Source organism: Lepisosteus platostomus, chromosome 1 (assembly GCF_059453375.1).
Source record: "Lepisosteus platostomus isolate fLepPlt1 chromosome 1, fLepPlt1.hap1, whole genome shotgun sequence".
Classification (NCBI taxonomy): Eukaryota; Metazoa; Chordata; class Actinopteri; order Semionotiformes; family Lepisosteidae; genus Lepisosteus; species Lepisosteus platostomus.
In genome coordinates this window covers 16,849,329-16,993,507 of record NC_142611.1, presented here as the reverse complement: position 1 = coordinate 16,993,507, position 144,179 = coordinate 16,849,329, and the positions used below count along the sequence as shown (strand labels likewise).

The 144,179-nt window shown below is 37.0% G+C and overlaps 5 protein-coding genes across 9 annotated transcripts; 2 read left to right on the top strand and 3 right to left on the bottom strand.

Annotated features, from left to right (window-relative positions):
* Nucleotides 1–48,296: 48,296 nt before the first annotated feature.
* Nucleotides 48,297–65,809, bottom strand: LOC148677791 (eukaryotic translation initiation factor 4E-1A). 2 transcript variants are annotated; one of them, XM_088625941.1, is made up of 7 exons: nucleotides 65,665–65,808; nucleotides 62,621–62,724; nucleotides 59,667–59,762; nucleotides 55,677–55,740; nucleotides 52,106–52,219; nucleotides 50,956–51,095; nucleotides 48,297–49,310 (listed from the first exon to the last, which is right to left on the bottom strand). In XM_088625941.1, the coding sequence occupies exons 1-7, from the start codon at nucleotides 65,680–65,682 to the stop codon at nucleotides 49,196–49,198; spliced, it is 651 nt and encodes a 216-aa protein (XP_088482067.1). In that variant the 5' UTR covers nucleotides 65,683–65,808; the 3' UTR covers nucleotides 48,297–49,195. The 2 variants fall into 2 exon arrangements, with proteins under 2 accessions (XP_088482067.1, XP_088482075.1); XM_088625949.1 differs by lacking the exon at nucleotides 59,667–59,762 and having other exon boundaries at nucleotides 65,665–65,809.
* A 3,605-nt stretch (nucleotides 65,810–69,414) lies between these two features.
* metap1 (methionyl aminopeptidase 1) lies at nucleotides 69,415–87,534 on the top strand. Of its 3 annotated transcripts, none has more exons than XR_015935431.1 (12): nucleotides 69,415–69,570; nucleotides 75,542–75,593; nucleotides 76,991–77,100; nucleotides 78,445–78,505; nucleotides 80,833–80,856; nucleotides 81,301–81,392; nucleotides 81,997–82,080; nucleotides 82,186–82,324; nucleotides 82,934–83,065; nucleotides 83,646–83,810; nucleotides 84,136–84,201; nucleotides 84,928–84,975. XR_015935431.1 is itself a non-coding variant. In XM_088625912.1 (12 exons), exons 1-12 carry the CDS (start codon nucleotides 69,457–69,459, stop codon nucleotides 85,092–85,094), a joined length of 1,185 nt encoding a protein of 394 aa, XP_088482038.1. In that variant the 5' UTR covers nucleotides 69,415–69,456; the 3' UTR covers nucleotides 85,095–87,534. The 3 variants fall into 3 exon arrangements, 2 of the variants coding, with proteins under 2 accessions (XP_088482038.1, XP_088482048.1); XM_088625912.1 differs by having other exon boundaries at nucleotides 83,646–83,789; nucleotides 84,928–87,534; XM_088625922.1 differs by lacking the exon at nucleotides 80,833–80,856 and having other exon boundaries at nucleotides 83,646–83,789; nucleotides 84,928–87,534.
* A 1,261-nt stretch (nucleotides 87,535–88,795) lies between these two features.
* LOC148677789 (alcohol dehydrogenase class-3) lies at nucleotides 88,796–99,515 on the bottom strand. The gene is made up of 9 exons (XM_088625902.1): nucleotides 99,454–99,515; nucleotides 97,886–97,987; nucleotides 96,610–96,751; nucleotides 95,647–95,734; nucleotides 94,742–94,961; nucleotides 92,406–92,666; nucleotides 91,005–91,140; nucleotides 90,122–90,260; nucleotides 88,796–89,025 (listed from the first exon to the last, which is right to left on the bottom strand). Exons 1-9 carry the CDS (start codon nucleotides 99,469–99,471, stop codon nucleotides 89,001–89,003), a joined length of 1,131 nt encoding a protein of 376 aa, XP_088482028.1. The 5' UTR covers nucleotides 99,472–99,515; the 3' UTR covers nucleotides 88,796–89,000.
* Nucleotides 99,516–104,268: 4,753 nt separating this feature from the next.
* Nucleotides 104,269–116,291, bottom strand: LOC148677788 (alcohol dehydrogenase class-3-like). Its single transcript, XM_088625889.1, has 8 exons — nucleotides 116,143–116,291; nucleotides 113,905–114,006; nucleotides 112,321–112,462; nucleotides 111,264–111,351; nucleotides 110,178–110,379; nucleotides 108,682–108,942; nucleotides 106,923–107,055; nucleotides 104,269–106,221 (listed from the first exon to the last, which is right to left on the bottom strand). Exons 1-8 carry the CDS (start codon nucleotides 116,158–116,160, stop codon nucleotides 106,064–106,066), a joined length of 1,104 nt encoding a protein of 367 aa, XP_088482015.1. The 5' UTR covers nucleotides 116,161–116,291; the 3' UTR covers nucleotides 104,269–106,063.
* Nucleotides 116,292–120,306: 4,015 nt separating this feature from the next.
* Nucleotides 120,307–143,208, top strand: dnajb14 (DnaJ heat shock protein family (Hsp40) member B14). 2 transcript variants are annotated; one of them, XM_088625868.1, is made up of 8 exons: nucleotides 120,307–120,500; nucleotides 128,669–128,837; nucleotides 132,059–132,204; nucleotides 132,913–133,095; nucleotides 140,405–140,496; nucleotides 140,959–141,068; nucleotides 141,754–141,926; nucleotides 142,351–143,208. In XM_088625868.1, exons 1-8 carry the CDS (start codon nucleotides 120,368–120,370, stop codon nucleotides 142,473–142,475), a joined length of 1,131 nt encoding a protein of 376 aa, XP_088481994.1. In that variant the 5' UTR covers nucleotides 120,307–120,367; the 3' UTR covers nucleotides 142,476–143,208. The 2 variants fall into 2 exon arrangements, with proteins under 2 accessions (XP_088481994.1, XP_088482003.1); XM_088625877.1 differs by lacking the exon at nucleotides 120,307–120,500 and adding an exon at nucleotides 124,462–124,695.
* The last annotated feature ends 971 nt before the right edge of the window (nucleotides 143,209–144,179 follow it).

Genomic DNA, 144,179 nt, shown 5'->3' with positions numbered 1-144,179 from the left:
CCCAGCATGTTTGAAATGAAAATATCTAAGTAACCTTTCATGTCCTGTGGGTCATGTTACTGGTGTTTAAAGAGTCTTCAGTTCTGCTTGTGTTGATGCTCCAGATCTGATATGAGAAATCCGGAGAATATCTTAGATAGAGAGCAATTAAATTTATAATGTTAAAATATGAACCTGTGTGTTTGCAACTTAAATCATAGCTTTCAATCCCTCAACTAGCACAGTGAGAAAAAGAATCCACAAGCACCATAAACAGAATATTTTCAAAGAAATGTATTTTTGCATGAACATATGTAAAGTATTCCTATTCAATTGAGTTTCAGATAATCTGTTACGATAACTACTTAAGTACATTCTCTCTTACATTCAAAACACATAGAAAATATGTACAGTATATTGCTCAGTCACTACCATATGCAATGTTTTTAATAAAATGAGACCTAAAGACAAATGTATCTGTCAAATTAATTAAATTAGCAAATTAACGTGACACAGTGTTCTGAGGCCCACTTGTAGAGTATTGTGTATTCAAACAAGGTCAGTGCTGATGTCATTCTGACCCACTTTCCATCACTATGATTTTTAAATCATATTTTAAGCTATTTGTTTTGGATCAGTTGTTTAATTCAGAGCAGAAGCAACTACACTGAACCATGACCATGAGAAGTATGAGAAAAGTGCAATAGAATAATTAAAATAAAGAACTCCTTTAACGTACATTTTTCTAATTTTAACTTAGTTTTCCTTCAGACACTAATCAAATCAAAAGGTTTAGATAGCCTAATTATGATCTAGTGAGAGCTTCCTGTCAAAATCCACAAGACCCTTCTTGTCATTAAATTTTCAGCTTGATATTTGAACATGCTTTTTACCCTAGCTCTTTGTAAGAGCCTCTATTCACACTGAATTCATCTTTTATTTTTTGTCTGTTGTCTGTAATGTATGTCTTAATTATCAGATTCATTGCCAGCTGTTAAGACAAGGGTTTTGCACCTGCGTATAAGCACAAGCACTCTGTGTGGCTGCACATTACCCTTGTTTTTCAGATACAAGTGATTTATGATGACTTCACTCAGCAATCAGTTACTATGGAAAAATAACTGCAGTTACCAAGTATGCCTACTGTACTTACAATAAATAATATTCCAGTTGTGAATGAGGAAAGTACTCTGTGTATACAAATGTGGAATAAATATAAATTTATGTGCTTATAATTTATACTGTTCTTCAGTCTTGTGCCTGCACAAAAGTTACATTTCCACCATTCACTGCAAGAAATCCTTAAGAAATCCTGTACTTCCCCGAAGTGTTTCCAACAACTTTGATAATGCCTAGCAATCTGCATGTTTCATTGGCAGACCACCCTTGTCTTCTGCCCCTGCCTTTTAATGATTTGTTTTCTAATATTTCTCTGCAATTTCATACATATAATCTAAATCTAAACTTTTTTCCCCACATTTACTCAGTTAAACTTAAACAATTCCATCATCAGAAAATAAGACAGGCCAGAAATACAAAGAGGTTAGCTGACCCATCTTGCTCATTTGATAGTACTGATTTAACTGTGAAAGCTCAGTATGAAATCGCCTTAAAACCCTCCCAAGAAAGGACATTTCATAGTCCCAGTTTCCTCAAGCAAACCTAACTTGCATGCCTCTGGAAGACTGGAATAAACCAAATCACCTGGCAAAAACCAAAGACCGAAAATACATGCAGACTTCATTTTATATTTTAGTACATTATATTATACGAAGAGTTATTCAGTGTCATCTTATTGATTTCCAATTTATCATTCTTTGTTTTACTTTTCTCAGCTACATCCTAATCATATAAATAAAACAACAAGTGATCCGTCTTGCAGGTTTTCCTTGTTTGTTTGCCTTCATTAATCTCTGCATTCAATTGTATCCAGAAGAGAGTCCTTGAAAACGCTTTTAACTTAGTGAATAGGTCCTTGGAGGCAATACTTGAAAAAATAACTCATAGATTGATTTTCCTATCATGACTTGAAATAGCATTAATATTGATTGCCCATGGGAGAAAGGAGTAAGAAACAGAGGGTAAAGAGTACCGTGCAACAAAAAATCCCTTGTGATACCGACTAAAATCGTTCTAAAGCAGTGACACAGGGCTTTTGAAGAGGTGTTTTAAAGGAAAGGGGTTACAGGAGCAGTGTTGGAGTGAAGAAAAAAAACTTTCAGTCCTCTCAGAACTCACAATACATTCAGTTCACTGGACTGTATAGAACAGTTTTCCTAAAACATTGCCATATGACTTATCCTATTTTCAGCAAGACACCAATGCTAATGATATTATATTTAAGATAAAGTCACTTTATTGGCCATATACAATTTCTTGGATTACAAATTTGTCTTTTCACATACCCCAGCTTGCAATCCATGAGGCACACAGACGGGGAGAGAGAAGCTTGGGGTCAGAGCACAGGGTCAGCCATTTATATAGCACCCCTGGAGCAGTTGGGGTTAAGGGCCTTGCTCAGGGGCCCAATGGAGTAGGATTCCTCTGCCAGACATGGGATTTGAACTGGCAACCTTCTGGCCATAGGCACAGACCCTTAGCCACAGTGCCACCACTCCACCCCTATCTTGGGATAGATTTAAAGTCTATCCCAATTCCCTCTCATAGTGACTTTGTAAAAATGCTGTTGACATACTCTATAACAACATTTTTATGTTGTTAACTTTACCACAACAAATATCAACTTGTACTAGGAAGTAAAATACATTAAACTGAATTGTCACTGTGATTCCAGTTTACTACAGTAGTGTCCTTCTTGGGTTCGTCAGATAATAATCATCATAAATATATCACAGAAAGGCAGTAGGTAAAGTAGTTGAAGGGCAGTACATGTTGTTAAAATCAGTACACACTAAAATGCTTACTGCACCATGTACTATGGCTAAGAATGATGTCTGCATGACATAATGGGTAATTACATGGAGCTGATGTAGCAAAATAGTGTAGCAAGCCATCTACTGGACAGTAGTGGTTAGTGATGTGTGCTGTCATTGTCCATATAAACCCATACTATTTCTTACAATTCAATTGTTGAAGAAGAACAATAATTCTATAGGCACCCCACCAACCAAATATCATAAAACTTTGTACAAGAAAGAAAGAAAGTATGGACTTAATGCTACAGGTACTGTAGTATATGCCAGTGTTGTTTACTATCCTGTGAGCTGTCTGAGTAATGAGTTTGCATTCACAAATAAGACATTATGTACAGCTCATTATTGCATAGTGATTGGTATTTGCATGATACGAACTTCCTAACTTTTATTTAAGATTAAAGCACTTATCTTTCTGTCCCGCAGGGGTGTGTTAACAAAATATAAAGGGATTTCTAAGTCTCTTTACCTTTAGCCTATAAAGCTGTGTTACACTGCCTTTTGTTTTAAAGGTTTATATCCCATCCTTTCTAGTGTAAAACACATACAGTTTCTTTTATTCAGGTAGCAAACCATTTGTGGAAAAGGAAGTATCTGTAAAAATAAAACAAAAATGTTTATTGCACTTAAAAGAATGGAAAAAATAAATATATTTTATTTTATCAATTAAGTAAGCAGCTGTTGCTGATTTTCAAAGTGAAATGTACTGAAGTAATAATAATAATTAATAATAATAATAATTGCTTACACTTATATAACGCTTTTCTGGACACTCCACTCAAAGCGCTTTACAGGTAATGGGGACTCCCCTCCACCACCACCACCAATGTGCAGCATCCACCTGGATGATGCGACGGCAGCCATAGTGCACCAGAACGCTCACCACACGTCAGCTATCAGTGGGGAGGAGAGCAGAGTAATGAAGCCAATTCATAGATTGAAGTAATAATTCATAGATTAGAAGTAATCACAGGAAGTTTGCACATGAGCAAAGAGAATATACTGTATTTTGTGTAACACAAACACTTGTGTGTATGTGTGTCCATAACTTAAAGAGGTTAGCTACTGTATATTCCATGGGATAATGGAATCAAAGCAACTGAAAAATAATTTAACGGTGAGATGTCTGATTCAGGCACAAAACAATTATAATGCTATTTAGAAGATATATCCCTTCATGGTTATGTCTATAAAGTTCAGTAACTACGTAGGTACACCTGGAAGAAAATACAATGAATGCGTGTTTGATGTTCAAAGCTTTTTGTTCCAGAGAAAAATTTGATCCTTTTTTTACAGTTCAAATGTAATTAGAGAAACATACAGTAGATATGGAAGCTTTTCATTCAGCTACTAGTGACAAACCAAGCAAAATAGGCTAGAATAACTTTTGCATTTTTATTTTCTTAAAACTTTTTTAACACAATTTTAGAACTTTCAATGTATTTTTTTCAAAGATACAAAAGTGTTACAATTTTGCACCAAAACAAAAGTTTTGAAAGCTGTCCTTAATACCAGTAAGTCCCTTATTTCTTAGGGAAAATAAGGTACATTCAGTTACTAGTTAACCTTAAATCTCTGTTCAGTTATGAACTCCTGTTTTTCTTAACATTTCCTGGGAAAGTAATATTTGAGCTTCATGGAATATTGTAGACTTTAGAAATGATTTATTATGACCTATCCAGCCTGGTAGTAGGTACGTATTGCTACACTTAAAATGTATTTTTTTAACCGTGATAACCTTTCATTCCCCAGTTTCATAACAGCCAAGTTGACTGATATGGGAAATATTTGCTCCTCACAACATAAATCAAACTGAATGCTTTTTCAATTTTATTTTTTGTAGCATATTTTTTTTCCTTTGGCTGTGTTTCAACTTGTTTATGTATTCATTACTCAAAGAGATTTAAATTGAGTAGAGCTTGCTCTGCTTTTCTTTGAAACCATTTGATTTCTTATCTGTTTAGAATCCCATTATTTATCTTCTGGAACGCTGTCTATTTTAAGTCCGACTCCTCTCTCTGATTGTCAAGTGCAAGCATGGCTGAGAAAGAGAAGATTTTCAGGGATTCACAGTATAGAATTCCAAGAGATATCTCTGCAGGGTGAGGAGCAGCGTAAAAATGTGGAAATGATCTTTGTTTTGACTTTGTCTGGCTGGTTCTTTCACCTCTCTGCCCTCTTCACAGTGCTGCTTCCTCACTAGGGGATTGCCTTTCTGTCTGGGAGGCTTTTCTGTTGCTGATGTCAGGCCCTGGCAGACAAATGACAGGGAGTCTTATGGCAACATTTAAAAAAAAACAGGACATACTGTATAACAGGTCAGAGTTTACCAAGCCCGTTCTTTGGGGCCTGGTGTGAGACAGTGTTCACTGACACCCAACTTCAAGGGCCATTTTTAAGTAAGGTTTTAAAATCTCTTTAAATTGTTAGATGACCCGAGGAAAGAGAATTTTGTCAAGCTCAGTAATTAATTAACTCAATTATCAGATCCAAGGCTTAGTTGACATGAAAACCAGATGAACAACATGGAAAACAAATGGAAAAAAATGAAAATTCTAAATTTCACATATTTCCAATTAGTTAATGAGATCCATTCAGTAATGGAATACATAAAATGAAATAAAATCTAGGTTACAATGTCCTTAATAAGTGAATTTTGAGATTTCTGACAATATATTGAATGCCATACACCTTTCTTAAACAGAATATAATGATGTCCAAAGCCTGTAAATATGACATGTGTGATTTGACTGTGGCCTGTATGGATGACAATCATACATTTTCTGGCTTCACCACTATTTTAGTTGTTAATTTTATTAAACTACTTAATTTTTATGACATATTTATAGTACTGTAAGTTGATCAATGTGATGGTGATCTCTCCAGCTTTCTAAATCGCAATATACAAACATTCATATGGAATCATTTGAAGTATTTTTCTTCTTTCTGAATGTATTTTTGTAATTTTGCAAAGTCCCTAAAACCCAAACCTCGAAATGTATATTTAGAAACAATCACAAGAGACACGGTCCCAAAAGTATGTGAAAAAGTTTTAATAAAATCTTCAGCAGTTTCCACTAAAGTCCCAAGAGTTCCAACTCCATTTCTCAAGAAATGACTTCTATAAAATAAAAAAGAAACATATGCTTCGACTGTTTAAACAGATAAAAGGTGTTACTTTTGGGCATTCATGAAACATAATAAATTTGTAGGTCCCTGCAAGCCAAGCGTTTCAAGGTTTTCCAATTCCATGACATTGAAATGTCATTTTAGGTTCCATTATATAGCATGGAATATGCCATAATAGTCTTTGTTCTTTGCTGGGTTTATAACTACAAAGGTAAGTAAAGTTGACTGTAGGGCCTTTGATGAATCGGAGATAGAATCTGAGAATCTTTGTCTAAATTGCTGCTGGAGCTTGCGAGATTACATGACAAGAATAGTAAACACTGTGTCTATTACAGGCAGCCATCATCGTGAGACCAAAAACTGCCATATTCACAGCCTGTTGTTTGGTATTTGGTAAGAATAGTAGATCCTCTTTTACCCAAAACATTTAAACTTTCAACATGAAGATTTTTTTTTGCAGTCTTACCTGGAGTATCTGCTTCAATTGCATTTTCATTGTAGAAATATGCACAATGTTTAGGCCTTTTAAAAAAGCACAATTCCGCTATATGAGGCCAGATACTGTATACAGATACTTTACTGTATTTTACCACACACAAGCCTTCAAACATCTGGTTCTACAGTACATCCTACGCTACCTGAGACACTGTTACAAACAATTCTTTGAACATTAGCCTAAACACTAGAAAACATTCTGGTGAACTATGACAAGTCAGGGAGGTGGGAAAGAGCAAGGCAACTCAGCCAGGGGTTGAATAGTGTACAAAGAGACTCTACTGCTGAGCACTCACCAAGAGACAAAGATAAATTATGCAAAGCCTTCCACAGATTTCATAAACCAAAAATAAGTGATTTCCACATCACAGCACCTTAAGACATGATTCTTCTAAAGGTACTTTCTTTCACTTCATTCAATAACCCACGGGAGATAAAACCAAAATCAAATAATCAAATAATTGTTTCAGACTCTAACGTTCTGAGGTAATGTCTTATTTACAATACAAAACAATGATTCAAGGTGGATTTAAATTCCACCATGCAGCGCCATGGTTTGGCATTGAACTCCTGGCATAGGTTTGAAACTTTGTTCAAACTAAATAAAATGGCTAAATCATAAATGACAATTTGGGAAACATCAACCAAAGACACTCAAAACAGGCTCTGCACAAATCTTCCTCTTGTCAAATCCTGACTCATCATTCCCCACCATCAGACATCATTTAATTACACATCATACGGCTAGTCTAATTTGAGGTCATTTAAAAAGAACAGATAAATCATATGCAATTTAGTTATTGTGTAAGGGTAATGGTTTTGTGCTTCAATAGATGTCTTCAACTCATTCAATGTCTATTTATATTGTGGTTGAAGATAACTGAAAGAAGGAAGCTGACCAGATACATTTAATAATGTTTATACTTAGGAAACTGCCCCTGCAGCACCATCCATTGAGCAATTATATTTTTCTATGTTGTAACTTTCCAGATGACATCTCCTCATTTCCTAAATAATGATTCTTAACTATCTTTCACAATGGAAAGATCTCTGTCCACTGCTACAAAAACTAAACTGATAAAACAGTCTCAAACGTATTTCATTTAAAATTACCCTCACCGCTAATGTGAACTCATTTTGTGGCTAAGTATTGTGACAATTGTCATATTAATCTGATTGTTCTCTCAGAGGATGTAATTGCTCTAGGTTATGTGAATAATTGTCCCTAGATTATAAGACATTTTGAACATTTAATCTCCACATTCATACTGGTCTATAAATATTCGTTTGGAGATTCTCACATTATTGGTCCTACATCATATGCCTTCCAAAAGTTTCAGAAAGATTTAATATATCTTTTTAAAAATATTCTATTTTCATTATTACATATTTTAACTTGAGGTTCCAAACAAATTTCAACCTTTACAAATGTAACTATGTGAACAGCCATATCACTCTGCAATTCACAACTGGCAACTCACTGAAGCTAAACAGATGTGATATGGTCAGTACCTGGATGGAGACCTCCTGGGAAAAAGGTTGCTGCTGGAGGAGGTGTTAGTGGGGCCAGCAGGGGGCACTCACCCTGCGGTCCACGTGGGTCCTAATGCCCCAGTATAGTGATGGGAACACTATACGGTAAACAGGCGCCGTCCTTCGGATGAGACATAAAACCGAGGTCCTGACTCTCTGTGGTCATTAAAAATCCCGGGGGGGGTTCTTGAAAAGAGTAGGGGTGTAACCCCGGCATCCTGGCCAAATTTCCCATTGGCCCTTACCTATACAGTATATGAATTGGCTTCATTACTCTGCTCTTCTCCCCACTGATAGCTGATGTGTTGTGAGCGTTCTGGCGCACTATGCTGCACATTGGTGGTGGTGGAGGGGAGTCCCCATTACCTGTAAAGCGCTTTGAGTGGAGTGTCCAGAAAAGTGCTATATAAATGTAAGGAATTATTATTATTATTATTATTATTATTATTATTATTATTATTATTATTATTATTATTATTAACTACACTAGATCTACAATACATTTTCCAAGTTTAATAGTCACTTTAAGAAAGAAGGAGGAAAATAAGATTGTTTGTTGGACAATAAAGAGTCCAATTTGTTTATTGAACACAGTAGAAAAAGTTGTGTCGCATAGTATCACAGAACAATGTGATCTTTGACATGTAGAGGTTAATTGTGGGTTAGTGGACACATGTTCATGTAAGTAACAGATTTTGTGGGGATTGTATTGTCCTATAGTTTGATGCAATAAGGTCATGTAAGCAAATCCTACATTTTGATAGTCAGTCCCCATGAAGGGTGGATTGGTTTTGTGCAGTGAATGGATAATTTGACTAGGGACTGTCAGAGGTGTAATTGCAGAAGCAGCCAGAGATGAGAGATTAAGGTTGTTGTTGGTGTGGAAGGCTAGAGGTAGTGTGGACTGCTGCTCTTCCTGAATACCAGACTGAGATGCCAGCTGCAGACACTACCATAGTTTAAAGGCTTTCTGTTTTTTCTAAGAAATTGTGTTCCAGTCCTAGCTGTTGCAACTGATTTAAAAGCTTTAAAATCTTGAGTCAAGCCCACAAAAAACTAAAGGTTATTTTAAAGGATTTTTATTTTATCCACAAATCTTAATCTGAATACAGGAAGATGCTACACTATATCCAGAGCTTTATTGCCAGTTAAACCTTTGTTTCACACAAGTTAGCAGTGACTGTGTCACCTGTATCCACAAAGCTTAGAAATTAAAAAATGATTATGCAGATTGACACATTCTCCTAACTCTAATTTATAAGAAATTGATGTCCACAATGTAAAAAAGTAAAAATAAAAATCTCTCAAGGCCTGAACACAAGCAGAGAATATGGAATTGTCTTTGATATGATAATTGATGTTACTATTTTTTTTCATTGAGAGCCTTAAAACGTATAAATTTAAAACGTTTACTGCAAATACAATTTTTTTTCTGTACACTAAACAAAAACTGTCTTAGGTTTATTGCTGTCCTTTAAAAAGCAGCATAATTCCAGTATTATTCAGCTTTTTGTATGACAAGGGTTACATCCTTGGTGAAAGGTTGTTTTCAAAGCCTTATAGATTGCTATCACAAAATATCTCTCACTTCTCAAGGTGAATACCAGTTAGCTGTCACTCAGTTCATCACTACAGTTTTCATCTTTGCATGAAGATGCTAACCTTGAGAGCTGTAAGTTGCATCCTAACAATATCTGTGAAAACAGATGGAAGCATAATGCAATGTCTTCTTTTGTGACAAAGTGTAGTCCTGCATTTAACCTCAGAGTATTGCTCCTTACAGGCATTACAAAATATCTATGTCAGCACTTGCTACTTTGATAGACTGAAACATGAAAAAAATAAAACAGTATGTTTTAAAAAAGAGTGTTCTTAAAACTTAGTAGATAACGTTAATGTTTTGTGATGACGTAATTTGTCAAGTCCTTCCCTTTAAAATCTAAGAAAATAAATAAACATTTTAACTTAATATACGAAGGCAGTGAAATTGAGCTTCCAGAAATGAGTTTTGAAGTATTTTGAAATAGTCAGAAGAGTAAGATATGTTCATCAAGATCTACATGTTTATCTTAACACAGGTCTTACTGTATATCACCTATTATGATTAAAATATAATGTGAGAAATAGACATTCAATTAAGATCTTTACCCAGTAAAACAATCAAAGAGCAAATTAGTAGATTGTACTATAAACATATCAAACAACCAATTAAGTCATACATATAAATTACTTTAAAACTCCAATGAAATAAACTAATATATTTGTAATTACTTTAAATTACAGTAACAATTAGATTAATGACAATCACTGCTAAACTGTTTTTTCAAAGCTTTATAATGCAAAGCTTTATAATTTGATTTATACATTTTATTGTATTTAGAGCAGATTTCTGCACTAAATACAATACAAATATTTTAAATTGCTTATCCTGTTGATTATTAATAACTCTAAATATGATTGTGGGTCTGAACCTGTTCATTCCATTGTGTATCAACATAATAAGATCTACTATCTTCTCTCTGTAAAAGAACAATATTTTCGTCTCTACTTCGCATAGCCCACATATCCACATATCTAAGCGAGGAAATTGCATGATCAACAGATTATCAGTTCTTCAACAAAATAAGTGGCCACTGGATAGGCTGAGTTATGACACCTTATAGACCTGCGAGATGCAGCTATTCTTTGTTTTACTTGCCTTTTGGTTTTATCAGTGTATGCTTTTCCACATGGACAGAAGATCATATGAAAAACATCCTGTTCTAATACATGAAATAAATACTTGCAGATGTATTTTAATATGTACTGTATGTATGAGGATGTGTAAAAGGAATCACATTTTACAATGCTATTACATAGAGCAGAAGGATCTACTACAAATCCATGTATAGTTTATTTAGCTTTGCACGAGATTATTGAGCTGTCAATGAGGCACAGCACTTGTGCAGTTCTCTTTTAGAAGGGAAGAAAAAGTCATAACAGCTTGACCTGTGTGTGAACCATGGCTACAAAAGGAGGTTTGTCCCAAAAAACCTTTTATCTACAAAGAACTGGAAAATAGTTTTCCTCATGAGTGTAAAAGGGAACATTTCTACTTTGATATCGAGTACAAGTGTGTGACAGTTTGGAAAAATGAACAATGTCAAGAGACACTACACCTCCATGCATGATGAAGCCAAAAGTGAACTGAAAGCAGCTCTACAGAAACAGCAATGATTATTTTTACCAAGGCAACCAAAAAGCCAAATGCAACAACAGAAGACTGAGACTTGTGGGTCTGAGACTGAACGTTTGAATACACTGTTGATGATGTTTTGTTTTCTTAATCTTTTCCCTGCATCATTTTACAGCATATCTTAGCATATCCTAATGCAGTGATGTGATTATTAAGTGATAAAAAGTATTTCACTGAAATAAAGTATGTACTAAAAAAATAAGGCCAAAAATGTTAAGTGTCTCTCCTTATTAAGTAAATTCCTGAGTTATTTTTTAATGCTAACAGTTACAGAAAGATAAAACCAGCTTCTGATTCTGGTTCTCTTTCCATACTCATCCTTCTTGATCTCAGTGCTGCCTTTGACACTGTTGACCATAACATCTTGCTTTCTCGTCTCGAGACTGTGTTTGGAGTCTCTGACACTGCCCTCAAATGGTTTAAGTCTTACCTCACTGATCGCTGTCACTTTGTCTCTCTCAATGGGTACAGGTCTGAAATTGGTCTTGTCAAGTCTGGTGTCCCCCAGGGCTCAATACTGGGCCCCTTGCTCTTCAGCATTTACATGTTCCCACTTGGTCAGCTTTTAAGATCACATGGCCTCAGCTTTCATTTTTACGCTGACGATACTCAAATATACATCCATACCAAACCCGACACTGATGTGGCTGTCTCTATTCTATCTAATTGCATATCTGACATAAAAATTTGGATGACTCAAAACTTCCTTCATCTTAACTGTGACAAGACTGAAGTCATGCTTATTGGTACCTCCCATCAACTTCGTAAAGCCAGTCCTGTAACCCTGTCTGTAGATGGCTCTGTACTTGAGCTTCAATCAAAATTGAAAAACCTTGGGGTTATATTCGATTCTGGCTTAACATTCGACCCACATGTACAGCATACTGTCAAAACATCTTTTTTTCACCTTAGAAATATCGCAAGACTACGCCCTATGCTATCATTAACTGTGGCTGAAAAGCTGATCAACATATTTGTATTCTCTCGAATTGACTACTGCAATGCTCTGCTCCCTGGGGTATCTAAATCTACTCTGAACAAGCTGCAGTATGTCCAAAATTCAGCAGCCAGAATCCTGACCAGGTCTAGTGCAAGTGTTCACATTACTCCTATCCTGGAGTCCTTGCACTGGCTTCCGGTCAAATTCCGCATAGACTTTAAAATCCTCATGCTCACCTACAAGGCTTTACATGGCTTGGCACCTCAATACCTGTCTGAACTTTTATCGCCCTACTCCCCACCTCGCAACCTCCGCTCTTCAAATTCTGCCCTCCTTACTGTCCCCCAAGCCCGTCTACATTGTATGGGCGACAGGGCCTTCTCCTGCTATGCCCCCAAGCTCTGGAACTCTTTGCCCAAGGATATTAGAGAGTCACCTTCTCTAAACTCCTTCAAATCCAGACTCAAAACCTTCTTCTTCAGAAAAGCCTTTACTTAACTGGTTCCATTCTTCACCCCTCTGCTCTTCTTAATACCATCTTCCACGGTCTCCTCTATTGTTATTGTTGTATTGTTGTAACTATAATTGTGTCCTGTCTTGTGAAATTTTCTTATTTATTGTTGTAGTCTTCTTATTTATTGTTATTGTCATCCTGTAAAGCGCTTTGAGAAGCCACCTTTAAAGGCGCTATATAAAATAAAGTTTATTATTATTATTATTATTATTATTATTATTATTATTATTATTATTATTATTATTATAAAAAAGACTATTTGAAATCAATAATGTGTTATAAATAGCAATACATTATTTATTTGGTTTTACATGACAGAAAAACAATAAGGATATACAGTAAAACAATTCCTGGCTCTGATTGCTGTAGTTGCATGCATTGCTCTTATGATAATTGAAAGTTACCACAAGTGAAAGGCAATCTGGGTCGTGGGAGCAATATATCCTGTTTTACATCTCATCACAACTTTGCAAAAAATACCGGCATTTCTTCATTTGTTTTTTTTTTTTTTACAGTAATATATATCTTAGGACTACATTTACCTGATATGAACAACATTCTAATTGATTTTTACACCACAGAGGAAAATGATTCTATACAGTACATCTCAAGACAATAAAAGACAGCACACTATTACGAATTATGCCTCTGAAGGAGAGTATTGTGTATAAGGATAACCCAGCAGGTGGGAAACAGATCTCAGAAGATAGAAGTTGCAATGATATCAATCTGTCCCAAGAATTCCATTATTTTATTGGTTTAGGATATACAGTATACTGTAGTGAAACGTAATGGTTGGATGGCTGGCTTTTTTAAGCGGTGTACTATCTTACAAACCTCAAAAACGCAACCACCCAGTATTAATAAAAACCCTCACAGAATTTGCATGAAGTTAATAATTATTAACTGCAAAAACGGCGGGTAAAAAGAAATTATTAATCTTGTCAGTCTGAAGAAAATGTTACAGTACTACCTGGTAATAAAGCCAAGTGTTATGCCAGATTTTCGACCTCAAGGTAGATTTAGGAGACACCCTGTATAAAATATTTACTACATCTTACTGGAATCAAAGATGATGTCCGTTAAAAAAAAAATAGGTGACATGTAACAGAAAAATATAAAGAATATCCAGAATGAAGTACAATGACATATAATATAAAATATGACCTTTCAGAAGAATAATGGCTCATAATGATATCTGTAAGGCATTTGAAAAAATGTACAACATAATTCAAGTTGTAGCACCAGTAGAGTCAATGACAAAAGAAAGCTTAAGCTATACAAAATAAGAGATATTCATTTTTGTAGATGTCAATCAAATTCTTAAACCAAATTTCAAGAGATATATGGAATTATACTAATAAATCAATATGATGTAATTAATTTATAAAGAATGTTATGGGAATTACCTGGGATCATCGTAACACTAAAGTAGATAATGTCAGGCATTTAACTCTATAATTCCAAACCAAATAGATGTTTTTCTTTAAGAGGACTGGGGGGAAAATAACTAAAGACAAGACCCCTCAGTTATTATACTCAAAAGGTATGACAGTAATAGTATTTTATTTGATTTGCTTACTTTAATTTTCCCTTTATTTAAAAGCATAATAATGATAAGACAAATTAGGAATCCCAGACCACATTGTTAAGGAACCAAATGTAGATTGTTCCAGCAGATAAATCCAGTACTCTGACACATATCTTCTAAACAACAATTAGAATATATCAGTAGAAATGTAAATCTTTTGTTGATACATTACAGTGGTACATTACTGTTGCTACAAGCTGATATCCATATTCCATTCTCATTAATTTGTGTCATTTAATAAGTGGAGTGATTTTTTAAAGGTTAAACAAATCAGTAGATGGCAGTGATTTTGTCAAAGCTTAAGACAGCATATCACCAACCAATCAGATTCAGACAGACATATTGTAAAGTATAGACAATATTACTATTATTTCCTACTGTATGTGGAAATAATAGTGAGACAATATCTAGGATGTTTTGCTATGCCATGCTGTTAAAGCTTTTCACAGAAGTTGAGAATGCGTGGGAGTTCTGAACATTCTGACTCTAATTAGAGCTGGAGAAGGTAAACTTGGCAGGAAAAATAATTCATCTGTATTTTCAGAATACCCCTACAAAAGATAAGTACTTTGTGTACAACGTGCAGAAAGCCTGTAGTACACTTTGTGGTTCCCTGTAAAATACTGTTTATAACCAGTTAAGACTTGTTTTCTTTCGGGCCTTTATTCATGGAGAATGTTTTTAGTTTTCTTTGTGTGTTATTAAAAGTCATTCTCCAGATGAGAAGCACTAGTCTCAGCCCTAGTAAAACTTAGCAGCTCACAAAACAGCTAGGAATACTACAGTGCCCATTTGATTGAGGAAGAGGGAGCAATGAAGGTATACACACCACTTGTCACACGATTCATATTTAACTGAATTTACTACATTTTGTGTTGGACACTGCATTCTAAGGTGTACAGTATTTCTGTACCATAAGACTATTTTAACAGGTTGCAGGTCCCTAAGCTTTTTATGTATGGTAACATTCCTACTGCATACTGCATGTAAATTGTAGTGGAATGTGTTTGTTAATACTATTTTACTGTATGTAACAGTGCAGGAAATGATATACACTCAATATTTAAATAAAACGGCAAATATATTTATACATAACTTGTGATTCCTTTATATGATGTCCTAAGTCTCTTTGTAATTTTATTGTGTATAATGAATGCATTTCATTTCTCCACCATTTTCATTATATTTCCAAGACACTTCATCCAGTTGTAATACATTAATCGTGCTGCAGCATCTAATTGAGCAAAACTTGTTTGCTGCTCATTCCTCATGCATAGCAAAAATGCTGGCTTTTTCAATGCATGGCAGACTCACCAGGAGAGCAGCACCTCTCCCCTTCCTGTTACATACTCTCAGCTGGGTGCCACTGACTTGCATAAAGCAGCTTTAGCACCATTAAGGAACAAAATGCCAATTAGCCCATTTGGAATGGTATGCCGGGACTTTGTAATTAGCCCTTATTACATGGTATGGCAGAGACAGACCATGTCCTGTCACAAAAATCCCCAAATGTCTATGAGTCATGTCTCCCACATGGCAATGTGCCATGTTGTACATATACTGTACAATTATGATCTCAGAGCACGGAAATGGATGTGCAATGGTTGTTCTGTTAAAATAGTACAACCCTTGAAGTCTCGCTAGGTCTCCATAGGACAAAAAATACAAAAAGGTCTCTTTTATTTTACAACCTCAGGGGTGAAAATACATATGGAAACAGACTTTTACCCACTTGAGGGAGAGATACTTCAGGCTAACCAGATTTTATAACCTGATTTTGGATCTTTACATCAAGGTCTATAACCCTGTTCTAACAAAAAGTGCTATGAACTCTGTAATGTCTACAGAATGAACAAGTCCGTATGTTGAAACTTCTGGCTCGAATGGAGGATTTAATCAATGTTAAACATGTTTCACATGTTTTTTATCTGCTCATTACTGTTAATGTTATTGATAGGTAACAAGGGAACTGACATTTCAAGACAAAAAGCTTAAAGTGTTAATGTGGGTTTCCTCCAGGTGCTCCGGTTTTCCTCCCACAGTCCAAAAACATACTAGTTGGTTAATTGGCTTCTGGTCAAATGAACAGTGGTGTGAGTGTGTGTTTGTGTTTAAGTGTCTGCTGTGCAATTGACTTGTGCCCTGTCCAGTTTGTGTCCTGCTTTGTGCCTGTTGCATGCTGGCTCCCCCACGACCCTAAATCGGTAGAATTAGTTAGAAAATGAGTGGATAGATGTAAGGGGAAAATGCAAGTTCAGTGGACTGATTTCTGATCAAATGCATCTCAACTTGAATTTATATTGTGTGTACCAATAAACAGAAGATAAATTTATTCTACTCCGATGCATGGTTTTGGCTGGTTGGCTGGAGGTGAGTTTACCTCCTGACCCTTTCCAAGTAAAAATTGATGTGCTGTATACTATGGTATACTGTATCCTGAGATACTATTGCAACAACAAATAGCAATTTTTACAATAAGGCAAAGAATTTAGATATTGACTGGTGGATTATTTGCAAGAGCCCCAGGTTTCCTACAAATTGGAGAAGTATACTGAAATCCATACTCTGAAAAACATGTAAATCTCTAGCCACCTACTTACAGTATATGTAGGATCTACCACTAACTCTCACAAAAGAATGAGTGAAACTTTTAATGTCTCTTGTGCCAAAACAAGAGACCAAAACCAGAATAAACCAGAACGGATTACTCAGAACTGATTAAGAGTAAGATTGACATCTATTAACCTCCTCCTCTGGAGAAGCAAAAGCTGTGAGACTGATGAATCAAACATGTTTGCTATTCTGAATCACCTGCTTGTAGTTTAGACTGCCATCTCAATACAAAAACATAATTAATTCTCCCCATAGTTAATTTACTTATTTATTACTTCTGGCATTTCAATATTTATTGTTGTTATTTTCTATGGTATACAATGGAGGTGTCTCTTCACTCTGAGTTCATTTTATTTAACAACAATGTGTGGTTAAAACACTCTTCTTATAGTGAAAACAATCAACGTTAAGATGTATTGAGATGCACTGAAACACAACAAATGTTATTGGTTTCATTACACATTTATTGTATTTTTTATGCTTTTCAATATACTTGAGATTGTGCTGTAATCATTAGGTGCCTCTGAATAAATTAATAAACAGTAGTAAAGAATGCTATTTAAAGTTTTAAGTGTAGGTATGGAGAATTCTTTAATATAGAGAAGCTGACACAAAGCTTGAAGTTTAAAGTTTTGGCTAAAAGAAACATGGAAATTACTTTTGAAATGCAATAAGACAAAAAAGAAGTTTAGATCATTGTAAATACAGTATGTTCAAAATGATATATCAGCAATAAAATGAAATGAACAAAACGTACCAGCCAAAAAATATGAAATACGAAAAATTTGATTTGTATAATATGTTTACCTAGGCTAAATACAAAAAGACATAGAATATTTTGCAGGTTTTTGTGTGAATAATGAAATCTTTGTTGATCGGTTTCAGTCAGATCTTTCAATCCATTATCTGAAGAAAGGGATAAAAGAGCACAGTTTTTTTAACTAAATCACCTTAGGACAGACAGATAAGCATTTTATTATCATTATTTTGTACTGCAGGCGTTCTGCCTCTTTAAGAATGTAAAAACTAGTTTTATAAAGAAACGGGAATAAAATGCACTCCTGTTTATATTATTAAGTCTTATAGCAGACCGTTGGGACTTTATGAGAAAATGCAAGCTAATTGTTCTGGGTTTAGAAGCTGTGATGCTTTCTAGTTCATACTAAAAACCACAGCAGAAAAGCTTAATTGGCAGTACTGTATGTATACTGTACATAACGTACATACTGTACATGCATGAGCTTTCTCTGTGTCAAAGGATGAATGATCGAATTATTGAATTGTTGTAAGCAGATTGTCTACATATCCCATGCAGTACAGAAGTCATTGCTGTGAGCAGATCTGTAAAGAAAGAATTGGAGTCTCCAAACCAAGTGAGTGTAAAATGACGGATGCAAAAAGGCTGTTAAAAAACTAAGGAGAGCAGATAACCTTACAGTAATGCTATATTACTAACCATACTGCCCTGGTTTTAATAAAAGGTATTAAATTTGAAATTGCATGTTATATTTATAGTTTTGTTGATATTGTTCACACCACGTCCACACCCGTTTCAATCTTCGAAGCTTCCCTTTGGCTTGTTTCATCTGGGGGTTCCAATTACTTCTTTCTTGTGGTCAGGTTGTCAGCCCTCAGCCAAATGGCTCTACTAGAGGAATGACATCACCATTGTAACATTATCTGCCACGATACAAATGTAGGCACACTAGGCTTAAGGCTGTCTCATGAAAAACATTAAAATTCTTTGAATGTGAGGTGTGCTACAGTATGTAATCAAAACATGTCTGTTCATTAGATCTCTGACCAAGTCTCCTGTTTTAACTGTAGGCCACATTTGTCTTATCTGAAAACTATTTTAGATTTTGTTTCTTTGCTGAGCTGGACATTTCTCTGAGCTCCAAACAGAGGTCAAACTCCAAAATCCTTCCACTTTTCAGGTTGAAGGATCTTGTAGGACCACCATGTGCTTTTCCTTTCCATTAATCTCGAGCACAGCAATGACATGATATTATTATTATTAAATTCTAATGTAGGAGAGAAAGGCAAGAAAATTAAATTAAATACAGTTTTTATTCAACCTACAGAACTAAGCTTTATTTGCCAGCAGACTCACAGCCATTATATTGTAGTAATATAACACTTCTTGACTGAAAGTAAAACTGTATATTGTGAAACACAAACTTTTCCAATGCTTCTGTACCCATCAAAAACATTACCTTATAGGGGCAGAAACACCCAGAGGCTTCGGATTTATTGATTAGCTCTATACATGAAAAAATGTGAAAATAACGGCCTCTCAAGGCCTCTGTGGAAAGCTGTTTTTCCTTACCTGGGGTCAATATAAATAAATCCAGGCACTGTACAATGAATTTCTCATTCTGAACTTATTAACTTATCTCTAGACAAATTTCCCCTTCCAGCCCTTTTGTCTGTGAGCGGCAATCTCATCTTGTTGGCCAGCTCACAGGGACCAATCAGTGTATTTTTGCCTACGTATTATTATGCACATCTTGATTTTTCTTTTCTAATCAGCGTGTAGATATTATAATGTCTCTTCTGCTGCCCTTGTCATTGAAATGACTTGTTGTGGGTTTTTTGTATATGTAACAGAGTCAAAATGCCCATTTCTCATTTTCTACATTTATTTTTACTTTTGCATTTAACATTTTCTTTGGTTGTTATCCAATCAACTCAATCAAAAATAGTAAATAATGTTATGCCATCCTGACACTTCTCAGAACCCCAATTTGCATGTATTGTAAATTTTCATATTTAAATCAAGTGCAACACTAGTGATTTTGTGCCTATGCATCTCTGATTATAAATTAGCAGGTTTTTTTTTTTCAGATAAAACATACCATAGCTACTATATTAGAAGTAAAACAAAGAGAAAGCTTCTATTTTCAAAAGCTATAAAAAGAAGAGGAACATAACGTGTCTGATGATCATAAACAATATTAATTTAGGAACATAAACATATTATATAAACTGTATGTGGCTGGTATTGGTATTTTAGAGAAAAAATGCACACCAGTATTCCATTTTCTTCTTAAACATTTTAAGCATCAAAGTCTTACATCTATTTATTTTGGAATTTTTTTTTTTAAGTTTATATACTTTGTGAAAAGTGATAATGTTTTAACCTTTTCTGCGAATATGCTCATTATCGGAGTGAACAAAAGCATACTTTTAGAATTTGATTAATAGGGAATATAATATGAAATCGCGTATCTAAAGAAATTAATAACAATATAATTATATTCATATACTGTAGCTCAAACAGTAATATTAGACACTTTCTATGGATATGTGTACTTCAGTTTCATGTGTGCAAGTGTGTGCATTATAAGTCTGAGGTCTGTGGGTCAAGCCCTGCTGTCACCATGAGTTTTCTTTTAACAAATAAACATTTCTTTGAAAAACTAAAATAGCAAATATTATGGACACTATATTGACATTTTTTATATTTCTAAATATCACATTTGAAGGTAAGTCATTTATTAATAACAACGAATCATTTTGTATTATACCTCACATTAGGTTTTGTACCTGAATTTGTTTTTATCCCTACTGATGCCTACTATTTATAACTACTTTATATAATTTGTTTTGATATATACATTTAAAATCACCAATTTATTTGCCATTCCAAGACAGTTTGATAGTTTTTCAGTGAATGAAGTATAAAGATGTCTGCACACACTCCTCTGACAGTCAAAGCTGGTAGGTGACAGTCTTAAAGGAGAGTTACCACTAATTGGAGGAGTAGTGCTTCCCTCACTGATGTCACTGCAACCTCACAGTTTCCCTGCAAGTCTCCAGAGTTGCAGTGGTACAGCCTGTCTAGGAAACCCTGGCTTTTTAACACAACCTTTTGGTGAAATAATTACATTTTCCCTTCAGAGTTGTACCTCAGCTGATTGTGCAACTTCAGACTTATTAAGTAACTATACTTTTGGCAAGGCACCTAACTGTGCAAAACTGATCTCCAAATATTAAATCAAGGAAACCTTCCTTGTTTCTCAGTCTTTTAACATAAATTACCACTTTATACATGTATTTCTATGGGCTCCATCAAATGTACTCACCAATGATAACATTTTATGAAGCAGATTCCTACTGCATATACTATATACTATATAATATTAAATGGACTATTCTGAATTGCAGGTTCTCACCACTACAATTTAACAAAATAAAGTTATTTCTTATCATACTGTATCTTTGAAGATTGAATAGCAGAATTGAAATTAAATTATATATTCTCCATTAATGTCATCTTTCTGACCCAAACACTTCCCTGTTGGTATTTTTATGCATTGCAACCAACGGTCTGCATCTGTACTGTAGGTCTCTCCATTGCATTGGATTACAGGTGTGATTTATTGTCTCTCTGTGTTTCCTTGTCCTAATTATAGTATAGCCAAACTGAAGACTGGCTCTAAAAAAGCTGCACATAAGCATTTTAAAAACATGGCAGAGCATATCATGAATACAATCTTGTAGACCTTATATCCTACAGGTACATTAAATAACCTGCGATAAATATTCTCTGATATTTATGGTTTCTCTGAATTCAATCCAACTGTACTGTATATAAAGAACCTAAGCCTGGGGAAAATGTAATGAAATGAAGGACTTTCCCTCTACAAAATGGCACAGTAAGGCTAAAGGTTAATGGTGATATGGTAAAAGACATTTCAAGACATGGCAATACAATACTTTGAATGTCAGTGGAGCTCATCTTTTATGCAAGGAAAATGAATTACTGTTGGTACGAATTGTTTGATTATTTCCATGCAAAGAGGTCTATCATATGAGAGAGGCCACCATGCCACTTCTATGAGGACAAAAGAAAATGAAAAGTTGAAAGGTGGAGAATGACTGCTAGATGCAGAAGCATTCTTTTTTTTAATTTGCCATGAGAACAGCTAAGGAGCTAAGCAGCTAAGGAGATAGACAACAATTATACATGCTTTATTTTTAAGCCTTCAAGAAAATTATCAACAATTTAAAAACGTTTTTTTTTTACTTTTCTTGAACATGCACCTTCTGATATCATTTAACTTATCTGCACATTTATAAATCTATCTTACTATATTGCAGTACACAATCTTTTAAATAAACTGATGTTTGTTTATTCCACTCTTTTTTTCTGCTGTTCTTAAAAGCTATCTTCTGAAGTACAGTTGTTTCCTCAGTTAAAATGTACCACTTTTATGAGTGGCTTAGTCAAATTGGAGGGAGCTGAATCATCCTGAAGTACAGGACAGTATGGGTATTTGCGTACCATGGTGAAGAAGGGTTTGCACACAATTTACATCAATTGAGCTGGAAAAAAAATCACATTGTTTCACATAAACATGTAAAGCATCAACATTAGTGATTTACTAACAAAACTTTATATCACTTTATCACAATTGTGCGCAACTGAATATTTACCATGTTTTTTGCAATTGTAAATTCCAATATCCGATCCTTCTCCCAAATTAAATTTGTTTTTGCGTTGTGTTTACGTTAATCAGGATATATTCTCTTGTTATTATTTTTTCCAAAGTAAATTTATTAGTGGAGCAATGTTTAAAGCTGCTCTTTTCTGATAACATGTCTAATAATAGATTAATTTTAGGCATAGGTTTAAGCCCCGTTTGTTGTTTTAACTAAAGTAGGTGTGTGTACTGTGTTTAAAGTACGGCTACTCTATATTGCCTTCATAGACGAAATTTCAACAAAGAGAAGTGTATGTGAGAGATTCAATAAGGGCACAAAGTGTAGAGCAAGCAACACCACACTTGTCTGAGCTCACAAAACACGTTTTGTTTTTGCAAGGAAACATATTTTTAATTCTTTATTTTGTGATAAAGCTTGACAAATAGAATATAATCATACCTTAAAGATTTTCAGTTTGGGAGATTTGGATTTGATATTAATGTGTGTTTTGTGGCCAAATAATATTTTTCTCTGTCATCCCCGCTGCTAAGCTGTGGGGCAACCAAATATTCACTGTTTTACCCACTAGTCACTTGGCACCAGTTCCCACTTTTCTAACAGGAGTTCTGGACCACCTGCATGCAACTTCCTACCTCATCCGCTTCAAGTGGTTCAGGATATTTAAAGCTCATATATTTAAAGACTCCTCTCTGAGCCCTTACATGTGTGACACTAGCTGTGTTGGAATCCTGATCTCTGCTTGTGCTTACAACTTTGCTCCCAGATCTCCCCTGTGCTTGTTACACTTATTTTCTTACTCGGCTTGGTCCCTGTTTGTTTAACTCCAGTGTTGGCTTGGATTCTCCCCTTTTGCTCCAATAATGTGTCTTCACTGGAACTACTTTCAAAGAATTCCCTCATGCTTTGTGATTCACCGGCTTCGGCCCTCCTACCTGCTTGACCATGATCTCAGACTTTTTACTTTCGCTTCTTCCTGTCTGTTCACTGCCTGCTCAGGTGTGTCGCACAGCTTGTGGGTTCACCTTACATCTCATATATCTGCTGCTAGTTTCACCACTTGCTCTTTACATTTTAGTATTTGTCATTTATAATTCTATTTCAGTTCAATTCAATGATAAAAAACACATCACTAGGAGGCAACATGAGGTGAACTAATATTTCAAAATTATCTTTAAATCCCTTTATTCTTTCCAATTTTACCATTGACTTAAGAGATATTTTTCTATTTTTCATAATTTCTTAGAAACTGTGTGGTAAAATCAGACTGATCTGAAGGAGGAGATTAACATTGGGATGTACTTTCCCATTCCTAGGCAAAAAGACCCCTTTTCACTCAGCAGTTTGACTAATGAGGTGTGTAGTAGTGCAAGAATTGACACCTGCATGAATATTTAAAAAAAGGAAATGTACTTACACAAAGGAAAGATAAAAGGATTGGTAAAGGCATGTAAGTACAGAAGTGTTGAAAAAGATCAATAATTAATTTATTTACACCAGTCTGAACAATTAGCATGAATTTTCTCATTATAAACCTAAAGGGCCAGATGTCACGTTCTTCTGCTTTGTTCTTAATTCCTACTGACTATTGTCACTATGTGATTTTCACTGAAGGATCAATAACAAAAAGCTCCTTACTAGGAGATAATTATGTAAAAAAACTGATTATTAAGTAGACTTCAGTCGGTGACCATCACAGGCCAAAAAAGCCTGCCCTTATAAAAATGATTTACACATAAAATGAAAAAGAGGAAAAGAGCTAAGTGCAGCAGTAAAAACCATTCACTCACTGTCCTTACATAGTACAGAAACTGGTAAAAATATTATCATTGCCATCATGTACATGTCTTATATTTGCAATGGCAAGCTCATATATATTTTTAATAAAGTTAATTAAAAAAACACACAGTACCCTCCACATTTACTAATAGCCCATATGAAATTATGAACAAAAATATAATAATAATAATAATAATAATAATAATAATAATAATAATTGCTTACACTTATATAGCACTTTTCTGGACACTCCACTCAAAGCGCTTTACAGGTAATGGGGACTCCCTCCACCACCACCAATGTGCAGCATCCACCTGGATGATGCGACGGCAGCCATAGTGCACCAGAACGCTCAACACACATCAGCTATTAGGGGGGAGGAGAGCAGAGTAATGAGCCAATTTACAGATGAGGATTATTAGGAGCCCATGATTGGTAAGGGCCAATGGGAAATTTGGCCAGGACGCTAGGGTTACACCCCTACTCTTTCCGAGAAACCCCCTGGGATTTTTAATGACCACAGAGAGACAGGACCTCAGTTTTACGTCTCATCCGAAGGACAGCGCCTGTTTACAGTATAGTGTCCCCGTCATTATACTGGGGCATTAGGACCCACATGGACCGCAGGGTGAGCGCCCCCTGCTGGCCCAACTAACTCCTCTTTCAGGTGTTCTGAGTTGTGTATTGGATAATGTGTCTAACTTAGAAAAATAGTAATGTTGTACTGCATTCAAGTTAACATTACGCAGAGCAAAGTTATATTGTTATTAATTAATTGAATTGCAGAACATAAAAGGACACATTCATTCCCACATCTAAATATTCCTTTAAATAAAATTCAGTAACAAAAACAAATCTAAAATATCATTCATCTCTTTGGAATAGCAATGAAAGCCTCCAAAACTTTACAGAGGCCTACATTTTCTGTTTCCCTGAGGTATAACAGGAGGCAATACCTGGTAGCATATATCAGTAATAGCATGAATCATCATGGCTTAGGTCAGAGAGGTCTTTGAAGACTGCAGGCAAATTGTTATTGACCTACACAAGTTGGAGGATGGCTATAATAGAATCCACAAAAAGAAGAATCTACTACTTTCCACTGTAGTGTCCATTATTACGTAATTTGAGCCTATTGATATAGCGGTCATTCTGGCATGAAGAAGACACAAGATTATCCTGCCACCACTTTCTGTAAAACAAGTGGTTTGGGAGGATTTCCAACATATTCTGACATCTTCAACTGGCAGAAGTGACTCAAACTTGTCAAACTTCATTTGAGTGACAGTTCAAACGTCTTATAGTCGCATGAAATGAAAATGCAGCTGTTGTTGAAGGTCTATTATCAAGATATGGAAAATTATTAACTCCAACCATTACCAGGACATTTTGGCCAGACACCTAGTGCTTTCTGCTAAGAAGATTGGGCTTGCTGAATATGGACATTCCAGCATCAGAATGATCAAAAACATATATATATCAAAAAGGTTAACTTCACTAAAAATTAATGTTCTAGACTGGGCATGTCAATCTCCAGACTTCAATCCAATTGAACATTGGAAATCAAAGGGTCTGAAGGACGTAGAGCAATTTTACATGGAGGAGTGCTCATACAGTACATTCCCCTTGAAGTGTCAGAACCTCATAGCACACTACAGGATGTGTCTAGTCAGTGTAATCGAAGCCAGGGGACAATTTCACAAATACTAACTACAAGAGTATGAATAAATGTGAGGCTTACGTTTTATGGACTTATAACAAATATGAATTTGGGCTGTTGGAATGTTACTTTCAATGCAATGGAAATGTTACTTTAAATGCTGTTACGGTTACTGTATAACATGTTTTGATTTTTTAAGCAAAAAGCATTATCCAACCTGTACATTTTCTGTTATTTGATGTTTATTGTTCCTATTTCCTCCTTCAACTCTGTACTGGATAAAATGGATGAATGGATGATTAAGTTCAACTTCACTTTCACTGTGTCCCCATGTGCATATGTGAGTGTGGAACTACATACAGTATCTTATCACAGGAAAACATCCTCCTCCACAGCTAATTACATAGGACCTGAACTCTGATGTTCAGAGTTTTTTAGCAAAAGGACAGCTCTCAAGAGTTGTTCTTACTTTTGGCCAGCAGCCATATCACCCTGCAACTCACAACTGGCAACCCACTTAAGCTAAGCAGGTGTGAGCCTGGTCAGTACCTGGATGAGAGACCTTTTGGGAAAAACTAAGGTTGCTGCTGGAAGAGGTGTTACTGGTGCCAGCAGGGGGCGCTCACCCTGCGGTCCATGTGGGTCCTAATGCCACAGTATAGTGAGGGGGACACTATACTGTAAACAGGCGCCGTCCTTCGGATGAGACGTAAAACCGAGGTCCTGACTCTCTGTGGTCATTAAAAATCCCAGGGCGTTTCTCGGAAAGAGTAGGGGTGTAACCCTAGCGTCCTGGCCAAGTTTCCCATTGGCCCTTACCAATCATAGCTTCCTAATAATCCCCATCTATGAATTGGCTTCATTACTCTGCTCTCCTCCCCACTAATAGCTGATGTGTGGTGAGTGTTCTGGTGCACTATGGCTTCCGTTGCATCATCCTGGTGGGTGCTGCACATTGGTGGTGGTGGAGAGGAGTCCCCATTACCTGTAAAGCGCTTTGAGTGGAGTGTCCAGAAAAGCAGTATATAAATGTAAGCAATTAATAATTATTTTTTTTTTTATTATTATTATTATTACTTTCAATGGAGTTACTATTTTAATGACAAATGTGTTCATTTATTTTGTATGCCTTAAAGTACTTAGTATTGATGCACAAGGACCAACAACAAAAACTGAATACTTTATTATAGTTTTTGATACGTGGTGAGATAAGTTTGGCTTAACCCACTTGCTTAATGGGTATCCTCCTGATCATAGTTTGAGGAGGCTCGAACCTCATTCCAATAGAGTGAACCACGGCATAGCAGCAAGGAGGAGATGAGGCAGAGGAGAGATGCCTGAGACAAACGTGAAGGGAGACAATTGAGTTCAGCATATACAGTAGACTCACATTTTATACAACAGTTAGGTTCCTGACATGGCTTGTGTACCCAAAATCGCATATACTGTAATCAGAACAGCCCCCATAGACCCTCCTATCCCCCCCTTAAACAAGTAAAATCAATCATAACAGTATTAGTATGTGTATGTTCCGTATATAGTTTAAAGTAGAATGAAATCAGCAATGCAGCAAAAACAGTACTATACAGTATACAAAACAGATCAAATAAAATTTAATAATAATAATTAAATGCAAGGAGAACAGCAGATTTCCTTGCACTCTGTCTCTATTTGCATGAATTAAACATTCATTCTTGCCATACATATGGGCCACACTGGTCACTAGACCCTTTTTAACTCCAAATCAGGCAGTTTTCTTGACTTGCCTTTCCCCTTCGTACATGTTTTTGGTTTATGAGCCATATTGAGGATGATGCCTTCAATATGGCTCAGCAGCAGTGTGTTATAGGCTGGGTAACTACAGTAGTTCCCAAAGTGTAGCACAGGTTTGTGCTGCGCCAGATTTGGATTTGTGAAATTTCCCCCATTATTTGATTTTTCATTAATTTTTTTGGTTGACCGCGTATATACAGTATGAATGCGCATAAAGATATTTTGTGTAAAACGAGGGTCTACTGATTTCAAAATTATGGTTATTAGGTACAGCTGTGTGAGATTGATTTGTCATTGTTATCTTTCACATACAGTTAATAACTTTCATTTAATGCCCCTTGTCCTAAAAAGGAATGTCCCCTCATCCCAGGTATCAGTATTGCTGAGATCGAAAGGGGGTATTGAGGTAGCACAGAGTCATCTAGGTATATATAAGTCAGACCTGATTGAAAACCAGGTGGCTAAACCATTATATGCCTGGAAATTTCCATGTGACAAAGCATACGAAAGAAAGGGCCAAAAGTAACATAAAGAATATGAATGTCAAGAATATAAAAAATGTTGCAGGAAGAGAAGGAACAAAGCAGTGGAGTATGTGTTACAGCCTACAGTTCAATTTCATCCTTTCATTCCTCCTTGATGAACCGAATACCAGCATTAGATTTTGGGTGTCAAATTGACTTCATTTTGTACATCAAATTGAATTTCCCTCAGTGAGATTTGGGGAAGGAGTTGTATTTTTCATATTGGTGGAAGGATTTCATTACTTTTTATCTTCAAGGCAGAGATTTTCACTATGTGTGGTTGAATACATTTTTGTCAGGGATCAAAGTTTGTCTTGTATTTAACATCAATTTAGGGGGCAGGCTCGCTTGGGAAGAATTACTTTGTGAAAGTAGTTTCACCTTGCCTTGGAAAGATTTGTGCCTTTTTGAGAGTACATTAGTGTGGTCAGTGTTAGGGATGCAGTGAGAGAAAAGTGGATATAAAGAGGTTCTTTGAAAAACCTTTGTCTTTTAAAATAGCTGTTTATTACTCCACCACCAAATTATCTAGCAAGATGAAAGAACCAACATCACTTTGCTCTGTATTCTCCAGTCAGTGTGCTTGTAAAATTATTTAACATGAATAAATTGCTTGTGATGAAACTTTTGTCAGTACTGACCATTATTTTGGTCAGTCAAAATATTTTGGACAAAATATTGTATTTTAACTACTGTATCATCTAGTGGTTCCCCATCCTAGTCCCATTGACCCACACAGGTTTTTTTCCAGCTGAGTCCTCAGTCACACAATCAAACCCTTAATTGTCTATAATAATAATAATAATAATAATGTTTGAACATTGGGATTTGAACTGTTGATTTCCAGTTCTTAAACATGGAGCTTTAACCATTATATTTTGTAAATGAAATAAAATCCCAAACTTGTAACTAGAAACAATATACAAATATTCCATTAAAGCAACATCTGAACCTGACCAGGTTAGGGAACCACTGACATTGACACTTTAACCTTTATTAAACTTCAGGTTTAATGATGTAAAAGCTAAAAAACTGCTTAATGATACAAATGGTTTTCATCAACCTTCAAGAAAACGGACACATGTGCCCCTGTTTGGAGTCTCTTTGCAAAACCTCCCATATACTGTATTACATTTCTGGCAAAGACATCCACTGGTCATTTTCACTGCATGCAGCTTTTGTTACAGATACCTGTGACCAATATACCCTGCCATTGTTATGCTATTAGTAGGACCTTCTCTGTTTGCATACACTTATAATTTAAGTTTAATAACCCCAATGCATACTATATACCAATTAATGTAGTACAAACAAAAACCAATAATGTTTAACATTGCAGGAGATCTATCAACAGGTAAATGGTTGCAATCAAATCTTTGCAAAAATCCCCTTTGATTTCTGTTGTAGTTTGATTCTTTTGTCTTATTTCTCTTTTTCTCACTGTGGACTCTCCCTTTGTTTTTGTTTTCCTCTGGTGCATTTGTTTGAGTACATTTACCACTGAACATGTCTTTTTGTCGTTTAAAATGTTAAACATTTATCATGGTAAGAAAAGAAGACTGGAATGTCCTTTCTACATGCAAACTTATTGCGATGTTAAATTGATCGAATCCATTATACATGAAGATTAACACTGGCTTTAATTCTCTTTCCAAGGCCACTGCTCCTTTTAAATTATAATAAAACTTCTGATCCTGACAAATGGAGGCTTTCTCATGACAATCTATAAGGAGAAATCATTTTTCTTTTATTCCTCTGTCCCTCTGTGGGCTGCACATTATATTTTTGGAGCAGGAACCTGGCAGTTGCCTTAGGCATTTTAAATTTCAAACTCTTCAAAACATCTGCTGTTTACAGATATTTCTTCAAGACGTGAAAAAACCACTGAAATTTTGATCAAAATTTTCATCTTAGCATGGAGCTTTGCACACTGATCAAAGTTAACAGTGCTTGACTTTGCCCTGAAAATGAATTAAATAAATCCTTTAAAATTTAAAAGGTGGGCTTAGACTGCCATCTAGAGCAATTTGTAATGATGTATCTTGTTCTTTATCTCTCACAAAAGATGGTTGCAAAAGTCCTGTTTTCTGACTTGCCAAAATGTTTTTGAAACATTGATTCTGATTCAAAATCTGTTTCTGGTTTTTTTTCTGACAATCAATTCCAATTTGAGAAATAAAATCTTCAAATTAGCAAACATTTGGGTAGGTGTGCATGTACTGTATATACTGTACATAGAGAAGCTTCCATGTATTATACAGTTTTCAATACCATATAATATTAGTAGTGGTCTCCATCTTCATAAACACAGTATGAGACAACCAGTTGGTTTTGCTATTTGATGATAAAATCCAGTGATTTTCCAAACACTTGAATTAAATGAACTGATGAACTATTTATATTTACTAGCCCTTGTCCTGCTTCATTTTTTACTGAAAACATCACTAGTTTGTACCCCTGTTTTTGCAGTTCAGCTAGATATTATCAGATGCTCCTAACAGAAGCACTTAAACTGAGGTAATGCAGTTTGAAAACTAATTGTGATAAAAAAATTAAAAGTGACAGGAAAATTCTAAACACACATATTCAAAAAGATATATGTGCTCTTGTTTGCTTTTTAGACATCCAGTTCTTTGTAATGTTTTATTTTTTGTGCAGCTACCAGAAGATATTTGTGCGATATTAATTGACAAAATCACACAAAACTATTTTTTGTAAGATTTCTACTTTAAGTAATCAATTATTGTGTTCCATTCTAGCTTAATCAGTTTGGTTGTCAGTATATTTTGAATGATACATTTTTTCTTTTGTGTTACATCAACAATTTTGAAAATGACCTTCTGTCTTAAAATCCCAGTTCTATGTTGTTCACTGTTCAAATATGTATACGGAGACTACTCTTAACATTTCCTCATGTTCAGGCTGACCAATAATTTTTGCCTTGTAAACTCATTGGTACTGTATGTGTTGCAAATTAAAAGAAAATTATTAAATTATTAGGTTTTGTTCAACTAAAAGGTTGTGAAATTAGTTCATTTAGTAAAACTGAATTGGATTGGATTGCATAAAATTATCCATCCAAAATGGCTTTATCCAATACAGGATTGCTGGGGAATCAGATCCTATCCCGGCAGGCAATGGGCACAAGACAAGAAACACCCTGGACATGACATCAGCCTATTGCAGGGCACACATAAACACAAACAAATACATTATATCACAGACAACAATTATTAAGGTTCTGTTGCTGATTATGTTGTATGTTTTGTACTACTGATATGGAGACAGGTCAGGAAGGGAAAGGAAAGATGGGCTGATGGGTCTTAATGGTTATATGGGCCGTAAAAGACCCTCGTCTGTCTCAGGAGAAATTTCAGTTGTATCAAAGGAAGATTAGGAACCCTCTGTGGCTGTTGCTCTATCAACCATTTTTGGGCAATTACCACGGTAAGACAGAGAGGCTGGTTTAATTGAAGTCGTATGTTGAGCTGTATCTTGTTACTTTATTGTTTTTGTTGCTGTTCAGTAAAATATTGGCAATTATGCATTGTTTTTTACTGGACCAACACCATACATTATTCACAGAACCTACAAAAGCAATAGAACATGTTCTGCTGCAACCGGTAACTTGCAGACATTTATCTGCAAAGGATGCAAGATGATTTGGGTTCTCTCACTAACACCCAAAGCCAAACATAATACAACAGAGATCCAAGTTCAGCAACCACTCTAAAAATCCAATTGGCCAAAGATGTAACCAACCCAAAATAAATCAAGCAAAGCTCAGTATTAACACAGGCAGGTACCTCAGGGTGTAATATAAATGGCAATAAAACTACACATTAAGCCATACACTCCAGGTACAATATTCTTGTTTGTGTCATATAGGAAATATGCGGCTTTATTTTTCCCTAGTCTCTGTTTTTCAAACAAAAAGCAGTGTAAATTACTATCTACATGGACATCTCCTAGAATCCACAACTGGAACAGATCCTACAGTGCACAAAATGTGTTACAGCCATGTTACAGGCATACATCTGCAATTTTGATTCACGTCACTACTAAACACTAAGATGTTACCTGTGTTCTTACTAAGGTAAAATAAATGTAATGTATTATGTGCTTGACTGAGGAGCCAATGGTGCTACTTTTTATGACTCATGTCGTAATATCTATTTAAGTATACCTTCAAGCAGAGCTAAGTGGAGTTGTGCAAAGTCTACCAATAAAAGTAGTCCCACTGCTTTATTAGTTACCAAGATGCACTGTAACTTGCAGTATATGCCAAGAGTTATACCAAGTGGCATAAGTAATGTCTTCTCCTACAGTTTGAACGTGAGGGTCTCAAAGTGAAGCAGTACAATTACTGCACATACCAGACAGTCATTGCATTCTGGACTGATTTATAAAAACACCAATGTATGAATTCTACCAAATGAAGCTCCAGCTTATCCAAGAGGACTTCTTGCACCCAACAGGCAAGGTACAAGAGACTAGCTCCACATTATAGCACCTAAACGGGGTTGTGTATGCCCTGTAAAGAAAATTCAGACAACTTATTCAATGGCAAGGTTTTTTTTAATCTGAATTTATTTAATTGTATGAAGTCTTGTCCTTTTATTATTGTCAAAATAAAGTTGAGCCAGGGAGCTTATATTGAGATTGGAAGTGCTGGAAGAAGAGACCATTCCCATTAAAAATAACCATTATACTGTGAATTCCTTTATCACTTCAACTAGAGCAAGGGTAATTACCTGTAAAATGTTTATGCTCGTAGAAAAAATGAGAGAAGGACTAGCATGTTTTCTGGCACTTCATGAGCCGTTCTGACCCATTCCAAGTCTTAATCAATTCAATAAATCTGAAGCAAAAAAGCCATCATGAGTGACAAAGGGATCAATGGAATAAATTAAATCTTAAAGTCTATTTGGAGAGACCACACTTTTTTTTACCTGGATCCCAAGATACATGGCTGTCAGTATAGAAACAAACCATGCTCACAAAACAGATGCAAGAATGGAATGTAAAGTTTGGAAGAATTAAAAGACTGGTCCTCACATATATGCAGGGTGGAGAATCTAAAACAAATCTGGAAATGTGAGTGTGAGGTCTAACCCAATACCCTAAAGTTGTAGAAAGGAAAATAAAGAATTGAAAATATTCCAAAGAGAAAGTGTATTCCTTTTTATTGTGCAGGTAAGCTTGAAAGAAAAGGAAAAGTGTGTACATCTGTGCAAGTCTGCATCTGTGTAAAAAGAATGTTAAAAGTGTTTACTGTACTGGCATTGCCAAGAGGAAAAAAATCTCAATAGCAAAGTATTAAAGTTGGTAAAAGGTGACAAAATTAGAAGTGAGCAGGTTTTCTCCAATGCAAAATTTAAAGGCAGTAAAACTGACATTAACAAATTCAATTTATACACTGATAAAAGCCAGTGGACAAAATTTTTCACAAATGAAATCTGTTAAGAAAAAACAAAAACAGACAAAAGAAACAACATTTTGAGCTCCTTCCTGAGACTGGATCCAAGCACAAGGCACACAGAGATGATAGTGTACATCCCCTAGAGGTAATAATATGGAACAATACTTGTTAAGGCCTCTTAAGCCTTAGCACATAAAATTTTAACCTTGTAATAAAACCCAATTCCAGACCCATGCAATCTAAAACAGACAGGTTATTTCCATATTTGAGCATGTCAACAGTTAACACATGGGAGTCAATGGCAGTAGCTGCTTGTATAATGCAGTTAATGCAGTGAATGGTATCAGAAATAATAAAATCTTTAAGAAACCTCTTTGATTTACTAAGATGGTCCTAAACAGTAGGCCTTTAGTAGCACCTTAGCATATAGTTTGGCTTCAAAACGAATCAACGAGACAAGATTATAGTTACAGTAACGTGAGATCTTTTTGTCAGTAATAGGAAAAATTAGGGCAGTATTGACATCTCTTCAAAACGAATCTTTTTGAATGGGAGTATATACATTATAATTTCCGTGGCTTGATTTCCCCATTGTTAAGGCCTAAGCCCTGAACTTTAAAGGACAGGACAAAGACTAACCTCATACACTATCTCTAGTCATAGGAAATATGAAATTATTATTTGTGCGGGATCCGGAGAGCAGTAACTATTTCTGTTGCCAGGCTTAATTGTTTTTTTATTTGACTGAGGCTTTTATACAAAGAGGCTTACATTTGTCTGGATACTGTATTTTACTGAAGCAGTAGTAAAGGAACTTGCTTAATGGTATAATTGCAATGTCCCCCTTCCAAGACATTTCTACCCACAACACTATAAATTACAGATAATCCAGAGCTTTACTCTTCACTGTCAACTACTGTCTGAGAAAACTATGCAATTGCTTTAGGGCCCTAAGCATTTTAAGAGGGCACCTCATTCACTTTTTTTTCACATGACCTTATTATATAAAATAATGAATGTTATCAAAATGTGAAAATGTAGTCCATTAGAGGAAGGATGTTAAAATGCAGCTGCAACAAAACTATTAACTGACATGCAGGTGATTGTTTGTTGATCATGGAAGGTGTTGTGTCAATAGAACACTCTTAATGTTTCTATTTTTTATTGACAAGACCTGACCATAAAAGTTCATCACCATACCTGGAACTCTAGAAATTAAGCAATATTTCTGGCACTCAAGTTGCATATAGACTAGGCAGTGTGTACTGTTTTGGAGAGCTGCTGTATTTTGACACAATTTAGAAACTAGAAACAGGATCATGTTTTATATTTCAAAAAGCAAAACACTCTGTGTACACTGTGTGATTGGTTTGTATGCATGACATGTAAACAGCAGCAATTTTCCCAGGGAAAGTACTAAGCACAAATGTGCTCAAATTATCAATTAATATGTAAACAAATGCATGATTGTGAAGTGAGTAATAATACCCTTCCTTTCAAATTATTCTAAGCCAGTTCCTGCTCATCCTGTGCAGATGTGAAATGTAGTCCCTATTTTTACAACCACACAATAAATGCAATGTGGTTAAAATAGACAAAAATGAACAAAATTCATTTTTGTTAATTTAAAATAACATTGTGTTATTAATATCTTTAATACAATTTAAACTGCACCATTACATTCTTGAAACTGTAGTTTATTCTAGGAATCTGTCATCCACACAAGTGAGATGTCATGAAGTTTTAGCTATATTATAACACCATTGTATGAATTTTGCAACTATAAGCTTCAACCATACAGTAGCTGTCATAGAATGTCGAGATTGATGATCTTGCATAAAAAGTGCTGGGAATAATTCACTCTGCAACTCACAACTGGCAACCCACTGAAGCTAAGCAGGTGTGAGCCTGGTCAGTACCTGGATGGGAGAACTCCTGGGAAAAACTAAGGTTGCTACCTGGAAGAGGTGTAAGTGGGGCCAGCAGGGGGTGTTCACCCTGTGGTCCATGTGGGTCCTGACTCTCTGTGGTCATTAAAAATCCCAAGGTGTTTCTCAAAAAGAGCAGGGGTGTAACCCCAGTGTCCTGGCCAAATTTCCCATTGGCCCTTACCAATCATGGCCTCCTAATAATCCCCATCTATGAATTGGCTTCATTTACTCTACTCTCCTCCCCCACTGATAGCTGATGTGTGATGAGCGTTCTGGAGCACTATGGCTGCCGTCGCATCATCCAGGTGGATGCTGCACATTGATGGTGGAGGGGAGTCCCTATTACCTGTAAAGCGCTTTGAGTGGAGTGTCCAGAAAAGTGCTATATAAGTGTAAGCAATTATTATTATTATAATAAGGTACCATTTAGCTATTTTTAATTCACTCTTCACACTGTATGATGGAAATAAACTCTTTAACAAAGTATGTTGGTGTGGATTGTGTGTGTGGGCCCCTCCAAATATATTTCTGTTTTGGACTCCACTGGAAAGCTCATCTCTGTAAGTAACTACAGTGCTGTTTCTAGCTTCAGGTACTGTACATCCTTAAAGCTTCATTCATTGCTAGCTAGGGAGCCTCACAGCTAGTAAGTGGCACAGTTGAGTACCATTATTTCTGCCGAGCTCTACATAAAGGAAGTATGGTTTACTTCGTTTTTAACAAAAATACATTTTAATACAGTAGCATCAGAAAAAGAGAGTTGTTTTATGTTTTGTGGAAGCCAACTGAAATATCTTGTAATTTTGCTAGGAAGACATTTCTGTAGCCGTGAGGTAAATCAAATAGATTTATCTTTAATAAACACTTTAACTGCATCCTGGAAAAATGAGGGGATCATTGACAGAGTCCTAGTAAATGCCAAGAATCATCCTCAGCTCAAGACTGCTTCCAAAATCTTTTGTTTGTAAAACTCCAGTGGGGAGCAAGTGAAAATATTCAAATATGGACATTGTCTTTGTCTGGTACCGAGAAAACAGTTTGGATGCAAATATATAGTTAATTATGTAGTATGATTTATATCAAGCTGAAAAAACCTAATTCTTTGAGGTTTAAACCATATATCAAACGCACCTAGACAAGACACACAAATTCTCAGTGTTTTAGGTGCTAGAGACTGGGCATTCATCACAATCAACTTCATTCTGTCAGTTATATGATTCGCTGTAATGGGTATAGTGACAAGAAACTGAACTGAAAGGAAGACCACACTGACTAGTGACATACTGTCCTACTTACACTGTTGAAAAAGTTAAAGACTAAAATCATATGGAAACCATTTAATAATTCTTCATTAATAGTTTCTAAAACATTTAATAATGTTTAGTAATTTCTGTATTAAAATGTTCTAAAAAACATAAAAAAATATATAAGGTGACTATTGCAAAGGCTAATAGTATATTGCTTTTTTTACAAAGCAGTTTCTGTCTAGAAGCTAGTAATTGTTGGCATAAACATGTCCAGTTTTAGTGACTATAAATGGCCTGATTTTCTCTTTGGGTCTATTTGCAATCTATTTTCTTTATTATGGAGGAGACATTTTGCCCACAGGGAAAGTAAAGACCCAACACAGACCAAAATAACGTAGTGTTGTTGTTTTGTTAAATAATTCATTATAAAGCACTTGTTAATTTTTAAGCATTTACTTTTTGTCGCAAATAAAATGCCATGTATTACTGTTTTAATCTAAATTACTTCAGTCAGATTAGTTTTTACAGACTATGAATACATTCCTTCTAAGACTGCATAAAATAACTTACTTATGTAAGAGTCAAGAATTACGATAGCATCGGCATATGTGCAAAAAAACTCCATAAATACTTATATTATTTAAAAGTGGAAACAACTACCAGTAAACATTATTTTTCATAACAAGAAATCGGGATGGATTGTAATACACTATTTGGGAGTGTGGGTGTTTATGTAGTAAATGCTCACTCTTACTGTTGTATTAGATCAGAAAAAAACCCGAAAGGTAATTCTTCTTTTGAAAGAAATAAATAAGAAGGAACACCCTGCAAGAAAATACTGAAGCATTGAAAGTTATTTTCCCCCAGTTTCCTACACATTGAAACCTGCTGGTAGTTTTCTGTAAAACCTGTTTCAATCTAACATTTTAAAGCAGGGTAACCTATCATACTCTGACGTTTCCTGTAAAAGGAAATTTGCTGCTGAAGTTCAGTTTGCACTATGAAGAACCAGTACTGCATTAGAACAAAACATGAAATATTCAAATATTATTCTAATCTTCATAAACCTGCATTATATCGTAACATGACCCAGATATGTTCATTTCAGTTTATTTGTTTTGTATTTGTCTTCTTGGAAAATCCTTGGGATAATTTAGATTTTGTTTTTACATTCCCAACCATTTTAAACTGGTTAAGCATGTATAAGCCTATAAGTTACAATTCACTGCTCTAATTTCCCTTAAGTTATTTATTGCACTAACTTCTGCCCAGTATCATTAATACTACCAAAACAATAAGCAAAATTATTAATAATAATAATTGCTTACACTTATATACAGTAGTGCTTTTCTTGACACTCCACTCAAAGTGCTTTACAGGTAATGGGGACTCCCCTTCACCATCACCAATGTGCAGCATCCACCTGGAGGATGCGACGGGGGGGGAGAATTAAGTCTAATGAAGCCAATTAATAGATGGTGATTATTTGGAGGCCATGATTGGTAAGGGCCAATGGGAAATTTGGCCAGGACGCTGGGGTTACACCCCTACTCTTTTCGAGAAACACCCTGGGATTTTTAATGGCCACAGAGAGTCAGGACCTTGGTTTTACGTTTCATCCGAAGGACGGCACCTGTTTACAGTATAGTGTCCCCATCACTATACTGGGGCATTAGGACCCACACGGACCCCACTAACACCTCTTTCAGCAGCAACCTTAGTTTTTCCCAGGAGGTCTTCCATCCAGGCTCACACCTGCTTAGCTTCAGTGGGTTGCCTGTTGTGAGTTGCAGAGTGATATGGCTGCTGGCTATTGTTATAGGGGCTCAAAGATTTTGTCCAAGCTTGATTCAGCCAGGCACAATAGGGACTATGATGAAACAGAAATAGTTTCTATGAATAATATTGACTCTGATAGCACTGTGATTGAAAAAGAGCTACTTGATATACATACTGATAACTCATTGAGACTTAATGCAATACAGGACACCTTTCCAATCAAGAATCTTCAAGTTAAACAGAAGAGCCTACTGTGGTGGTATCTTTATACACGTTGAAAGCTTTCAATGGGCTTCTTTATATTTGATATGAAGAATCTCATGTTTAAGTGATCCCAACCTCTCAAGATACATAGACATAAAACACACAGTCTTTCTTCTATGACTTTCTTTTTGTACAAAGCTCAAACTGTAAAACACCTGTGGCACTGCATCACCCAAGATAGTAGTTTTAACCATTATCTATGAAAAGTCTTTCAAACTCTTATTCTCAGGAATTACAGCATTAACTGAATTGAAAAGTTACAAACAACACCCAAACCTAATTTAAACTTGCTGCAATGAATCTGAAGTCAAAAATGGGTAATTAGTACATGCCTGTTACTACTGACTTATCCTTTATAAACTCAGTTTGGCTAGTTAATTCAAAATGTAGCTGGTATTATCTTAGTGGCAATTATTAGTATTTGTTATGTTTGGTAAAGACAGCTGGTTGAAGAAATGCTTTGTTCTCTAGCACAAGAAAGCCAACATGAACAATTGGAGAAGAAAGTTTTGAAGCACTGAATTGACCTGTAAGTACTGTACAAATGGCCTTTGACAGGATAGCTGCACCAGCATATACACAGACAGAGAAAGGGCTGTGATGGGCTGTAAAAAAGTAGCTAATTGTGAGAATACAACAGGTAGCATCAAGTGGTATTCCAACACATTGCATTTAACACAATGAAGCTCTGGCATCGAAAAAGCTGATCCTTAAACTGAGCACTGTTTCACTCTCTATTGTAAAATTTGTTAAGTACATTAAAACTTAGCCTCTGAGATCACACATTTTTATGCTGTTCTCTGAAAACAGCACCATAGCCTACTACTAAATTCATTCTCTGGCTCTCCCATGGGTCTGTATTGAGGTGGGTGTCCGATCTACAAGATCTACAAGAGTTGATTCACAATTCTGTGATGGCTGGTGATTTCAAAGATTGGAATTGTAATTTTAGCATATTTGGCAGATGTATTTGATTAAATGAAGAGACTCGGCTTCAGCTTACAAGGAGCAGACACCATTGTGAAGGATAAAACCATCTGTCTGACAAAACCAAAGGATTGCCTGAAAAAGCAGAAAAGTACCTCAACCTGTGAGCATCAATGTTTCCTTGGGTATTTGAATTTAATGACTTACATGAAAGGTGGCCAATATATCAGATGTAATATGAGGCCACTTAACAGTCAATTGAATACATACTTTGGTGAACCAGATACACCAGTACAAGTGGATCAAGACTGAATCAGAGACCGGTTAGCAAACAATACCTATAAGGAAATGTTGAACAACTTGATCTTTCTCTGAGAACTGATCGATTGATTGAATGGAGGAGTGACACATTTTTGCCTCAGAGCTACGGACAACACATTTCATGTTTTTTGCTGGATGTAGAATCTGAATTTCAAGAGCTTATCAGGCAAAGAAAGAAACTGCTGTTGCCATTTGCAACTGGAGTGTGGATTCTCTGCCCTGGTTAGCATTTAAAGAAACACAAAACTAGACATAAAGGATGAGATCAGAGTTTCTGGCATTGGTCCATGGATAGACAAGCTTTGTAAGACACACCAAGCCCAAGTGTCCTACTGAAACTCTTTGGTATGTTACTGAAGCATATTTTATTAATATTTATTTGCTTCGTATTTTCTGTTTCTTGATATTGTTTAAAATTTTGAGGGCCCACCGTCCAGGATGTACTCTTCCTTGCACCTGTACTTACTGAGATTCCCCATGCCTAAAAATGAGATAAACCAGTCAGAAAATGGATGGATAGTTTAAGTTAAATAATCCGAAGGAGCCATCCTTTGTTACTTATCATTGTGTTTAATTGAGATTCAATGTTTATTTTTTGGTATCAATCATGGAGCATTAGTGCAACCCTGCTGACACATTGGTTGCTAATTATAAGTAAAAAAACAAAACAATTTTGCTTCATTGGTGTTCATGTAATCTTAAATGTAATGCTTGGTTCATATCTGATTTCCAGAAACATTAAATATAGGAACAAAATCTAAACAGGAATGTGAGGTGAAACCTTTACAAAGAAAGGGTACACGTCTTAGAAAAGGTTGAAAACCCCTGTGTGACAGATCCCACATTTAAACAAGCTTTCTGTAGAGATATGAGCACGTTATAAACAGTACTGGAAAGTGCAGAAAGACTTATTGCAGGCAAATGAATTGAAGCTAATACAATAAAACACGAAAAGGCAGCCTGTCCATGCTGTTATGTAACTCCCTGGACCCCAACATTCCATTCTACATACCCTGTAAGAAAGAGCCCTCTAAACACAAATTATGTAATTAAATAAATAATCATCACCACGTGTGTCTATTTACAATACTAGAGGTAATTAATTAATGGCTGCCCTATTTAGATAACTTCACGTTTGAGAGGCATCATCCATCACACAATAGGATTCAAAATTTCAAAAACCACGGTCATAAATAAAATTTGAGACAAAAAAATCCAAATGTGCTGTAAAAGTTAAACTGCAACTATTTGCAAAAAATATCTAGCAAAAATAAATGCAAATTTAGTATCATTATGGTAAAAAAAGGTTATGCCCAATACTAGAATTTGGTATAGTGGGGGTGACTACTTGACTTCCATTGGTTATTTGCACCTATATTATCTTCAAAATACTGGAACCGAACAATTTCAAAATTGGCAGATATCATTCTACGAACTTGATAATTTGACATTTAACAATAATGTACAGTAATAACAACTGCTATTGTCCATGATGGGCACAGCATGGATTCATAAAAGGCAGTGAAACATGCTGAGTAACCTCTGAAATGTGGAATAAAATTGAACAAAGATAAAAGGTACAGTAGATGATGCTTAAAACCACTGTGGCTGAAGTAAAAGCGCATTAAAAGGGTAGGAAAACAGGCCTATTTGCAAATAACAATGAAATAACTGACGGGCTAGTTAATGCTGCCACTGCTGAAATTATTAGACAAGAAGCACATGTAGAGATAAGCAAAGAATATTAAAGATACAGTAGAACCTAATCCATCCATCCACTTTCTAATTGCTTTATCCAGTACAGGGTCATGTAGGAGCTGAAACCTATCCACAAACAATCAATGGACAATGGGAGCAAGGTGGGATATACCCTGGGCAGGACGCACAAACAGACACAAACACTCACTTGATTTTTGTGTTGACTCTCAAACGAGACCAATCTTCCCAGAAGCCAATTAACCAACCAGTATCTCTTTGGATTGGGGGAGGAAACCAGAACACAAGTGGAAACTCCCTAAACTATGGAGATAGCACCCCAAGTCTATAATTGAAGCCAGACCACCAGTTCTGTGGGGTAGCAGTGCTAACTAACGCCCTTCCATGCCTTCCCCTCATGTTCTTCTGGAATTCAATTAAACATGAGAAATACAACTTTGTTGCTTTGTGGAATGCTGTTGATATTGTACTATTGCGTTAAACCGTAATTAAGAATTTATTTTCCTTCTTTCTGCACATACAGTATAATATTTGTGTGGATAGACAAAAGGTACCCGAGTTTTGAGAATTCTGTTTAATTTCTGTTTTGACTCCAGATGTGAAAGGTTTAAGTTTTCAAAGGCTTGTTTACCAAGGGTCAGATCACAGGACAATCCAGCTAGAAGATGATCAATACATTTCTTTCCCATGCTTTTATTTTTGTAAGCTTCAGTAGTTCTCAAATTTCAAAAAGCCATTCCCCATTCCCTAGGGCAGGTTGCCGTCAATCTGATAATGTAGCCCAGTTTAAGACCAGATTTGAAAATCATAAAAAATGCTCAAGGTGCTGATCAGATGTGATGGACTGAGACTTTCGTTCTAAAATTATTTCTGGTGGGTAGCTCCGTCAGAATCAACCTATTACTTGTTCCTTTCTAAAATTATTTTATATTGTTTGATTCAGTAGCACCTAGGGCTCTTTTTTGTAGCTAGCTTTTCATTTATCCTCCCATTTTTACTATACTTAACCAATGGAGCTCTGGACTTGGGAGAAAACAAAAGACTTTGTTTATTTTCATTTCTACGACTTGAATGAGCCTCTTACACAAATAACTATATAAAGGACACTGGAAAGGTCTGGTGTTCACAAATTGTAATTCTACCTGAATTTTGTTTCTTTAATTTTATTTTTTAAATAAATTAATAAACTTATTTATATATATATTTATATTCGCTCAATTCAGAACCACCAATTGTTTAAGACTAGGCTACAAACACTAAACTGAATGGAGAGAATGCTGACCTACAGACCTGTTTCCCTCACATACCAGCAAACTCTACACAGTTTTACCAAACAGACAGCACTAATTGGGGAGGCAGCTTTTCACTCACTGATGTCACTACAAGCACACAGGTATCAGCCAAGTCCCAGGAGTCACTGTTTCACTGCATGCAGAGAAGACACTGGTCATTTGATTCCCACTTCTGCTCTAATGGTGCTCTGACAATTGTATGCTACTGCTTGGGGAATCCTAGGCACATCTGATTAGTGACACAAACCAGGAGCCATGTCACATAAAACAGGTCTTAATTAATCAATCAATAACTTAATTTATGTCACAGCAATACTTCCAATTCCCTTTTGCACTTCATTTACTGTACTTTAAATAGAGAAAGTCTTAACAATAATTAAGCATATATATGGATAACAAATCAAAAGCTGGCAGACGCTTAGGAAATAAAGACAACAAGAATAAAGATGTCACGGAGATTTGGTTTCAATAAGCTTGTTAGTCTTCCCTTAGGATTGGTAACTTTGAATTATCAGGAGAAATGTTTTTGCAGAGGTTTCTGCTGTGGAGTTACATTGAAAATGGTCCAGGAACACTAAGTAACTACATTTGACTTGCAGACTGTGCATATCAAGTCTATGTTGTGCTCTGTGAAACATGCATCCTTAATACAAAAAGGCTCTGATTGTTATTCAAGTATATGATCTCTCAGCTGTTTTTCTATAACTTTGGCTGTAACTAAAATCGAAAAAAAAAATGTTACTTACCTTCATTGATTGCCATCAGTAATGACTGAAAGCTTCACTTTCAAAAGATTGCAAATGGTGTCCTCTAATTATAGTGTACCTAACTGGTGGAAAAGTTTCAAGTGTGAAATCAGTCTGATAAATAATGTCTGTCAACATCATTAGTACATTGTTTACTTACATCAATTAACACCCCCCCAGCAATTCATTGAGAAAATTCACCACTTTTCTCAGTGTTTGGCCATCCTTACAGTGTAAATTCACATACTTAGAACTAATGGAACAGTTACAATGCAGTTAATTCACATGTACAGAAGAATTTTGTAGAGGGGGGAAAAGAAAATACCATCTTCAAATGAATTTACAGAATTGGTTGATAAGAAGATAATTTCTTGGCTGTTTCTGTAATTCTGGGAGAGAATAATAGCCAGAAAATAGGAATAACTGGTATGATAGCAGTGGGATGACCACTGTACGCAGTGGCTCACACCAGGGTTTATTTACATTGTTTAAAAATTGTGTCCATAATTTTCTGACTTCAATGGATCAGGAGTAAACAAGACTGCAGTGTGCCTATGGTCTTCTGTAATACAACATATGTAATGTCATGCACCAAACCATACAGTGTTGTGGGAGCCGGAGCCTAACCGGCAAACAACAAGCGCAAGGCAGGGTACACCCTGGATGGGACGCCAGTCCATTGCAGGACAAGTGCAAGCCAATCACACATGGGTGACAATTTGTAGGCCACGGTAAAGACTGAGGGGGGAAATTTGGCCCGGACACCGGGATAACTACCTACTCTTCTAGAAAAAGAAGGCCCGGGGGTCTTTAATGACCAGTGAGAGTCAGGATCACAGTTTAACGTCTCATCCGAAAGACAGCACCCACTGCAGTATAGTGTCCCCGCCACTATACTGGGGCATTAGGACCCACACAGACCGCAGGGTGGGCGCCCCTCACTGGTCCCACTAACACCTCTTCCAGCAGTAACCATAGCTTCACCAGGAGGTCTCCCATCCAGGTACTTACCAGGCTTAACCCTACTTAGCTTCAGTGGGCAGCCAGTTGAAAGCGGCAGGGCGATATGGCTGCTGGCTTATACAATATATACAGTACTAAATTAGCTGTTGACCAAGATAATTCAGCATTTTGTAAAAATGTATAATAATCATCCATACTTCATGATTTGTGCTTAATGAAAGAACATTACATCATGAAGCGGGAGGGAAGTTGGATAACAAAACTACTATCAGGCCAAACAATTTTATAGTAACTGAACCCATCAATTAATTTCCACATTCACTATTTTGTCACAGATAGCACATTTCACCATCTCATTTCTTCCTGGTTGCACTCACAAGACTTAAAGCTTTAAATATTTAAACCTGTTACTTTAACCAGATATGCAGCAGCATTAGATCTGCAGCAATACTTTTCTAGACATATTGAAAATGCACCCACAGATCCTACTATTCATTCTTTTATTTGCTCGACATATCATAATTTGCAGTATTTAATTTGGGTGTATTTTTATTTCAGCAATTCTGCATCTTATATTTTTGCATTTCTGCTAAAGCTCTGTAACTGGTTTTGGGTGGAATTAACATGGTATAGTGACACTATCTAAAAAAAGCTTCTATCAAGGGTCGGCTTCAAAATGCACTTCAAAGTAAAAGCCTGCCAGTTTAAGATTAAAATATGACAGAAAGCAATTTCATCTTTCAGAAAATAAAAACTGAGCAGAGGTATGTTGTCATTTATAAAGCTAGCTTTAGATTTTAACGCCCCTTAATAGCAGAATCGATGTCAAACAACATTCGGAGATCTACAGCCTAATTAACCTTTTGGTAACCACCAGAAATTGACTATACCTAAGAATTTTATATTAGTTAGAGTTCAAGGGAGAACACCGAGTTTGCTGAGAGTGAATAATCAATGGTCTTAAATACATGCTACACAGGTTTGAATTTACCCTATATAGCGCTAAGCCTTGCCATTTTAAAAAGAGCATCCCCAAACATAGTGAGACTTACACATTTGCCTCCAGCACTCCTTGGTCCAGCATACACCAGAACTAAGGTTATAAACACAACGCTCATAAGTCTGAATTGTTTACAGCTCCATAAAATGTTATAGCTGTTTTTCACAAGTCATTACAACTGAGATATGATACAATCCTCATTCTGGGTTGAAAGCTTTCTTATTATGCAGAAGAAAACTTCGGAGATGAATCCCTTTATGTTTTTACAGTCTGCTCACCTTGTCAAATCATTTAGCTTGTAGCGGCGAGGCTTAATAATAAGGCAGAATTAAGTGTTTCTGAGCTTCCCAAATGAGGCCTCATTTCTCTGTTCATCTCTGTGGTGCAGCCACAGAGAAACCATTCATGCAAGGTGATTTAAGGTCCAAGGACAGCTCCCAAAGGGGGATGCACTTAGCTAAGCCTGGCTATCATGATCAATGGTCATCCATTGGTGCCTATCTGTCTAGGGAGTGCGAGTTGGACATCTGGATTGCATTCCTAAGTGTCAGGACTAAGTGACTCATATCTCACCTTGATCAACCAATCAGGGACTGGTAGGGCCGAGTAACCCACGTGGGACTCTGATGCCCATGGAACTTTCAGCCAATCAATGAGCTGAAGTTCCTCCAGGTAAAAACAGGCAACACAGAGAGCCTGGGAGATTCAGACAAGATTCAGATTCAGATTCAGATTCAACAAGATTCTGTGAGAATTCCAGGGCAGGACGGCCCAGGAGCAGAAGGCTCCCAAGGGCAGGACATTCTCGCAGCGCGCCTCCTGACCATCCTGAGACTCAGCCCGGACAACCACGGAACGGCCAGTGTGTCCGAGTGCCAGAACTTTCCTTTGTTCTAAGAGTCTAGAGTGGAGGTTGCCAGAGAGTAACCAGCAGCAGGCCTCCTGAACAGGTCGGAACTGTGGACAGCTGAATCACTATTCAGAACTAGCTCTTCATTAGGAACGAACCGGTCCTCTTCCTGACTTGCTGGGACCCACAGTCATCTTTTCTCCTGTGCACAAACTTTGCTAGTTAAAGCCAACACTAACTAGCCGGTCAGTGAGCATCAGCAACGCACCGTCGCGAGCCGCACAGCACAGCCTGGCACCGAGCCAGAGAGCGCGGATTGGACAGCAACAGCCTGCAACTGTTTCTTTGTGCCCGCAGGAGATCTGAATCCCCAAAGATTGGATGAGTATTCAACTTCAATGCATTACAGCTCGAGAATTCAATTGTTATCCCAACCAGTTGATATCAATTTAATTCCTAAGAGTTATGTACTTGTTTGAGTATCTAATGTAGAAGTTGTAACCAAGTTCACTTTACGAAACGGTCTTAATGAATGATATACTGAACGTATGTCCTCTTGATATGTATAACTCTTTGTAACTGATTGAATATATATCTTTTGTATTCTGATAACCCTCTCGATAAGATCTGTTAGGTTTATATGCATATTCTATGTATTAATAAATGTATCCTCGTGTATTAGTACCTGTGGGTGTGCGTTGTTTGAGTTATATCGCATGGTTGGATTCTAAAGCCACCAAAAGAATCAACTTTGTGATTTACTGCTACAATTAATAATTGTCTCAGTAAATGCCCAAACCCTACAGAACTGGTGCCTTCAGAGAGCCACTATGATTACATATTTGGCGTCCCTGAACCGGTTTTCTCTACAAGCTTAAACACCAGCTTGAGTATAAAATGGACGTTTACACTGAACTTGCCCTTCCCAGTGTATTTCCCTTCCTCTTTCGACATAATGAAACCAGTCTACACTCCTCAGATGAGATCTTAATGTTTAATTCTCTATTAGAAAAAAAAGAGAACACCCTCGATAGTTTTAAATGTCCATCACACACAAAAAGTAAAACAAATGGATGGGACTTTGTTTAAAACTACTGTAAAGTATTTTTATAAAAATTGCACAAACCTTAGTAATCTTAATGAAGTATGCAAATGTAAGCTGTTCTAGCTTTTTTTTCATCACTGCCACATGCTTGTAACACCCAATTTAGATGAGGGTTTTCTGTTTAGTTCATGTGTTGCATCTCTAAGGCTCTACTGTAAAAGTAACTTTCAAGTGTTAGGGATTCTACAGGAGGCCAAGCAACCATCTTTTATGCTGCTCATTTTGTTTCTGTGTGCTAGGTCATATTTTCTCAGAGCCCAGACTCGTCCTTAATTTTATTACACCATAAAACTAGTGAAATTACATGACCGATTACATGATTTTGATTAAATTTGAAAACAGTTTCCACTGTAAGCAGGTCGAACAAGTCTCTAGCCACAAGCATTACAAATTCAAATAGCTGTTTTTTTTTACTTTGAAAATAACGGAGTCAAATCTATACACACCTCTCTATGTTCTCCAAGAAGCCTTAAATCCAAAGTCATGTACGCAGCTCTGATAACAGTTTCTGATATTGAATTTCTTGAAACTCCCACAATTTACTCATGCCAATTGGCTTTTGAGAAAGAAGAGCTGCACTCCCTAAATAAAGACAATTCACTGTACACATTTATTTACAGATTTTTCTTTACACTGTCTTAATATGAAAGGGGCAATGTTCTATGTGAGGCAAAAAGCAAAATATATTCTAATGAATATGTCATAAAATACAGCATAACAAAACAATTGAGGCTTTTGATATATCTTACTATTTTCTAGCAAGGAATGTAAAATTACAGGATACATACAAAAGTCCACATTTTCTTTAAGAAAAACAAAACATAAAAAACACTTTCTACTGAACTGCAAAAAACAAAAATTTTAATTATGTTAATACTTCCAAGAAATTTATAGTGAAAGCAAATGTCACAATAATATGATTCCACCAAGTTTTAAGCCCCAGCCCCCTAAAAAAAACAAAGCTTTTTTAGCTACAAATCAAATGAAGCTACAGCTCTTGGGGAAAAAAAAATAAATTAAACCTAAATGGTAACATTACTAGGGATTACAGCAACAGCACATTGCTGTACAAAAGCACAAAGCAATTAGAACTGCTTCAACAAGCAACTTCTTCTCTTCAATGGGTAGCTTAATCAACACACAAGACTTAAAAAAAGAACAATGTTCTTCTATTCAATATGGTTAACACCAAGAGTTTTTTTCCATGTGAAGTTAATGCACAATTTGACAAACTTTTTACCACGCAGCCATGGGACTTTTGAAATCCGTTATCTCGTTGCTTTTTTATTAGTGGATAAAGATGAGAGGAGAAGAAAGTGTCAATTATGGAAGAGCTTATGGAGCATCTGAATGAATGTATTTATTGAAATCATAGAATGCAGTCCATTCTGCTCAGAAGAAGCTTTGGTTTAACCTGGATCTCGATTGCTTGACGCAGTCTTCTCAGAGAAAAAAAAAAAGCAGGAAAAAATGCTTTGAAGGCTTCTTAAACGACAAACTTGTTCTTGGTGGTGGATCCGCTTTTGGTGGCAGTGTCTGCATGGGACTGGTATCCGATGATCACTTTTTGTGGGACTCCTAACCTCTCCTTGTAAACTCGCCTGTAAGAAAAAGAAAAAAAAAATCACAAAATAAAAGAACATCTGATTATTAAGTGATTAAGTGATCAGGTACATGCGTTCAATTCTGTACTTCTAACTGCTATTAACGTACAAAAGCAAAATACAAATGGTAAATGAAGAGAGATTATTTTCATAAAAGATGCACTCCATTTGACCACCTAAATTCTTTTGGGGCTAAAGCTTTTATATTGAAAACGCCTCATTATACAGTCAGGGGCTTGACAGCTCAAGAGGAGGTAACAACAAAGTCAGGCACTATGCCTTGGGAGAGATGTGATGTGCCCCATTATACACTTTTCAGCAGTGGGTAAAAATTTTTAGATGTTCCCTTCAGCATTTACAAAAAAATGGAAACAATGTCACAAGTATGACACATCAGTGTCCTATATCAATTTTTAACAAGCATTCTCAGTCAAATGTTTCAAAAAACATCGAACATTTTTACGACTTAACAGAATATAAAGGAGAGAAACAGTATTTCAAAATACTGTCAAAATGGATGACTATTTGTACTATTTTGCATTTTCAAGCTTTCTATTTCCAGAAGTACACCAGTATAAACATCTGCAATATTATTTCACACTCAGTCCTATCATGTACCATGCCTTGGACAGGCCACCAGATAAAAGTACTTTAGACGTGTGCTTGAATTGAAAGCATGAATTAATATAAAAGTTGTATTTGTATTTGGGCTAGATTTCAATTACTGTAGAGGAACACTGTCTTCTTTAGAGCACTTAGAAATCCGATGGCCTTCAGACTTAAGGATTTGTTAGACTTTCTATATATAAAGATGAAATTTACAGATAAAATGTAGCATATTTTGAAACCAAACTTTTGCTCTATGTGGATTTTGGATATTGTCATACAAGATTGTTTCTTTCTCATAGCAGTTTTGAAGCAAACAATGTTTGAAAACATTCTTCAGACAAGGATTCAGATAAATGGATTAGCGTTAGAATTAGTATATTAAAATTACACTGAGTTTATTTACAGTTACTGCTGCATTTTAATTATCTTAATTAAGATAAGAAGGTTGGACTTCAACTTCTGATTTTGCTGTGGCCTTGTGGTCTAGAAAGCAATGTTGTCTGACCCAGAAAAAGAAGGATAACTCCAAAAGAGTATTTACCTTGTCTATTAGCAGAGTTGACTTAATTCTATGTTTTAAGGGGCATCTAATCCTAATCCCAAAATCAGCCCCAGTCATACATACAGGTACAATATGTAAGGGAGAGTCAACAGAAAGGGCAGTGTAAACAGTGATAGCAGTGTATCTGTCATTTTCAGACATACTATTTTGAAGGCTAATTAATATCCCAACATTTATTGAGAAGTCTACATGCAAAAATAACTATAATCAAACTTAGCATTTTTACTCACTGTCTCGTATTTGGGAATTTTTGAAGACATCTAACAATATAACACCTGCAAATCTGAGATTTAGCAGATCTGAAAAGTGCAAAATGTGCAAAATTTAACCAGTTTAATCTTAAAACTCAGTAAAATATTTCAGAATCTTGCTATATTAGGTAGGATTATTTTACAAACTTTAATTCAGAAACGTTTTTCAATACCTAATTTGGTTAGCCGCAGATACAAGTGTGAAGTTTCCTAGACTTACCCTATATGTGTAACAGCATCCTTGTTTTCGTAGTCAGTTGTCCATATCGCTATTTTATCGCCTTTTGTTCTGATATTAACTACTGCACCACAAACATCATCACTGTAGTCATCAAAAGCTTCACCTATGAGGCAGAGGAGCTGAAATGTAACAACAAAGATCTAAATTAAAAGTCTTTCCCTGCAAAACAAATACAAAATGAAAAGGTCTGGATATGAGAATATTTGTATGCTGGTAAGAAAATTACTGAGCCCAAATATTTACTAAAGTTCTATACAGAATGTAAGTAAAAATGCATTGCAGCAATGGGTATTTTATTTGTCAGTAATAGAATGTGAAACATTAGTTTTTAATCAACTCGGCTGAATTAAATATTTTTTTAACATTGTGGTTACAGGTAATGCGGCAAATGTGCCGAAATAAAATGATTTCATATTGCCAGAGTAAATGGTAAATTATTATTTATGAGTTAAGATGGATACCGCAGTTCACAACCCTTACTGGGTGCCTGCACATATGCTTTGACACAGAAACTGGCTTATTCTCATGAAGGGCACAGTGAAGCTTGTCGAGTGTCAAAAGACAGATGATTCTGACACAGACATTTCAGGGGATCATCTCCACAGGTCCTCATTTTCCCTGTGCAGCACAGGACTCTCAAACCACTTGCGATAGGTAATTGAGTAGACACTTACTAAAATATCAAATGACATTACAAATGTATTAGAATTACTTTAATGATCTAAAGCCAACAAAAGAGAAAAACCCTCCATGTCAGCTTGACTTAAATTTTTGAAAAGTGAAAAGGAAAAAGCAGCAGCACCAATGACAAGTTTAAAAAAAGCCAACCTAGTATTATCCATCCTATCCATTTTTTTTTACTTTGATTCAACAGAGGGTTGTGGAGGAGCCGGAGCCTACACAGGAAAGCAACAGGTGCAAGGCGAGATACACCCAGGACAAGACGCCAATCCATCGCAGGGCACACAAAGACACAAACACACACACTCTCACACCAAGGCCAATGTTCCCAGAAGCCAATAAACCTACCAATATCTCTTTGGACTGTGGCAGGATATACCCTGGACAGGACGACATCCATCACAGGGTACACAGTGTTGTATCAGTCAAAATCAGGTTTGATACTCACGGTTTCTAACCAAAACCGATCCAAGTCAGATCTCCGCTGCTGTTTAGACAGAGTAATCAACCATCGTCCTCCTCGCTTGTTCCTTTCATCTTCCCACATGGGTTCAATGCCATCCTACACAACCACCAGATTAAGTCAAAACCATTACTGAAGGCTTAGTGACAGATATACTGCAGCAAACTGTTACAATAATACATTTATAAACCCAATGTACTAATAATTATACTACTTTCATTTCAGCAAAGAAACTTAATAAGGAAAATATATTTGTAGAAACAATTATACAGATATCTATAACTAACCAAAATGCAATTTAAATGTCTACATTAAATGTCAAGGCTTCGTGGAAAAAAACATCTCTGATGTGTTTTATACTGCAACAAACAAAATGCATTCCAAAACCTAAATACATGGACAAAAGTACACTCAAAAATGAGTACATTCCATGTACTGTATCAGAATATTTTAGTAAAGAAAATGCAGATGTAAATCGATATTTTTCAACATTAATTAAAAGACTAGAATGAAAGATTACTGAAACCAACAATAGCATATATGCGAGACAACAAATTTGTAAATACTTTAATGCTCAAATTTATTAATACACTGTAAAGACATTGAAAATAAATAGTTAATTCTTCAATATTTTTCATTCATCTGGTTGCATCACAAAGCCTGAAAGTTAAAAAAAATAGAGGTTTTGGTATGTCAATTTTATTGCCACTGGCCATTAGAGAAGGCTGAACAAAGAACACTCTGTACATTGTTATCATTAGAGAAATCAGTGTAATCATAAGATTATCCACGATCCACTCTAGTGAAAGCTGGAAAAAATCCTATTAGTTATTACAGTAAAATGTCCACAGTCAAGAGGTTAAAGTCTGTGATGGCTGCTACCCCACCAAAGAGAGGACATAAACTTGTTTTACCCAAATTAGCAGACAAGAGTGGTTTGGGAATCTAACTCACACCCAAGGGAAATAATCGGTAATCTTTAAAAAACTCTGGCATCATCGGGATATAACTTTTCCAAGTTTACCTCTATAGATTTCTATATGAAAAGAAAAGTGCATTTGCAAACAGCGACAATTGATTTCCAAGTCAAATTGGGATCACACAATGTGGTTGGATGAAGCTGAGTTTTAGGGCATCAAAATGATATACAAACCATTATAACACCCCACCAAAACTAAATAAGTAATTGTCAGTCACATACTTGACATCGGAGGCAAATAAATTACTTTCAAAATGTGACATGAACTTTAAAAATTGACAAATTATGATACAAAGCCAAAAGATAAAAAAAGAAAGTAAATAAAAAAAGGCCCATTACATACAATGATGGCAGAAACCTTTATCTGCTGGAAGAACAAACTAAAAATATCTGTAATGAACAGATGTACAAGACACCTGTTAAAACCCTAAAATAACAACCACAACAGATATTTCAGCATAATGTGGAAGATCAGTGCGATGATGTTTGAACAAGCAGGGCATCAAAGGACAAGGGCCAAAATCCAGTTTATGCTTATGAATATAACATTGAAACTGTGTGGGAAGACCCTTCAAAGCAGGGGTTGTAATTCATATTTAGAGAAAGGTAAGCCCTATATTGTACCCAGTGGGAAGTATGGCAATTCTGTGAGTAGGCTGTCATTATAATCTGCATGTAAAATGGAAACCTCTGCAACTGTGCGCTGAAATGACTGGTGATAGTAGGCTCTCACTGTTTTACACTTCAATAAAACCACTGTACCACAGTTTCAGGGAATGACAGCATATGGAAAGTTTTTCTATACGTAATATTTGTTAATGTAGTGTAGTACAACTTTTGTCTTGATTTATTGCATTAAATATGTTTATTTATATTAAATATAAGAATGCAGGTTTAACTATATCTTTTGAACCCCTTCTAAAAAAATACTTGTGCAAAAGTGTGAATGTATATACAGTGCTGTGAAAAAGTAAGTACATCCCATGAAAAGGTGTGTGTTTTTCAACATATTTGCATGTATGGATATTTGATCTTCATTTCAACGATATTGATAGATAAAGGTGATCTAATCTAACAATAATGAAAATTATTCTTTGTACACCCCCTAGCTTCAATAGCTGGTGTTGCCCCCTTTGACAGAAATCACTTCTTGTAATCGTCTAACAGTCTCCTACATCGACTCTGAGAAATCTTTGTCCACTCCTCCTTACAGAACTCCTTTAACTGCGTGATGTTTGAGGGCTTTCTTGCAAGTACTGCCCGCTTATGTGGGGTTAAGATCTGGGTTTTGACTTGGCCATTCCATAACCCTCCATTTCTCCTTTTTGAGCCATTCTTTTGCGGATTTGCTTGAGTGTTTTGGGTCATTGTTTTGTTGCAAGGTCCACTTATGGTTCAGCTTCAGCTTTTTTACAGATGGCCTCATTCTCTTCAAGTACTCTCTGGTACAATGTGGAATTCATGGTTGACTCTATGGTGGCAAGCTGGCCAGGCCCTGAGGCAGAAAAGCAGCCCCAAACCATAATGTTTCTTCCACCATGCTTTACAGCTGGTATGGGGTTCTTTTGGTCAAAGGCAGTTTTGGGTTTTTGGTCTGGCTTTGTAAAAAAACAACTCTACTTTTGTCTCATCCGTCCAGAGCACATTGTTCAAAAGTCCTGATCTTCACTTAGGTGTTTTCTGGCAAACTTCAGTCGTGCGTCTATATTATTTTCTGAGAGCAAAGGCTTCTTCCTTCCTGACCTCGTATGTAGGGCAAGGTTGTGCAGTCTCTTTCAGATGGTTGACTCATGCACTTTGACATTGACTGAGGCAAGACTTGCCTGTAAATCCCTTGTTGTTGTCCTGGGGTTCTTGGAGACTTCCTGTAGCATCTTTCAGTCAGCTCTTGGGCTGCATTTGGTGGGATGACCTGGCCCGGATAGATTGCCAGTGGTTTGAAATTTTCTCCATTTGTAGATGATCTTTCGGACAGTGGAGTGATTGACTACTAACTTCTTGGAAATAGCTTTAAAACCCCAGACTCATAATCATCAACAATCTTTCTTTTGATCTTGGCATGATATAGCCACACACCTCAATTGCTAAGACCAAACCAGACAACAGGTTTCTGATGTTTACATAAGGCAGTAACCTCCAAGTTACTCTCTAATGATGTTCTAATCATTTGCACCTGTTTTGGTGCACCCAATTCTAATTTTAGGCATTTGATGCAATGATAAAGATAGGGTTGTACAAATTTTTTCCGCACAAGGAAATTGCATTTCTGTTTATTTAAATAGCACAAATGAGTACAAAATGTGATTTTTCAAAGTTTTAAAAATTAGATCACATTTATCTATCAGTATTGTTGAAATGACGACAAAATATCCTTTTGTCCTAAAATGTAAAAAAAGTACACCTTTTGAAGTACACTTACTTTTTCACACCACTGTATATAAATGTGAATATTATATATGTGCATACACGTGTTGCAATATAAACATACAAGCATAAGCAGAGAGGCACACAAAGAAATTAAACCAAAATCCAATCCAATGAACCACCAGTTCATTGAAAGCATCTCAAAGTTCCTACCTTGAAAAGTGAATAGTCACAGCCAGACATCAAATTGCTTGACAGTTGAATGTGATTATAAAGGCTATAAAGATACAGAAAGATGACTGCATTATTATACAAGTTCCAACCTTTTTAAAAATATTATTCAAGGCCACATCCACGAGGACCACTTGGAAGAATTAAAGCAATTTGGCCTTGTGTAACTAATTCAAGTTACTGTGTATTTTTAAGACATGCAAAATAACTTCTTCACTGTTCATCAGTCTGCATAGTGTTATTCTCCCAATATAATGTAAAACAGTGCAGTATGGTAAAGTCAGCAGCGTGCCTAGGAAAAGCTACTTTATTAATGATAAGTTTGATTAATGATAAGGTAGAACTAACTGACAATGAAGGCCATAAAGACAAAATGAAAGGCTTATTCTGCAAGTGGAATGGGATAACCTACTAAAAAATCTTTTTCAAAATTAAAATATTATAAGAGCATGTGGTTAACTGTGGACAGTGTGTCAGAACTCCTTAAATACCAAAAATTCCAAAGATTAAAAAAAACATGCAGTTTAGAAATGGTTTTAGTTTATACATCTATTTTATCTTTTCCTGAATAAAACAGGAAAACACAGCACCTAAAACAAAAAAAATAAACTACACCTATGGCGTCTCTACTTACGCAGCTGTAGATGGCTGCATTAACTTGACAGATATAGCAAGCACATTATGAAAAAAGTTGTTGTGAAGACTTATAGGTCAATGCATGGCATATGTCCTAAAATCTTTACAAAATCCTCAAATTAATTTGAACTACTCCGAAAATGCAGCACACAGCAAATTTCTTAAAGCAAGCTCAGCACTGTGAAAAGTCTAAATCTGGCTGAGCTTAGATTTAATACTGGTATCGTCACTGGATTCATGCCTGACGACCTGAAATGTATGAACAGGGCTTAAAAAGCCATTTTTCAAAATATCCAAAAAAATATAATGTAGACCATTATAATTTCCCACTCATTCATTTTTTTGCCCACAGCAAGGCAGGACTGAGGACACATGACTACTCTCCCTCTGGACAGGATGTCAGTCCATCACAAATTTAAAGAGAAAGGGAATTTAAAATAGCCAATCAAACCTAGCAGGCAAGGCTTTGAGAGATGGTAAGAAAGTGGAGTGCCATGCAAATACCTACAAGAACATGGAGACGAAACCCACACAGCCAAGGCAGAAGCTGATTTACCATGTTCACCATGCTGCCTGTATTATAACGGTTACCTATTACTTTTCCCCAGACTAAACTAAGCTGAAAGCTTTAGTTATATTGCAACATGAGAGATCAAAATAATCGGAACCCAATACAGAAGCAATTCTATTTTTTGAAGTCTATCCAAATATTTTTTACTTAAGGCATTTTTTTAACATGTACTATTAAGTAAGGAGTGCCATACTCCAGTCTTGGTCTTTAATTTCTTATTTAATGAAAACTTAACTGGGAAGGCTGACAAAAATCTGTCAATAATTCACTGAACAGCTTGCATGAAACAACAATTTGAAGATCCTGTAGCTCTACAGGAGCAGGGATTTTTTTTTCTTTTCTTAAGCCTTCACAGCTTTATCTTCAAATGAAAAGGGAATTATAAAAAACATGATTGCAAGGTGTGATTTCCTGCCTCTTAAAAACTGTGTTGCGATCTCGTAACACTTTTAAAACTAATGTTAGAGTTTGTGAAAATTGAAAAAGCAGACAGATAACATAAGTCCACTAGACATCTGTGATGTCATATCTTCATGAAGATTAGATAAATAAATGCACTAAATATTAAAAAGGGGTTTTGGATATTTTTACAAAGCTCTTGAAGAGTCATCAATAGAAATGAATGTTAAACAGCTTGAAAAATTCTTAAGGCAGTACAGATTTTTCATCAAAAACAACCTTGCAGTCTAGATGAAGCTAAAGCGGTAGGCTAATCAACACCAGTATTATAAAGCACACTACACATCAGAAAGTAACAGCTATTCACTTTATGCTAAATAAAAACAAACATTTAGTTTTTTATATTATTCCAAATATCGAATCAAGAATGTTTAACAGTTTATATCATAAAAATATATTCCACAGACCTGAATTTCCTGTAGGAATAAAATTTAAGAACATGGACGTGTTAAATAATTGCTCATATCCATCTATAGTTATTAATTTGTGCTCTGCGATATTCAGAAACTGAAATAAGGAAACGCGTCTACTGTTTAGCAATTACTAATTACAATGTTGACGTTGAAGATCAAACTGACACCTTGTTAATGTAGGGTTTAACTACAGACAATTTTTAAAAATCCTGTGAAACCATTCCATGCCCTCTGTGAATGTACACAAACAGCTTTGTGTACTAATTACCCAACTGGAAACATAATGGGAAAAATAGCCAAGAGGTGGACCTGCTTTTTCTTTATACAAGGTAGACCGCGAGTTTATGTTTAACTTGAACTAGGTCTAATTAAAATGAAATGGGAGAGAGCAATTCAGAGGAGGCTCTGTCACAACAATGAGCTAGCAAAGATAATACACTGTTTGACAGCTTTGATCAAAACACTGTTCTCAGTTAAGTCTCTTGTGGAAAACAGTTGCCTAGAAAAAATGATCATATAAAAAACAGAGCCTTTAGTGTAGCATTTCTTTTTGAATATGAGGGTTTAAGTCAACCTATAAAGCAAAAAATCTCTTTCACATTGTCAGCTGTGACTCAGAGACCCTTCCCACAAAACCAACCAAGACTGAATGCATCAGGAATACTGTTACATCCTTTAGTTTTGCTTAGAAGTTTATCATTCTAGGAGTTACAAATACTAAAACTATAAACAAAACTGTTTCAACACTAAACATCCTTGAGCCCTGGTACATACACTCTGAACACTTTAACACTCCCTCCAATTGTCAAGTTTGCAAGTCAAGCGGTGCTTGAAGTATACCTTCAGTCAGAACTAGAACACTAATTCTTCCACAGATCTAAACAAATGCTTCTTGGAACTCAGATTTTTCCATTTATCTATACTTTTAATCTTCCTGTTGACTTTCACTTTCAAATGATACTTCACACGTTTCAGAGAGCGGAGTGATGTAAGATAATTGATTAGTGAGAGGACAGTTTTGTAATAGCAGTAGTGCAGAATAGTACCAAGCTTTTAGTTTTAGTAAGACGTATTGTAAAAGTGTGTCAAAGAGGATGAACTTGCCACCCATCTGTGTTTGTTTACTCAAACATAGTATTTTTTGGGAAAAAAAAATATTTAAAGAAGCCTCCTGGCTAAACATACAGAGAATGCAGGAAGAGAAAACCAAAAACAGACAACTATACTGATGAAGAACTAAAATAAAAACACTGGATAAGTTCACTCTAATTTACATGAAGATTTTTTCCACCATTACAAATATACCATTTTGGGCGAGCTAATTTAGATAATTATAAGAGGGTAAAAAAACCTCAGTCAGTCTTAGCACCGCACAGATCCACTTTCAGAAATAGGAGATTTCAGGACTCCCTAATAGTTTTTAAGTTGTAAAAGGACTGTTAAAGGAAAGTATATGAAATAATACAATATAAAATAATGAGAATCCAAATATAATCCACATGCAGTTACCACACTGTACTGTCAATGCAGCTAAGATGATTAAGAATGGATGAAAAATGTTTATATCCACAGACGGCTGGTTGTGTTGTCATCACTACTTTAACAGCACATATGTGGGAAAACTGCATGCTTGTGGCAAAATGAAACACTAACTTGCATAGTTTGACAAAACCTATTCTTTTACATTGCTTTATAAACCACAAGACTCTGTAATGCCTCTGATTTTTACTTGAAGATATGACATCACAGATATCTAAACCACAGAACTTTTATACTCGATTCTCCAAATTAAGATACAGGACTGTATAAGTAACTGTGGCAATGCCTACAAGACAATATGATGAAAGACGTTATTAATGAGACACCATAACAATTGTACTATAAAGAACTTACGCCCAGAAATCTTCAACTGTATCAAATTTGGAAATAAGTCGAAGATTTGCCTGCCAAGTTTTGCTTTTGTCATTTTTAAAGAACCAAAGGGCCCATCTGCAAACAAAAAAAGAAACTATAAGTAGAGCATAGACATACCTCATTAAAGGTATTTAGAGGAGGTAATTGTACATCTAACACATACATATATATAAACATTGTTAATAGTTGATCAAGACCTTTATAACGAATACCAAATTAAAAGAAAAGTTGGAAAGGAAACCAAGGGAGCCATTCATCCCTTCTAATGTGTTAAGCTTTGATACTGCTTTGACATTCAGTGTTTTTGGCAGTGTATGTTTTCAGTAAACTTACATCTCATGGTAAGGATAACAAGAGACAACTACAGTGCTCTGTGATTCAGCATAAGACAGATCCCAATTAATGGACATGGGGTTGATCACAATTCATCCCATGGGGGTCAGCACTGTACTTCTGAGCTCACCCCAGGCTATAGGGAACAATTTTCCTAGAGTGGTGTAATGTATTCTTAGGTCAATTAATATGACAGAAACCAGATTAGCTCTGGGATAATGTGTCACTAAACTCTAGTACTGACTTCAAAACATCTCATAAAAAGGTGTCAATTTCTGTTGTGGTTATGTTATTCAGATTACGTCACCAGCTCAATTAGACAAGACAGGTAGGCAGCCCCCATTGATTTCTTTTAATGTATGCTAGAAATGTTTTTGCTCAGACATTATACCTACCCTAGCTCTGTTGGTAGAGCATGAGACTCATAATCTCAGGGTAGTGGGTTCGTGTCCCACGTCGGGTGCCAGGTCCTCCATGGTGGAGGTTGGGCACAAGGCTAACAACCCTGTCCCGTAAAAACCAAATGTTACGGTAACAGCAACAGGATGTTGCTGCCCCTAAGTGCCTGAAGGGATAATGGGCAAACATCCATCCATTATACCTACTCCTCAGAGATATTTCCTGAGAGCATGTTTCTAAATGAATGGCGAGACAAAAGTTATATTTGGATTTTTTTAATCAACAAAATGGCCCTTCCAGTAAATAACCTTGTAACTTTGTAACTGCTGGCATCTTCTTCAGCAGTTATGACATCCCATAACTCTCGTTTTTATGAATTTTGGTCCATCCGTCCTAATAGAACTTTACTTGAACTTCAAGTTCAAGTCAGTAACATTTGGCATGAACAGCTTAACTTGAACCACGAACCAGAAAACTTAAATGGGAGTTAAGACCCAACTTTGATGTGGATAGTCCAAAATGTGAAATTCCCTATTCTTCAGTCCTTCTGGTGTAGATCTATTTGCACATTTAGGATCACTGCCTTGCGGCATGACCCACTTTTGGCTCAGCTCTAGTTGATGATTGGATGACCCCCACATTCTCCTCCCAAATTTGCAGATACAACACCGAATACATGGTTTCTTCAAAGACAACAAGCTGTCCAGGTGTTCTGGAAGTAAAGGAACCCCAAACTATGACACTCCCACTATCATGCCTGGCGGCTGGAATCAGGTTCTTCAATTGAAAGGCAGCTCTTATTTTTCATCAAGTGTGTAGATATTATAAAGTGCCAAAATAAAGTTCACCAAACAGTACACAAAGGGTCCGCATGACTACTAGAAGAATGTTCTCTGCACGTTTTGGCCACAATGAGAAATTGTCATGAGAGTATCATGGCTTGGGCCTGGATTGGATCAATTCCCATGGACATTTGCCATGGGAATATTTTGGGAATATTTTAATGAAATACTTCAATGTCTTATGTATTAGTTTTATATCCATAATACAAAAAACATTTTACTAAAGCATTCATGAATATCTAATTCCATTTTAGTTCTACAAATGATGAGAATACAGAACTGACTAGTTAAGGAACCTTCCTTTTCTCCACACTATATATCTGCGCTTTTTATTAATATGATTCCAAGTAATTTAAAAGGATAAGAGATTTAACATGTCTATAAGACAGAAGTAATGTTTTCTCTTAATGAATGAATTCTCTGTAATGAATTCTCTTCTTGTTAATCTTTAAAACATTTTTTGCTCAATTATATATATATAATAATAATAACATTACTTTATTAACCCTTTACAATTTCTTGCATTAGGAATTATCTTTTCGCATACCCCAGCTTGCTCTCCATGAGACACACAGACAGGGAGAGAGCCTGGGGTCAGAGCGCAGGGTCAGCCATTGTACAGCGCCCCTGGAGCAGTTGGGGTTAAGGGCCTTGCTCAGGAGCCCAACGGAGTAGGATTCATCTGCCGGCTGCGGGATTTGAACCGGCAACCTTCCAGCCACAGGCGCAGATCCTTAGCCACAGAGCCACCGCTCCGCCCCATCTGTACAAACTATTTTGTAGTCAAATATATGAAAGACAGATCATCAGTGCTCTGGCTGTGATCCCTGTGAGGTACTAAAAGATGAATGAGCTTGGATAAAGGGAGGAGGAGCCAGTCTACACTTCCTCATTCTCCCCTGTATGTGTGGCTGCAGGGTTTGTAGCTGTGATCTGAGATTTGAAAATATTCCACTGGCAATCCCAAACTGGGTGTGTAAATAACGGAATAAGTGCATAGTAATTGTTACAAAAAAAAGTGACCTAACAATAGAGATTTATCCATTGCCTGAATCTTAATAGCACGTATAAAGGGGAAAAAATAGGCTTTGCTAAAGCTGCATCAGGTTTAACCAGTTGCTGATAACCTTGTTCCTAAAAAACTGTAATGATGATACCAGTGGTTTTCATTTTACCTGAGCTCTTGGTTACCAAACTGAATTGAATTTACAACAAATGGAACAATGCAAACATTGTTGTTATTGAGCTGATGGTGATTTAAAGGTACAAAACCTGCGTGATTGTGGCTCTCCAGGACCAACAGTGCCCAATACCAGGTTAAAGGTTTTTGAAAAATCAGCAGAAGGAGGGACATTTCACCTGTTCTGTAGTGGATGCTTAATGTAGTGTTCGGGACTCACAACCTCCTGGCCAGTGGCTTCAGTTTTTTCTTCTTCAGAATTTGGGGGATTTGAAGTGGATTCCTAGAAAAAAGAGTTTTACCATCACAATTATTTTGAAGAAAAATACACTTTTTATTAAATCCAAAAAAAGGTCACAGGAAAATGCAGCGGCAAAAAGAGATTCACTCCAAACATAAGATGATCACAAAATTCTGTTTTTCTAAATTTAGATAAAGGCGCTGAAAACCAGTAATCGGACTTGCTTAATATTGCTTTTTTTTTAAGCGCTGACAGTAGTGTAAGACAAATATATTCAATTGCTGAAATAAAAACTCATCAAGATATCTGGAGTAAATCCTGGTAATCACCTGGTAATGACATGGTAATGGAAAAGAGCAACATTTCTCATAGGAAAAAAAAATGAATCCCAACCAAAACATCTTAGAAGGTAAAATAAAAAAACAAACATATCACATTTCTTTGATTCATACAATATAACTGCATAGTAGCATCAACATTAACTCTATAGGCCTAGTTAATCTATAACAAGATTGTGAAAAAATTGATAAGAGCACTATAGCAACTGGGAGGTCCTGAACAACACTTTTTTTCCTCACCAAAGAATGTTATGTGTCATACTTAAAATAGAGTCTTGATTGAGCTTTAGCTAATATGATAACACTATGTGCAACAAGCTTACTAGGCCTAACTGGGGACGAAGCTTCAAACTTTCCCAAAGACATGAAAAAACACAATTGCAGCCAATATAACTCTGAAACTGTAATGTCAATGATTGGGGAAAAAAATGATTTTCCTTCTATCCAAAAAGGGTTTAAATACTAAATAAACACCATATACTAATATTTGACACTTAATAATAAAATAAAACATGTAAAAAAACTGTACACTAATTATATATAAACTGTACACAACATTATATTTCATTGTAGTTCCGGTTGGTAGCTGCGTCAGCATGCGTAGGCTCCACGGCCGAAACGTTGTGTTCTCTTTCTTCTTTTTTCAGCATGGAATAAACCTATTACTTATTATATTACATTTACAGTCTTCTAACAAGGGCAATTTCTAATATTATTTGCGAAAGGTGGCACATTATTGCCCATGCCTATCTATAAAAACACTAGGACCATGAAACAGAATATACAGAAGCATGACTACAATTTCTGCTATCATATCACAAGAACATAGTGGAACTCACACAAACTAGCAGGAATAAGCTGACAATGGAGAGCTTTGGCCAGCTACACTGCATACTTATAAGAGTACTTACATTGTCTTATGTATTTTATTTGTGCTTGCTTAATAATGCTTTTTTTATGTTGTTGGCTTTTACAAATTGTTCCTGACTGAAAATAATTGCTCAATAGTGTGTGGGAGTATTTTCTTTTTCCATTCCAGCTTCACGACTGTAGAAGCCAAGAAAAAAAAAGTCCCATGTTACTGTTCCATTTTCATATGGTAGCAAGAAGTTACAAGTCAAAGTAAGAGAATCTACCTAACCTAGCGCCTAGACAATGACACAGTGCACTTCCTTATTATTTTCAGTGCCAAGCTAATTAATCCAAGTCTAAACATATAAAAAAGGTGAAGTCATAAGCTACCCCTTTGCACTGGGAACCTATACGATCCGTCATTGACTTCACATGCAGGAGGTGCTCATACCAAAAACAGCTGCTGAATACCTTAAACGTGTGGCTTAAATCTATACAAAGTAAAAAAAAAAGGGGAAAAAAGTGAATGGTTCAAACCAATAAGAAACGGGAGTTAAATCCTTATTCAATTCCAAAGGTTACAAAATTCCTTTGGCACCCAAAACGTCACTGCTCAAGGAACGCCTGGGTTTTGTTTTTTGGACAAAACACGACAGGAGCATTCTCCGTAATGTACAGTTGGAGGAAAACACATGGAAAATGTATCATCCATTCACATTCCAGCTACAGGAGCCCGGGGCTGAGGGATTTCTTCGCATCTGAACGCAAAACAATAACAGGCTGGCGAGTTGCAGCATCTGCAGTTTCAAGAGCAGCAGAAGGGATCAAACAAGCCAGGCGAACCTGTTTGCTTTGGCTGGAAAACTGGTGAATTACAACGGACCCAACAGTCACTCTTTAAATCAAAACATCTGTTATGCACTCTTTCGGGCAAAACAAATGAGCTACAGGTCTTATGATCAGTTAACTGCTTTACTAGTAACGGTGGGGGGGAACCTTACCGCATACAACTAACCACCTTAATCCCTCGAGGGTTCAATACCCAATTTGCCCGCAATTACCTCGACACGAAGGTATCTAAATCAGACAAGTTAAAGAGCGCACAACGAGATGAATGGAAAGGCGTTTGACACCCAACAGTAATGTTACGGTAACGGTAATGAGGCACATAAAACTGTCAACGTCAAACGTCAACATCGGGCGGTTCAGCAAACACGGGGAGTTAGTCTCCAAGCCAAAAGCATCTCTCAAGTACCGTCAGAGCCGAGTGAAAGTTCAAGATGCCCTGCACTAGTCATCGGAGGGAATCGGAGCCCAAGAGTATGCTGTGCGTGTGTGTGTAGGGTTATTTCCAGTTTCAAACTGTCAGCTGTACAGCGCCACGGACATATTACATGTCCCGTGTTTTCTTTTTTCCCCGTGTTTTGAGGAAATGCGATGCACTTGACAGGCGACGTGCGATGCCTGTGGACGAGCAGGCCCCGACTACACTCCACGGGTGATCCCTGATCTGCTGTGACTCACACGCATCTCATGTTGCTGCCGCTGTCTCCTCCTACAACCGCTGAGTGCTCATGGCTCAAGCTCACCCTACATGCACGTAAATACATACACACATTGCCCGCAAATACTCGCGGCATTATCTCATCGAAAACCGACCCACAGGCTCGCCAACGACCCCGCTACTAAACCTGTGCGAAACCCTCTCACCGAACCAGTACAAAAATGTGAACTAACGCCCTGAGAACTCGGTCAACTAAAACAAATGTTTCAGAGCAATACACTCACTCACCGGTTCCGCGGTCGCCATCTTATATCAATCTGATTCACAGGCTTCTGGTGGGAACATAAAAGCCGATTGGCTTCAGCCGTCCAACGTGACGCAACCGAGTTGCCAATCGCTGTTGCGCATGCTCCTCTGTCAACGGGACGAGGGGGGTTGTGGGGTCTGTAGTTTCGCTGGAACGTGGGCGATACGGATAAAGTTTTTTCTAGTTCACTGTCCTCTGCTTGACGTTTTAAAAAATAGTTAAAAAAAATAAAACAAACACGCAGGGTTTAAACATATACATGTGATTCTTGGGACATTTATAATTTACCACAATGCACATACCATTGATGCACTATTGTTAGCTAGAATTGCTTCTTTTTCAGAGACCAAACCTGACATACTTATCAGTCAGCTAATGTGATAGTACCACCAGATCTTTGCCATGTGATATTTCTAGCAAATAATGAACACCAGGGCTTGTTAATTGCTACTATCCAAACATAACAACCCACTGGCCAGGTATGAATTCCAGTGACAGTTGCTATTGATTCTGTATAAACTTTGGGGAGCACAGTGGCTCAGTGGTTAGCATTTCTGCCTTGTATCACTGGGACCCTGATTTCAATTCCTTGCCTGGGTTGTTATACAATATGTTAATAGTAATGAAGATTCCTTACACTTATATAGCGCTTTTCTGGACATCCTACTCAAAGCACTTTACAGATAATGGGGCCTCCCCTCCACCACCACCAATGTGCAGCACCCACTGAGATGTTCTCCCCGTGTTCATGTGGGTTTCCTCTGGGTGCTCTGGTTTCCTCCAACAGTACAAAAAACATACTGGTAAGCTAATTGGCTTCCGTAAAAAAACTGGCCCTGGTACATGTGCTTGTGTCTGTGTGTCCTGTGATGGACTGGTGTCCATCTGGCTCCAGCTTCCCTGTGACCCTGAATTGGAAGAAGAGATAAAAAAATGGATGAAAGACATTTTTTTTAAATATATAAAACAAATTTTAGTAAAACAAGTCAATTGCCAAATGAAACATAACTCCACCAAGCACAAGAACAGTTTGTGTTGGCAACTTAAATTTAACATGAACCTTCTTTAAAAAAAAGAAAGAATGTTGTCATACCCAGATATAGTCCTATAAAAGAATATATGAACATAACAGATAGCTAAGTGAATTTTCCTAACATTCAACTTGTCATTGACAAAGACACTACAAAGGACCAATATTGCATATAAAGTTAAGGAGATGACATTTAGAACTAGATTTGAGAATCATGGTACAGTATCACAGTGTACGGAGATAGGATTCTACAGGACAGCCAATAGCTTTGAAGGTTAAGTTCTACGGTTAAGGACAGAGTAGTGGCACTGTGGCTAAGGATCTGCACCTGTGGCTGACAGGTTACTGGTTCAAATCCTGTGGCTGGCAGTGGGAATCCTCCCCCATTTGGCCCCTGAGCAAGGCCCTTAACCCCAACTGCTCCAGGGGTGCTGTATAAATGGCTGACCCTGTACTCTGACCCCAAACTTCTCTCTCCCCACCTGTGTGTCTCATGGAGAGCAAGTTATCTCATCTTATGAGCCACCTGTGACTGAGATTCCCCAAGCAGCAGCACACGACTGGTTGAGCATTGCTGAGGGTATAGTGTTATTAGCTGGCTGAGACTCTACTGCCTCCCTTGGGCACTTGCAGGCATGTGGTGCAGTCTGTAAGAGATGCCCCTCTCCTCCCATAAACCTCTGGTTCTGGTCAGAGGTGTCTGTGTTATGTTAAAAGGTGTGTGGGTTAGAGAAGTCTTCCTATTTATCCCTTGTGAGCAGTCATTGGGATCCGAGTTGCTGGACTTAATCATAACCAACAGAGAAATAACCGAAGGACAAAAGTGAGGTCAGGTGGCACCTTTTTTAAACATAATGTTGTAAGAAGGTGGAACAAACTACACAGCTGTGTTGTCAAAGCTGATAACTCGACTTCATACAATGAGATCTTCAGGTTACTTAGCTGAACTTTTGGCCTCCTCTAACTCCTAACCTTTCTTAACTATTTATGTTCTCTGTCAATACTTAACTCTGCCAAGATTTACAAAAACCAAAGAACAATGGTTAAAAAGAGAGAGGAAGCCACTGAGCTCATTTCAGACCTTGAGATGCTGCACGTTAAATAACAGTGTATTAAGATGATGACAAAGGTTTGAACAACATCATTATTTGCTAAAGTTTACAAACTTATCCTTGCCATTAGAAATACCAATTAATGAAAGAGAGAATACAGACCTAGACTGATACTGATACTACAAATACATTGTGATGACATTAAACTAAGTGTATCTTATCCACTCTACTGCAATTGTAACAGTAACAGGCCCCAGACAGTGCTAACTAAGGGTTTTGACTACATCTAAACTGTGTCTATGCCTATGAACAAATTCCCATGTGGCATATTTATAACAACACTTTCTTAGTTTGATCTTCAAAACTTTCCCTAACCACAAATGATAGCTCAATAGTGCATGGAGGATGTATCATTAGTCTGCAGAGAAAAACAAATGTATCAGTTTTTATTATACAGAGTTAAAAAGCAAAGTAATAAAGCCAAAATATTGATGAAGTTGACTCTATAGGAACATCTGCTTGTTACTATTTTTTATGTTGCATGGCAAAAAAGAAAGATCAATGACAAAAAGGAGCAATTCTCTTTATGACAATTTTCAATAAAACATTCTATCATCCTTTACAATTGGGACAGTTTATTAACTCCAGTAATGGAAGTAAAGTATACAAATAACCTGATAAATTTCCATTTTATTAGCATCTAGAACTGAATGCATAGTTGTATATTACTTACTGTACATTGATTGCTATATATACACAGTATATCCTGAAGGCTAGCAAGATGACCACCCAAAACAATAATCCCAAAATCATAACATCATATGAAAGGTTATAAACGAGAGGAGGTTATTTGGCTTATCTAGCCCATTTTGTAGTTAGTAGTTAATAAATCCAAAAATCACATCCAGCAGTTTCTTAATTAAAGGCAGGATATCAGCTTCAATAACATTTTGATTACTTGTTCCCTACAATTGCCATCCTCCATACAGTTAGTCCATGAAATCATGCAAGCAAGAAGTGCCTGCTTTTGAAAACAAAATAACATTGCTAAGTATTACATTTAATTAAACCAGTTATTATATATTGTATCTCCATCAGCCTTTTCCAGTCTACAGCTAGATAAATTCCTGTCCAAAATTAAAACAGTATTTAAAATACATACCTCATTGATATCATACATTTAGTTAACAAAATGGGAATGTTTGTATTCTGCAGATGTTTTCTCTCCGCTTTAAGACTATCACTATTTTGATATATATGTATATATTTGGTAACACTTTAAATACATGCTGCTTTAATGATTTAGAATTCTTGCTACATCGTTTTGAAGAAGGTTTCAGACATTCTTTGATGGATCAAAAGGCGCTACACAGAAAACAATCATTAACCATGCATCAAAAGTTTCTAGATGAAAGCGGAGATTGGGCCGGCAAGGTTGACGCTGGCGCCGCTGAGAACAACCGACACATTGATTTGGTTTTTGTCTTTTTCTAATTTCTGACATTTCCCTCTTCTGCAATTATGAAAACCCCCACTGTAAATGATGAATTAAAGCTAAAGAAAAACAGCCCTGCTCTTAGGAAAGTCAGGCAGTGTTGTAGGTGGCCGTGCGCCTCCCTGCTCCTCCCAACTCGAGGTCCTCAGTGACTCTCTCTCAGCCCCTCCTCTCCATTCGCAACTGGAGTGTCAGCATGGCGGCCCATGAAACCAGAGAATGTGAGACGGAAGGCTGTAATAGCGAGGCCAAACTGCAATGCCCAACCTGCATCAAACTGGGAATCCAGGGGTCTTATTTCTGTTCGCAGGTAAGGGGGATCTCGCCAGCTTCCTTTGCTGTATATACCGGCTGGACTCAATTGAGAGCCCAGTAGTATTGCGCGCTCACACTACTTGGGTTTTCTGAGGTTGAATGTACCCAGTTGTGATCCCTGGGGCTGTTTTATAAAATACCCTCTTCTATTCCTGCTTAATAATAGGTATGCTTTTTTAACATAGTTTTTTTTTCTTCCATTTTGCGATTGCTTTTGCAACCGAGTCACAAAGCTACCCTGAAGTATCAGTTCGCCGTAATTTAACCATTTGCTCGTGGGCTGCCCGAGGCCTGAGTGCTGTGCGTGTAAAAACTTTTGCGTGGTGATGAACTGAGGCTCGGGTGTTTTCGATTGGGCAATCGTTTGAAAATGTCTGCACCTCTTTTGAATGGGTCTGCTGCATGGGTGTCACAGGAGCTGGAATTCGTTCTGAGTGCGAGCGGTCTTCGATAGTCGCATTTACCATCGCGGGTTTCATTCATTTTTATTCCTCATTTTATTCTATGTGCCAGGTTGCTACCATGTAGTTGCATGTCATTTATTTGATCGTATTTGACATTAACATTGAACTGCGACTGCAGGGGAGTTTGTATTGAAAGCTGCTGGTGAAAGTCTTCATTTAAAAGACATGGAAGTAGAAAATGGTACTTTTATCTCTTGTCCATCGACTGAGTGACTGCTATTGAAACGTGGGTTGTCACTTAGTTTTCACGTTCATTTTTTATGGAAACAAAATCACAAAAGGTCCAATATGAATTTTAGTTAAATCTATTGTGAACTGAATTTCGCAAAAAAGTCACATCTTTGCGAAATTTAGCTCAGGTGTTTAAATCGGTGGGTAGGCTTAGCTTGTCCGAAAAGCTTGCTAGATTTGAGGATTTAACACGTTAATACAGCTATAATGATGTTGGGGGGGAAACTAGCGTTCATACCAGTGATTAAGTCTCTAAATCCTACTGTGAAACCTGACATTACAGACTGAAAAAAAAAAATTCAAACTAAAGAAAAAAAGTGTTTCAATTAAGATGCTCGGAGTAACTTCTGCAACAGCAGATTTAAAAGCTTCATGGCTTCAGGTAACACCTGGGGGAAAGGCATGAAATATGTAGAGGAATAACTGATTTTGACCCAGAATATCATTGAGCACGCTCATTTGAATAGGATCAGCTGTTGCAGTGGCATCTATTAAAATTGTTTTAAAAATAAAATTAGTGGAAGAATGAAAATGTTGGTGAAGAATCTAGCTTTAATGGGCGAACAGCCCTCTGGACAACTGGGAAAGATGAGTGAAGCGTATTTTACTGTCCATCAAAAGGAGCATTCAGGCACTGGAACGTGACCTATAGTTAACTGCCAAAATAAAGCAAACAGCAACGTAGGTGCCACTGTGAACCTTCATAACAGCATCAGGTTGCCCTGGCATTGATTCTATGAGTGTCCAGGACTCTGCTGGAGCGGTGATACACCATTCTTCCACAATAAATTTGGTGTTTTGTTGATGGTGGTAGAAAACGCTGTCTTAGGCACCACTCCAGAAACTCCCACAAGAGTGTTCAACTCTTTTGAGATCTTGTGACTGGAATGGCCATGGCATATGGTTTATATCATTTTCATGCTCATCAAACCATTGAGTGGGCCCTCCTGCCCTGGAGATGGGGGTGTGGTCACTGTGGAGGATTCCACTATCCTCGATCAGGATAGAAATGCTTTACCATAGGATGAATGGGATCCCTCAGAATGGCTTTGTATTTATTGGCATTTACGTTGCCCTCTAAGGTGTTGAGTGGACCTAAACCATGCCAGCTAAATGCATCCCAACACCATAATAGGGCCAGAACCCTTCACATTGGGGAAATGAGCACTCGAACCTGTAGACTTCTTTTGGCGTGCACTGCACATGTACTTGTCCACTTGTTGAGAAAAGGGTAAGAATGACTTATCTGACCATATGTCTTTTTTTAACTGACCATTGCCCATGTTCTTTGCACCACTTAACTCCCAAACGTGCATTTTTAGGAGTCAGCGTTTGTAAAAACGTGCATTCATCCTGACCACAATATTTCTCTTTGTGAAGTTCTCGATGGACCGTACATGGTGAAACTGCCATTGCTGCAGTCAGGTGATTCATAGTTGCTCTTCTGTTTTGCCTTGCACTGGCATCATAGTCAAGGAGTATGTGCTTTTGCCCACAGTTGATGATGGCCTTCCCTCAGGCTTCCAGGCCAACATCACCTTAGCCACTGTTCCTCATGAAACATCAGCAAGTTGAGTAGTCTTCATCACTGAAACCCCTGGCAAACATGCCCCAACTCTTCACCCCTCTCTCAAAGTCACTTGGATCTCTTCTTCAAGCCATGGTAGCCAAAGTAATGGGCAGCTGAGCCTGTCCAGCATTTTTATACATGATCCTGAGCACGATGAGATGTTAATTGCTTAATTAACTCAGGAACCAGCCCTGTGTGGGAGCACCTGCTTTCACAATATCTTGTATCCATCATTTACTCAAGTGTTTCCTTTATTTTGGCAGTTAACTGTAAGTGCATCCGAGGTCTCAGAGTATATAATCATTAAACTAGAAAACATTAATTGGACAACCACATTCAGATATCAGCAACCATGCAGTGGCAATAGTAAATTCAGGAATGTATGTGTCGAGAGAGACGTGCTTATAATCAGACATTTTAATTTTCATTAGCACAAACTGGGAGCAACCATCAGGGATACAGCAGCTGAAACTGAAATGGTTGACATGGATAACGGCTGCTTTCTTACTCAGTTTGTCTCTGAGCACCTTGAAGAATGGATGCCTGTATTGATCAAGTCTTTTTCAAACAATTAAAACAGAGTGAAGCAAACAGATATGAGAGAACCATTAGGGAACTGTAATCGTAACATGGTGTGCTTTGATGTACATTTTTAATTGAGTAAATTGAGTCCAAACAAAGGTTTATACTTTCAGAAATGCAGACTACAAAGGATTAAGACAGAATTTAAACAAAGTAAAACTGAAAAGCTTGAGATTTAAATGTCTGGTATAGAAATCTGCTCATTGAAGTTGCTCATATTACATGATAAAATTGAGTGCCTAGGAAATGTTCCAGATGAGGTTATTCTTGCATATCTGTAAAACACTGAATGCCAAATCATGTGTTTTAGTCTGAGTAATGATCCCCTTGATTTAAGAAAACAATTTTCCCTTTTGTTATTATTTGTCTCCATTTTGAAAACCTAATGTTGTCCTTTTCCAAAGTGGAAAGGCTGTAGTTGGAAAATGTGATGGAGATTCTTTAAAGTGGAGGCCAACCTTTTCCCCTGCTACATGACACAGAATTTCTATCTTGGTAAGGTAATTTGGGAATATCTGTCTGCTAATTTGTAATGATGCATTTAGTGGATGCTTGATGACTTGATACCTTAGTTCTTTGAATATTCAGTCTAGTTTTTTAACTTTGTAAAAATTCTTTAAACAAGTAACAACTGTAATGGATACAAACTTAACACAATATCGAATATGGTGTGTTTAGTTTTTTTTTAAATAACCAGTAACCAGTTTTAAACCCATGTTCTTGCAGTTGCAGAATCTTCTTCTAAATGGGTGGGCCAATAAAAGGGCAACGCCTTTTAACTGTATTTTAACTATGGGATATATCGTTAAAGTGTAGAGTTTAAGCCAAGGGATGTTAAAAGTGTGCAGATAAGACCTCCATCCATACATTTTCTAACAGCTTCTTCCAATTCAGGGTCGTGGGGGAGCCAGAGCCTATCCCCTCAAGCAACTGGCACAAGACAGGGTACACCCTGCACTACACACCAGTCCTTGGCGGAGGAGATACAGACACGCACACACTCATACCAGGGCCAGTTTTCCCAGAAACCAGTTAAAGTACCAGTATGTTTTTGGACTGTGGGAAGAAAGCAGGAGGAAACCCACGTGAACATGGGGAGAACAGGCCAACTCTATCCTCACTACTGCTATCTTTCCATATACAGTATCATCTTGCATCTTTTTTTCCTACCATTTTTATACCATGCATTAACATGCATTTTATACTTTAAGACTTATCTTACCATGGTTGATGAATACGGTGTTTAATAGTAGTTATCCTTGGACCTTACCTTTAAAGAGCATTTAGTGAATGAGGCTTCTTAGGTTTGTACTGCAAAGCTACCTTACAAGTACGGTTAACAGTTATTTATGTTAATAGTCACAGTTTTGACGCAGTTATATGATTGTTGTAAATAGCTGGCACTATGGTTTAAGGGTAGAGGTTAATTTCATCTGTCAAATGGCTTAAGTAAGCTATCAGTCTACAGTACTTGTGTCATCAAAGACGTCTTTGGGGGAAAGCTAAAGAATAGTTTTGTCAAGTAGCATTTCAGGATTATGCCATTTTCAGTAGGATCAAAAGGCACTGTTGCCTAAATTAACCCAAGAAAATAATTTCATCCTCATTTTAATCTGCAGGAATATTGTTTGAATTTATTTTATAAGTCATTTTATTCCTGAGGTTATTGGTAACTGCACTAGTATACCTAATGAAAAGTTGAAAAAGAAACATTGGGGGAATCTGTCTGAGGGTCCTATGAGAGCTTGTACAAACTTTAATGATTTACAGCAAGTGTCTACTTTCTTCTCATGTAGTTAGAGATAGCAGCTGTTGAAAATAAGATTCAGCTGAGGCTGTACATTATTCTGCAGAACTCTCCTAGGGAAGTTGCCATCTATAGGGGAGTGACACCAGCTTAGGTTATTTTTATCTAGCAATGTTTGACTGTGGTGCAGTAGCTTTTTCAAAAATAGATGGGATTGTGTCACAATAATTACTTAATCAAATGAGTAGTATATGTCGTGTAATCACTAGCGTAAATAAGAAAGAATTCCTACTTTATAAATCAAGAAATGTGTTTTATTAAGTTTCCTTCTGATATTTAACAGGCAATATTTGCATTTCTTGCAAATTGGGTGGGGTTGTCTTTCACTTCTAAGAAGAATTGGAAAGCTTTGGTTAAGAGTAGAGATATTGGATCAATCTTTTAGCTCTGTGAATACTTTACTTTTAGCCCTAAAATGTTTTGAAATACTTTTCTTCCTCATTTTATCTCCATAATCTCCTCTCCTGCCCCTGAAAAGGCCCAGTCCAACAGGTTTTATAGGTAAATCACCATTTTGTAAAGGCTTGGAAAATTCATTTTGTGATCAGTTGCAGGTGATATCTTAAATGAGAGAATTTACAGATAATTAGGAAGAAATATCTTCAGCACTCAAGGACAACAGTTTCCTTGAGCGAGAAATGGGCAATTTATGTGACCCATAAAACTTACTGGATTGAAGCTGTCTAGGACCATGGCTGGAAGCCCCTTTTGTATATGGTTTTGGCCTTCTTTTATCAAGAAGAATCCCATCTGGTTTCAAACTCAAATGTGCCAGAAAGTGTGGCCTCAAAGATAACTTTGCGGAAAGATTTGAGTGAGGAGTGGAATGGGTGATGAACATGTTTTTTTTACAGTTTTGATTACATTTTAAGATTTACACCTTAGTAACAGCAAGAAAGATAAACAACTCAAAAAGTCATCCCAATTAAATTGTAATGATAACATTGCATTTTAGTAGGAAGAGTAAACTAATAACAGCATTTGAAAAACATTGTGTGGCACAGTAATATCTGAATGAGAAATTATCCTACCAGTGAATGAGAGCAATAACACACATACCTTTGAGCACAGTAACAGTATTTTGGTAATGAGTTGAATCTTCAGGAATGCTGAACCTAATATCAGATGAGTCTGTATTGAATTTAATATCATAGGGATACTCAGGTTTGTCAGGTAGTATTGCTTTATGCAGTGAGTAATCTAAGTGTGAAGGTTAAAAGTCATTTGATGGGATGGGATCTTTTCCACTGTAAGGGCTCATGTCTTCAGACTTCAGCAAAACAAATTTAACTGCAATCATTTTTTCTTCCAGGAGTGTTTTAAAGGAAGTTGGGCCACCCACAAGCTGCTGCACAAAAAAGCAAGTAAGTTACTTTTAAATATTATTAACTCTTACATAGGTTACTTTAATCTTAATGAACCATTGTATTACATAAAGGCTTGTAAAGGCTGGGACCTTGTATGAAAGACATAAAACAGACACCGTCGTCCGGATGAGACGTAAAACCGAGGTCTCTGTGGTCATTAAAAATCCCAGGGCGTTTCTCGAAAAGAGTAGGGGTGTAACCCCGGCGTCCTGGCCAAATTTCCCATTGGCCCTTACCAATCATGGCCTCCTAATAATCCCCCTCTATGAATTGGCTACATCACTCTGCTCTCCTCCCCACTGATAGCTGATGTGTGGTGAGCGTTCTGGCGCACTATGGCTGCCGTCGCATCATCCAGGTGGATGCTGCACATTGGTGGTGGTGGAGGGGAGTCCCCATTACCTGTAAAGCGCTTTGAGTGGAGTGTCCAGAAAAGCGCTATATAAGTGTAAGCAATTATTATTATTAAGACGCACAAGATTAAAGTCCCTGAAACATTTGGCTTTTTAGCACAACTGACCTCAGAGGTGCTCTTGCATACTTTGCTTTTTTGCACTAAAAAAAAGGTAAAAAGAAACTGGAATGGCCAAATGTGATTTCACATTTTAGGAAAATAACTGCCTGTAGTTGTTTTAAGTTCTATAATACCATTGCTACATCATTAGCTTGACTAAAACATAGCTCAACTGTTTTTTTTCCATTTTTACTATAGAATTATTTTCACTGTCTTCTCCCTGCTTGTCAGTGCAGTTAAATAATCATTAAATCAAAGGAAACGTGGTGTTTTTAAAATGATTAAACTAAAATTGTATCAAAGAACAAAAAATATTTAGAGAAATTTTCAGATATTGTAGCCTTTCGTGTACTTTTTTTATCTGGCTTTAAGCTCACATCAGTCAGCATTAAAGCCATATATGTTGTATTGTCATATAGTGCAACATTTTGTGACGTAGCTTAAAAACGGTCCATCTTTTTATTGTTTGTCATGTTTGTTTGAGAGAAATGTGGGGACTCACTTGTGTAAAATAAGCAAATGTGTAGTACTTAAAAATTGCATTACTTGGTACACCTGTCTTGTTAAATGTAACTTTATGCGTTATACCATTGTTTTTCATACAAACTGCAGGGCAAAAGCCATCACTTTGATTATGGTTGGCATATTTCCATTACATGTTCATTTGGGAACCGTTTTACTTAAAATTTTAAAGTATGAACAATCTTAAGAGTCTTCACTATATCACCGTTGAACAATAAAGATTTTCTATATTTCTGATTAAGGCTCTATGAATTCATATCAGTAGCACATAACTGGCTTATTTGAAGGGAACCATAAAATTGTGAAATATAAGAGTAATGGAACCAGGCTGTCTTTCTTGTCCATTTTTAATTTGCAGAAGAGGATAAAACCAAGGATGATACAAAGAAAAATGTAGAGAATGATGTCAATACAGACCCCTGGCCTGGCTATAGGTACACAGGCAAACTCCGGCCCCACTACCCCCTGGTAAGTGAGTGCGCAGGTATTTGTCCACTTGTCCACTTCCTGTCTCTTGAAACTACATCCATCACTTTGCAAAGAACAGTCTTATATGGCATAGACGAGTGGTTCTTAGCCTTTAGAACACAATGCCTTTCAGTTAACACTATACATTATCAAATGTGAGCTCTGATGCCATGTATGTGTCCCAAGTTTTGAAGTTCTCGGCTCTGTGAAAGAAAGAGCACAATGGAGGCCGCTTTCAACATCAGGTCTGTTGCGATGCTGATTTTGATCATCGGAAAGGCAGAAAATCCACGTTTGCTCCAATCCAAGAAAAAGCAACCAAAGTAAATGCAGTCTGTATGAAAGGTTTGAGTAATAACCTTGCGTACTACCTAAAGAAATGAGTATACATCATCTAAAAATGTTGTTAAATGCAATTACAAGCCTCCCAACACATCCAGCCACATGCTGGTGTAAATTTAAGAACCAGAACATTACAGGAAATATGCCTTGGTCTTCAATAATTAGGCCTTGCAGATTGCTCAAGGGTGAGTTAATTAATGAATTTCTTAACTAAAAACTAATCTGAAAATGTGTTAAGGGGATTAAATAAATTGATACATTATGTGGATCAGACAACCATTTTATTATAAGATTCTCTGTCAGACTAAATGGTTGCCTGGTCAACTACAGTAATAGAATATCAGCTCCTTAATTGTTTTAATCAGGGTTTGTCTGCACCCATTATTTCATAATGAATGCTGACGCTTTTATTTCTCAGATTCGTTATTAAATCTCGGCAACAAAATAAATTAATCGACAGTATTACAAAATTTTACAAATTCCAAATCAAACACAAAAATATGATGTTTGTGGAAGTACTGTATGCTCATCATGTTGTGGAGAGGTTGTGAGAATTGTGACTTGAAGTTGCCCTTCCTGCTCAATAGTCACTATAACAACTAATATAATGTTGTGTACGAGCGAATAAGTAGAGGTTGAGCAGCAGACATTTCACAGCAGAAATGATCTGCATGCAGAGTTAATATGTAGTATTTGTCGGTAAAACTGTCTCAATGTCGAGAACAATATTTCTATTAGATTAAAAGAGATGTATTCATGAGCCTACTTGTTTACAATGGTATAGGGCCGTTTCTTCATCTCACATAGCATTTGGTTGTCTCATTTTGTCTATTTTGTGATGCAAATTGGAGGTTTTATACATTACTGTGTAGGTTTTAGAAACCCTTTTACTTCCCACTGTCAAGACCATTCTGTAGTGAATATAACAGTAGTGTGCTGTGTTGGGATGGGATATTTACAGTATGCAGTATCTTATGCTGGACTCTTCTTTCCTGTGGACAGACTCCAATGAGACTTGTGCCAAGTTACATCCAGAGACCGGATTATGCTGATCATCCATTGGGTAATACATTTCTGTCTTCATTTCTAATATGTTTTTTTGTCTGGGAATTGTGTTCTTTATACATTTTTAAAATTCAACTGTAAAAATGGTCACAGTAGAGCGCTATGCTATAATTGCACTTATTTCTGCTAATGACTGGTAGCTGTTAAATTTATGAAGTTTCATTTTAATGCAGGCAGATATGACCAGTTGGTGTACTGTTGTGTGCAGTAGTAACCTCTGGACTGTTTTGTGTTTTTTATTTACCATGTACAACTGCTAATATCCTTATCACCTGAAGCACAGCTGGGAAAGGCCGACTACAAAGGCCACTCTTTGATTTTAAAATGGCCACTTAAGTGCACTTTTCAAAAGGAATACAAACATACTTGAGTATGAGACGCTAAACTGCAGTTACTGGGGTTGTGCCCTTTCATTTTGTTTGGCTCTTAGACTCTCTTTAAGAAGAGATCACCATTATTAAGCACTCATTTTATTCTGGAGCATTGCAGTCATGAACTGACATCCACCAGGATGGGACATCCAGTACCTCAAGTGACCACTTTGCTTTTTCCTCTACCCTTGTACTCTTCTTACATGGCTGAGCAGTGCCATCAGTGGAAACACCAATACAATGAAACCCATCACTTTAGAAATACCAAAAGGTTGCATTTTATTAGTAGCAAAGCTGCACGTGAAATTGCTGGGGGTGGGTAGTCATAGCTACATTTTCTGAACAGTGTGTAACTTGGATTTTTCACTAATAGCAGCAGAATTACTGCGTAAGTATGGCTGCTTTATGCTAGATATAGGGTGTCCTAAAAGTTCTGAAGTAGAGCCTTTTTAGTTAGAAAAGAGGACGAGATCCCCTGATAAAAGGGATTTATTCCTGCTTGAATAGTGACACACCAGCTCAGCCTCATGCTTGGCCTCGTGTATTTCTGTTGACGTGAAGCAAAGCTGTTTCTGGAATTTGGATCATGAAATGAAACGCCTATTAACATAAAGTGGACATTTGAGTCTAGGTTGATAAAGGATAGAACATTCTATATCACTCATTGTTTTTTTGTTAAATGAGCACATGATGCATCTTTTTATCAGAAACAAGTTTTGCTGCATAGAAACATTAACTATGAGGCTTAAAGCAGAACTTAGGGGAGATACAGGCCATAGAAATACTAGTGTAAAATATGTCCCTTATGTGTTTGGACAATTTTGAACTACAGTGGAGATGTTTTGAAGTTGTAGTCTGACAGAGAACGTGCTGTCAGTCAATCTGTCCTTCCAGTTCATAGTTTGTGCTTCAAGCAGTTGATGAAGGAAATACACACCCTTGATAATCCATTGACCTATATTTGCATACCAGTTGCCTTCCCTAATGCTTCTTAGGCTTTTGGGAGTTTATCTGGAGTAGCATTCCTTGTAGTTTCAAGTTTAACACTCAGGAATGATTTGATACTGTATGTGAGGGGTAGTTTGATGTGTTGGTTTCTACATTAGATGGAGTGAAGACTGTTCACTTGAAGTTACATCTTCAGGTTTTACAGAAAGGGTACATCAGAAGATTTCAACCTCTTTAAGGTTTGACAAAAACAGTATTTTGTAGAAGTGAGAACCATTATAGGAATAATGAGATGGAATTACAATGCCATATTTTTATTTTTTCCCTCCCTACAAACATACCAACATTTTTGAGAATGACACAGTCCTGTCCAAAGTAGGTACTGCCGGTTTTGTTTTTTTGAAGTGTAATTAAAAAAATTAAAGACAATACGCAGGGACCAGCGTTTTTACAGGTGTAGGATACATTAGATCCTAGAACTGTAAAAAATCATCTTTTCTTTTGAAAGAACTTTCCTTTTTTCACATTTTGTTCTGCAGCACATCAAGTACAAATATAAGTCGTGTTCTTTCAAAATTTTAAATTATGTTCATGGAAGCTGGAAAAAAACAAAGTTTAAATCTCTTCGACATAACGTAAAAATCACGAGTACACAGAAAGGAGCAGCAATGCGAGTGCTTTGTGTATACTGTATATCAGTTAAAGGACATAATTATATTTTGTATACGAGAGATGTATTCATTTCTTTCACGTAGTTGAAAGCTGGTAGATGACGTAGGGAAAAAAATGTTATAGACGGCTTTGTACTGTATTGTACAGATGTGCAGCCAAAATCTGGTTCTTTTTTTAAGATTGATTAGGGTCTTTTCATTTAAAATGAGCTAACAGGAACTGGAAAGGTGATGGTGGTCTTTGGGGAGGAGTAGAGAATAGAGACCCCCCCCACCTCCTACTGCATGTGCTGATTATTTATAAAGCTCTTTTCTTGACTTGTTTACTGCTACAGCAGCAGAGGTGGGTCTCCTAGCAGGTACGTTTCCATCACTAATCATAAAACTCAAACAAGAGACAAGATTTACGGCCATTTCACTTGGGGATTCTCATTTTTGTTGGACAGACAAGTGTGGTTACCATGCAATGGATGTTTGTTTTTAATTGTTTTCCCTTTAAGAGGAAGCTAACTCTTACATGTTCCAAAAAGCATGTGGTTTATTTTAGGCTTGCATGTTTGCTTTTCTTCAGCTTTTGTTTACTGCTGTAGCCGAGTAGACTTCATTAGCATTTCAGTCTTCTCTGTAGTGGTGGGGAACAGGCAAGTCCCTGTGTAGAGGAACATTGAAGGTATTAAATCATTTTTTAAAAAGTTTACTTGTTTAAACTGTGAGAGTTAGCCCACTCTTGTGCCAGAGTCATCCATTTACTCAGAGTATTAATGCTGTAATGTGGAATTTATATATATATACTTTCATTTTAGGAATGTCTGAGTCAGAACAGGCCTTAAAGGGAACCTCTCAAATTAAGATCCTTTCTCCAGAAGATATAGAAGGAATGAGAATTGTGTGTAAGGTTTGTATTTGTGATCCGTCTGTCAAAAGCAAATGAACACATGCCACTGTGTCTGGCAAACACATTCAGAATAAGAAAAAGTACTAGTTGCACAAAAAAGTAGCAGAACATCTTGCAAAGCAATCTAATATACAGTAGCTAAACAAAATGGTCTTCAATTTAGGTACCTTTTACTTCTGGTTGTCCGCAATTTTCTGTATTTTATGTGCTTTGATATTCAAAAATACATTTATCCTGGATAAGGTGTAGCAGACCTTCAGTAAAATGTAAATGTTTTATATTTAACCATGTGGAGTTCAACCGGGAACAAAAACTGTACTGAGGGTCAATTCCTGATTTTCATAAATATTACACTTTGAGTGCAGCAAATAAAATATAATAGGTGTCCCTAAAAGGAATAAACATATTATATAGCTGTTAGATAGCATTGCTCATTTTAATTTGAGATTAATTTTTTTTAGTGTACATGAATGCCCTACCGCCTTCAGATCATTTTGTAAATCCTGTGTTCGGATTTAAATTTGACTTGCACGTCCTGTTTACAGAATTTGCTTGGGATGTGTGTCAGCCTTTTATTCCGTTGTCTCTGTGTCTGTTGTCACAGCTTGCAAGGGAAGTGCTGGATATTGCTGCCTTGATGGTAAAGCCAGGAGTAACAACTGAGGAGATAGATCATGCGGTCCATCTGGTAGGGAAATTCTTTGCATTTTAAAAGGCCGATCTTCCGTTTCCCCTCTTTACTACCGGCCATGGGGCTCACCTGGTTATTCATCACAGCGCTTGTGTGTTCTAGGCTTGTACTGCCAGGAACTGCTATCCATCTCCTCTGAATTATTACAACTTCCCCAAGTCCTGCTGCACGTCAGTCAATGAAGTGATCTGCCATGGGATCCCAGACAGGAGGTCTTTGCAAGAAGGAGATATTTTAAATGGTTTGTGTCTGCGTTGTAGTCTTTAGAGAAAACCTGGGTTTTAACTTTTAAAAATGAAAAGAAACAAAGTGCCCCGTATATATGGTTTGACAATTGGAAATTCATCATTTTTAGTATACTCTCCACATGATGAAAGTCTGGCAGAAATTGTATTAACTTGTATTTTAGACCTTGAACTATCTTGGGAAAAGTTAAAAAGGCTTGTAAGTGGCCACTGTGATGAAATGACAGAATTGGGAAGATATTTAAAGTAACTGGTGACAGTATTTTTGATGGAAAACATGGTTCCATATCGCATGAGAAGGGTATGTTGCATTAGGTTTCGTATCCCAAGTAGGTACTGTATCTTTTGGCTTTTTTTGTTTTTATTTTTTATTTTTGACCCTCATTATTTGATTTCAGTGATACCTGCTTTATTGAAACAGTACTGTTAACCAGTTGTGAAACAAATGAACGGGAAAACTCCTCCGGGTTCTGCATATTTCAAGACTGCATATTTCATATATGATGCAGTTAACCAACATCCAGATTGTTTAGTTTTGATTGCAGCTGTGCAAAAACCTACAGGTCTTAATGTCCAACTGTTTATTTTTTTTCCTCTATTTGTAGTGGATATAACTGTGTATCGTAACGGTTACCACGGAGACCTCAATGAAACCTTCTTTGTTGGAGAGGCGGATGAAGGAGCCAAAAAATTGGTGCAGACAACCTATGAATGCCTTATGCAAGCTATTGATTCAGGTATGTTGAAGCCCCCCCGATGTGTAAAACTGAAAAAATCCTGGAAAGTGAGATGTTAGGTGGGCAGCATCTTTGCAAATCCAAAATAACATGGAATATGTAGTTGAAAAATCTGAATTGTTGGATAGCAGTATAGCATAATGTTAGTAAAGTTAAATTCATACCACACACCAGAGGCAGGACAAGACAAAACACTTGCACTAATTACAGACCGAGACTGAATACTTATGACGCTCCACTTTGATGAAAATGTGCTGTTTTCTGGCATTTAAAGTTAAGGATTTTAACTCCCAAATGAACGTGTTGAAAATAAAATTGAAATTAGAATTGTCTATACCCGGATCAATAACAGTGAGTACAGTAAAAGGTGATTAGAACAGTATGTTCATATTTAACAGTCAGAAAGACTTCTCGTCCATGGGTTTATCTGTTCAGCACGTGTTTTTTCCCCACTGTAGAATGTTGAACAAACAGGAATGTTGAACTTGAATGTTAATCTTTTTTTTATGCTCCTATACAAAGTGGATACTGAGATCTCCTCACAGCTGGTTCACCACTTTGGTCTTGACTGTTTCGACAGTGAAGCCAGGCGTGCGGTATCGAGAGCTGGGGAACATCATCCAGAAACATGCGCAAGCTAACGGGTTTTCCGTAGTACGAAGCTACTGTGGACATGGCATCCATAAGCTCTTCCACACTGCTCCCAATGTGCCACATTATGCCAGTGAGTAGCTTGACGACCAAGGTATTTAAGACCCTGAAATAATTCACAAACAAAACCACCTGCAGCTTTCTTTTAAAATCTTGGCATTTAAATGTAAACTTTGCACCTTGTTTGAATTAGATTTTTTTTTCTTAGGAATGAAAACAGTATTGTTAACTTTGACTTTTATGTATAGCCCCTGGAGACCCAATATAGATTATAGTTTATGTTGCCTTGTTTCATGGTTTTCTGAGATCGTAATGTTCAGTGGTAACATCCTGGGCGGTATCTTCAGTCCACAAATGTCTTTTCCTGTTAATGTTTAAACTGCACTTGTAAAATCTCAGTTCCTCTTGTTTATGTTAAGAAAACAAAGCAGTTGGAGTCATGAAGCCAGGCCACGTATTCACCATTGAGCCCATGATTTGTGAAGGTAAGAAAAACAAAATCCTGATCCTGACTGGCAAATGTATCCTGGAAAAAAAGTGCTATTTGGAAAGATGACAGATTTTTCCTCAGTTTTATAGGCCACTTCAAACCACATAAACCTTGACAAATGAAGTCACTGATTGGTTAAAGTGAAGTAATTGAGAGCTTGTTTGGACTTAAAACCAGGAAGAGCTGTGGCTGGTCAGGGTCATTGCTGGAGACCCCAGTTTCAGTTGCTATTTCTAAGTGCTGCCCATTATTAACGCTTGCTTGAACAGTTTGTGTACATCAGTTTCAAAGTCTTTTTATGTGGTGTGACATAATGAATGACAGTGACAGTGGGGCAACATGGTGGTGCTGTATTTAGTATTGCCACCACGCAGCGCCGGGGCTCTTGGTTCAATACCGGACCTGCATGGAGTTTGTATATTCTCCCCATGTATGTGTGGATTTCCTTCCAGAGTCCAAAACCATGCAAGTAGGCTAATTGGATTCTGGGGGGAAAAAAATGGTTCTGGTGTGTGAATGTTCGTGCGTGTGTATCCGTCTGCCCCGAGATGGACAGCCTTGGTCCGGCTCCCCTGTGACGCTGTATTGGGTAATGAGTTTAGAAAATGAATGGGCGGATGAATGGTAGTTCTGACGGCAATCAGCGGTCTGGGAAATACAGACCCACACCCGCCTTCTAACTTCGCTCTGCGTCTCCCCGTTGTCTCCTGTGCGCACACAGGAGGGTGGCAGGATGAGACGTGGCCGGACGGCTGGACAGCGGTGACCCGGGACGGGAAGCGCTCAGCCCAGTTTGAGCACACCCTGCTGGTGACGGAGACGGGATGCGAGATTCTCACCCGCCGCCTGGAGGACAACGGGCGCCCGCATTTCGTGTATCAGATGTAGGGTTAGTTAGTAAGGTGGGGGCTCACAAGCTCTTCCTGGCTCGGCCCCAGTGGAACTGTGCTGGGCACTGTTTTTCATTACAGTTCCTGACGGCAGTACCTGTGGGATTTCAGCAAGATTTCCCCATTCTTTGTTTTGTTTTTTTTCCCGCTATTTTTTTAAAATGCTAGTACTTGAATACATCAGGATGATATTTATCATGTGGGCTATTTTAAAGTGAAGGGTCATCCATTTTTATTGTCCTCAGAAGATGCTGAAGGTTGTATAAAAAAAACTATGACAAAGGTGACTATATAAATAAAGGTTTATTTATGAGGAGTGCTGTTTGGCACAACTGCACATGGTGTCGAATTTTGTAAGACAATAAGTAAGTTGGGATTCTGTAGACAATGACCACCTGCGGGTGCTGTAGAATATAGAATTATAGAATGTGCTGGAAGAACGTACGTCCAGCTGTGAAATTCCTTTCTCACTCTGGGCGACCTGACCGTGACAGTGATGTATTAGGGTTATTACTTTAGGAACTTATTTACAAATCCTAAATTGCTGGACAGTTGGGCTGGGAGAGAAAAAATGGGCTTTTCTCCATTAGAATGATCACTTTTCACCGTACGATTGCGGATATAGTAAAAAAGCTCAGTGTCGTATTGTGGTTTAAATCAAGGCAGAATACAAAGGCACTAATAAAGATCTGGCTCTGCAACATAACCGGTCATTGTTATCAGAATTAGTGCATTCCCATCCTGGTTAACATTTGTTCTCTTTAAGGTGCATGGCTTTCACTTTAGAAAGTCTAAATTCCACAGTCAGTCTTAAATTCTTGCAGTAACTGTAGATTTTCTTTTTTGAGGTGAGATAAGAAAACCTTGTTTTTGTGTTCTGGGTTGTGTGTTCTCATTGAGAAAATGACAGCATTACTCCTAAAGGCAGCCACAAGACATTAGTCTGGACAGTTGTTCCTCCTCTAATAAGAGTGCCTCACAATTTCACTACAATGGTAGAACACTTCAGAATTGTATTGTTCACTATGTTATTGTCCAGTTTTTAAACTTAAACATGTAGACAAAGAATTCTGCAAGAGATCAATGCTATCTCACCTATACTTGTGTTAGAAGAGAACTGTATGAATCCCCCAGTCAGTTATTTCTGTAGTGGGGGAAGGGAGTTCATTCAATGCTTTTTGAAAAAGATTTGTTTGAATGGCCTGAGCACGTTTTTTAGTGTGTTGAAGGAAGAAATCGGAGGATAGGGCGAAGTTGGCATTTGTCGACAAATCCGTTATAAAACCTATATTGTGGAGTCCTGAAATTATGTTGTCCTATAAATGTGACAGTGAAAAAAAATACTCCAAAAGACTCATAATGACAATACAAATCAGCATGCACAAGCATAACATTTTTCCACTAGAGGGGGTGATAAGCTTACCTGCAGTAGGTTTTAGTGCCCTGCAGCTCCCTCAGAAGAGCACTCTTTGTACTGTATGTGGCAATGTTACCTGTGGCCCCATTCTTATACACAGTAGATTTCATTGCTCCAGTGTGCACAGTGGTTACAGTAGAGGTTTCTAAAAATCCTGATCTCTTGGCACCAAGCAGTATGGGTTAGAAATGTACAGAAAATGGGGGAAAAAAATGGAATAGAGCAGAAAATTTTAACGGTACTCTAGTTTGCATTTGACGTACTGTAAAATTCAACTTATGGTAAGACTAGATAAAATTATTTCAGTACCTAACATTTTCCACCCACATTTTTGTTAAGAGTATGAAATTATTTTCAGAATGTTATTCTAAATACATTAAAATTATTTTTGTGATCTTGTGATGGAAGTGTGTGATTTGCATTTGAAATGAACATTAAGAATTATAGCCTATATCAAAACTATTGAAAAATAATACTTGAATATCAGCTCCCATCTGTTTCTCTATGGCCTGTGACTAGTATATGTTTAGGGTTTATAAATGTGACATTCCCAGCTGCATAATTACCACAATCAATTACTAGCAGTGCAACTGGTGGTGAGCTGTACTGCAGAATGGCACTCAGTGTGACAATACAAACCACAAAAGAAATGTCTTAGTACGTTGGTACATTCATAAAACCTTCAAACATGATGAGGTTTATAATGCATGGGAGGTTTGATATTGAAACTGGGAAACTATCCAACCTTTCAACAAATGTTGATTTCACATTTGGAAAATGCAAGGTTTTAGGTTAGTCTCTGTTAATATAACTATACCAACAGCAAACTGTCAAGGAGAACCATTGCAGATGAGTTTAGCTAATCAACATGATGTCCTTGAAAAGAGAATTTCCTGCTACATACACATGACATTTTTAGATACAGTATTATCAGTTTGTAAACCTTGATTTTTTTAAATTAAAATAATCTGATTTTAAATCCATGTGCGGTGTAACTATTAAATTATGAAATGCACTAAAATGTCAAGCCCTTGTGTTTTTTGTTCTATTGGAAAAACTCCAGATACTACAGGCATGTAGTGCTCTCAGAAACCGTGATAAACATCATAAGATTTGATTAGTATTAAAACTTGCTAGTATTCCATTAAAAAAAAAAGATTCTGTACAGATGTTGGAGCAACCTCAGTCAAGATCACGTGGTGATGTGACCCAGGCTCAGACCCACGACACTTGGATAACTGAGCTGAACACAGGCAAGCACTTCTGCTGGTGGAGCCAGTGGGCAAAACGGCATAGTTCCCTACTTCTGTGAACCAAGTTATGTTTCATGAATTAGAACCCAAGCGGTGCAAATTGATCCTAAATACTTAAAAATATATTATGACCATTTAGAATCTCAAAAGGCACTGCTTTACACTTGTAAAGTAACATTTCTTGTAATTTACTCAGAGTTACACTACCTTATCTCCTCCCAGTTGGAAATTTGTGTTTGCTAGTTTTCTTCGGAATTTACACTGTAATACACCTTATTTAACGATACTGAAGTTACACCATTGGATAACTCACGTTCATAGACACTGCACATCTAAGATATACCATTATTTTAATTAATTGACCTTGAGCTTCACGGAAACTATTTGAAACCCTATAAGGGTCATACACCCTTGTCAATGACCCTATATATATATTAACATGTTGTTAATTGCACATAATCCGCATAAAACAATTGTAGTTTTTGAACATTCCAGCATGCAAAATTCTCAGCACTTGGTACCATTGTCAGAATTAATGCATATTTTGACCTCACTTGTTTCATTTAGTCCAACCAAAATGTCTATTTTAAAACCATTCAACACCATATAGTATGAACTTCACTAAAGTGCCAGTCACTAAATCTGAGAAACATAAAATGTACTTTCCCTTAGCCAGAAAACACCTTAAATGAATTAATAGTGGGAGCTGTAATTCAATTATGAACTAAAAATCACCTGTAGTGGTGGCTTTTACTTTTTACATCTAAAGGATTCATAATACTTGGTATTGATACATTCAGTCACTGAATAGGAAATAAACATTTGTATTCAGTGGCTGGCCTTTTTCAAAGTGAAACTTGAAACTACAATTAAAGCTGTTGCTTCAGCAGGATTCAAATAACATGAAAGTTGTAAACAACATCATTTAGCCCCACTTTGGTCTCTGTAGTGTAGCAGATAAGAAACATGGGTTGTAATGAGAGGGAAAAAAAAGTTTGACAATCTAGAAAACGTCAATGATCCAACATCTTTTTTTTAAATCAATTTTATTTTAATTTTAAGCAAAATGCTGATATAACACAACATTGTTAGTCACTTTGCAGGAAGCAGGGACTTTTTGAACTACTGTTTGAGTGCATTTTAGTTGAGTTGACTCCCACACTGTTCAAATCATGGCTGCAGTGGCAGGATAAGGCACCTAAACTGCAAGCTGTGGCCTCTCCACAGTCCGGCTTCAGAATGTCAGGACAGCCCGGATGCTAGAAGTAGAACAAGAAAACTTTTTACTTGCCTAATGCATTTTTACTATAAAATATTTGGAAATACATAACCATTGCAATTCCGAAATATGGTTTAGTACTACTCCAGCACAAGGTGTAAGAACAATTACACATTTTTACAAGTATTAACTTTTGCAATTGCCCACTCTAAAGATGATGAATGTCAAAATGCTAATGACTTTGGTATTCTGAAGTGTCGATGAATATAATATTCCTATATTTTCTTATTCCTATAAATACCATTTAAACAAACTCAGAATAACAAGGGAATATTTGAATATACACATACACACATTTGTAAATTAATCAAGACAGAAAGCAAACCATGATCATGCTCTATAAATGTCCATAAAATAACTTTTAGAATGTCACAACATTATGTTTACCAAAAACAACTGTCAGTAAACTCAGTGTACTAACATCTGGATATATAGTCAAGAACATCTAGCAACCACATTTTTAGAAAAAACCTAGTCACTCATTTACAGCACATTCCAAATGTACGCTAATGTGTCACAGATTCCACAGCTTACTGTCAACTGTTTATGACTCTAGATTCCTTCATGATCCGAGTCATAAGTAGAACATTTCCACGTCACCATAACTGAGGCTTTTTAAATTGAAAAAACTGCCAATAACCTAATGCTTCTTAAGGAACGTGTAGTGGGTAGGTAGTTACAATCAGGCTCTGACAATATCAATATCTGCGATTTAAAGAAAGGACATGAAAAAAAGTGTATATCATGGCAAGAATGTGAATGTACAACCGTAACAAGATATGCTAACTTCGTCACAGATATTTCAACAAAGTCTAAAACTGAAAAATAACTGAAAAATCAAAATCAAAATGGCAATTTGGGTGCCCATCACTCCTTGCTACCATGTGTCATGTTCACTGTAATGATCATGGCAGTGAATTAGGTATTGCTGTATAGTTTTCTTAACCTTGCAAACAAGAGGAGTGCATTTTAAATTTTAAATTAAGTTCTAGATAGCAAATGGTTATTCACTCCAGGCTTCAGTTCTCCTCTTGCTTGGATGTAAAAGTTAAACAAAATCTTTAGAGTCACTTTACCTTTTTCCCACATGCATGAGGTCAAAACCCTCATTGATTTTATCAAATGGCAAGGTGTGGGTCACAAATTCATCCACCTTGAGCTTCTTTGCCAAATAATCTTGGACCAGTTTGGGTACACTCTCCACACTCTTCCAGCCTGTACAGTGTGAACCACAAAACAGAGCTTTAGCTGTGGAAGACCATCTTTGGCCTTATTTACACCTTTCAAGTCAGTCACCTTTGTGACCCTCCAAATACATCCACTCTCCATCATCAGACAGCCATCTTATCCTGGAAGACGTTGTGGCAAACCAGAGCCGGAAAGAGTGGACACAAGGTGAGAGTCGTAGTGGGTAGGTAGTTACATCTCAGATGGGATGCTAGTCCACCGCAGGGCAAATGCACATAGAATGTAGAGACTCCTATAAACCTAGTCAGCACATCTTTGAAATGTACGAACTACTAAGTACCAAACAGGCTAGATGAGCCAAATGGCTTCTTCTCATTTGTGACCTGACTTATATTCTTGCAACGTGTAAAAGCAAATACTTTAAATAGGCTCATTGTAAGTTGCCTCCATTTACCTTTTTCTGCACGAACATCAAGATATTGGGAATGTGATATAAAAATTCCCCATGTCTTTCATTTGGCAAAAATCTTGTATCTCAAGTTTTGCATAGCTGGTAATGAACACAAGTGACACCTTTATTGCACGGTGAACATTTTAAAGCGTTGTTAAAATCTGTGAATGGAATAAGTTATTAAACAGCTTGATTCATTCTTTTTTAATTATTCATAGCCTGAACTGAAACATACACATTGTAAATATGGTTAACCAGAGCAAGCAATGTGTTCATTAAGGAATGCCTCCACAAGTGCGATTTTGCTGAAGACCTCTCACCTCCAAAGGCCGTTCCCTTCCAGGTGCGTCCTGTAACCAGCTGAAATGGGCGGGTGGAGATCTCTTGTCCTGACCCAGCCACTCCTATTATTACACTGGTTCCCCAACCTTTATGGCATGCCTCCAGAGCCGCTCTCTGGAACACACGGGAATGCTCATTTACCCCATTTCTTCTCCGAAATGATGTCCTTTTTACAAAGCAGTGCGCAGGGTGTGAATTTGACCAATTTATGAACACAAAAATATACTCTTCTCTGTTGTGCACTACATGCTGTACAGCACCGCTAGGAAGAGATCAGTGGTTCATTTAGGGATTCAAATCATAATTCACTTGCAAATTAACTTCAGTTTAGGATTGGTTTCCTTCACTCGCGGAAAATTAAACTCAACGTGAGTTTCTTTTAAAGTGAATTCCATTTGGTATATCCCGATTATTTAGTTTACTTGCAGCTTGTGGCAGACATGAACATCTCAGGATAAAAAGCCGGCCATGGCCAGACTTGAACGTAATATTTGGGTATCCAATGACGTTTTACCGACGTAAACCTTAGTTGAATTTTCATTAAGCATCCATGTACTTTCCCCATCAAGGCGTATAGGTACCATGTTCTTCATTTAAACTTTGGTTTATTTGGCACTTGTATCATGTAATTATGAAAGAATCATAAAGTACTGAAAAAGCCCTGTCCTTTCAGAGGAAATCTGTGAGGTAGATCTTGATTATATACCAACCTATCATCACAATTCACAGAAAGGCATATATTACAGAAGCATGCCTCTTCATAATGAGTCAATATCCATGTTGTCTTCCTAGAATAGATAATCATCCCTTACAGGCAATTATGAGTTGACATTTTTTACATTGAACAACCTAATTATGGTTTGTGATTATTAATAAAAGCTAGTTTTGAATTTTAAAATGCACCATGCTTCAATATGTAGAAGCTCCAGTATTAAATCTTGTTGATATTATATGACATTTACATACCACTTTAATAAGGCCAGCAAAGCCTGTGAGCAGTCATCTCAAGAAACATCCTTGGCGCTTTCTTTTTTTCTACAATTAAGTTTGGGATTTGGCGCGGTTCATTTCCAAGGGAAAGCATGAGATCAATTAAGGAATTAAATCGGAAATTCCACTGCAGGGATGGGACTACGAAGGTTGTAGCTGGAAGGCTAAGGGAAAACGCATTTCATTTTTACAATACGGCCAGAACACAGCCTTGTGCCCGCTGCTTTCCAAGATAAGTTCCAGCTCCTCTGCGACCCTGACTTGGAAGAAGCGATTAGAAATGGGATGGATGGATGGATGGATGGATGGATGGATGGATGGATGGATGGATGGATGGATGGATGGATGGATGGATGGATGGATGGATGGATGGTCTTGAGCATACTCACCATGATGCCCACATTGCCGATACACTCAAAGGAGTAGTCCACCCCACCGTCGGTCAGCTCAATCAGCACCTCCTGGATGGGTTTGCTGTGGTCCTTGGGGTTGACAAACTCAGTGGCGCCGAACTCCTTGGCCTTCTCAAACTTGTCTTTGTTGATATCGATCCCAATGATCCGAGAGGCTCCTGCAGCCTTACAGCCCATCACCACAGCCAGACCCACAGCTCCCAGGCCAAAAACTGCACAGGTGGTGCCGGGCTCAACCTAAGAGCAAAATTAGAAGTGTCACATTTCCCAAAAGTACATGGGAGTCCTAATTTACCACAATATTCCATTTCATTTTCTGAAAGGTAAATAAAGCATTGGTCGTCATTTGGTCTTCTTAAGCTCTGGACTTCAACTCTCCATACATCTTGTGGTATTTATTTGGGTTCAGTCAGGGATAACTATGAGAAATTGTTTGCTTTGGTGTTGTGTAACTTTGAGTCCTTCATTTATGGCAAACAAACATTGTCGGTCTGTATACAAAAATTCAGCTCTTCCCCTACATAAAGTCAACTAAAACATCTGCTCAATTCCAGCTACAGAAGATACTTGAAAAACTGGCATTCAACATCTTCCAAATTTCCTTTCTTAAATGCTGATCATTCCGAGTTAATTTTTGTTGTTGTTGCTGTATGAGAGGAAACTACAAACCACGTCAACATTACAGTATCAAACTTGATTAAAATATTTATTTTAGTACTTCAAGTACTGCTGTAAGAAAAATGCACGATAGCACGGCAGCTGAAATCATGCCAGAACATAGTTGTTTTCTGACTCAAGCACTTCTAAAGAAAAATGCTGGAGACGCCACAAATCCTGGAGAGATTTCTTTTTCATGGAGAACAACCAGTGATGCATGACCAATCAGGTTTCAATAGTGTACCTGAACAGCCAGTCAGCACCTTTAATAAATAACACTAATAATTAAACAACCAAGGGTTTTTACACCTCTCAGCTCCTCTCACCCATATCCCTAAAGTTTTTCACTATTATGGCAAAAGCCTTCATACTGTACAGAACAGCAAGAGTATGCCATGTTATTCCAAAATATAAAACAAACGTTTTTAGCAAACACCCAGACTTGTTTGCCTCCTCATTGGTTAAAACTGCCTGCAATTTTAGATTGCCTAATAATGTGAGAGGTATTCTATAAATATCCATCCTGATTATGAAGCTGGAATACAGTGTAATTTATATACTGTAACTTAAGTGGTAATCACTGTGGCATTATGGTTAACACCACACAGGGTCCAATTCCAGATTGGGGTGCCATTCTTTACAGAGTTTGCATATTGTCCCCACGTAAACATGGATTTTTGCCAGGTATAGCCATTTTCTTCCACATTCTGAAGACGTGCTGAATATGCTCTTAGGTTAAACCTCTTAATTGTCCCAGTTTAAGTGTTTAAGTCCCTGCAACACACCAGTGTTACTGTCCCCTCTGCTACCAGGATAAGGTCTGGGCTGCCAAAACTCTTACCAGCTTTCTGATAAGGAGGTAACAATAATGGAAACATTCAATGTTGAACAAACATTCAATCTTTGTTGTTCGTTCCAGACAGTGGCTATTTTCCAACAATGGAACAAAATGGAATAACAGTAGTCATGAAGTATTTGCACCTAAAAGTACAACTACACAAAACAACTAAAATAGCAGTTTTGACTGACTGCAATAGCTTACATTTATATAACACTTTTTATCCCAAAGCACTTCATATTTAGAATGTGACCTGGTCCACCCACCACTGAAGAGCACCACCTCAACCTGGGGGACACCTGACAGCCATTGCACACCAGCAGAGCCACCACTTAGTAGACAAGCTGAACATGAGAGAAATTACTTCACTACTCAAATTAAGGTGGAGATGTAGTCAGGACAGTGAGGGTAACACCCCTATTCTTACAGTAAAACAGTGTTATTAGATCTTTAATGACCAAGTGGTCAGGACTTCGATTTAACATCTTATCTCAAGGACAACAGCTCATACAGCACAGCGTCCCACACACACTAAGGCACTGGTTTTGAAATTCTAACTAAAACAAAGACTTTCTGCTCTGCCAACAGAATATAGAATACACAGGTAGCCTGAGAATTCTCCCATCCTAGTCTTGCTTAGTCCATAGGTGAGGTAATAACATTGCTGTTTCAGTCCTTTCAGATACAAATTCTGGCTCATGCTTCATAGTTAAGCCATACACGTATGGGACACCCATTGTAAAAACTCAAATGAAACACTTAATCTAACAGTTGACCATGGCAAGAGTCTATAGTTTGAAATACAGCAGCCTCTCACCTTGGCAGTGTTGAGGGCTGCTCCATACCCAGTGGAGATGCCACAGCCCAGCAAGCAGACCTTGTCCAGGGGGGCAGACTCATCCACTTTGGCCAAAGAAATGTCAGCGACCACCGTATACTCAGAAAACGTGCTGGTCCCCATGAAGTGGAACACCTGCTTGCCTTTGCAGGTGAACCTGGAGGTTTTGTCAGGCATCAGACCCTGCCCCTGGGTGACCCTGTCCAGAAAAGGCAAAACAGAGCAGACAATGCATGTTGGCTAATTCTGCAACACTTGACAAGGAAGTACACTCACATCCCAGGAAGAGGAGATATTTTTTCATAGGTTCTCATTGTTTTAGCGTCTTCAATGTCCTTGCTTGATTTGGGCAGTCTAAGCACTTTTGTATAATGCGCGTCGACTTTTTACAACTTTGGTTATCTCCTCTGTTACTACAATAACTGGGATTAGAGGCTTCCCAGTACACAGACAACTGATACAGAGGGTTGTCATCTTCAAATTCAAAACAGTAATTATTTTTCCATTAGTACTGGATTTTTTTAATTATAAAACTGAATTTTAAAGTCTTGTGAATCCAATGTATAGGTCACTTTGAGGTATTAAGCTGAAAGATGTTTTCACAATGTTCTCTTCTTTACTTCAGTTATTTCTGAGATTAAAATACTATTCCATTACTTTTGATGTTTAAACAGCTGGAAAGTAATGGTGGTTTACATGCCCCTTATCTACAGTATATGACAGCGGTTGTCATCAAATATTTTAAAGCAGAACTTGAGAAATGGTAAAATTAAGGGAATTGCTTAAATAAGCAGTGGTCTTTCATCTTATTTAGATCCCCGAATCAGATGTTCCACACTGCAAGTTTCCAGTCATCACGAGTATACAGTTAAAGGCCGGTTTACCTTATCTTCTGACACAGATTGGTTTTCGGGTTTTTGCAGAACTTGCACTCTCCACATTGAGGAATATACAAGGGGATGACTTTGTCTCCTTAAAAAAAGCCAAATAATTTTAGGACATTCCTAGAGATGGAAATGTGAGAACAGTCAGGATTCTTTGTCACATACTATGGAAACTTTTTTGACAAAGTCAGCTACATTCAAAATTAAATATCTTCGTAGATAACCTTCGAACTACAGTATACCATACTGTGGAGCACAGGATGAGTCCTAAGGTGCCAAGGTGGTGAACAAGCCACTCTAAATTACTGGAGTATTCAAAACTGTGACTGAGTGCATTAACTGTGCATCTGATTGCCTCATGGCAAACTAGTGAGCATTACAGATCAGGGAGCTCTTCCACACTGTTTGAAATGATCCATACAGTATGTGCATGATTATCAGTGGCTTTTTAAAGACGTTTTGGCTGGTGATACGCTGACCAGTCACATACAAATCCTCCATATATGCCCAGGAAAGGTCACCTTCTGCCCACTTTGTTTACACTGGCACTGCACTGCTCTCCACATCTTTTGATAACACCTCCTTGGATCGCAAATTAAAACACACAAACACCAGTAGCACTTTAAGTTTTGGGAACACCTGCTCATTTCGCCAAAACAACCCATAAGGCAAAAGCTTTAATAGCAATTCGTTCAGTGTATTTTATATATTCTGAATAGTGCTATATGCCATTTTTTTGGCAGTCTCCAATCACTCTCAAGCAGAAACACAACAGATCACCTCCCTGTGTTTACTATGTGGACTTAAATGGACTTTAAACATAGTAGTAGGTAGATTTCTTTCTTGAAAGGTCACAAGCATACAAAACATTTTTCTGCCCAATGTAAATTACAGAAACTATAAAGGGGAACCTTCTGGAACATGGTTAACAGAAAGTGTTTGGAACTTCCGGGATTATCCCACCTGGTTTGAATTTGGTCACTCCTTCTCCAACACTCTCCACAATCCCACCCCCTTCGTGCCCCAGAATCACAGGGAAGAGCCCTTCAGGATCGGCTCCACTCAGAGTGTAGGCATCAGTGTGACACACTCCAGTGGCGATCAGCTACAAGACAGCCCGTCACAGACCCGTCATTTACTCTGCCATGAACAGCACAACCAAACGTATAAATAAAATAACACATTTGTAAATTTACTCTTCCAGTCCTGAAATATTTTGCTGAAAGGGAGAAAAAAGTAACAGCTTTGCTTACAGCTAAGGTATTTATGAGCTGTGATACCAAAATATACAATGATTTAACTTATAAAGCCATTGAAACAGTACAGAAAATTTAGTATTGTGATTTTAGTGGCTCTTAGGGAATATTTACAGTTGTACTTCTGCTTACTTGTATACAGTCACAGAAAGCAACATGAAAAGCAAGTAATTTATCATGAATTCTGTTACTCAGAACTTATGACTCACACAGGAACTCAGTAATTGGATTTTACAGTTCTTTAAATAGATACTGCCAAAGGTGGTGCACAATGTAAATATTATATACTGTAGAACATGTTCGTAAGGTAATACATCATGTAACCGATGGTCTCCTACCATGTCTCTTGTGGTCTGAGAAAATCTGAAGAAGTTTGATTGGCAGGCCTAAGACGGCTTTTCTTTATTAAATATAATATATTGTACCTGCATATACTCTCAAGGTGACAATAACTTGTTATAAAATTAACACATTTTATGACAAGAAGACCTGTGTGTGTGTGAGTGTGAGTGAGACTTTTAACCTATGACAGACTGTCAAATGAGCATCATTTATATATTACTAAATTACTCCATGTGATGGAATACATGGAGTAATTTCGTAATATATAAATGATGCTCAAGGAATACAATGCTAATCCTTTTTGTAACTAGAAAACAAAAATAACTGCACCTCAGCAGACTGGTGTATTTCCTCCCACCCATTTCTCTTTAATGACAAAAAGCAACTAGGAATCGTGCAAGGCGGCAACATAAAAAGTACAGGAGAATTCCAATGTGCAGCTCCGTGATTAGCCAGTTCCTCTTACATGATTTATCATGTCCACTGCATGGTCCCACTTAGAGGTGGGGTTTTTTTTTGGACACATTTACAAACAGTGTCATAACTAACTTCTCAGTTAGGAGGCCCCTGTTATGTTAATCACGGAATCTGTTAAGTGAAAAATCATTCCAAGGCAATCCATTGAAAATGCGAGTAGTTACCTTAATGCGAACTTCATGAGCCTTGGGCGGAGCGACTTCCACCTCCTCGATGGACAGGGGTTTCCCAGCCTCCCAAGCGACAGCAGCCTTGCATTTAATGACCTGAAAATAATTTCAGACATGCGAATAATTTTGCTGCACCCAGACTTTCTTTGAGATGTTACGGTTTGCAAAGCAACTTTACGTTCATTTAAAAAACATTTAAAAATCTCACCTTTGGTACTATATTATATTTCTTCAAGCATATCAGAAGTGCATTAAATACATTTCGGGGTTGTACTTTCAAAGGCACATCAAACTTCACAATGCCGTAAGAATGTGTATGAATTAATCCATCAATTTGTATAAAGAAATGAAAGACGCCAATGCACAACATAGGAGAGGAATAAAATTCTTAATTCACATAAGGACATTTGGTTTACTAACTGGTTTTAAAAATTGATTTAAATTACCAATACTGTCATTTTCACTTTATTAAATGCGATACTTTGAAACCTTCATACAAACTCAGTGCATTACATTAACTATCCCCAGTCGACTTTGTGTTAACAATCCTAATTTAAACCCGGATAGTGAGAACCCATTCCATACCATCGAAAAATGTTGTAGAGAGGAGATATAGTGTAAATAGTTTGAGAAAATATGGTACTCAGCGTCTCTCTATTTGCCAAATCACACAATTTCTCTCTACAACTTTCAAGGCAGTACAGACCCCTGTACTGTTCCATAACTGAAAATACTAATGCAACATGTAGAATATTGCTAATAATGTTCATGTCTCTGGTATAAATGACATGAAGTGAATTAACAGACATGCATTTTCCTTTATAAAAAGTTGTCGCCTTTTTAATTTATGCCAAAGGGATTTTATGCAACTGTAATTAAAATAGATGCGTTTACATCCGTTAACTTCAACACATGAACAATTTTCTCTTGGCTTTCACAGAGGAAATAAATATTATTTTCTAAACACGCCTAGAGCAATTCTACCCTGTTAATCGCTGCGAACAAAACAGTTGAAATCGAACAAAACACAATTGTCAATTAATTTAACTTATATGAATAAAATAACAACGATACAAGGTTTACAATTGCTTAGTAAATACTCTGGACTGAATTTACACGTATTACAGATAATCCAAAACTCATAAAGTACTGAAGAATACTTGTGTCAAGTTCAGGTTCAACATGTATTTGTACAGTATACAGTATATAACAGCCCTCTTTGCGTTAAACTTTTAAATGTACTGTATTAGGCCGTGGCAACCTTTTTCAAGTAAATAGCATTGCAAATATAAGTCAGATGACCAAATCTGAACTCTGATCTGTACGTTTTCTTTCTGTTGTATTAAAATGCGCCCATTTAAAACGGTATCTCTTTGAACCTGCTTGCCAAGGCAATCACATTTTGGATAACCGTCTTCTCCCCAATACAACCGCTTGCAAGAACATTAAATATTTCGCTAAAGTAAGCATATTTTTCATGCAAAACGTACATAAATTATCGGCAAAGCCTTATTTGTCGAGAGTGAGTTTTTTTGCAAAGAATAAAGACAAACCCCACTCACTTTGCCAGCAGTCTCCATGTTCCTTCTCCCTCAGCAAGAGACCCGAAGCAGCTCCCGGGAATCTGTATAAATCAATAATAAACCAATCAAATTGCAGATTTAGAAAGCAACAGGAAACTTGAAGAAGAGCACGGTTTACCTGTTTCGTGCTGACATACAATTAATCAAAACGTAGTGGTTTTGTTTTATCATACTGATGCTGTGATAACTGTAGCAGTCTTGCTTTTTTATTCAGTCATATACAGAGAAATGTTTGATTTATATAAAGAATAAAACACGGTGTGTGTATAGCTGAAATTTCAATAAGTCATTTGAGGTCTTTCACTCTTTTTCAAATGGCCGACCAAAACGGTCCCATTGAGCAGATTGTCGAGTCATCTGGAGCTGTTTCAGGACTAGTAGGAAAAATATCTGATCACTGGGTTTAGTGGTACTAAACAGTATAACTAACAGACGCTTACATGCCAAGTTTTTGATTAGTTATTTCATTACAGTTAAATCTTTGCATATAGGAGCGAAACTACTTCACACAAAGTACATAAAGCCACCTGGGTGATAATGTGCCACCACTCTACAGCCGATCACGTGAGGAGAGATATTGTATTGCTTACTGTAACTGCCACTTTGTTAGGATGAGTGAGTGTTCAATAAACCCTGAAATAGATAACTTGCAAATCCAATAGGAAAATCAGTATTAAGAATATAAGAACTGTTAATAGAACATCATTTGGCCCATGTAGCTCTTTTGAATACTAAAAGCAAATTAATCTGAACATGTCATCTAAATGTTTTGTGAAAGAAATCCAGCGGACAACTTTGATAACATGGCTGGAGAGCTTGTTATAGACTTTCACAACCCTCTGCACATAATGTGCCTCCTGTGCTCAGTTATAAATGCATTTCCCTTTAGTTTCTATTTCTGTACTGCGATTTATGTTTCATGGTTGATTCTGAAGGAGTCTCTTGTTTTGACTAAGTCACTGCCTTTGATGACTTGAATGTTAAAAGTTACGGCCTCCTCATTCAAAAGGATCCCAAAACAGTTTATACTGAAGAGAGAATCCATTTCATCCACTAGTGAAGTGCAGAACCTAACCAGGGTGACACACAACAGCTGTTCTGTAGGCAGCCCAACTTCACAGCAGATCATGCAGAGAACTGGGAAATTACTTTACTAATTGAGCAAACCCAAAGCAGAATACTGCCAGAATGGTGGGGATAACACCTCAGTATTTAGTAACAGTGCCATAGGGATTTTTAACAATGACTTTGTTTTACATCTCATCTGAAGTATGGTACCTGCAGTTGGGAGGTGCAGTGGCTCTGTGGCTAAGGATCTTTGCCTGTGGCTTGAAGGTTGCTAGTTTGTATCCTTTGGCCAGAAGAGGGATCCTACTCCGTTGGGCCCCTGAGCAAGGCCCTTAACCGTAACTGCTCCAGGGGCACTATATAAATGTCTGCCCCTGCACTCTGACCCCAAGCTTCTCTCCCTGTCTGTGTGTCTCATGGAGAGTAAGTTGGGGTATGTGAAAAGACAAATGCAAGAAATTGTATATGGCCAGTAAAGTGATCTGTTCACAGTGTTCCCAGTTCCAATGTAGTAAACAGTGTGAAGTGTGGTCCAGAAGGTGGTCAAGAGTGCCACCTACAGGTACCCCACCCTAATTACAGCAGGAATCTGATTTTCCTTGGAGGTCTCCCAACCCCTCACTCACCAGGCCCAGCTTTCCTTAGCTTCTGAGATCTAACATGATCAGACTACATGACTAAAGAGTAAGGGAATGTATCTAGTTGATTATCTCTGAATTGATTCCAGAGCACCAATCTATTGGTTCTGATCAGTGGGAGAGACATACTGTAGGCTACAGGTGTACTGGATCTATGAAACAATGCCTTTTTTGCACTGGTGGTGATGGGGGGGATCATGAATGAAGGAGGGCTTCAGGGCTTCAAATTATGAAATTTTGCCAAGAGTATCACAGGAAGTGTTGGAATTTATTTAAGTGTCTCGTCTTTGTCATATTTGTAATGATGATGTCCTGAAAAATGCTGCCTTGGGCTTCTAAGCCTTGCCTGTCTTTGTTTCCAGGCCATAGAGTACAACTAATTGATTTGCTATATATTCAGTATGTCAAAAATGATTTTTTGTTACATTATCAAGATAGAAGGCTGTATACTTCTTTATGTGATGATTGGGGAAAAGGCCCTTATTGCTGTCTTCTCTATGTTAATGCTATGATGATTTGTGATGCCCTCTGTGATATCTTACACCATTCTTCCATTAGTTTTAATGGCACTGGTAACCACTGTTGCCCTCATCATTGTGATCATTGTGATTTTAATTCTCTGAGGTGCTGATATTGCCCAGGAAAAGAAATTAATAAATATCACAATACAAACAACTTTGTCCCAAATATAAGTCAAATCTCTTTAAGGCAAAGTCATGCTCTAACTGTTACAGAAAACATGTTGTACTGTATATTGTGACAAATACAGAATGTTTCAGTAAAATGTATGATGGAAAGTTAGTATAATGAGAAAAAGCTTAATATACTTCAGTTAAAATGTGAAATATGAATAGGAAATGTTGCTCCAGAGAAATGCTTTCTACATTTAAAAATGTTATAGCTACAAAACACAGGAACTGTGCCCTTCAAACACACAAAACCGCACACTGTTTGGAAAATGTATCTTCTAAAATCTTTTACTTTTTCATCTGCATTATAAGCCTAAATTTACAAACTGACATTGAGCTTTAAATGCACATTTTGTTTTCTCTCTTCATGCTAGATGATTGCTTCAATTACTTAACATAATTTACAAATCTTTAATTGGAAAAAACTCTGTACTGTCTTCCAAATGTATTGCAATTCTCTGCCATTCTACAAAAATACAGCATTTTTATTGAACAATCTCCCAAGAGCAATTTGATAGTGATCTAGGCCAGAGGTTCTCAAAGTGTGTTCTGTGCACCAATGATGGTCCGTAGCTGCCCTAGTCATCTTTCTTAAAGCAAGTCTAAGCAGCTCCATTCTTCACATTAACTTTTCAACTAATAAAAACATTTGCAAAATATGCAATTTTGTCTGTAAAAACATCAGTACTTTCATAAAATTGAATTCAATATTAATTTAACTGCATTAATAGGTGATGATTTTTACAGGGTAAGAAGTGGACGTAGACATAGGTGGTCCACCACGTCTGTGATGTAAGTGGTCCGCAGACCATAGAATTTAGAGAACCACTGATCTAGGCAATCTGCAGAGTGAGTTGAAACTATCCACCTTTGTATCTGAATGATGGCACTAATTCACACTGCCACATCCTGTTAGTGTTATGTTACATTCTATTGATTTTTCCTTTTCTGCGCTTTGTGTTCAGTGTAACAATAGTGTGAAACTCTTCTCCAGAATGGCTTTGTAAATGAGAATTTGTTCTTAACTGAATTCACTGCTTAAGTGAAGGATTATTATACTCTTATTATGATGTTGTCTTAACTGCTGCTGTGTATTCACTTTTTTTAAGGAGGAACCAGATTCCATTAAGGTTTTACAGACGTAGTTTAGCTGGAAGAAATCTATCACAAGTCACACATCACAGGTTTGAGGACCACTTTTCACTTTGGAGTTTTAAGAGGGATTTATTTCCAATGTGTACATTAAAATTGGAAATCAACCCCTGACCAATTATCACATCTCTACGCTGGTAGATTTATAATAATATGGTAATATTTGTATTCCGAATTTCTAATGTAGCCATTTTTTGAGGGAGTCACAATATTAGCAGAATGTTTTTCCGTCATCTATCCTTTTTCAGAGAAAGAAAAACAGCAAACCTCTGGTTTATCTATCCTTTTATTCACATCTCCACTAGATAGTTCAAGTAGGTAGCTGCGTCAGCATGCGTAGGCTACAAAGGAACAAGTAAAGGTTTATTCCATGCTGAAAAGAGAAGAAAAGAAACAGAACGTTTCAGCCAAAATGTTGCGTTTCTTTTTCTCTCTATTCAGCATGGAATAAACCTTTACTTGTTCCTTTGCATCTCCACCAGATGTCAGAGTAACTCCAAGAAAAAAGACAATAACATGGAGATGTAGAAAAAGCACAAATCCAGCATGAATAAGGTCTGATTAAGTGCTTAAGTGGACTTAACACTTTTTAGAGCCATGCTATATACAGTCAATATTTGTTTTTTAATATTCTTTATCATCAATTTCTTCATTCTCTTAAATATCATTGTCTATGACTTGAGAGCAGTGTACATTTATTTTGAGGGGCCTCAGCTCTAGTTCGAAGCAATTTAAAATGCCTGATATTATGAAAGAAGTTCTCTGTACAGTCCTTGATCACTTATATTACATATATTCACCCTATTGTTCTCTTGTATCCAGTTTGGAGATTTTTAAGAGACAGCTTTGTCACAAGAGTCAACGTGGTGATGACTTAACCAAGCAAAAACAATATTATTAAATCATATTTTGTCAATACCTGAAGCCCAGTGACATCTGATTCCTCTGCTAGCATCACCTTTATTTGAGGTTGTGGAGGATAATGGTCTGTAAGTTTGCACGTTTCACCACTTGTGTTCAAGTCTGGGATTATCCTATCTTGGGAAGATGATGGAAGTTCGCCTCACTTTACTCAAGTCAGCAGTGCACAGTCAGCTATTGAGAGTCTGTTCATTAGCATGTGTACTCCTAATATTTGTTATTTATTATTTTTTCACCAGTATATTCCTTAGTACAAAATAATCATACTTATTAGTCATTTTAAGTGAACTCTCAATAGTTGAATTATTATGAATGGACAAGAAAAATATGGTCTGAAAAGTCTTTATTTATGTTGTGTATCTTTTCCCAGGCACTTAATCACCACGACTAACAATGAAATTAATACCGAAATACACAAAAGTATGAGGATGATTCCAAGGAGCTTGAGCAGAAGGCCAGGGAAGTCCCTTCGAGCTTCATCTTATTTTCCTTGCATTATCAAAACCGTCCGAATGCTGAAATACAAAAAAGATTTTTGTATTTGGAAAAGATTTGTGAATGGATGTTCTTCGATGGTCATCTTTTTGCTCTGATCCAGTAGCCACCTCTTAATACTACTTATTATACAGCAAAATAATCTGAATCGGCTGCTGCTGAACACATAGTTCTAAGAGGTCCATTTAACTGCCAAATGCATCTATGCAGAGAAAAAAAAACAGCACAGTGTCTCAGTAGCAGCACGGTAACCGCATATGTGGTTTACGACTGTAAAATACAGCACCAATACCATTGTGTACCAAATGACCAAGGGACTACTACACCAAGAAACTCTGGGGTATTCATGGTTTCATGCTGGTGCAAACATCTCAGTAAGATATACTGTACAGTATTGTACATGTGCTTACTCAAGATTTGCCCCTGTCCTGCCAAAATGTTTCTTTCTGCCTTTCCTGACTTCAATCTTTCTCTGTATTGTTGACATACATGAAATAGGAACATCATCTATACAGGAGGATCTTAACTTGCACAGCTTTCACCTGCCACACCTCCTGCTTGGAGGCCAGCTACAGGGTCTTCAGCTGGGGGACCACCATTCATCGACGTTTCTCCCCCTTACCCCAGTACACGTCCTTGTGGCGGGGCAGTGACAGGGACATCTCCCCGCCACCCCCTGCAGCTGGCCCCTCCCTAATCAGAGGTTTTTGGCCCCCAGCTCCTATCTCTTCTCCTCAGCCATAGCCAGAAGCTTCCTTTTTCCACCTCTTCCACTAGATCCTTTGCTGGCCTCTTCAGTGTTATGCCAGCCACTCCCACATCTCTGAGGGGGTGTAACACTGATGTGCTTATAAAACCTCAGCATCCAACTGCCACCTGGTAGACTAAGGGTTCGACATTCTGCTCTGAGGTCAGAGTACCTCTGCAGCTTCCATGCCCTTCTCCCAATGGACTGTCAGCTCTAACAGCAGTATGGTCTTACTCTCTTCTGACCACACCACTATATCAGGGCACAATGCCATGCTGCAGATTTCCCTAGGGAGCATGCCAAGGTCCACCTCCATCTTCTAGTGAGGATCTTTGATGTTACACTACCTCTGCACTCCCCCACCTCCTGACCTTGCCCGACGAACACAACCTGCTGTGATGCTAATGGAGGATTTTATTTTTCCCTTTGCCTCCCACCTCTTGGTCTCCAGCACCCTGACCTGGTTGTGTCGCCACCTGCATCGGCCCTGCGAGAGAGCCATCTTGCAGCCTGTCAAGTATGAGTTTTGACACTACTTATATTAACTTTTGTGTATTAGCACTGAGAAGTATTGAAATCCAATTCTCTCTGAGACTTGACTACTGTCTGACATTGCAAAGAAAACAATTAACTTCACTTGTAAAATTTGTGTAAGCAAACTCAGCTATACAAAAATTAATACTAAAAATAAATGAAGAATGAAACTTCCTACTGCTATGAAGTGCTATTACAGATGTATTGTCAGACTTTGTCTAGGAGGGCAAAAACTGCATACATTTATCACTTACAGTACTTGTTCATTATGGGGACTTGAACTACACACAATGAGGTATTATTTCTTTTTCTAGATTTGGTATGTCTGCGAGCAAGAGTACAGTTTAAAATAAGAGAGCTTGCCTTTTTCCACTGGTCATGAGGTCAAAGGCCTCATTCACTCCATCTAAGGGCAGTGTGTGGCTCACAAACTCATCCAGCATAAGTTTCTTTGCCATGTAGTCCTCCACCAATTGAGGCACACTATCCAAACTCTTCCAGCCTATGGCAAAAAGAACAGTATTTACTAGTCTTCACTTGAATGTGCTGTTCATAACATACATTACCACAAGCATCTTATTAACAGCATATGGAAATAAGAATCAAATATTATTACTTGATGGTCAGTTTCTGTTTTTATAAAATATTGGTTTAAATAAATATCCACATAATTATTGAGAGTTTAAATCATCAAGGTTTGTAAAGAGAAATATGAGTAATCTGCCATTAGTTCCCATTTTTTATGTTAATTGTTAAAGCACATTCATGAATCATTCCAAATTGGACCACAGAATGATTTCATCCAAGCCACGAATTAGCACAGTACTAAGAAAAAAATAAAATTAATGCATTTTTGGTTAATATGGCCAATAGGAGGATATTTATGGCAGAAGGCCTATCACAGCAAATAGTTAGACAACATACTGGAGGAAAAAAGTTATTTAAAGGTAAATGTACTTATTAATTTGTGGCTGTGACTATGAAAGATGCCTTTACTATAGACATTCATCAGTTTTCATGGTGAAACAGGCTCAGGCCTTTCCTTTCACTCTTGAAACTAGTGATCTTTTCTGATCATGCATCTTTCGACAGAAAGGCAATTATACATTCGGGTCAACCCTAATGTATTCTTTCTTTATTAGTTCATCATTGATCACAGGTTGGCAGACAAGGAGAAAGTAAAGAACCAGTTAGAATACTCACCACCAAACAACGACCCCTTCCAGGTGCGACCATTTAGCAGCTGCATTGGCCGAGTAGAAATGTCATTGAGCTCTGTCACCCCAACAATGACACAGACTCCCCAGCCTTTCACACAGCACTCCAGGGCACTCCTCTGGATGTGGGGGGAAAAAAAAGAAAACATTTGAAAATGGGATGGTTGCATTTGTACGATCTGATATCTCTCAATGTCAGTGAAGAACGACCAGAAAAAAAGATGTGCGTCATCCAATTTAGAAATGTATCAGATGTGGAAAGTGTCCTGAAGTGCGAGAAGCAAAAATCCCATCCATCCATTTTCTAACCAATAAATCCAATTCAGGGGGACATGGAAGAAGCTAGAGCCTATCCCAGAAAGCAGCAGGCACAAGGGAGGATACACCTTGGCCAGTTCGTTGCAGGACACACATACTCACACCAGGGCAAATGTTCCCAGATGCTATTTTGAAGCATGGGAGGAAACTGAAGCACCCACAGGAAACCTATGCAAACACGGGGGAGAACAGACAACCTTCATGCAGATAGCACCCTACATGCAGAATTAAGCCTAGGGCCCCAGCACTGCAAAACAGCAATACTAACCACTGCAACACCATGCCACTTGGAATAGTAATATTTTTGTTCATTCTGTCAGCAAGAGATTTTCTGCTGTAGCACTGGAAGAGTGACTGCTTAAATTTTTAATTAGATAATAATTAACCTACCATTCCAACAAACGCAAACAAATTTGCCAAAACAGAAGAAAGCGGGGCAAGAGCAAAAGTCCAAAATCATACCGTATATGGGACAGAGGTGAACAGATAAATGGGAGCACGGTCCTGTAGCTGTTTGTGCTGCAGCCTCACAGCTCTTGAGTCTTGGGTTTAATTTTGGACTGGGGAGCCTTGTGTGCAGAATTTGCATGTTCGCTCTCTTTCCTCATGGGTTTTCGCCAGGTGCAGTGGGTTTTCACCTGGCGCTGTGCTTGCTTTTCAATTCCTGAAGTCATGCTTAGGTTGCTAGTGTCTCTAAATTGCCTGTGTGTTTTTTCAACCAGAGATCCATGTTATGCAACAAGGCAGCCACATGAGAGCGGTGTAGTTCCACCTGAGGTCACCAGAGGGCCTCAATAGTGGCGGAAATCGATCTATTACCAGTGTACTTGAGAGGAGCATCTGTTAATCTTTGTTTTATTTGAAGAGCAAGGCTTAAGAGTGTTTCATACAAACTATTTTTCTTTATTAAATATTGGTGGCTAATGACAGCACCATGGGATATAAATATATCACCAAGATAAACATGGATTAGACACCTGATGTGGTTACAGGATAGATAGACATCTTTTCCTGAGAGTTGCCCAATCTAGAAGTCACACTTGTGAAAAAGGTCTGACACTCCTCTCAAAGCACAGGGTGAACATTCCCTACTGGTCCCACTAACACCTTTTCCAGGTGTTTTCTTAGCTTTCCCAGGAGGTCTCCCTTCCAGGTAGTGGGCAGGCTCATACCTACTGAGCTCAGGTGGGTTGCCGGTTGTGAGTTGCAGGGTGATATAGCTGTTGGCAAGCTAGAAAGAAGGAACCTCAATCTTCACATTCGGTCACATCGGTATCTCTACATTTACTTCTGTTTTGAGTGGTTCTTTGTTACTTGCTGAAGTCTTTTAATGTATTTTCAAATGAGTCAAGCGATAAAATACAGCCCTGAATGACTCCTTATGATATTTCCACAGGAAATACAAAATCTTTAGAGGCTGAACTCACCATTAAAGTAACATTGCCCACACACTCAAAGGAGTAGTCCACTCCCCCATTAGTCATTTCAATCAGCACCTCCTGGATGGGTCTGCTGTGGTCGTTAGGGTTGACAAACTCGGTGGCACCGAACACCTTTGCCTTCTCAAACTTGTCCTTGTTGATGTCGATCCCAATGATCCGAGAGGCTCCTGCAGCCTTGCAGCCCATCACCACAGCCAGACCCACAGCTCCCAGGCCAAACACTGCACAGGTGGAGCCGGGCTCAACCTACAAGCAGGGAAGAGAGTGAAACAGCAGAGTTACCATTTTATAGCCTAATCCCACCAGGTCTCAGGAGCTATGTAACATTCAACCTGATTACTACATGGGGAGAACCAGAGTGGGAAATCTAAGTGTTTTCTGTAAATAGTGTTGGTTGAACATTAAGTGGTTGTTTTTCCACTGGATCTCAATTTTTAAAACAACGGTGCAGATGGCGACAAGGGACACTTCTGTAGGAGGTTCTGTCCTTCAAATGGGACGCTAAACCGTGGTCCTGACTACTTGTGGCAATTAAAGATATGGTCCTCACTACTGATCCAGCAAGAATGCTGTCCATTCACAAGATTTTATAAGTAATGTATACTCCTCCAATGAATAAAGACCAGGAAAAATGTGTATATGCAGATTACGTGAACAACTGGTACAAATAAATTCAGTAATAGTGGCATTTGAGTGGGATGACAAACAGGAAACACAGTGGCTCCCTCGGACTAAAAGTGAATATCAGGAGACGACACATGCTCACATGCTAGTATGAAAGAATATGATTTTAAATGTATAGTATATATCATCGAGAAATAGGAACATTTAGGGAAATAGGAACAAATACCATTTAGTACAATCAATTCAGTGAATGTTATTTTTTTCAGTACAGACCCCCCTATTTGTGTCTGCAGGTACAGGCAAAAATAACTGGAAGAGAAAAAAAGTTTGTGATTATATTGAGCTCTTTACTGGCAACCTGAGTATAAGAGTCCAAGGTTGTCTTTTTGTCTTCCACTTAATTGCACTGAAGCATTGGATTTATTTCTTCATCCTGGCTGGTTTTGTCACGTGCCTCAGCGTGGCTCTACTGGGCTCCCAATATCCCATAATTACGGAAACATACAAATTGCGGAGCCATTACTCATTATAGTTCAATATTCTCACAGTACCCCTATGCCTGTAGTTTGAATGGCAATGCACAAATTAGGCCCAGTTTGCTACATAACCACACATCTGACAATGCAGATAAATTCTTGTCTACTCCAATCTATTTTTACTCTTAAGTTGCAATCCTATCAGCTCTGTTCCAAAGCCATCCACTACTGCATACAAAGCTGTACATTAAAGAGACACTGGCAAGCACTAGTAGTGAATCCGTGCCACTCTACTGTCACACATCTTTTTTAAAAGCATTTTCAAGACTAGAGGTAATCTTTAGAATTGAAACTTTCTGACAGGAGCAGGCAGGTAGGCACCTTGGCAGTGTTGAGGGCTGCTCCATACCCAGTGGAGACACCACAGCCCAGCAGGCAGACCTTGTCCAGGGGGGCAGAGTCACAAATCTTGACAGCGGAGATCTCATCGACCACCGTGTACTCTGAGAAAGTGCTGGTGCCCGTCATCTGGAAGACTGGCTTCCCCCTGCATGTCATTCTGAACATGGGTTTTTGCAGTGACCTGAGAGCGAGATGGAAACATGTCTTTTTGTGGTGCTTGAAATGACTCAGTAGATATGTTGTTAGGATACATTTGAACAAATGAGGTATGGTGTAAGTGGAAAGGAACATTGTTTTTCCATTTAGAAAGTTAACTGAATTTACCTATACTTTAAATTGATAATACTTTCAGAAATATATACAGTAGTACTGTCCAAGAATGAAAGGTCTGGAATGAGTTAGTTGCCTTTGGTTACAAGTGTTTAATAATGCTTTGGAAGGCAACATTTTAATTAGGTTCAAACTAAAAATCATTGTTTCAATAAGAACCACTGATTCTGCTAGAATATTAAATTTAGAATATTAGCATTTACCTTCAATTAAAAGACCAGTACAATGTTTATCAGGTACAATATCACACTTTTTTTGGCATCACTAAATTAAATAGCAAAATATCCCTTTCTCTTCAAATAGCATTCTTCTGGTATCCTAGACTAGAATGCTATGTAATAGAACTCTCCAATACAGAGTTCTGTATTGATTTTTTTTTCAATCTGTTCCTATCATTGTTAATATACTGTATATATTATACCAAAATGGGACAAAAAGGTATGAGTTGGGTCTAAATGTTCAGCTCAGGTGTTAAAAATCTTTGAAAAAAGAAAATTGCACATCTTTATTCCATTTGTTTATATTTTTGTAAATCAAACCTGCAATAGGTTCAAAATGAAAAAGGTCCTTAAATATGTATAGGTTAGCTTCATAAATTCTGAAAAAATGGAGTAAAGGATGAGAATGTGTGACAAGCTTCTTTTAATTATTTCTGGTCGGATTATGTTGTTCAGGACCTCATCTCCCTTGGGTCTGTATTGTTTTGTTTTGTTTTTTTGAGGCAAAGACATTTACCAGTTCTTGTCACACAGATTGGTTTTGGGATTTAGGCAGAACCGGCATTCTCCACACTGAGAAGCAAAAAGAGGGATAACTTTGTCTCCTGGAAAATGAGAAAAACATCAAATGAGGTCAGTGTCATCCTATTGTCTAGAGTCTTTTACAGCTGGTAAATTGCTTTTCTCAGAATCCTTAAGTGATATTTTTTTTCAGCTGTTGCAATAAACAGCCAGCAGTCTCTCATTGATGCATCCAGTACAACCCTGAGATAATGATTGTGAGCTGACATCTTGAAATTGATTAAACTCGACTCAATGTAAAATCTTGCCAATTTTTCTCTAAGTGAGCAAACATAATTGAATCTACTAAGTGTAAGAAAAGTCATTGACATTAAATATCCTTCAAATGATATAATAAAACTATAGTTTTTGTAATGTTATTTGTTCAAGTTCAGTCAGTACCAGATCAACCATCAGAAAGAAATTAAAAACATGAATATTGTCCCTCAGAAATGCTAAACAAAGCACTTTTATGGCTGTATAAATATTTCTCAAGCCTTCTGAAACAAAACTATGGAGTAATTAATTGATTTTTTATAATAATGTTTTCAAAGTAAGAGTTAAAAAGTGCCCAAAGATGTGCGTATATGGTTTGTGCAAAAGAGATAGAGAATCTTCACCAGTACATTAAATACAGCTCTAAAATAAATCCATATTTGGTGAAAAAGATCCACGGCAAAAAAGTGTATTTTTACTACTGCATTGAAATGTATATTCACTTCTAATGAACTGTGTTTAGGAGATATGGTGAAACTCAGACATTTGTGGTGCACCATTAATTTATACCTCACCAACACCACACACACAAATTTAATGTCATGGCATGAAATGGCATGCTACAAATGAGTTAGTTGCCCCTGATTACAAGTTTTTCGGTTTAACTGCAAACTGTCAAAAAATTAAGTGTGCACACAAGGACCTCATACAACTGTATAAACATTATATCAATTGAAACTAATTTAAGCCAATAGGTAGAATGGGTGATATAATCTGCTATTCTAGGGTGGTTTCACCTGGCTTTAACTTGGTCACTCCTGGACCCACACTCTCTACAATCCCAGCTCCTTCATGACCGGGAATATGTGGAAAGCGCTCCTTTATATTTCCCTCATTCAGGAAATACAGGTCAGTGTGACACACACCGGTAGCAGCAATCTGTTCAAAAAGAGTACAAAAGCACACATGCAACACTGCAATCACATCAACACATGAAAAATGCCACTGCCTGTGGGATAGTATGATCCTGATGTGTCAGATTTTTTTTTTTCCTTTTCGGCAATGTAAAAAGCTTTGCCAAGTTACTGTACCAAGTGCCAAGAGTGCCAAGTCACTCTGGCTTAAGAGATGTTATAGTAGCTTCAGCACTTGTAAGGACTTTTTAGTTTAATCTATGCATACATTAAACATAAGAGCATAGGAATGGTTACAAACAAGAGGAGGATATTGGGTTTTTCCGTAGCCAATTGATCCAAAGATTTCACCTAGTTTTTTTTTTCTTTAACAACACAAGGGCATTGGCTTCAACAATATAGCTCGTTTCATAATTCAAGACAGAGCACTGATACTGTTAAGGGAAGTAGTTTAAAAGCAAGGTGTTGTTAAGATAGTCAAAACACAATGTAAAACAGTAGTCGATAATTGAGCTGTTGAAGGAAAACTCTTGACAGCCAACAGGAAGAGTGGATAATTAATTCCTTACACTGAGCTTTTCTGGACACTCCACTCAAAGCGCTTTACTGGTAATGGGAACTCCCCTCCACCACCATCAATGTGCAGCATCCACGTGGATGATGCGACGGCAGCCATAGTGCACCAGAACGCTCACCACACATCAGCTATCAGTGGGGAGGAGAGCAGAGTAATGAAGCCAATTCATAGATGGGGATGATTAGGAGGCCATGATTGGTAAAGGCCAGGGGGAAATTTGTCCAGGATGCCGGGGTAACACCCCTATTCTTTTTGAGAAACATCCTGGGATTTTTAATGACTACAGAGAGTCAGGTCCTTGGTTTTACGTCTCATCTGAAGGACAGCGCCCTTCCTTCCACTGGGGCATTAGGACCCACTCAGACCACAGGCTGAGTGCCCCCTACTTGCCCCACTAACACAACTTCTAGCCGCAATCTTAGTTTTTCACAGACGGTCTCCCATCCAGGTACTAAATGGGCTCACACCTGCAGAGCTTCAGTGGGTTGTCATTTGTGAGTTGCAGGGTGATATGGCTGCTAGTTAAGGGATAAGCAGAAGTGACTGTTCTTATCATTGGAATCATCTTATTTTCAGTTAACTGCTCAATTTTTAGCCCATTTTCCTAGAATTGTCTTTTTTAAATAGCTGGTAAAACCATTTAACACAAAATAGGAATCATCTCAGTTCGAATTGAATTTAGAATTTAGCATTTAACCAAAATTAATCAAATTTCATAAAAAGAAAGTGTTAATTCAAAGTTCATATTATTTCAAATAGTTAACTTCTTTAATAATCATTTTGGCAAAATGAAAGGATGCAATTGCACCTGTACTTAACATGACATTGATCTACAATGAGTCAAACTAATCAGTAATGTCAACATTCAGAGAATAGAAGATGTTTCTCACCTTAATTCGAACTTCATGAGCCTTTGGGGGTGGCACCTCAATCTCTTCAATGGATAAGGGTTTTTTAGGCTCCCAAGCTACTGCGGCTTTGCATTTAATAACCTGCATAGATAATCTTGTTACTGAATATGGTCCCACACATGTACTGTACTTCCAACAAGATATTATGGAATGCATCATCTTACTTCCTTTATTATCTTGGGTAAGAAAAGTTATTTGCAGGAAGGTAGAAAACCAAATCCAATACATAATATATTTATCAAAATCATGAATCCATTAACAAATATAAAATAGACATGCATTATATTTAAAAATGATTCAGAAGCTTGAAATAATCCTCACAATCTTCACACAGCTTGAAATAAAATTAGAACAAAATGGCTCCATTTTTAATGCAGATAAACTGAAAAATAATTTCTATGCTTTAAGTAGAACATACAGACATAAAGTACATGTAGTTTATATCTAACTTTTAATAATGCACACCGTGTATTTCAGAGAATGATATGCAGACTCCCACATTACTGGGAGGCACAGTTTGAAAAGTTTCTTGGAAACACTTCAGGATGGTATATCTCGTCAGACAACTACAAAACACTATCAGCCACCTTCTGGAACCAATAACTTCATAACTCTATTAGGTCTTTGTGATTTCTGCATTAACTACTCTAAGTCATCTACTGATGATGATAAAACCAAGGAAGGTTTCACTGCCACACTTGTCATTACCTTTAGTGCTTTCCTTCTCTCTGTCCCTATTTTAGTAAGGAAATTACGTTCTCTGTAATTCAATTCAACGGGTGTCATGGGCATGACAGTGTTACCAAAACATACACAATTAACACAACATTTACAGACATTTACAGTAAAAATAAATATATTATTGGACTTTTACATACATCACGGTCTGTTGCACCTGTTTATCAGGCTTTGACAGGAAATCACAGAGTTTCTTCCCCCCTGGTTAGAACTGGAAGCTAGGTGTTGTGTGGGAATTCTGGGATTAGATATGTAATTTTTAGGGAAGAATGTTTGTCTAATCCCAGAGTACAGTACTGTATTTCTCCGTGCAGCAGGAAGTGTATCTCTTCTGCTACTCCCTGCTGGTAATGGAAACACACCCAGTCTTCCCTGGGCAGTCAGGCCTCTCTGTGTCGCCCAGTTTCAATGGTCAGGTTTTGCTATGCTCTCTCCTGTTCTCTAACCCCTCTCTGTTATTACCACACACACCGGTTTATCAGTAAAGGTCAATAAACTCTGGTGAGCCTGCAACTCTGTTCTCTTGAGCTCTGTGAAGCTCGCAACATTTAAATTTCCATTTGAAGAAACTTACTTCTGGAACACCTTTGTCACTTTAAAAAAAATAATACCTGTTTCTCTAAGTTCATTTTCTGATACAGCTAGGCAAACATGGAATATCTTAAAATCCATAAAGACATGAACATTGTTTTTTTCCATCACAAACCTAGTGTTCAATAATATGCGACTTTTGTGTATAAATAGAATGCTTAAAATGTTTTCTACTTCTTACATTCATGTTTTCTATAATTTATATTAATTTAAACCAACTTCGTAGTACACATTTTAGTCTTTTCCTTGTTTGTGGTAGTTTTGATATTAAAAATAAGTACATTTGTACATTTGTGAAAGGCAAAATAACCAGGCTTTACATATTTTAATCTTCATGAGAAACTGCAGCAACATGTACTGTACATACAGTGGGGTTTTGTCTAATCTTTAATCTCTAACACATTGAACAGAATACGTTACAATTTGACAGTAAGACTTAAGAATCTTTAAGCACAAAATCCTATAAAAAAACTTTTAACCTCTGCTTACTGTACAGCAAATATATTTGAATTTGGAATTGCACCCTCCAAAATGGAGGAAACTCGTTATTTGGAGGGAGAGGAAAACAGTATTTTTTGTGTCGTTTTGCACAGACATGAGTGCAGAGAGATGCGAGAATGACAAAATTATTTAAAAAAAACTATTAAAGGACGGCACACAATACAGTACATTTATGAAGAAAGTTCTGTTGCTGTCGATGTGTTAGCAGCACTTTCTAGTTTAATTCAAAAAGTATATTGTTTAAACGCAATTTTATCGCGATCAAAAGCAAAAAAATATGTTTTTTCTCCTTGTCGTTGATACGCGTCTGTACTTCTGTAGCAACCAGTGCTTTTTAAGTAATAACGCTTTGCAGCATTTAATAAGTAGTGTGCAATGGATACATACCTTCCCGGCGGTATCCATGGTTAGGGGTTTTTTGCAAATGCCTTAAAAGTACCTAAAACTCCTAGAGTCTTTGAACAATGATTTGGGTTTGACGTATATTGGACTTTTGATTTTATCTGTAAATGTTTTACATTGTTTAAACATGTTTTGTAGCTTGAGGCAGATTTTCTGTCGTTGGGAGGGATACAAACCTCTAATTACAATCTGCACTATTTCATTAGTACTCAGGTGAAAAAAGTAAAGGATTCACCTGCCAATAGAGGAAATTAATCATTCGCGTTTACTCAAGATTAATATGCACAGCAATCTACGCTTGAATTCCCCTTCAGTCATTTTACCTCCTACTCACGTTATACATAATTGTGACTTTATTATTTTGTTAAAGTCCTATTCATTTATTTAAATAGCATTCTCTGCCTCTTCCTGATAACCGCACAGGCCCTTATTTGAGACCTGGCATTCATTAGCACGCTATTCAATAAGCTTGATAAGATACAGCACGTGTACTGTACAAAGGAGGGGATCTATTACAAGAGAGCCATCCAACCTGTGCAATTGGAAAACAGACGTCCAAGAATTAGTTACATTTTGAAGTTTGATAAACTAGCTTGGATTTCAAGGGGGGAGGGGAGGTATTCTGTGTCTCAATTAATCTCAGAATGAAATAATCTGTAATATAAGGAACACTAAAATAATTTTGATAAGTGAAGAGAAGAAAGTGCATAATCAATAGTTTTTAACTAATCATTAAGAAGTATAAATTAATCTTGTCATTTTGTTAAAAATAGGTCATTTTACATTCAATTACTGCTCAGTCAATACTTCTAATGTAATGGTGGAGTGAAGCATTTTGATGAAGATCTTGTGGTGGAAATAATTTATGTTTATCTTGAAATAATTATTGAAGAGTTAATTGTGTGAAGTTGTCCTTTTCTTTTTAGACTCTCTGTTAAACTCGCACTTATAATACACTGGTTGAGTTCAGAGACTGAACATTAGCGCTGTAAGAAAAAAATCACGATCATAATCTAAACTCATTATGGGGCAAATGTGCCAGCACAGTTTAATGACTTTTGCTGGGGTGTTTTAACAGAGATATTTGAATTTAGGAGCTACATTTGTAGCCTTAACAATTTGGGAAATAAAAGTAGGCCTTTAAAGATTTTTCTGGATGACACAAATCTAAATGTAATATAGGGATTCAACCTGTAGCATTTAGCATATTTAGTGTGTTTTTAAATTGAGTATTGGTGCTGATTAATTTGTTATACTTAATTTGTGCCTTTTATGTATGTTCAACTGTCAATTTTTAAAAATAAATTATCACATTTCTTGTCTGCTTTGTCATATTTTGTATTTCTTTATTTGTAGAACCTATTTAATGACTATCATTTATTGAGTCTTTGCCTATTTATTTTGGTTTGGCGGATCACACATATCATAAGTGCACGCTATTGTATTGCACATATTATTTATTTAATTTTCTTCACTGTATTATATGAAAGCACTCCCTGTGCTACAGTATCTCCTTTAGCTACTACCAACCAAAGGAGCATGATGTGTAAAATTGCATCTTCCTCCTATGTCTCTGTTTACACCAGGAAACCCAGTAATCAAAGAATGGATTTGCACAGCTCTAGGAAATTATTATTTGACTTCTTATTCACTTAATTAGTCTGATTAAGTCATTAAAGTCTAAGATGGAATGTAAGCCAGAAATAAACATGATATGTGAGCATTATGGTTTCCCAGCAAAGTTGTTATTTTGCTTGACTTTTGCTTTTTTTTCATCCTAGCTTCTTTGCAGCTGAGTGATGGAAAGCTCCACATAAAAGGTAGTTTAATTTTCCTTTAATTATTCTTTTGGGCAATTCCCCAATTTCCTTTATTTTTACGAGATATAAGTTCAATTATGCATGGTAGTGCAGTGGTTAGCATTGCTACCCCACAACTCTGGGGCCTTGGGTTCAACTCTGGACCTGGAGTACTATCTGTGTGGAGTTTGTGTGTTCTCCTCCTGTTCATGTGGTTTACTGCGGATGCTCTGGTATCCTCCTGCAGTCCATTGACATACTGGTAGTTGAATTGGATCTTGGGAAAACTGGTCCTGGTGTGAGTGTGTGCACTGTCAACTGTGTCTGTGTGACCTGTGCTTTGTGCCTGTTGCTTGCTGTGATTAGCTCTGGTTCCTCTGCAACCATGAATTGGAAGAAGGTGTTAGAAAAAAGATGGTTAGGTTAAATTATATAGGAGAGATTTTACTGGAGCAATTCGATTGCAGTGCATTGCTCAAGAGTTAACAGCAGCATCGAACATGAACCTACAATTCTCTGTGTTCCAGAGTTCCTAAGCAATATTACTGTGAATGTCAGGTCTTAGACCCCATTACTGGTTATCTTCTTTTGCTTTCAGTTACACCATTGGTCTAATTAATAGCCTGCAGAATTTTTACTTTTAACAATGATATGAGGTGTTTCTATGGGCATGCCTTCTGTAATGGTGAACCTTTATAGAAGATAATATATTAAGTAATAAACTTTTTAAAAATCCAACATGTATAAATTGACAACTCAGGCTATAACGAAAAACCAGACATGCAGCATCTTATAGTCTTTCTCTTTGTATCCTTGTGTGGCTGGTTTCTATTTTGCCTTGTCCTTGTGTTTTTATTTTTCCAGAAAGACTTGCCCTGAGTTTAGCATGTTTTAAATAAATCTTATAAATGGAGCTCAAATAATACCTAGAACTTAACTTCAGTCTCACGTGTGTAGTTAAATTATGACTCCAACAAGCTGTACAACCTCTTATGGAACAAATAAAGTTTACTTCAACACTGAAAAGTAGTGCAGAATTAACCTTTGCAGCCCAAGCACATTGACACAGGTCTTCACTCTAACCTGCTATGGGCTGTATATATACATTTCTTTGGAAAGCCATTTTATGTACATATAATATATAAAAAATATTAGTTAACCATAATATAGCACAATATTTGTAAATTCTCTTCATTTATGTCCTTTAAAAACGAATTAGAAATAACAAAAACAGTATACTACTTTTAGGCTGACAAACGATAATATTTAACCTTTTTGTATTATTTAATTGCTTTTGTATTGATTAGCAGACCTACACGTTTTCATGAGTAGCCTTTGTGCTGTCTTTATGACAATATTTTCTTAGTTCTGCAACACTAAAGGATTACTATCCAATTCGGATTTACTAAATTTCATGGCTTAATGTATTTTTATTTACATGATTACCTATTATGGGCAATTATGTGAATAAATGTAATAAGAAATTTATCAGCGTAATTATTCCCAACTCTCTTTTTTAGACCAGCGAGGCACACTTCTTATTAGTGTTAAAATGTTAAAGATGTATTTTTGTTATAAACATGAAGAAGGATGTCCTAGTCATGTCACGGAAGTTACGTATCTTTTGCAATTTCGTAGGAAGAAGACGTAAGGTTCTTCCTTTAAGGGTCCGAGTGGGAACGTTTCCGTTTATTCACTTAGTATCCAGTTAAATAAATTTAAAAGATCCCAGAAACTATCATGAATCAGATTAGAGACTAGGGATACAAGACATAACCTTAACCTTTTCGTAAAGTGAGGATAAAATATTTTGTAAAAACAGTTGACTTTATAGTAAAAGTAATTCTGTCATTTAAAAAATGGAAGTTCTCAATTTTGTTTTAAAAACGTTACGAAATGAGACACCTTAACCTGCGTTATACGTACTGTAGCTTTAATAATAATGTACAGTATACAAAATAAAAAAATACTTTAACCGTCCCTCATAGTAAATGCATCCACTATTTGCAACTGTGTGACCAGAGTAGGAACATTTAGTAAAACCGTGCGCCTGCAAGCAGCATTATATAATAAAAACAAATCATTGTTCGTTTAAGATTTGTAAAACAAAACGCATGCTATACCGGTAAAAGTATTAACGTTGCTTAGCATACCCTCACCGCCATTGATTGGCTAAAATGATCCGTCACAAATTTCCCTTTTTATTTCAAATTAAGTCATAATTTAATTAATTTATTTTATTTATAGCCTTAAGAACTACCTCTCCATTAAATAAATTGTTCTTATATCTTGTTTAAAAAACACGTTTCTGCGCTTTTGTTTTCCACCAACAGCCGGCGAGTGACACTCAAGTACGGCTGTCAGTGTCGGCGTGATCAGCTGAGCTCTCTAGCTCGGGAGGAGGAAGAAAGATGGAGTCGAATAAAGACGAAGCTGAAAAATGTATCCAGTTAGCTAGGAAAGCTTTCGAAGCAGGGGACAAGGAAAGGGCATTAAAATTTCTGAACAAAGCAGAGAAGCTGTACCCGACCGAAAAAGCAAAAGGTAAGGTTGCCAAGAGACGAATTTATGCGACTGAATTCCTGTGATTATTAATACAGTTTCCGATAAATGCCAATGGTTTGGTAGAACAGGATAGCGCTGACATGGCGAGGAAAATAAATTAATGTTTACTGGTTATAATGGCAGTGGCTACTGAAGGTGACATGATGTGCTTTGACATTTCTCACAGCAAAAAAAAAAAAGATGAAGCGAAGACCTTAATGTTCACTTAATCGAAGCAGCTGCTGCAAAGAAGTGGGCTGTGGTATCCTGGAAGGATAATGATGTTAAATTTGATATGAAACCCTTAAATGTATTTTTGGGTGTCATGCCATTTTAACGGCGGGAGCTCTGAATGTTTCTGCTAAAACAATTTTTTTTTTCAATTGCTCATCTTAAGACCAGGCCTGTGTTGTTAGTACTGTATGTGTGTGAATCCTCTGTTGCGGTTTGTTGCACACAACAGTGTATATTACTGTATATTCCTACGGATTGTGCATGTACAGTATGTGCTCAAGCATGTTTATTGTTTGCTTTTCTACTAAATCCTTTCGAATAGAAGTCTCAAGAGCCAGATTGTAATGAAGGTGTCGTTTAGTGTATTAAATTTCGCATCCGGTCCTTATTAATTAACTGCAGGTGCCATCTTTTTTTTTACTGTGGGTGGGCATCCCTTCGTGTTGATCTTTCTTCCTGTATTATTTAAGATGGCTAATAACTCATAGTTCTCATAAGGTGTCAAACTGGTCCAATCAAGAACATAAGGTTTTGATCTAGTTTGTTTAAAGCAGAGTTGGAATGAAAATGTGTAGGCACAATTGCCCTCCAAGACCAGGCTCTAAAGTAATCGGATTGTTTTTATTTAGCAAACATCGGCATTTATATCTAAGTGAGTGTTGTATCTTTCTGTATAGTCACCTTGAATGGCCATGCACGTATCCCTCCATTGTAACCATTACATCATTTTGGAAACTCCTCTTTTGTAGTCACCTTCAATGCCTTCATCACATTATTGTTGAGTTTCTTCGGTCGCAGCAAAAACTCACCCTTTGAAAGTAAATTTGATTTTTTGCCAATGGTAAAAAATCATTCAGAACGATGTCTGGCAAATAACGTTAGGTGATCATGTGTGGTACTGTTTTTGGTCAAAAACTGTTTCACAGGAATTGTCAAGGTGAGGAAGTCAATCAAAGTCCTTTTGCAGTTTCTCTAATTAGATCTTTAGACTACTGCATTGTACAATTTTATCGTAACATCCCTTGATTTAATTGTGGCTAAGGATCTGTGCCTGTGACTGGAAGGTTGCCGGTTCAAATCCCCCAGCCGGCAGAGGAATCCTACTCCGTTGGGCCCCTGAGCAAGGCCCTTAACCCCAACTGCTCCAGGGGTGCCGTACAATGGCTGACCCTGCGCTCTGACCCCAAGCTTCACTCCGTCTGTGTGTCTGTGTCTCATGGAGAAAAGCTGGGGTATGCGAAAAGACGAATTCCTAATGCAAGAAATTGTATAGGGCTAATAAAGAAACATTATCATTATTTAAATTCTGTATTCCTTTTATTTTGTTTGCTTTTTGAATTGCTTCTCCACTATTTCCAGAAGATGTAAACGTGTCAACGTAAACATTTAAGTCTCTTTCATAAGTAGCTCATTCTAACTGAGCATTTTACTTTTTGTATTAATATGGCAGTTGTTTTTGATACCTGCATGCAAAACCCTGTATTTCTCTACATTAAATATTGTCTGCCAGTATTGTTTGCCCTTGTCTTTGACTAAATCTTCCATCCATCTATTTTCTGACAGTTTTTTCCAGTTCAGGGTTGCAGGGGAGCTGGAGCCTATCGCCAGTCCATCACAAGGCAGGCACACCGTCATACGTAGACAAAGACACAGACACATTTACACCAATGCCAGTTTTCTGAATAGTTAATGAACCTACCTGTATGTTTTTTGGACTGTGGGAGGAAACCAGAGCACCTGGTGGAAAGCCATGTGAACATGGGGAGAACATGCAAACTCCACACAGACAGCACCCCAGGTCCGAGATTAAACCCAGAGCTCCAGCGCTGTGAGGTAGCAATGCACACCACTGTGCCTCTATGCTACTTTGTCTAAATCTTTTTAGAAATTAATTTGTTGTTTCTATAATATTTGCTAACCGGCTTGTTTTGTATTCATCTCCTTACTTGACTAGTGCAGAATCCCGTGGTGCTCCACTGTTTACGCTGTTCCAGTTTGTTTCAATTTAGGCTACAGCCATATCACAATATTTTCCCCCAATATATTAATATTGTCAAGAAAAATGTCACAACTCGATACGTTATCATATTACCAGCACATTATGGATATCACTTAAAGAGGTCATATTTGACAGTAAAGCACTGTCTGCTAATGAGATTGATCTGCTTTTACTTTAGTTTAGAACTGTGTGGTATTTTAAGTATTGCTGATTGTTTATTCTAAGCAATTTCCTTGTATCACCTCGCATATCTAAAAAGTAAACTATAGTATTAATGTTAATACATATCAGTATGTAGTATAAATACTGCTAAGTATTTAGCCTACTTAAATGTCATGGAGAAGGTCTATACAGCATTTCACAATATCAGTGTATGTTCATTCTAGTGCATTAAGTAAACTCCTTAGTCTCTTGGAGGTAGAAGGCTTATTTGTGTATGATATTGGCCTCCTATTTCAGTGTGAGGGTACAGTTTATTTTAATACCTATGCAAGTATGTTAGGAATATTTTGAAACTCTGTAGATTTCGTCTTTCTATTGTATTTATGTAAGGGGTCAACATGTTTGCAATTTGCCATAGTTTGTTTGGGGGGGGGGGTTGTTGTATTTTTAAGGCCAGAGTTTGCATAATTATTGTTTTCAGGCCTTTAGACATTGAGAATTATGAGGTGGTTTAAACCCTGCAGTGCTATTGCTTCCCAGGATCAGGAAAGAATCTCTTTAGTACTAAGCCTGATCATTATCACCATCATGTTTCCCGGTTAAGTCTAGTCCAGAGTTGGTCTTTGTGACAGTTGCATCATTAATTATGTCACCATATTAAATTAAAATTATTATCAGCTACTGACGTCAAGACGTCCAGAGCTGGTTGGATGTAATGATCACAACTGGCTTACCCAGTCTAATGTGTTACTATATGTGATGCCAATAAACAATATTTCTGCATGACCTAGGTAATCTGCAGTTTGACCGCTCCTAGTACTGTCTTCAGTATAGTACAGGTGATACTGGCATGTAACTACAGACAGTAATATCCTCATATACCACAATGCTGACTTAAGATTACATAGTGTGCCTGCTCAGGATTTTCTTTGGGCAGGAATGCCACCTGCATTTCATACAGATGTAAATGCACAATTCATGTGTAGACAGTGTTCAGTTTGAATACAGTTTAATTATGATTTTAAAGGGAGTGAGGGATAGGTGCTCGGGTTATCGTACAGTGCAGAAATAAATGTGCTTCCTGATAATTACAGTAATAGTCTTTTTAAGCTTCTCTGTTATTCCTTACACAAGCATTTTTTATGGTTGTTCAACTTTGCAAAAATTATATAATCCTATGCAGTGATGTACAATGGTAATTAGAGGTATTATGCTTAATATAGTATTGTAGAGCACAAAATAAGATGTATAAATGTCCATAATAAAAACCTTAAGATCTTTGGATATGTTGCATGATACAGATCTGTGCTGAGGTGTAACTGAGTAACAGTGAAAAACTTTTCAACTACACCTTAGTTTAGGAATTGAGGTATTTTATTTACACTAAATATGTAGTATTATGTGTTTATTCTGCTTGAGAAAAACAAAATTACATGCATCTAAACTGGCTTATCCAGTTTAACATGCTGTGTGCTATCAGTAGACATAAATAAGGTTGACCATCTTGATCCAGTTCAGAAGTAGTGAAAGTGAAATTGAAATGCATAACATGCTTGCATACAGCAGTGTTAGATATATAAAAATGATCTGAACGAGAAAGAAAGAACAAGTAAAATAGTCTATTAAAGGATGACTTTGAAAGAGGTGCTTAATGTATTCACATGGAGTATTGGAAAGATTTACCGCTGTTTGTGGTAGCTAAGTAGGCACATGTTGCCTGTGCGCCTGGAAAGAAGTGAGCATGAGATGTTGCAAAACTGAAACTGAAAACTAAACCGAGTGTGTGTCCAGAGCTCTGAGGTAAGGCATCATTTAAAACTGAAAAGACAAGGATATCCGATTAAATCTTTTTAAATCGTTGTACAGAAAGGAATTATACAGGGCATTGTATAGAAAAAAACAAACAGTGTGTTTTGTAACAGGAAGTTGTGGTCCATAAAGTCTGCGCTATAAAGGGATTACTTCTAACAAGATATCTATGTACTGTAGCTAAGCAAAGACCTCTGGGAGGCCTTATGGCTAATGTGGGACCTGCTGCGCATGCTAATGAACAGCGAAGCTCTTTTATAGATCGGTAAACAATAACCTTCACCCGTGACTCCTTTACTCTCAAGGGAAAGCCACAGTATAGCAATAATATCGGATGATTTATTCAAACTTCGCTACTGCATTGGATTGTAAATGTTTATAATGTCTCGTTCAAAAATAGTTTATTACATACAAAGTATAAACTTCAAGCTAAAGATTTGAATAGGGGAGAGGGGAAAAAAGTGTGTTCTTTTATTTCCATACTTTCAGGAGAATAGATACAGTACATAACTGAAAAGAGGATTTCATCAGGCTCAATCCAGCAGGGATTCTGAGATCAGAAGAGGTAACTAGAACAGGCTGGAAAAAAATGACTTAAAAGTTTCTTGAAAGTAATCCATTGATTAAATTATATAAGTATTTTGTGTCTGTCACCTGAAGTGAAATTAAAGGACTATTTACAAATAATCAGAGACAGCAGTAATGAAGATGTCTTGTCAGATTCTCTAGCTTAAGCTAATCACTATATTATTAAGGGAAAAGAGAAGTTTGATATCACAAACTGCTTAACAGATTTATTACACGTACAGTTTTCCCCCGAAGAAAAAGTGATTAATTTTTTGTTCAATTTGCCTATGTTCCTGACCAGGTGTGGATACAACGAGGCACATAGAGTACATGACAGTTTTTGCATTTCAAGTGAATTATCACAAATATGTTGCATTATTTTGTCTGAGGAATTTCTCAACAGCTACTCAGTACTTATTTTTATTATTTCAGTCAGGTATAGTTTAAATATTTTGCTTACTCTGGAACGTTACTGAACTGATCATCTCAAACACAGCCCACATGAGTTAGCAATGAAGTCTGAACATAAGAAAGGTTAATGCCGTTCAGCCCATCTAGCCCATTTGCTGGTAAATCCGAAGATCTCATCTCGCAGTTTTAAAGAAGCCAGGATTTCGACTTCAACAGCCTTGCTGGGTAGCTGGTATCAGTCATATAACTAGTTACTAACCATATAACTAATCAGATGAATACAATATAGTAAATTTGTGCTTATTCTGGAACATTACTGAACTGATCATCATCAGTACACTGATGTACAACAGTACAAACAGTGAAGTCTACCCATGAATGTTATTTAGAAGTAACTTATAGTTGTACTACAACAGTTGACAGTTAAAAGGCAGATTTATTCTGCCTGAATTAAGACAGCAAGCTTGAAGACCATATTGTACTTTTTTTTTCTTCTGCTGGTCTGAAAAGCTTTAATCCCATTGAAAAGACCTAAATTTTTCAAAACAGTGGCTGTAGAAAATTAGTGTTTAAGCTTTTTATTTTTGTCTGAATTTAATTTTTTCCCCTTTTCTTATGATTGTTACATATTTCTGACATTTTTAAAATTGCTTCAATGCCTCGGTCATTGAAGACACTTCATTCTCTTCTGTTCTTTCATTAAAGTCATTTTATTTCTGTTTTCTTATTGAAGCCTTGCTGGAAACCTTGATTAAGTTTAAAGTCTGCAGTCAATCTAGCCAATTCATTTTGTTCATCTCAGTATGTGTAAGAAAAACTGAAATAACTTATTTGTTGCTTTTCTATATCATTGCCTGTTATTTATTTAGTTGAGTTGCATTCCACATTTACACAGATAAACTGTAGGCCAACAGGATATTCTTCATTACAATAACTATATGAATACAGCAAAACCAATAGGAGGTTGCAGCCTGTATTGGGAGAACTGAAAGTGATTGACTGTGGAACGTGCCTGTTATAGAGTGAAAGTACTACAACATTATACATTATACATTATACATTATAGCAAAAAGCTGTAGAAGAAGAATGAGTCAGGCCAGTGTGTAGGCCAATTAAATGTTTATTACATTCTTCTTTTTAGCAAATATGGCATAGGGATTCATCCACTGAATTCTTTCCAGGTGATTGTGTAGATTACCAGAGGTATTGAGGACGAGTTTGTATTCTATTCTACAATTCAGAAATGTGCAGCATTACCTGACATAATTAATGCTTAAATATTGAAAGAATTAACAATTTCTTCATATTTTCTGTAAGAAGATTCATTCAGGATTTAGAGATACATTGTATTTATTACACATAAAAGTACTATTACATGATGAAATAACATACAATGATATCATAATTTAACAAGTGAATTTAGAAGAATGTCCAAGACTAAAATGCTGTAAGGTGTGAATGTGCAAATAATTTGTGGTTTGGAACTTCTGATTGTCTGGAGTCAGTGTATTTCACTAAATATTGTAAATATTAGACTCTTAAGTGAAAAAACTATAAAAAAACATTAATGGGCAGCAGCTCTGTTAATTAATTTTGACTTGCTTTAATTTGACTGCTCTTTATACATTGTGGAATGAAAAGAACTAAGCAAAACTACATTTTCCAAAGGGGAGAGGCCTCTCTTGAAAAAGTCTTTCATTTTGATTGTTTTCATGATAGTCCTGACCTTCAGACTGTACACAGCTGTATGCACTGTAGGCTATGCAATGCTTGCAAATGTTTTGATGGGCACCTGTGCCTAACCTAAGTAAACAGATGGGAAAAGCAGCCATTCTGGCTGCTGGTGATTGATAAAAATAGTATGTTATTTATGAATTTAGTTTTTTTGTGGTGCACTTGTTTAACCCTGCCGGTTGTAGATAATTAAGGCTCTTTCCTTAATATACCCCTATAATTCAATAATATCCAGGAACATTGTGGGATGTAAGGAAGTAAAAGGGAAACCTCTTTGCTTGTATATAGTACTCTGATCTTCTGGAAACCATGTTCTGCATGAATGACTGCTAGAACAGCAGCATTGGAGTTACTGTTAAAGTTGAATGGTATGGCTGCTGTATTTTCAGTTTAGACTTAACTTTGAAAGTACAGAACATCTGCTTGGCAGTTTTGTGCTTTGTGTTGCATATAGCAATACTGTATATCATCACTCTTCATGTTTTTCAGGGAGCACAGACGTTTTGTTGTTACCAGAGTGAGTTTATTTCATGAACTCTTTAGTCTTTAATCAGCCATGTTGTTGAAGCCGATATCCAATCATTTCTTGAAAGAAGCCAGGGTGAGATCCTTGGATCAATTAACTACTAAATACCGGCCTTCTCTAATTTGTATCATTTCTTAACTTCTTGTACAGGGTGAACAGTCTTCTCTGTTCAAACCTAAATAGAATTAATCCTAGTTCTTCAACCTTGTCAGTGCACAATATTACATTACATCCTGTTTGATCTTCTCTGGACTGATTCCAGAGCAGCGATGTCTTTTTTGTGATATGGTGAGCAGAGCTGACCAGAATACACCAAATGAGACCTTAAAAGTGCCTTTGACAACTTAAATATCAGCTTAAATCAAGGAGCGTTATCGCATTTCAAACCTTGTTCAATGTTGAACAATTCACAAATTATGTATCAAATGTTTGTAGAAACTGTTGATATTGTTCCAGTGGCTAAATGCTTAAATATTTGGGTTGAAATGCATGCTTGTTAATGGCTTAAGTGGTGTTAGTAGACCAGTAGGTGGTATTCATCCCTCTGGACCAGAATATCCCCCAACCAAAGCCCAAGTGTAGTGACTGGGGACATTGCAGTTTGCAGGTGCCACCCTTTGCCTGAGATGTTAGAAAGGGTCCTGAGTACTTGATTATTAAAGATCCTGAAGCACTAATAATGATTTATTAGTGATGATGAGACTTAGAAATGTTTGTCCTTTTCAGAGCTGCTGAATATGTTTAACAGAAACGGGAGCTCATATGGGCCCAACCGCAGGAAACCAGCTGACAGCACTAACGGTGGATCTAAACCGGAGAAGGAGAGCAGTAATGCTGCAGGATCTGGAGAGATGGCCAAGACCTACACAAAAGAGCAGCTGGAGGGAGTGCAGAGGTGAGTGAGACACTTCCCCACCGTAATCACCAACTTCTGTTTTTCTAAAGCTCATTTTAATAGTACCACAGTTTTGCAGTGCAGTTTTCTGCAGATAGTAACGACACTGTCGGTAATACTTGAACCAAATCACTATGAATATTGTCGAACATCAGAATGGTTAATAAATGAGAGGAGGCCATTTGGTCTGTATTGCTCATTTAATTGCTACCTTACAAGTCTCTTTACATTTTTAATTGGCTGCTAAATGTTAAAAACTGGGATTTGGGCCAACTTCAAGACCTGATTATTAATTATGTGACTCAAATATAGAGGAGAAAACCTATGGCAAAGAGTAGTATCAGTGCAGATGTTTTCTCGGTACTGTTAGGCAAGTACAAGGACTGTTTAAGTTGTACTGAAGTATATATTTCAATATTATAAGTTTGACATTTTTGAAAAAGGTTAAATGTAAGCAATGTAGCAACAGTAGGTACATAAAAATCCAAGCTTTAGGAGGCCAGTTAATTGTTTTCCAGTCGCTAATTGGATCTAATCCAGCCATTTCTTGAAAGAATCCAGGATATTGGCTTCAACGATATTGTTGTGCAGCTTATTCCATACTCCCACAACTCTTTGGGTAAAGATGTCTTGTCCCATTTTTAAATGCTTTTCTCCGTTTCTACTTTTGGTTCACTGTTGGATCAAAAGAAGTCAAATGGTTTGAATTTGTCATCGCCTTTGAAGAATTTCGAATACTTGAATCTTGTCCTGTCATAGTTGTCTCCGTTAAAGATGAAAAAAAGTTAAGTTAGACAGCATTAGACATTTCTTTGATCCTAGGAATATATTGTGTTGCTCTTTTCTGGATTGATTCCAGACCAGCAATACATTTTAACAAATGGGAATGACAGGAAGCTTAGTATTATGACATACTTTTTATGATTTGTAGTTGTCCCATAAACTTAATGAGGGGCCTGCACTTTTTCATATTACACCACCACAGACCAAACTATCTAAAGTACAGGGATTATTTCTTTAGTACAACCTAATTTAATGTCAAGACTGTGTTATGTATACATGTTCTCTTCGATCCCTGCATGTTTCTTTGGCTTCATTAGGGAAGCCTGGAAGCTGATATCAGTATTTATTACTTTTTGTTAAGTGAACAGCAGAACACATTGAGTGTTGCTACTAGTTCCTTCAGCAAAGAAAACTGTCTGAATTTAGGCACCTTTTTAAAGATCTTGGCATAATGACATGAGCTTGAAGGTGGATGGAAATGGAGCAGAATTATTTTGAAGTTTTTTTTGACACGTTTATCACAATGAAAGAAGAATAAGCTAATACTTATATTTAGAAGCTTACAAAGATTTTCTAGAGAAATACTGATGTTTCAGTATCAGATCTGTGATATACTATGAATTTGTATATGCTGATAATCTCTTCATGTATTAATGAATCTTGTAGACATTCCCTCAGATGTCTATGGTACACATTCTTTAAAAGATATATACAGTATATTTCTTGATTTAACCTAATGACAGCTCGAGAAAGGATTTATAGTCTCTAAAAACTATAAGTGCATATTTAGAAGTCAATTAGTTTCTGCTTGGCAAGTAGTTTTTTTCTATTTACATTTCCATCAAATACTACCACAGACCCCAGATTCATGAGGTCAGCCGCAAATCCAAATCTGGGAAACTTGGGAGGATTGTATCCTGATTGTGCTAGAGTTTTTTAAAAGATTCCCCATAGTTGCCATTGAATGTAAAATGCTCACTCCACATTTCTGATCACACTTTTACCCTTTAGGTAAAATGCTTGTACATCCTTCCTGGTGAGGTAGCAGCTATCGTAGTCTCATGATGATGGACAAAATCAAAATGTCATCTGGATGTCTTTTGGTATTTGTTATAGCCATCACTAGTTTTTGAGTTCAATAATCTTTTATCTTGAATTTTTATAGATCTTTCCCCAGGATGACACAGTACTGAGTGATTAGATCTGCTTTCGGATTCCTTTAATACCCAGTGGCAATGAAGTTGACCTCCAGAAGCTTCTTTAGACTATTTATTTATGTGGTTTTATAATATAAAAGATGAGCAAAAGCACCATAATTAATCACATACATTTTCAGGAATTGTATGTTACGAATAAATCTGGACATTGTCTATGTGTTTCTTACATATGATATCCTTGGAGACATTTTCATAAACAATTTATAAAAGTTATAAATGTTGACAATTATTGATGTATTTTCTTTGTGAAATATACAATTAATTGTAATTGTCAAGGGTATTAATACATTTGGAGGATTTACACTCCATAGGATATCAATATATAAGAAGTGCGAAATTTTAAGGTCAACAACAAATCTCTTATACTAGTGGTGGAAGAGGTGGAATAATTAAAAAGTTACAGAAAAAGGCAGTCATTCAGACTGTTCTAGGTGGCATAAGATGAAGAACCTCTGAAACTGAGAAAGACATTGTTGTAGAACTTTAAATATAATGAGATTAAACTGAAACTCACCTCTAAGTCATTAAAAGCATTAGGGTAAGACATTGTTAGACAATAGGTAGTTGCATTTTTAAACTGTCATTTTGTTTATAGATCTTGTCCAAAATTCAAAGCAAGTAGAGGTTAAACATGAAACATTAATTAATTTGGGCTCAATTTTAAAGCTTTGTGATTTTTGGTGTCTGGAGGACATATACCCTAAGGAGCAAATTAACATTATAAGGATTATGGACGAGGTCAGACGCAACGTGCTGGATAAATTGCATAATTCATTGTCAGAAGGGAACTGAGGGGGGTGCTGTTTGCGTTAATCTTGCACCACCAGCAATGATGAGCAAGGTGTTGCATTTTATCAATAGAACATCTACAGTAAATTATTCGTTACCTGATGATGGGCTTAACATTTGTAACTGTTGAACATTCTCTTACTGCAAACATTGTCAGTTTTAGTTTTTATGCTATAAAACTACATACTCTACTATAACATTATATAATAATGAAGCATTCATAGGAATTAGCAGGCTCTAGTCTTTGTGTTGATTAATATTAGAAATTATTTGGTGTATGAAGATCCTCAAAGGTTGCTCTGAGACCAGACTCAAGATTTGTGAAGTGAAAGGTTAAAAAGTTAATGATAACAAAAATTCCAACAAGTTGTTTGCATTCATAACTTGCTGTTTTACTAACCACTCTGCTTTTGCCTTTTCAAAATGACACAGGATAAAGAAATGCAAAGATTACTATGAAGTTCTGGGCATAAGTAAAGAGGCCAATGAAGATGAACTGAAAAAAGCCTATAGAAAACTGGCACTGAAGTTTCACCCTGATAAGAACCATGCTCCTGGAGCCACGGAGGCCTTCAAAAGTAACAAATATATTCTGTTCTCCCTTAACTACTATGGGATAGGATTGCAATTTACTATAGTGTAAAGAGCTGGATAGTCTCTTGTTACCCTAGAATGCTAAGGGACAGGGGATCGTATTTGTAAGTACCAAAGTTTGGTGTATAACACTTTTGAAGCACTCGTGTTTTTGGTGACATTAATAATTATCCTTTATACTTTTGATGACTCTTAAAACAGTAAAGTCCATCCATCCATTCTAACCGCCTCATCCAATACAGGGTCGTGTGGGAGCCAGAGCTTGACCTGACAAGTCCCAGGTGCAGGGCAGGATACATAGTGGACTGTATGCCAGTTCCTCACAGGTCACACATAGACCCTCACACGAGGGTCGATTTTCCCCCGAAGAATTTTAACCTACCAGTATGTCTTTCGACTGTGGGAGGAATGCCGAGCGCCCGGGGGAAACGTACAAACTCCATGTAGATAATCCCCCAGGAACTGAACCCGGGGCCCCAGTACTGCAAGATAACAAAGCTAAACGACTGCGCCACCATGTAGCCCAACAATACAGTCAAAAATGATAATTGCTCCCGGTCGTTGCTATTTATTGAAATGTCTTATTATATATTATATTATGTAAAATTACACAGCAGTACAGTTTCCTGTTCCTTGGCTTTGAAGCTGCGAGGCTGGGAAGAAACTGAATTCTTTCCTGCTTTGTGTTTTAGAAATCGGTAATGCATATGCAGTGCTCAGTAACCCCGACAAGAGAAAGCAGTATGACCTGACTGGGGGAGAGGACGCTACGAGCAGTCCCCAGGGACGGGGATTTGACTTCCACGGGGGCTTCGAAGCCGACATCACCCCTGAGGACCTCTTTAACATGTTCTTTGGGGGAGGATTTCCTTCAAGTGAGTTTGACACTCTCCTCGCTGACGCAGCACTACGGCTTTACAGGCAGTGGCTGCAGTTCTTTATAATAGGGTGCTCCATTGATTTTTAAAACCTTCTATTTAAGCATCTGACTTAATTGATTAGGGGATCTGATTGTTAAAATATCCTTTGTCTGTTTCATAGGAGAAGGCAGGGACTTTTTTTTTTATTTGGTTATTAAATGTAATAGGGATTTTACTCTTTAGTGTGTAGTGTTTTTTGCAAACACTCCTTAGAAGCCTGGAAGATCAATGTTATTGATTCACCCAAACATGCAATTGATTTTTCAGCTATGTCCGTACACAGTATGTTGGGTTCTAACCTGAACTGTTACACAATAATACAAATACAGCCTGATGCCTTTATTGCCATAGCTTAATAAAGCTTTCCTTCATGAAGGTAGTTTTCATGAAACATCTAAATACCGTCTAAATAAGGCAGTTCTGTGGACAACACCTAAAACTTCTGAGGCTCCAAGGATGCTGATCTCTTTTCATATTGTGAATGGCTCTTCATCTGGGAAATTAGGTCACAGACGTATTAGGAGCAGTGTGCAGTGTCATGACCTACTTGTTCCACCTTTAAGATCTAACACTAGTAATTAACACTTTAATTACATTATGGTATCTGAGTTAAACTGACATGTCTCAGGCAGATTATTCATAGTTGCTGTCTTATTTATTTTTCACACAAGCAGTGAGGGCAAGATCAACAAATTAATAAAAGCACTGATACATCTATAAAGCTAGTAAAAAGCAAGTATAGACAGGTTAAAGACATGCTAATACCATATATTTATATCCTTGGCATTAAAATAAATACAATAGTGACACAAATTATTTAATATGATTATATAGGTTCTTGTCAAGGAATGCACTACATTTTCTCAGTAAGTTATAGTGGCTATCAATAGTGTTCACCTATCTTGGACTTTCTTACATTTTATAGTGTTTCGATTTGTAATGCATTTAACTGGGAGTTTTTGCCATTGATTGACAGAAAACACTCTATAAAGTATCAAATTGAAAACAAAATTCTATAGATCCTCCTAAATTAATTGTAAATATGAAACAGAAATAACTGATTGCATATGCATTTACCCAATTTGAGTCAGTATTTGATAGAGGCAGATTTAGCAGAAATTATAGCCATGAGTCTTTTTGGATAAGTTTCTACCAGCTTTGCACATTTGGACATTGTCATTTTTGCCCATTCTTCTTTGCACAATTGCTCCAACCCCCTCAGGCTGGATGGTTGGCAATGTTCAATTCCTGCCAGATTCTTGATATTCTTGATTGGATTGACTTCTGGGGCTTTAACTGGGCCACTCCAGGACATTGACTTTTTTCTTTTCCAACCACTCCAGTGTGGCTTTGGCAGTACAGATGCAGCCATTCAAAATGGGTGAGGTATTTCGCGGCATACCGCGACACGCCCACCGGGGTATCACGCGGTTCACGTGTGTCACGTGACTAACTATCCGGCGTCGCCTTGTAAAACAGCCAGGGGGAGCTTAACCTCTCATGTACAGCATTTGAGCCTTTAATTTTGAACTGTGTATTACAGCATGTTAATCATCAGTCATTAAAATGTTGGTATATTTTATGAAAGCAAGATTGCTCAGTTGGACAAAAGTACACAACCTACCTTTATCAGAAATATTTATGCATCAAAGCCTTTACTGAAGATATTACTAATAGTATTAATAATGGATGACTTTGGACAAGCTGTATACTCAAAGTATAATTTCTTTAGCACATTTGTACAAGCACTTGGAATCTGTCCAAGCCATACTTTGTCAGGCATTTTGTTTTACTTCAACGGGCATAAAAACTTCCTTGCTTTTAACAGGGCGTTTCATAATTTCTAACTACGAAAATGATTTAAAATGCGACACCTATCATGAAAAGAAAAAAATACACACCAGTATTCCATTTCTCCCTAAACATTGTAAGCTTCGAAGTCTTTAACTAACGTGATACCGGAGTCAACAAGCATACTTTTAGAATTTGATTAAAAGGGAATATAATATGGAATCGCGTATCTCAAGAATTTAATAACGGTATGATTATATCCGTGTACTGCGGCAGGGCTGTGTAGGGCTGTTTCCCCTGCCTGCTTATGCGAGCTGTCTTGTAGCCTACTGGTCTAGGTGCGTGACTACCAACTGGCAGGTTGTGTGTTCGAATCCAGCTGGTGCTGGACCTTTCAGTTTTATTTATTTATTTTTTAATCGCGTAACATAAACATATTACCGTATGCAAACTGTACTGTATACAATATGTATATGTATATTTAATGTCTTAACTGTGCCCGTTTAAGTATTGAATATTCATATCTAATTTTACCACTGAAGGGAAATCTTAACATAAACATACAGTATATGGCTGGTCTCGGTACTTTAAAGAAAAAAATACACACCAGTATTCCATTTCTCCCTAAACATTGTAAGCTTCGAATGAAACCACTAAATAAAGACATAAATATAGAAATCTTAAGATTTGTTTTATTTAATGTTGGTAGCAGGATGAACTGTCAGAGTGTATATTTTGTTGCAAAGTTGCTACAAGATGTTAACAGTGAAAAAGGTATTTAGAAATGAGTTATTTCAAGATGAAAAAGAAAACATACACGAAACATGGTTTCATTACAACCAGAATCGGTCTTGAGATATTTTTAACTTGATTTACAGTATTTGAGAGGTATGTCTTAACACCGATACTACAGTGCTTAAGTACTGCTCACGTATATGTTTCTAGGTTTATATTATGCATTTCATACGGTCAAATTACTTTTGAGCAACTAATAAGAAGCGCGAAACGGTATGCGTTTTAGTTTCGTTTTGTGCTGGAACCCGTGGATTGATTAGAGATATCAAGTACATACAAGTCATTTTTTAAATGTTGTAGTTCGTCTTGAAAAAATGTTACGAGTACATCATCTATCAACAATTACACAGGTTCTGTTTCCATATTGCGGATTTTGGTTAGGTACAGTATTATCAAATCCAGTGGCGCTGTGTGTTACTTTACTGAGTCCCATGTCACATGGTCTGTGATTGAAACCTGCAAAACCGGTTTAATTCGTCACAGCCAGCACTCTTCAGGTGTGAGGGTCTTCTGCTCAGAATGAAACGCTAAAATGTTTGTGTATATTCTAATGGTATTGGGGGCAGGGTGTGTGGGAACAGGTTTGGTTGAAATTGCATTGGAGATCTATGTTCTTCACACCTGAAACATTTTCTATGAAAGGATTTTCTTCGCAGTTTAACCGATCTTGTTACAGCATGTTACAGTTTACTATTATTAACCATATTAAGTGCTTAATGTAAAATCTTGTAAAAATATATTTTCATTGTTCAAATATACATTAATATACATTAAGTCTGACTATCATATAATAAGTTAAATACAAAACTAAAGAAAAAATAGGGTTAAATATAATTCAAAATATTTTGCTAACAATGTTAACTGTTTATGAATAATAAAATGTATTAACTAAGGAGTAGGATGGCACAGTTGTTAGTATGTTTTTTGTTTTGTTTCTTTTTCATAAATACAACAGTAGTACCTGATGTCTCAGTGGCTTTCAAAATTAAATTATGCATGCAAACCTATGAACTAGAAAGATAACTAAGATTAAAATACTAATTAAATGACCGCGGGCACTTTCCACCCCCTCTACATTCTCAGAGTAGAACAGACTAACCTTCTAATGAAAGACGGTCCACCCCCCACGGACAGGAAAAGTGCCCACAGGCACTTAAACTTAATATGGTCAGTAACAGTAAACAGTAACATGGTAAGAAGGAGCACGTACAAACGTTTTCGAAATAACCACATGTAAGACTCTGATGCTTAAAATGTTTAGGGAGAAAGTGGAATACTGGTGTGTATTTTTTCTTTAAACTACCAATACCAGCCATAAACAGTCTGTAACGTAGGGATTTCTATATGTCTTTATTTATTGTTTACATTAGTGACAAAGGCTAAACTTTTAGCTTCAGTAACGTGTACATATCTCCCCTTTTTATAAAACGACTTGGTTGAAAACTGTTCCAGAGCCACTGTTGTTTCATCAGTGAAAAGTACATCATGAAATGCCTCTCCCTGTTCAATCCACTGGAAAAAAGAAAAGGAGCATAAAGCTTCTGATGGTCATAAACGATATTCATTTAGGAGCAGCATCAGAGGTATGTTTTTAACTGCACTGCATTGGAGAGAATACCATAGTGTGTTTTTTTTTTTACTCCCTGGCAGAAACTGGCTTCAAGAAGAATAAGTATGGCTCAGAGATTAAATAAAACTTCACAGACATTAACGAAGAGCATAACGCGTGTACTGTATACACTGCAAGTACAACCCAACTCTCTGCAGGAGTGCTGGCTGTGACGAATTGAACCGGTTTCACGGGTATTTTCAAAGTAGGAGGCGAGATTTCCAGCGAAAGACACCCCCCCCCCCTCAAAAACCCAGTAAATACAGTACTTACTAGTTAAAGGCTAGGCTCCCGACTACGGCGAAAGGAACCCTTCTTTCATTAGAAGACAATGAACATATTTTAGCCCTGAATGAATTAATAGCAAACATGGTTTACATAAAAGACATTTTTCCAAGAAAGTTTAGCCTTTGTCACTAATGAAACCACTAAATAAAGACATAAATATAAAAATCTTAAGATTTTTAAAATACATGACTTTGCTAAAATTTATTTGAAAATAAAAACAATTACAACCGCCAGGGGAGAGAGAGAACAGGGGCATAAGGGGCGGGGCTATGGAAATTAGGTCTGTTTGGGAATGTGTAGTTACATGTTCTGGCTGTTTGTGAATTATCGTTGTTGAGTATGGAGTGTTGAGGTATTGATTTTGTGTAATGCTTTATGTTGAAAATTGAGGTGGATTTTGTTTATGATAAACAGGATAAACTGGGATGGGAGGAAGGTTTGGTTTTGCATAAGGGGTGGGATTATGATAATTGGAGGACTTTGCGAGAGTAAAATGGTTTGATTATTTGATTTTGTATTGTGGTTGTTATCTATGTTTTTGGTTGGTATTATGTTTATATGGTTGTTTTTGTTGGTTGGTTGTTATTATGGTTATTAATAATACGATCTGTAGTTGAAATCTGAGCCTAAATAAAAAGAAAAAGCAAGTGATTAGGTTTATGAGCAATCTAATTACTTATTCGTTTAAAAAGCTATATAAAATAAAGTTTATTATTAATTTGCTGGACAGAGCGGTGAACATTATTATGCATAAGACAAAGATAACGATCCTGATCAGTTTAGAAATCTGTGTACGCTGTAAGGTTTTTACTTCTTAAACTTTTAAAATACACGTTTTGAATAGAAAGAAATCCTCTTCCTGGTACAGTATGTATAGCAAACCAGCACGTCTTTTTTCTCCAATCAGAGGGGTGTCAGATGGTGTCAGCCAATCACCATTCTGCGTTGGGTAGCAACGGGTGACTGTTCTCAGGCGGAAGATGTAAACAGCTTAATGTTCGTGTTAAATAATTTTTTTAAATTAAAATTCATTCTATACAGCAATCGCATATTTGGGTACCGTTTCATAAAACTTTCATGCTTAAAATGTTTAGGGAGAAATGGAAGACTGGTGTGTATTTTTTCTTTAAACTACCAAGACCAGCCATACACAGTACAGTTTACATACATACAGTAATGTTTATGTTCCTAAATTAATATCGTTTATGACCTTCAGATGCGTTATGCTCCTCTTCTTTTTATGCTCAGCTACTAAAATTTCCCTTTAGTGGTAAAATCCATATAAATATTCAAAACTAAGCGGATTAAAATGTGTACAGTAAAGACATTAAATGATTAAATCTTTGCACTATAAACCAATGCACCACGAGTGCCCCTGTCGGTCATTTTGGCCAGCCAATCACTTGCCCTGTGGTACCCTCCGGTGCCCCGCGGTGGCTTGTGGGTAGGTTACTGTACCGCGGGTTTTTACCGCGCATTTTGAATGGCTGCATCTGTATGTTTTGGGCCATTCTCCTACTGGAAGATGAGTCCTCTCTCAAGTCCTTTGTCTCCTATAGCAGCAGGCTTTCCTCCTGGATTTCTCTATACTTTCTGCATCCATTTTTCCTTCTGTCTTCACAAGTCTCCCAGGTCCTGATCCAGTGATGCATCCCCATAGCATGGTATTGCCACCACCATGCTTCACCGTAAGGATGGTGTTCTCAAGATTACTGTTACACTTGTACCAAACATAACACTTATCATTGAGGCCAAAAAGGTCAACTTTGGTCTCGTCAGACAATAGAATCTTCTTCAACGGAGTCTCCCACATGCCTTCGGGCGAAGTATAGTCAAGATTTGTTGTGAGTTTTTTGTCGCTCCTTCAGTAAAGCCCAAATTTGTGAAGCACCCAGGCAATTGTCATATGCAGTTTCTCCCATTTTAGCTATAGAAGACTGTAATTACATTAGAGTTGTACACAGCCTTTTGGTGGTATCCCTGACTAGTTTTCTTGCCTCGATGCTCAGTTTTTAAGGACACCCTGTTCTGCACAGTTTCACAGTTGTATCATAATTTCTACATTTCTTTACAATGGACTTTACTGTGCTTTGGGGGGTATGTAATGCCTTGGACATTTTCTTATACCCTTCCCTTGATTGGTGGTTTTCAATATCCATATCCTAGATTTACTAAATAAAAGTTACTTTTTCTTCATGATATAGTTTTTGTTGAGAACTGTACTAATCAACTGTGGGATCTCTCAGAGATGGGTATATTCATCTTGAATTCATGCGAAACACCGTTATTGCCCACAGGTGGACTCCATTCAACATATACAGTAACATGACTTCTAAAGACATTTGGTTGCACCAGAGCCCTTTTAAGTGTCACAGTAAAAGGGGGTGAATGCTAATGCAATCACTTATTTTCTGTTTTATATTTATAATTAGAAGGATCTGTGGAAGTTTGTTTTCAATTTGACATTATACAGTGATTTGTGTTGATAAGTGGCAAAAAAAAATCCAAATAAATACATTGTAATTCTATATTGTAGCACAGTAAAATATGATAAAAACGAAGGGAATTAATACATTTGAAAGGCACTGTATGTAATTTTATTCAGAACAGCTGATAAACAATTAAATTAACTTGGTTACAGTGAATGGTATATTCACAAATTGCATAGTTCTTCCATAAAATATACCAGTTTATAACCATCTGGGGTTTGTTGTTTTCTTGCTAATTGATCATTAGTGATCAATTGATCACTTCTCACAGTAAATGTTTTTCTCTTCATAGGCAGCACACACACATTTACTAATGGCGGAGCACGATACAGCCAGCAGTATCAGAACAACAACAGGAGAGAGAGAGAAGAGGAGAGGGGTGATGTATGTATTATCGCTGACTGTCAGTGTTTCAAGGTCTTCAACAGGAATAAAATGAATTTCCTTAATTTCATCACTTCAGAAAGGGGTGGAATGTGGAAAGTTTTCCAAAGGAAAAATAGAGGGGTTAAAAATAGAATTTAGTGTTCAGTTTGCTTCTCATTTGTAGACTTTAATCCTTCTTTTATCATTATGTTAAAAAATGTGAGGTTAGTGAAAGAAGAATAAAATGTTCACAATAAAGTCTCAGATGGAAGAAAGATGTATATGTACTAAATGTAATTTTGGAAAACAAAGAGACACCAAATACACCTTATATTTGTAATCACTAACATAAGTGTAGCTAAAATTATTTTTATACAAAAGACTTTCCCAGATTTCAGTGTAGAGTTTGCTTAGCATTTGCCTCATGGAAATGGGGCAAGGTTTCTAATCAGTATTTTGTTTGCCCATTCTGTTTTCCAGGGAGGATTTTCAATGTTCATTCAGTTGATGCCTATCGTTGTCCTGATTCTTGTGTCCATTCTAAGCCAGCTTATGGTCTCCACTCCGCCTTACAGCCTCTATTCTAGACCGTGAGTCTTTTCTGCAGCTCTAGGAGTTGATGTGGTACTGAAAAACCTTTCATCATGGTATGTTCTAGTGAACATACAATTGCATCAGGGACATAATACAAGAGTTTGTGTGTGTGTCTCCAACTGCCTATACATGTCGGTATTTACGTCTAGTCTGCTTGTATCTATTGCTCTGTGTATCTGTCTGTGCCTGACTTTTTGCCTCTCTATTCTTATAACCGGTAAGTCCAATTGTATTTATAGACTCCCCTGTCCTTGTAAGGTATTGAGAATAATAAGAAAAACTGGAGTACTTCGGTTGCCTCATTCATTCACCTGTTATTTACAGCTGTCGTTTTGTTTGAAAGATTCTCCCGATTCCATATAAAAATCTTAATACTACAAAAGTTGTCCAATTACTCCAGATAATTCGATTAAATATGTGAGACCTTGAGTGGAAGTTAAACACAAAATATACCCAGGTAGAGGGTTTTAGTTTGACAACCATGAAATACGTTGTATTTATCATATCCTTTTTGTTAGATTTTGCACCCTTTACCGCCTTTCGGTAAGTCGTAATTTAAGTCGTCTAAAATCATACTTCTGTCATCATACAGTATAAAACACAACGAAATCTTACAATTCAGTATTTTTTTAAAAACGTATTTTAACAACTATATGAAAAGAGTATTTTACTTTTTTACAGGTCTACTGGGCAAACAATTAAAAGGCAGACAGAGAACCTACGTATAGAATACTATGTCTCTAGGGACTTCAAGTCAGAATACAAGGGGTCGGCTCTACAAAAGATAGAAAAAAGTGTGGAAGAGGACTATGTTTCTAATATCAGGAATAACTGCTGGAAAGAGAGGCAAACAAGTAAGATTCTTTCTTTATGCACTATAAATATACGTAGGTTCTAAAGATGCGAAAGTACCTTGTTGAAAAACTGTGCTCTCTCTGGATTGATTTGTCCCCATTGTGTGTAATTCAAGGAGACAATCCCTAATTCAGTTCAGCCTTTAGCTTCCAGAAGGTGGTGACAAAGTCTTTAAGTGAATTAATTCATGAGATTTGTATTCAGAGATTTTTAGATACCAGATCAAGAAAGTCTTTTCTTAGAAATAAATTTTACAACATCAGTAAAGTCAGCAGGTTGAAGAATATTGAATTAAATTCTTTTTTGTTTTAGTGCTAAATTCTGTAACATCAGTGTAATATGTAATTGTTTGTTTATTATTATTATTATTATTAACCTTTACTGATACTTGTTTCAATGTATTATTTTTTTCGTTCTTTCCAGAGACAGACCTCCTCTATGCTGCCAAGGTTTACAGAGATGATCGTCTGCGCAGGAAGGCTGAACTCATGACCATGGAAAACTGTAAAGAGCTGGACAGACTAAACGACTTGTTCCGGGGAGGATGAGTCTTCCCAGCTGAGACTCTTGTTTTCAGAATGATATAAATATATATAATTTTTTTAAAAAGAAAACATGAACATCAAATCAAAAACTAGCCTTACTGTGGAAATACTTCTAAGTCACATCAACAGTGCTCCTTGATTCCTCTACTTTTCCCCCCCAATGTCCCCTAAGAAATTGCCTTGCTGCATCACTATTGACCAAAATTAAAACACAGCCTGGAAGCACCAACAAGCATCTCCACTGTTTTTGCATGAAAGACAGCTGCTCCCAGAGGGGACTGTAAAGGGAGTTTGGAATAACCTCAGCACTGACTTGGTACAATGTTTCTTACCACGACAGACTTCTTTTCATTCCAACTTGTGTGCTAAATGTCTCATTTAAGTTTTTGTGTGGTTTTTTTTCCAGCCATGCACTTTTTTGCAGCTCTTAGCTTCCAGTCTTAGTCCGCAGAGTCCACTATTCTCTGCCCTTGAAATGTACTAGTCACGTCCTGGGTAAGGATCAAATATGTGAAGTGCAGAAGGATAAAGTTCTGTATAGATGAAGTACTTAAGGAACATGACTGCAGATTCCACACGGGAAATGTTAGCATAATTTAAGTCATATCTTCCAAGAAGAAAAGATTTTAACATTGAATATCATTTGATGATTGAATGCGTGAAATATTTAAATATTTGTAGAACAGGTTTTATCTTCATGACCTTTATTTGAATAAAGTTTAAATTATTATTGAAAGTTGTTTATATTTCTCAGATCTATCTTAAATTACATATATTGTAGATACCTAATACATTCAGAGAATACATGCCTTTCCTCTAAGAAGTAAGCAGCTAATGTTTTATTTCTACTTATTGTATTAGGAGAGTTTCGTCATTAGCACTTTCCTTGTTTTTCAGGGTGTGCTAAGGAAATTAAGTGTTGTTCCCATTCTGTTCTTTTTTAACCTATCAGATAAGCTAATATACAGTACATTTGATTATACTCACAATGAATTTTATTTAAGTGCTAACTTCTTATTACGAGTGATACTACCCAAAAGAAGCAAAAACTGGAATTTAGGTAGCCTAGTGTGCTAACATTCTATGCAGGTAAAGAGCTTAAAAGTCCACTCAGTCACCATGCAGCTGTTCAGGTGGCTGAATTAGGATTGTGCCAGGATTGATACTAAAATGTTTGTGCATTGCATAGCTACTGTAGAACTCCAGAAGGTTTGCTCTTTGTGTTGCATTAATATGTTTACCGTATAGGAAATGTTTGCAAAGAAATATTCCTATTGCCTATTCTTTAGGCAATAGGAATATTTAGGGATCTTTAGGGATATTACTTCCTATATCCCACTGATGCATTCTTTAGGTATCTGAAATATGTAAGACTGAAGAGATCAATTTACAAGACCCGTAATGTTATCATTAATTGGCTTCAATGGGTGACGTGACGTTGACTAGGTTTGTAGAGTTGATTTGATCTCATTGTGGCGATAACCGGATGATTTGTCCACAAGTGTGTCCAGCAGAATATGCAGTAATTTACATTTGAAAACGGATAAGTACAGCTTTTGTTCAAAGTAGATATGTTGTGAAGCATGATTAATACCTAATAAAATTAAATCCTGCTTTGGTAGCAAGCTACTGTGGTAGGAAAATGTACTTTCATTACAAAAGAAATTCTATCAGCAATTACTATTTCTAAAACTGTTTTATGCACCA

Excerpts from the sequence above, each read along its gene's own strand:
- metap1 (XM_088625912.1), top strand. The coding sequence starts at position 69,457 with ATGGCGGCCCATGAAACCAGAGAATGTGAGACGGAAGGCTGTAATAGC. Across the intron at positions 69,571-75,541 it reads GGTCTTATTTCTGTTCGCAG|GAGTGTTTTAAAGGAAGTTG; the intron begins GTAAGGGGGATC and ends TTTTTCTTCCAG. Across the intron at positions 83,790-84,135 it reads CAATGTGCCACATTATGCCA|AAAACAAAGCAGTTGGAGTC; the intron begins GTGAGTAGCTTG and ends GTTTATGTTAAG.
- LOC148677788 (XM_088625889.1), bottom strand. Across the intron at positions 110,380-111,263 it reads AATCTGTGTGACAAGAACTG|GTCACTGCAAAAACCCATGT; the intron begins GTAAATGTCTTT and ends TCTCGCTCTCAG. Across the intron at positions 107,056-108,681 it reads TGGGCAATGTTACTTTAATG|AGGAGTGCCCTGGAGTGCTG; the intron begins GTGAGTTCAGCC and ends CCCCACATCCAG.
- LOC148677791 (XM_088625941.1), bottom strand. Across the intron at positions 51,096-52,105 it reads ATCGGTTTTGGTTAGAAACC|CTCCTCTGCCTCATAGGTGA; the intron begins GTGAGTATCAAA and ends GTTACATTTCAG. Across the intron at positions 49,311-50,955 it reads GATGCTGTTACACATATAGG|GCGAGTTTACAAGGAGAGGT; the intron begins GTAAGTCTAGGA and ends TTTTTCTTACAG.
- LOC148677789 (XM_088625902.1), bottom strand. Across the intron at positions 96,752-97,885 it reads CTCATGAAGTTCGCATTAAG|CTGATCGCCACTGGAGTGTG; the intron begins GTAACTACTCGC and ends GCTGTCTTGTAG. Across the intron at positions 95,735-96,609 it reads AGTGACCAAATTCAAACCAG|GAGACAAAGTCATCCCCTTG; the intron begins GTGGGATAATCC and ends GCTTTTTTTAAG.
- dnajb14 (XM_088625868.1), top strand. The coding sequence starts at position 120,368 with ATGGAGTCGAATAAAGACGAAGCTGAAAAATGTATCCAGTTAGCTAGG. Across the intron at positions 128,838-132,058 it reads CAGCTGGAGGGAGTGCAGAG|GATAAAGAAATGCAAAGATT; the intron begins GTGAGTGAGACA and ends AAAATGACACAG. Across the intron at positions 141,069-141,753 it reads TACAGCCTCTATTCTAGACC|GTCTACTGGGCAAACAATTA; the intron begins GTGAGTCTTTTC and ends ACTTTTTTACAG.